The sequence below is a fragment of the Beta vulgaris genome, chromosome 4 (genome assembly GCF_026745355.1).
Source record: "Beta vulgaris subsp. vulgaris cultivar EL10 chromosome 4, EL10.2, whole genome shotgun sequence".
Lineage (NCBI taxonomy): Eukaryota > Viridiplantae > Streptophyta > Magnoliopsida > Caryophyllales > Amaranthaceae > Beta > Beta vulgaris.
Window position 1 is genome coordinate 561,944 of NC_079205.1, and position 134,569 is coordinate 696,512.

The 134,569-nt window shown below is 36.1% G+C and overlaps 11 protein-coding genes across 27 annotated transcripts; 8 read left to right on the top strand and 3 right to left on the bottom strand.

Annotated features, from left to right (window-relative positions):
* Positions 1-1,233: 1,233 nt before the first annotated feature.
* LOC104891891 (E3 ubiquitin-protein ligase At4g11680) lies at positions 1,234-5,206 on the top strand. The gene is made up of 3 exons (XM_010677677.4): positions 1,234-1,962; positions 3,443-3,809; positions 4,787-5,206. Exons 1-3 carry the CDS (start codon positions 1,463-1,465, stop codon positions 4,931-4,933), a joined length of 1,014 nt encoding a protein of 337 aa, XP_010675979.1. The 5' UTR covers positions 1,234-1,462; the 3' UTR covers positions 4,934-5,206.
* A 7,942-nt stretch (positions 5,207-13,148) lies between these two features.
* Positions 13,149-18,183, top strand: LOC104891890 (farnesyl pyrophosphate synthase). The gene is made up of 12 exons (XM_010677675.3): positions 13,149-13,448; positions 15,203-15,227; positions 15,936-16,051; positions 16,150-16,236; positions 16,318-16,434; positions 16,532-16,620; positions 16,732-16,783; positions 16,935-17,030; positions 17,185-17,229; positions 17,317-17,406; positions 17,480-17,551; positions 17,765-18,183. Exons 1-12 carry the CDS (start codon positions 13,338-13,340, stop codon positions 17,891-17,893), a joined length of 1,029 nt encoding a protein of 342 aa, XP_010675977.1. The 5' UTR covers positions 13,149-13,337; the 3' UTR covers positions 17,894-18,183.
* A 12,620-nt stretch (positions 18,184-30,803) lies between these two features.
* Positions 30,804-37,949, bottom strand: LOC104891888 (uncharacterized). Of its 6 annotated transcripts, XM_019249193.3 has the most exons (11): positions 37,612-37,628; positions 36,270-36,362; positions 35,996-36,156; positions 35,641-35,744; positions 34,544-35,268; positions 33,090-34,429; positions 32,096-32,175; positions 31,900-31,995; positions 31,748-31,821; positions 31,359-31,488; positions 30,804-31,106 (listed from the first exon to the last, which is right to left on the bottom strand). In XM_019249193.3, exons 3-11 carry the CDS (start codon positions 36,051-36,053, stop codon positions 31,023-31,025), a joined length of 2,691 nt encoding a protein of 896 aa, XP_019104738.1. In that variant the 5' UTR covers positions 36,054-36,156; positions 36,270-36,362; positions 37,612-37,628; the 3' UTR covers positions 30,804-31,022. The 6 variants fall into 6 exon arrangements, with proteins under 6 accessions (XP_019104738.1, XP_019104737.1, XP_019104736.1 ...); XM_019249192.3 differs by lacking the exon at positions 35,996-36,156 and having other exon boundaries at positions 36,270-36,359; positions 37,612-37,949; XM_019249191.3 differs by lacking the exon at positions 35,996-36,156 and having other exon boundaries at positions 37,612-37,949.
* A 1,747-nt stretch (positions 37,950-39,696) lies between these two features.
* LOC104891887 (calcineurin B-like protein 2) lies at positions 39,697-46,805 on the top strand. The gene is made up of 10 exons (XM_010677672.4): positions 39,697-39,987; positions 42,066-42,137; positions 42,242-42,396; positions 42,640-42,722; positions 43,140-43,199; positions 43,408-43,516; positions 43,867-43,919; positions 45,773-45,853; positions 46,226-46,338; positions 46,501-46,805. The coding sequence occupies exons 3-10, from the start codon at positions 42,273-42,275 to the stop codon at positions 46,556-46,558; spliced, it is 681 nt and encodes a 226-aa protein (XP_010675974.1). The 5' UTR covers positions 39,697-39,987; positions 42,066-42,137; positions 42,242-42,272; the 3' UTR covers positions 46,559-46,805.
* A 1,897-nt stretch (positions 46,806-48,702) lies between these two features.
* Positions 48,703-52,194, bottom strand: LOC104891886 (heat shock cognate protein 80). The gene is made up of 3 exons (XM_010677671.4): positions 51,943-52,194; positions 50,875-51,016; positions 48,703-50,772 (listed from the first exon to the last, which is right to left on the bottom strand). The coding sequence occupies exons 1-3, from the start codon at positions 52,063-52,065 to the stop codon at positions 48,941-48,943; spliced, it is 2,097 nt and encodes a 698-aa protein (XP_010675973.1). The 5' UTR covers positions 52,066-52,194; the 3' UTR covers positions 48,703-48,940.
* Positions 52,195-54,954: 2,760 nt separating this feature from the next.
* On the top strand, positions 54,955-60,734 carry LOC104891885 (peptidyl-prolyl cis-trans isomerase FKBP16-1, chloroplastic). 2 transcript variants are annotated; one of them, XM_010677669.4, is made up of 8 exons: positions 54,955-55,092; positions 56,207-56,386; positions 56,483-56,517; positions 57,027-57,120; positions 58,286-58,346; positions 59,102-59,147; positions 60,294-60,364; positions 60,496-60,734. In XM_010677669.4, the coding sequence occupies exons 1-8, from the start codon at positions 55,025-55,027 to the stop codon at positions 60,571-60,573; spliced, it is 633 nt and encodes a 210-aa protein (XP_010675971.2). In that variant the 5' UTR covers positions 54,955-55,024; the 3' UTR covers positions 60,574-60,734. The 2 variants fall into 2 exon arrangements, with proteins under 2 accessions (XP_010675971.2, XP_019104734.2); XM_019249189.3 differs by lacking the exon at positions 60,294-60,364.
* Positions 60,735-68,303: 7,569 nt separating this feature from the next.
* LOC104891977 (cellulose synthase-like protein E1) lies at positions 68,304-74,835 on the top strand. The gene is made up of 8 exons (XM_019249188.3): positions 68,304-68,684; positions 69,861-70,179; positions 70,464-70,607; positions 70,883-71,014; positions 71,694-71,906; positions 72,281-72,505; positions 73,263-73,607; positions 74,185-74,835. Exons 1-8 carry the CDS (start codon positions 68,413-68,415, stop codon positions 74,734-74,736), a joined length of 2,202 nt encoding a protein of 733 aa, XP_019104733.2. The 5' UTR covers positions 68,304-68,412; the 3' UTR covers positions 74,737-74,835.
* Positions 74,836-76,617: 1,782 nt separating this feature from the next.
* LOC104891884 (transmembrane emp24 domain-containing protein p24beta2) lies at positions 76,618-93,762 on the top strand. Of its 2 annotated transcripts, XM_019249187.3 has the most exons (12): positions 76,618-77,062; positions 79,607-79,925; positions 80,430-80,573; positions 80,976-81,107; positions 82,938-83,150; positions 83,594-83,821; positions 84,356-84,700; positions 85,064-85,592; positions 90,130-90,305; positions 91,949-92,135; positions 92,242-92,349; positions 93,408-93,762. In XM_019249187.3, exons 1-12 carry the CDS (start codon positions 76,782-76,784, stop codon positions 93,539-93,541), a joined length of 2,796 nt encoding a protein of 931 aa, XP_019104732.2. In that variant the 5' UTR covers positions 76,618-76,781; the 3' UTR covers positions 93,542-93,762. The 2 variants fall into 2 exon arrangements, with proteins under 2 accessions (XP_019104732.2, XP_010675969.1); XM_010677667.4 differs by lacking the exons at positions 76,618-77,062; positions 79,607-79,925; positions 80,430-80,573; ... (3 more) ...; positions 84,356-84,700; positions 85,064-85,592 and adding an exon at positions 86,801-87,003 and having other exon boundaries at positions 90,102-90,305.
* Positions 93,763-94,741: 979 nt separating this feature from the next.
* LOC104891883 (protein NOI4) lies at positions 94,742-98,895 on the bottom strand. 2 transcript variants are annotated; one of them, XM_057393804.1, is made up of 4 exons: positions 98,619-98,895; positions 96,623-96,669; positions 95,989-96,171; positions 94,742-95,172 (listed from the first exon to the last, which is right to left on the bottom strand). In XM_057393804.1, the coding sequence occupies exons 1-4, from the start codon at positions 98,878-98,880 to the stop codon at positions 95,128-95,130; spliced, it is 537 nt and encodes a 178-aa protein (XP_057249787.1). In that variant the 5' UTR covers positions 98,881-98,895; the 3' UTR covers positions 94,742-95,127. The 2 variants fall into 2 exon arrangements, with proteins under 2 accessions (XP_057249787.1, XP_057249788.1); XM_057393805.1 differs by lacking the exon at positions 96,623-96,669 and having other exon boundaries at positions 98,619-98,760.
* Positions 98,896-100,834: 1,939 nt separating this feature from the next.
* On the top strand, positions 100,835-107,337 carry LOC104891880 (pentatricopeptide repeat-containing protein At5g55840). Of its 8 annotated transcripts, none has more exons than XM_048642451.2 (7): positions 100,835-101,144; positions 101,738-105,942; positions 106,118-106,194; positions 106,280-106,375; positions 106,556-106,668; positions 106,755-106,825; positions 106,947-107,337. In XM_048642451.2, exons 1-2 carry the CDS (start codon positions 100,979-100,981, stop codon positions 104,962-104,964), a joined length of 3,393 nt encoding a protein of 1,130 aa, XP_048498408.1. In that variant the 5' UTR covers positions 100,835-100,978; the 3' UTR covers positions 104,965-105,942; positions 106,118-106,194; positions 106,280-106,375; positions 106,556-106,668; positions 106,755-106,825; positions 106,947-107,337. The 8 variants fall into 8 exon arrangements, with proteins under 8 accessions (XP_048498408.1, XP_048498410.1, XP_048498406.1 ...); XM_048642453.2 differs by having other exon boundaries at positions 106,295-106,375; XM_048642449.2 differs by having other exon boundaries at positions 101,738-105,312; positions 105,410-106,194.
* A 4,611-nt stretch (positions 107,338-111,948) lies between these two features.
* Positions 111,949-129,153, top strand: LOC104891879 (E3 ubiquitin-protein ligase UPL1). Of its 2 annotated transcripts, none has more exons than XM_010677663.3 (16): positions 111,949-112,414; positions 114,885-114,980; positions 115,064-115,270; positions 115,380-123,290; positions 123,374-123,691; positions 123,951-124,152; positions 124,223-124,509; positions 124,604-124,890; positions 125,132-126,260; positions 126,415-126,561; positions 126,666-126,746; positions 126,927-127,152; positions 127,442-127,581; positions 127,948-128,054; positions 128,135-128,301; positions 128,723-129,153. In XM_010677663.3, exons 1-15 carry the CDS (start codon positions 112,382-112,384, stop codon positions 128,235-128,237), a joined length of 11,274 nt encoding a protein of 3,757 aa, XP_010675965.2. In that variant the 5' UTR covers positions 111,949-112,381; the 3' UTR covers positions 128,238-128,301; positions 128,723-129,153. The 2 variants fall into 2 exon arrangements, with proteins under 2 accessions (XP_010675965.2, XP_010675966.2); XM_010677664.3 differs by having other exon boundaries at positions 115,383-123,290.
* The last annotated feature ends 5,416 nt before the right edge of the window (positions 129,154-134,569 follow it).

Consider the following 134,569-nt stretch of genomic DNA (forward strand, 5'->3'; position numbering starts at 1 on the left):
GGAAAAAAATGATTTTAGGAAAGAGAATGGAGAATAATTGGTGATCAAAGAGCATTAATCGTAATATTTTGGTTGAATAAACAAAGGAAAAAATAAAATTCAAGAAGCAAATACTTCCTCCGTTTCAAAATAGATGATACATTTTGACTAAAACGCTTTTCGATGCACTACTTTGACTACTAATATCTTTAATTATGTATTAGAGTAAAGTATAAAATTTTGATTTTCTGAAAATATACATTAAGACAAATCCAACAACATATTACATTATAACATTTGATTTTACCCAATAGTAAATAATGCATGGTCAAACCTCATTCATGAATAGTGGAAAAGTCAAAATGTATCATCTATTTTGAAACGGAGGAAGTATATAAATGATGAGAAACGGTTTTTCTAGACAAATTACAAAAAAATGTGAAACTAAATTTAAAAATAAAAACTATATTTTAGAACATTTAAAATGAATCGGAAATATGAACTATATTTTAGGACGGAGGGAGTATATAATTATACTACCTCCGTTTCTTTTTAATTGTTACACTTACACTTTTCACGCATGCCGATGCACTACTTTGAGCCTTTATATCTCTAATTTTGTATTTGTAAAAAATATAAAAACTACATATTAATAAAATACATACTAATACGAATCTAACAAGATCCCACATGACTATGTTTTTATTCACGTATAAATCACAAACGAAGGTCAAAGTGCAATTTGTGAATAGTGTAAAATGTCAAAGTGTAACAATTAAAAAGAAACGGAGGTAGTATATGACAAGGACTACTTACTCCAGGTGCATATCATATCCTAGGAAGAAGACTAATTTATGAAGGCAATATAATCCAAACCACTGGTTCGTTGGATTAGGTGGCCAACTTAGTTCACCTTAAACACCCTCTAAAACCCTCCAAAAACTCAAATCAATCCTTGAAAATGACACAAAAATGTTAATCATGCATAAAACTTGGTTTACTAAACCATCTCTGACAATTCCATTCAACCAAATCAAACCCAGATCCTAACTACTTCTATAAGCTCAACAACAAAAGAGAATAGAGTTTTTATGATATATTAATTTCTTGCTTTAATTTATGAACAAAGTTTTATACTCGTTAGGCCAACAATTGTTTTAGAATTTTCCCTTTACGTCTATTTCTTCATATATCATTCTTCACCAATTCCTCTTGTGGTAGTACTTAAACCTCATGTATTTCTCTTGTTATCAAAGCAAAGAAAGTGTTCTGTTGGGTTGTTGGTCACCATCTAAAAACCCAACTTCACCTTCCTATCTTATTCTTCAAATAATCTCAACTTTCTTTAACGTAACCAATATTAAATACTCTTCAATTCCACCATCTATGAAGCACGAATATCTCTAGGACCTAAAAAAATCGATGAAGCAATAAACTCGAATTCTTGAGTTTATTTAGTACAATTCATTTCAACCTAGCTATTATGGGGTTTTCTAAGCATGTTCCATGTTCATCATCGAGTTTTTCACGTGTAGAAGAACGAGAAGAAGATGGAGAAATCGCGCATGGAGGTGTTACACATGATCAAATAAGGCCAGTAAGAGAATTTTCAACTTCAATGGTAGTAAGGATGGCAATGAGAGTATCAAGAGCAAAATGGTTTAATTTCCTTAGAAGGGTTTTTCATTACCAAAATGGATCAAGATCTCACCTTGGAGAAAATCCTTTTAATTCTTATGGGTGGATGATGCTTGAATTTGTAACACTTTTGGTACAAATTTGCATTACTATGATCACTCTTTTTGTTTCTAAGGCAGAGAGACCTGTGTGGCCTATGAGAATATGGATTGTTGGGTATGATTTTGGTTGTGTTATGAGTCTTTTCATCCTCTTTTGGAGGTATAGACATTACCATTTGGGACAAGGAGATGATGGATTAAACTTTTCTTATTTGGAACAGCAGAGAAACAATGAAGAATCAAGGTACTAATTATGTTTGAAATTCACAATTATTACTACTCATCAAGTAGCTAGTACGTCACGTAGTTGTATTTTCTTGCATGCTTGAGAAAATCGTACCTTATTACCCTAGAATTTTTTGCACGCGATGCGTGCTTGAATTTTTTTCGAAACAGAAACTCGATTTTCTTCGGCATAAGAGTCAAAATTTGAACATTAGACATACAAAGTATAATTGTTTTTTGTTGCAAAATTTGATTGGTTTAGTTTCTGTCACTTAAGTCTCTCACCATTCTTTTTGTTTTTTTTTTTTTTACTTTTCAAAGTTAAATTCTATGAACAAAATAGAAATTTTATTGAATTTATTTATGATTTCTAATATTATAATTTTTTAATTGATTTTTGAATTAAATACTTTACTTCATAAATTGTAAAGAAAGTGGACACTTTGATTTCAAGTCAATTTTTTCACAGGTTGTAGTTTGTAAGTGAATTATTAAGTTTTTATAAAGTTTCCTCAATTTAGTGATTTGCATAACGTAAATTATGCAATTTTATGATTTTAGTTGACTTGTGAGTGATTGTTATAATTATATTTTTGGTATTTTTGTTTGAAGCCCCTTGTGAATTTGTAATTTAGTATGGGAAAGGGGGCAAAATAGGCATTTCAAAAAAGGACACCGTTGCTCCCCCCTTCCCTTATATAATAGAGATAAGGCGTTTACGCTTTATGAAATTTACTTTAACCACAAATATCTCTCATAATATGATAAATACAAATTATAAAAATTATACCATTTGATTCGTATTGAAAAATACTATAATAACATTATTTTTTAAAATTTTCTATCAACATATATTGAGAGCAATCAACGGTCAAAGTTCGACCTCGAACATCGTGCGTGTCTTATATTTTGAAACGGAAGGAGTAGTATTTTGTAGAACCGCAATCTTCCCATTATAATTTCAGTTGAAGTACAAATCCCATAAAAATGTTCGAAAAATAAGAGTTTTATCATACAATATATTTCGACTAGAAATAAAAGAGACTGTCTAATTTTAATATAAAAGTAAACCTAGTAACTAAATGGATTAAACTAGTCACCGAAAGAAATTAACCTAGTCACTATTGGGCTAGTTCTCTTTTTAATACTGGGCTTACCATTGCCAAATTTTAATTTAAAAGTAGGCGGTCTCTTACAAGACAAACTCTAAAAAAAACCTAATTATGGTTAAATTGATGAGTATGGATTTGCTTACCCTAATCAAAAGCATTTGATCAACTTATTTGACAAGTCTACTTATCATTATAAGAAAACAAAGGTATAGTGTCAACAAAATTTTGAAAAAAATGCAAGAATTTGTAGTATAGATGAATAACATGCATGCCAATATATGGAAATTGCTAATTTGTCATGAATGTGATTAGCTCATGTAGATAACTAAGAAAGGTGGTTAACATAAAATAACTTACATGCCATCCTGTTTGTGGTATTTTGAGCAGGGTTTTGCATTTGGTGAACAAATGCAGGGCATCTCTAGACTTGTTCTTTGCAATGTGGTTTGTGATGGGCAATGTGTGGATATTCGACTCGCGATTCGGGTCCTTCAACCGGGCTCCAAAACTTCACATCCTTTGCATAATCATATTAACTTGGAATGCCATAACCTACTCTTTTCCTTTCCTTCTCTTTCTTCTGCTTTGCATTTGTGTTCCATTAGTTAGTAGCTTCATTGGGTATAATATGAGCTTGGGTTCTGCTGAAAAAGGGGCTTCTGATGATCAAATTTCACAGTTACTCTGCTGGACATATAAACCAGTTGACAGCAGCGTAGATACTGAGAAACCCTCCCCTACCAAGGACAATCCAGTAAGTCATATATAGTTCCTCTATTTTTTCTTATAAGTGAGTTGCAATATATGATTTTCGTCTTCTCAACTTTGATTATTAATATCTTTAGCTGTTTATGAGTTTAACTAATGATATTATGATACTCCTCAAGAAATAAAAGTAATGATATTATGATGCTCCTCAAGAAACAAATGATATTATGAATATATACATTGACGTAAATCAACATATCAAATACTAAAGTTTCTTTTTATAATTCGTCAAAATGATTCAGTCAAAATCAATTGTATGAGTAATGTAAAAGTTAAAGTGATGCAACTAATAAAAAATGGAGAATGTATGACTAAAATGATGTAAGGCGATAATAAGTATACGATTTTTAATTTAGAAGTTGGACATCATTGAAAAGAAGAAAAAATACAAACAAATTCTTGTGTACTTTATTTTATTTTTTGACATTAAAGTGCACTTTAAATGTTATTGTGCTAGTATGCACACAAGATGAGCTAAAATTTTCAGAAAACTCCACATTATTCTAAGATAACTAGTTATTAGGCCCGGGCTATGCCCCGGGTAAGAAAAAATTTCATTTATTAATATAATACTTTATGATAATAACACTAAAAATAACTTTAGTCTAGTGGTTAAGACTTTAGTATATATACATGAGGTCTCAGGATCAAATCCTATACTATGTAATTTCTATTTTTTTTTTATTGTACATGGATTACATGAAGTAAAACTCCCTAGGGAGAGCGCCACATGGCACGTTTTCTTGTTTATGCACGCCTTTTAATATATTTGTATAGATATTAGTAGTTCAATAACATATTAGTCCTCCTTTTGTCCTGGAAACTGTAAGTTTGATATTATTTTTTTCTTTCAATATAAGAAAGAGTACGTACGTAATAGTTCCAAGTTCCTCATCTTGCATGGTGTTTTACGTTGAGAAATTACCGCTGACATTACTATTACGTGCTTTATTAATCTCGCAGGATTGTTGTATATGCCTAGCAAAGTACAAGGACAAAGAAGAGATAAGGCAATTGCCATGTTCTCATATATTCCACAAAAAATGTGTGGACCAATGGCTCAGGATTATATCCTGTTGTCCTTTATGTAAACAAGGATTAGATAGCTAAATGTAAATATATATGATGATGAAAGGCTAATTAACCACATATGAGTCCCTTATAACAACTAAATACATTGGGGTGTATACTTATATTGTACAGCTTGTAAGTGTTAACCAGCTAGCAGATCTTGTTATGTAAAAGTAAGAGTATGTGTGTGTGATGAAATTGTAGTTAGGATAGTCTTCACAAGAATGTAAGAATTTGAATTTCTATTATGAATGAGAATTGATGAGATCTTGGATTTTGTTTTTTAATTCAAGATCTTAAGTTCCTCGATCTTATCTTTTTATGAAATTGAACTAGTTTATAGTGCCGGTGATTAGGGATGGAAATGGATCGGATTCGGAGCGGGTGAAACATCACCCGCATTCACCACCCGCAATTTTTTACTCCACCCGCATCCATCCATCATCCATCGGGTGAAACGGGTGGGTCGGGTGCTAAACAGGTGATGATATTTAGTATATTTTTAAAAGAAATTAGTGACATAATATAAAATAATTATATCAAAAACATAAAATATAAGTAATTTACATGTAAAATTTAATAATTGGATAATGCGTTGGATGTTAATTAAACGGGTGATGGATGGAAAAAATCTCACCCACCACCCACTTTTCATCCATTTAAATTCGGGTTTTCATCCATTTAAAATACCGGGTTAAGCGGGTGATGGATGATCCATCACCCATTTCCATCCTTACCGGTGATGTTGGGGCTATGTATATTTGAGATTTAGTTTATCAGATTTTTTATAATGATTTTTTTTTTTATCATTTTATGTTATCCAACAATAAATTAATATGAGATATTTTTATCCGAAAAGCACAAAATATACCTACTATCATTTTTTTTGCATTAATGTAAAGTTTTGTTCCGAATTAAACTTAATTGAAAAGAATAACATTGTCTAAATTCTCTTTAGACAAACATTATAACTATTCGCAAACGGCTTCACAGCACTTGTTCTTGCCTTCTTGAAGGTGCAAATGGTTGAAAAGATATTTGGTTGTCTTTGTGTCTTCACACTTTTCTATTATAAGGGCTTATCTTGCGTTTTGAAGTCACTTATCTGCAAAAGCCTGCAATAGGTAGTACTTTTGATATCATTAAGTAATAAATAGTCGAGTACTAATATTTAAGTAATCTATTAGATTAACAATTTGTAAGAGAAAAAAAAGTAAAGAATTGACAGTTTTTTACAAGTGTGGAGAATAGTTGTGTTAACCTTGATTAGGTTAACCCTGGTATTCAATATATATAGTATTTACAATACAGGCCTAAGATTAGTAAAAATCCACTTTATTCTTTCCATATAATGTTACTCTAATACACCCCCTCAATCTTTACGGGGAGAAACAACGGATAGATTGGTACGATGTTTAGTAAACAAGTCAGTAGATAGGCCCTTAGTTAAAATATCGGCAATCTAAGACTGAGTACGAAAATGTCGAACAATAAGACCTCCCTTGGCAACCATTTCTCGTACAAAATGATAATCGATGTCAATATGTTTGCTACGATCATGATGAACTGGATTAGCAGTGAGATAAGTAGCAGAGACATTATCAAAATAGACGATCACAGGACGACGAAGAAAATGGCCAATGTCAACAAGAAGTTGCTTGAGCCAAATAGTTTCTGCAATTGTGTAGGCAACTGCCCTGTAATATTCAGCTTCAGTGGATGATTTAGAGACATTAGGTTGCTTTTTCAAACGCCAGGAAATGAGATTCTTCCCAAGAAAAACAACATAGCCAGTAATAGAACGTCGCTTGTCAGGGCATCCTGCCCAATCTGCATCAGAATAGGTAATAACAACAATAGGAGAACTATTGCTATATAATAAGAGACCAAAGTCCAATGAGCCCTACAGATATCTGAAATTCTTTTCACATCATGAAGGTGGGTAGTACGAGGAGCATGCATAAACTGAGACACCATATTAACAACATAAGCAATATCTAGATGAGTCATAGTTAAGTACTGCAATGCACCAACCATGCTACAATAATCTGTGGCCGGGATCTGCAAGAAGCTCTCCATCAAGCAGAGACAATGTTACTCTAGAGACAACTAGAGTGGTAACTGGTTTAACAGTATGAAGATGGAATTTACGGAGTAAATCAGAGACTTACTTATTTTGAGACAAAAATAAACCAGAGGGAGTACGCATAACCTAAACACCTAAGAAGTAATGGAGATCCCCTAATAAATCCTTCATAGCAAACTGAGAAGAAAGAACAGAATTAATTTTGCGACAAGAGGAGGACTACTACCAGTAAGCACAATATCATGAACATATAAGAGAAGAATGATAAGATGCCCACGATACTTAAGAGTGAACATAGAAGTGCCACAACTGCTGCACTTGAAACCAATAGATAAGAGGAAATTGCTTAAACGAGAGAACCAAGCTCTAGGAGCTTGTTTCAAATCATAAATGGACTTACGAAGACGTTAGATGGACAAAGAGGTTGACACATATAAACCTCTTCATGAAGAAAACCATGAAGAAAAGCATTTTTGACATCTAATTGACGAATGGACCATTTTAGAGAAACAACAATAGTAAGGACTAAGCGAACAGTAGTAGGCTTAACAAGAGGACTAAAGGTTTCAAAGTAATCAATACCTGCCTGCTGGTGATTTCTAAAAACGACAAGTCTGGCTTTGAACCGCTCCACAGAACCATCAGATTTGTATTTGATCCGATAAATCCACTTACAACCAAGTAAATTCTTATCATAGTTTCGAGGTACCAACTCTCATGTGTCATTATTAATTAAGGCCTTATATTCATCCAGTATAGCTTGGTATCTGTCGGAACAGTAACAAGGAAGATCTTTAGGAAACGGAGGGAGTATCTTCTAATCGGAGTTAAAATTTGATTTATTAGTCTTCACTTGTGGGACTTTAATTTGTGCAACCTTGTCCACTAATTAGCTTATTTGATTACTAGTTGACAATATTATTTGCATGGATATGCAGGTGGTAATTATAAAAATAGGTTATACAAATTCTGTATATATTCAAAATGATGAAAAAGTATAATAAAGTGGATCTTGATTTATGAATTTATCTCATATGTTAATACATTAAATCTCCACCCAACCCAATAACCACTTCATCTTTCACAATTTCTATCCAAAATTTTCTCCCAGGTTTAATGTGCAAAAATGTCTCCTTTTTTCAAACTGGTATTTGCTATAAAGACACCTCTCTTCTTTATGGAACATCAATAATCCACCAAAAGGATATTAAAACATGATTATCCAAGTGCAAGCAATGTGATTAGACAGCTTCCTAAAGATGGATCTCTTCTATAAAATGTGTCAAGAATATTAAAGATGACACTTTATTAATTAATTCTTCCCGCCAAATAAAAAGAATGACATATTATAGTATTATAATTCTTATGTGATGCATTTTAATTTGCTGGAAAGAGGAACTACGAATCAAAGCATATCTGCTTTTGCCCATATTAGTGGAAATTAGCCACATCCACTTCGTGATCCGACATGCATGATTTCATATGGAGTACACTTTATGCAGAATTATTGAAGACAAATCTTGAATGGCTATATATATGCTTGTGTTAATGGGACCATGCACCCTTTAGTTTCTACAATATTGGAATCTAAACATAGCTACTAATTTTTTTTTGTTTATGTGTGTGCTAGAACCTCCATTATTAGAATATATGGACACTAATTAGGTCTTTGAATTTTGATATTATGAGAAGCATAACAATGATTATACTTTGTTTATAAATGCCACAATGTAGATTATAAAGTTAGGTATTCGAGAGTGGTATTTAAAGCCGAGAATCAAATTCCCGTCTGCATAATAATGATAAACAATAAGGAAAATAATATAGTAATCTTTGCAGTTGCATGTAAGAAGTAAAAAATAATAATAAACAATAGTAATAAATAGAAATACTTATTAGATTGGGCAAGGAAATTTATTTATTTTCCTTATTATCTTATGATAAATGAATGTGAAACGATCTCACTCAAGCTCCTTTGTACATACACTTCTTCTTTTTTTTCTTTCTGTTGTGACATTTGACTTTTACACTTGTTGATGCACAGCTTTAATTATTTAACACATCAACATCCTTAAAATTTATTTCGCATAAATCATATAAGGTGTGCCAGTTAAGATTGTGCCTCTTAACCTTAATTAAGTAACAATGTAGACGATTGTTCCTTGCTCAACTTGACTGAATTTAAGCAATCCTTATGATTTTCTCCTAAAAAATGTTGTACGTTATTTTTCAAAAAAAAAATTGCAAACATAATTAGATTTTAGAATATGAACATCAAGTAAATTTGGACCAATTAAATTAAGGTAAATTCTATATGGTGACCCTCAACTTTTTTAAATTCTATTTGGTAGACAATTTTTATCTTTCCTTTATTTGGTAACCCTCTATTTTATTTTTTGTATTTTCTTTGACCTTTTTTAAATAAAAATTGATTTTTTAATTACAAAAAACTAATTTTAAAATGAAAAAAAAAAAACTCAAACCCTCCTCCCCACCATAACCACCCATCCTACCACCCCCTCTCCTCCCGTAGCCACCATCACCCATTTCCCCCTTCACTGCCAGCCACATCGGAAAACACCCACCAGAAACCACCCACCAGCCCACCGACACCACCCACCCAGCCTACCGAAACCACCCCCACCCATAGCAACCTAACCCAGCCACCGAAACCCCCTCCTCCCTATGAACCACGGCCGCACTCCCTTGCGGGCTTGCCCAACCACCCCCACCCGTAGCACCTAACCCAGCCACCGAAACCCCCTCCTCCATTCGAACCACTGCCGCACTCCCTTGCGGGCTTGCCCAACCACCTACGTACCCCAATTCGAACCTCCCCACTCAATCGAACCCTCTCGCCGCCCCAAATCGAACCACCCCCACACCCATTCGAACCACTCCGATCCCAATCAAACCATCCCCACCCAGCCGAACCCTCTTGCCGCCCCAAATCGAACCACCCCCACACCAATTCGAACCACCCCCACCCCAGATTTCGAACTCAACTTCAATCACCACGACACACCACCCTTGCCCCTCAAATCGTGATTGATGAAGGCGTTGATGATGATGAAGGTGTTGAAGGTATGATTGATGATGAAGGTGTTGATGATGATGAGTGATTTGTAGATGGTGATTAATGAAGGTGGTGATGAGGGTGGGGTCGTCGGGGTTCGAAGGGGTTGGGGGGGTTCGGTGGTGGCTTTGGGGGTCGGAGATGGGGTGGTCGGAGGTGGGGGGTTTCAGGGGTGGGGGTGGTTGGGCAAGTGGGGGGGGACAGGGGTGGCTGGGGTTTTTTTAAAAAATTTCAAAATCAGTTTTTTGTAATTGTAAAATCAAATTTTTAATTAAAAAATAATTTTAAAATGTAGTAAGGTCAAAGAAAACAAAAAAAATAGAATAGAGGGTTACCAAATAGAGGAAAGATAAAAATTGTCTACCAAATAGAATTTAAAAAAGTTGAGGGTCACCATATAGAATTTCCCTTAGTTAATTAACATCTTCCCCTCAAAAAAAATAAAATTAACATCTATAATTTTACATTTTTATAGATAATAGAGTATATACTATCTACTAGTACGAAATAAATTATGATAATTGCATCTCAAAAATGCATATCTTCTCTCATATAAAAATAAATCAAGGGATAGAAGTGAAATGATTTATCAAATAATGATGATTAAGATTCAAATCTGGCTTACTTGTGATTTCTCTAGTAAATTAATCTGAAGACTAAAGATAAGCTCTCTACTCTATGTTAGATCTGATCATCTGAATGTTTTTCGATTATATTGCTTTGTAAGTTTAATTTGATTTACATAAATCACAAACACTTTGATGTCAGAAAATATTCATTACAATTGACGGGCATTTTAAAACAATGGAGCTGATCAAAGGTAACGACATCATTTCATATTTGGCGAGAGCGAGGAACCCGTGCAGCACGTGCGAAAATAACGGGGTCAGAATAAGTAAGTGAGGAAAGCAAGTGACTCCTACTTGTTGAAATTCCTTTGCAAATTATACCATAACCCTCCTCGTTGTCCCAAATAACTGTTATGCCATCCTCTATGGTATACCATGTGTCCATGTGGACAAATTTTTTCTAGGAAGTCACGATATCAGTTATCAGTCATTATCAGTTCGGATACAAGTTAGATTACGGGTAATTTGTTTTATCAAAATTTCAAGTACAAATCAATTCAGGTCGGATTCTCAGATCAGATTATATTATATGTTGACAGCTCTAAAAGACATGAACTTTCATTGATCAAAGTCATATAACTTGTACAATCGATATTCGATAACACAAAAAACAAATCTAATAGAACATCTATGGTGAAAAATATAGATTCAAAGAATTGTGATCTCTAACACAATAATATATGAATTGATTTATCTCTCCATCATGAATTTTCTTTAAGAAAGTATTATACAAACCGAGCAGACTACAATTCATAACTGTTATATAAAGTGCATAATAAACCTTCAACAAACCTTTAATACTATAAGTAACTAAGAAAAATCCTAATCATCCTCTGAATCACTGGACTTCTTAAAACCTTAGTAAAAAAATGTAATCTAACACTCCAGAAGACAAAAACTCTCATAAAGTGTGAAAAATATAAATAAATTACTTGATACTTCAAAAAATAAGTGGAGATTGGGACTTCCTATTACCAACTATAGTGAATGACTGACTCAATTGTTTTTGAGGAAGACATTTATATATGATACTAGTATATGATAATTTTTGAATTGTTAAGACATATCTTTTGCAATGTTATTTGAAGCTTATGAACATATAAGCTAAGTCTATATTGAAATATGTCTTTTCTATAATGGTATTAAGATTTTGTTTAGAATCACTAGCTAAAAAAGAGCTGAAACTGTTAACTTCGATGAAACTCAAAGATGTACATCATCTAGATATCTTAGAACATCTGTCAAAATAGAAATATTTACTATTTTTTTATTATTTATTTTTCACATAAGCGGCTTGGTAGTTTCTAGTTTTGCTATTATATCTTATATAAGGTACCTAGTTTCAAACCATCGGTATGGGCCTGATTTCGAATCTTTTGCACACTCCTACTTGGACCTTGTTCTTTTGAACTAAACTGAATTGAGCTACACCAAACCGAAACCACGAGAAGAAAAATAGTTAGACTGAACTAAAGTGAACTAAACTGTACCAATAGAAGTATAGAACATACCTATTGGGGCGTTTGGTTGCTACGGAGTAAAGGGAATGGAATCAAGAAAGGGGGAGAAGGGGAAAGGAAAATAAAACCCTTAGATTTAGAGTAGTGTTTGGTTAAGACTATGTTAATTCTCTTGCTTCCTCCTCTTACCCTTCTTCCATCCTAGCACATACCACCACTCTTCCCTCTGTTGCTATTCCCCACGCCGCCTCTCTCTACCCTAGTAACGCCACCTCGTCGGCCCCCTGCTCTTCCCTTTCCCGCAACGGTTCTCCCTTCCCCTGCGCCGTCAAGTTATCCCCCCCTCCCTGCACCGTCACGTTCTCTCCCACCCTCCCCTACACCGTCGCGGTCTCCACCCTCCCCTTCCCTGCACTGTCGTGGTCTCTCCCTCCCCTCCCTGCACCGTCGCATTATCTCCCTCCCCCTGCGCCGTTGCGGTCTCCCCCTCCCCTACACCACCGCGTTCTCTCCCTCCCATCCCCTTCGTCGTTTAGATGTTGGATGGTTGGGGTGTTTCTCGGCGGCTTGTTGCGTTGGTATGGTGTGTTGTGGTGGAGGGGTCGGATTGCGGTGGTAGGGTGCGCATGTGGTGGTTGGGTAGTTAGGTGTGGTTGAATGGTTGGGTCAATGGGTGGTTAGGTGGTCAAAGAGAAGGTCAATAATAAGTCAAAGAAAGGGTAAGTGAAACCCTTGGGGGTAGGGAAATGAAAGTAGAGGACTTTGGGAGTAAGGAGAGGGTAAAGGGTTTCATTAATTTAAGCAAACAAAAAACAAGTAAGAGAATCCCCTTACCCTTTCCACAAGACCCCAACCAAACGCCTCCTGAGTACTTACTACTTACTAGTCGACCGAGTGGCAATCTTCGAAAATAAACGCAAAGAAAGCTCTATTATAGACAAACTAAAATAGACGACCTCAACGTTTTCAACAAAAACAATGAACCTCCAAAACTTCCCCGTGATTTGTTTCCAACGTCAATTTTCTCATCTCTTATATAATAAGTACTACCAAAAACAAACAACCATTTCCCACTTATTCTCTTTCTCTCTCCAACTCTCTGATTTGCCAATTCCAATTTGCAAAGAAGAAGAGAAAGAGTTGAAGAGATTGAAACAAAATACAAACAAAGTTGAGAAAAAACAACACAAAAATGAGCGATCTAAGATCAAAGTTCTTGGAAGTTTATGAAATTCTTAAATCTGAACTTCTTAATGACCCTGCTTTTGAATGGACTCAAACTTCTCGACAATGGGTTGAAAGGGTACTTCTTAATTTCTTCTATTTCACATTGTTTCTTATAATTTTTACCCTTTTTTATGAATTTTGTTTTTGGGTTTGTTTTCTTTTTTGGAAGTTTTTGAGGATTATTAATTGGGTATTTCAATTTAATTGAACTTGTTAGTAGATTAATTAGTTTGAGCTTAATTTATTGATCAGGGTTTTTCTGAATTTGATTAGCACTATTCATTATGTTACTCCTCTGTTTTTCTTGTCTTTTTGTTGCAAGTTGTATGTTTAATTGATTATAATTTAATTGTACACTTTATTTTGTTAATGAGTGTTGAGATATTCATTGCAATGTGCATGATTTGAACTCAATCTTTTGATTTCAAAATTTACTTAATTTTATTTATGGGGTAGAACTTAGAAGATTAGATAGAATGCTTAATTCTTTTAATATGGATAATTTTTTTTTGTTTTTATCAAGAATGACATCATTGAACAATGAACACATCAATGGACTGACAAACCTACTTTACAATCAGTATAGTTTAAGAACCACAACAAGATAACAATTTTACTTCCAAAAAAAGAAAAGAATGGAAATCAAATTGCTTTATTTTCTGATTTATAGTCCTAAAAACAGCATTTGAAGAACTTAGCATGTATGTCAATCTATTTTGGTTTAATGGGAGCTAGAAAAGAAGCTATGCTAATTCTAAGATAGTCTTGAGTTGCCAATTCAAAATGCATGATGATCTAATACTTTGTCTAGGAAGAGCGAGATTATTGCATACAACTTTGATTTAGTTTGCTGTTTGCACAAGCTGATTTCCGTCTTTACCATGTCAAAGCTTCCTTTGTAGAAATTTATCGTCTTCTAACCCCAATTACAGCCTGTCGAATTGCTTGTAATGGTAATGAATTTATATGTAATTTTGTAAAGAAAGTCGCATGTCAATGCCCATTGCTAATGGTATTCCACCCCAAATCATGTGTTTACCTTTTTCCTACAAACTTCCGTTACTAGTTAATTCCATATCTAAGGTGGTAATGAATATTCATGAAGAAATAGAGGTATTTGAGGATGGATAGGCATTATCAAAGACATTAGGATGAGAATTTCTTCACAAATTGAAATTCATCACTATAACCTACATTTATTACCACCTATCAAATGGTCTGTTAGAATCAGTGATGCACTGCGTAGTGTTGTTGAGAGCTATTATGAACTGTATTTCTTCATCTCTAGGTTATATAATTATCTTGGGATTCAACCTATTTCTTAGCTTCAACAATCCATAAGTTTTTAATCCTCAAATAACGCCGCTGATTCCCTATTCTAACTTAGCATGTCCTTAATGTTAGTACCCTCCTTGGGTTTGCAGATTTGAGCCGAGTTGACCTGTAAAATCTGTCACTATTAGTCTATTACCATGATCATCTTGAACTATTGTTTCTGCAAGCCTCCCCTGTGTGATTAATTACCTTGTCTGAAAAAAAGGATGAAAGAGCTCCAGAAAATCTAATTGGTGATATTTGCTAAATTGAGAGTTTGGTACAAACCTACCTGCATACAAAAGCATAGGATAAAAAGGGGGGGTTCTTACAAGAGTTGTGGCAGTTGAAGCTACAATGCAAATGCTAAATTTTTCTGTATTGCTCAAATGAGAATGGAGAAGTACAAACTATCTCTTTCAAGCCATTGAACTTGAAAACTCTTTTGTCCAGATATTTATCTTTATGGTTTCTTATTTCTGGTTCTAAAATGCTCTTATTGTGTTCTTTTGCCAGATGCTGGATTACAATGTTCCTGGAGGTGAGGAGAGACTGTTTTTGTCAATTTTCTTAGCACTTCATAAATGTTAAGCATATTTGGAACATTAAGGATGTTTGGCATTCTCATTAGAATATGAATTGTTTATCATCACCACATTATTCATGATTAAACATTATTCATGAGTAAATGAGTTAAAATGACACATAGAATAATGTCTTTCGAATAAATTTATGTTCTAGTGTCTTGCATATTATCCGTAATGACATGTTGGAATGGTCTTAGACCATGGAATAATTTCTCCTTAAAGAGGAAGATTAATTCTAAAGCACTTGAGTGGATCTGTGGATATTGTACGTACTGACCACCCCATTGGCTAGACTCGTAAAAAGTATTAACCTTAGGGATTTTACAGACTTTACTTGTATCCAAGAATTATACCAATTATCTATATATTTGATGGTTAATAAGGAAGGGAGGGGGAGCTGTATGAAACAATAAGTTTTCAAGAATTTTATTCGCTTTGTAGAATACTTTATTACTTGTGAGTTATGATGCATAACTTTTGGAAGTAGAAGATGGTGAAGTTATCAATATCATGTGGAGTAAATTATGTTACAGTTCATATATTCTATAACTGTGACTCTGTGAGGCACCTATGTTCAAACAACCCATACTTTCATTTCACTTCTTTATAGTTCCACAAACTGCATTACCTTACAATCTGGTGCTGATTTTTGTGGCTGGCAGGGAAGCTAAACCGTGGAGTTTCTGTTATTGACAGCTACAAGCTGTTGAAAGAAGGAAAAGAGCTAAGTGAGGATGAAATCTTTCTTGCTTCTGCACTTGGGTGGTGCATTGAATGGGTATATATACGTGTGAATAATTCTCTTATGTTATATAGCGCTTCCTTTTTTTAAAAAAGGAAATTGATAACGCTTGTCTTTCTCTGTATTTCTACTAGCTTCAAGCATATTTTCTTGTTCTTGATGACATCATGGATAACTCTAAAACAAGGCGCGGTCAACTATGTTGGTTCAGAGTTCCTAAGGTTTGCAACTGTTGTGAAAATTAGCCTCTTTTACAAAGTTTGCAAAATCAGTTGTCAATAAGAACTTTTTGCCTTTGTCAGGTTGGCATGATTGCTGTTAACGATGGTATAATACTTCGAAACCAAATCCCAAGAATTCTCAAGAAACATTTCAGGGACAAGAAGTACTATGTAGATTTGTTGGATTTGTTTAACGAGGTAATGATGCTTAATACAGGGTTAATAGTTAATACTACTATGAAATATGTATGATTAAAAGTTTTGGTTGACTTAAGCCTTTTTCCATTTATTACAGGTAGAATTTCAGACTGCCAGTGGACAGATGATAGATCTTATCACAACCATTGAGGGCGAAAAAGATCTTTCAAAGTATTCGTTAGATCTGTAAGTCTTAGTGAGACAAAATTTTCATGACTACTTTAATTAATATTGTATTATTATTAACCTTTGCAAATATGATTTTAAGTTGACTCGGGGTTTATTTGTGCAATGCAGTCACCGTCGCATTGTTCAGTACAAAACTGCTTATTACTCATTTTATCTTTCTGTAAGTTCAATTCTTGAACTTAGTCATTTTTTCTTCTGGCACTGCTTAACAAGTTATGGATGAAATGTTATTTGGTCTTGGCTAAGTGTCCTCGAACTTAAAACGTTCTGTTCACGAGTATCTTGTTCTGACATGCTCTTGTATCGCACAGGTTGCTTGTGCTTTAGTCATGTCTGGTGAGAAGCTCGATGATCATGTTGATGTCCAAAACATATTGGTTGATATGGGAATATATTTCCAAGTACAGGTCAGTAGTACTGTACAGCATACAGATGTTCTAGTTCATATATCTTCAACAGTGGTCCAGGAAAAGAGAGTCTGACTTTTATGAATAAACCATCTTCTCTACTAGACTGCATTTTGAATTACAAATGTTTGATTCTGGTTTTCCTTCGGTATAGGATGATTATCTCGATTGTTTTGGGGATCCAGAATTTATTGGCAAGGTGAGATGCAAACCTGTTGCCTAGTACGTTCTCAAACATATGTACAAATCACAATCAGAAAGTCCTAACTTCATGATATGTTTTCAGATTGGAACGGATATTGAAGATTTTAAGTGCTCCTGGTTGGTTGTGAAAGCTCTAGAACTTTGTAATGACGAACAGAAGAAAGTATTACACGTAAGTTCATCATTCTCGTGGCATTTTAAGTTTGTGCCACCTTTTATATTCTAATATGTTTCTTTTTTTCCAGGAAAATTACGGCAAAGAAGATCCAGAATGTGTTGCAAGAGTTAAGGAACTCTACAATATACTCAATATTCAGGTTAGCTCTTCTCTAATTATGTATCTTGAATAAGTTTCCTCTAGCTCTTGAAGTGCGAGGCTAAATGGAGAACGATTCTCTAGCGAACTTGTAAATCCACTTGGTGTGGATCCCATATAAATTTCTCTCTAAACTCGCTTGTTCTCCATTTAGCCTCTCTTTATTTAATAGGCTATCTTTGCTTTACTGAGTTTTTTGATAATCTTTATATAGGGTGCATTTGCCGAATTTGAGAGCCAAAGTTATGAAAAATTGGTCACATCCATTGAAGCACACCCCAGTACAGCAGTACAGGCTGTTCTGAAGTCATTCTTGGCGAAAATATACAAGAGACAGAAGTGAAGTCTTGACATGTTCGCCCCTCTTTGTTTGATTCTTTTGCTTGGTCTTGATTTGTTACATGTAGGTGGTTCGTTGAGTTGTGTAGGTGGCTTTTGTAATTTGATTTTCTGCAGAAACAGTTTATGTTATTGATCCCTTCTATGCCTGGAGGAGATTAGTGTCTTTGTATCTCTGTTTCCTGTTCAAGTTTTAGTGTCTTCCATTTCATCTCTGTCGATTGTCGAATACTCACACTTGTTTCAGACCCAAGAAGTCAAAATATTCATGAAATTGTTGAGTTCACGTGGATACATACTCGTGTCTAACATGAGTACTCAAATTCAACATACGAATTGTCGAATACTCACACTTGTTTCAGACCCAAGAAGTCAAAATATTCATGAAATTGTTGAGTTCACGTGGATACATACTCGTGTCTAACATGAGTACTCAAATTCAACATACGACTTGTATTTTATCTCCGATCTCTTGTCAGACACTCAGACCTAAGATGCTCAGACATTTAGCATAGTACAACTTGAATCTTGATTATACTCATTCATCTCTTATTGCTACACAGTCACATATGTAACTGCCAATCACTTTTCCTCTTTTACCTCATTTCTGAGATCTTTGACAACCAACCTTATCTAATTCTGCTTGATACAACTGTCTGTTAGCTGCTTCAAGTTCCTGCCCTAAAACAAATTAAAAGTTCCAGTCTTTTTACCTCCTTAATTGAAAAAATAAATTTCAGTTGACATATAACATCTTTTTTTTTTCCCCTGATCATGCGAATTTAACCATTGTATTCATTAAAGGAGGAAGGAGAGGAATTGAATCCCTTAATTTGATTAAAGGCTTAATTACATTGTGAAGATTGAAGCGAAGAGCAATGTTCTTAAACTTAAACTAGATATTCCTCCAGTTCCTAAAGGAAGGAGAGAGCGACTAAGGGTAGTAATATAAATTAGATGAGATACGATCACCCATCACTGTTGTCTTAGGTACCATCCTCTTAAGACTTTATAAAAAAAGCCAAGTGACATCCATGGATGTTCTTAAACTAAAGTTCTTAATATAGATGATTACTTGGGTGTATTCCTGTGATCCTTTCTGCATGTGTAGTTGCTAGGAGAGATCTACACTGGTCCAGAAGAGGTCCTCTTCAAAGTTGTCTTTTCACATCTTTTCATCTTCTTCATTGCCAAACCAACCTACATCAAAACAGAAAGCACTATCGTCAGGGGAGAAGCCAGACTTGGTTGCGGAGGGGGTCAGTTTAACAAAGAATTCTAATCATAGTTGTGGAGGGGGGCAGTTTACCAATAAAACGAGATACAATAATTGATTTTCTTCAAAGCTATGTTGAGGCCTGCAGGGGTCATGGCCCTCTTAGGCCCCAACATAACCTCGCCACTGCTATCATGAGTTCCCTTTGATCCTGGTTTATTAGGTCGCTCAAATGGCCATAAAAATAAACTCAAGTATTCATCTATTTAGATATTTAGAACATTATTTTGTTTCAATACTTTAGACCTGTTCTTGATTGAGGATACCGGATACAATTATAGATGTCGTATGACTTCAATATAATGCGAAAGATTTACCTGGATACTCTTCCTCAGTAGTTCATTCTCGTTCCTATACTTCATTATTTCTGTCCTCTGTTGATCTTCATAAGCCTAAACAAAAGAGTAGCCAACATTTTCTCAATGAACAAGTGCTAAAAGAAGATGACAGTCGTATTAAAAACAGAAAGATTAACATGTATATAAAGTGCAAAACAGAGAAAAACAGAACAACAAAATCTATGCATATGATCATATTGTATGAAGTGAGTGCAATAACCAGCTTCCTAGCTCGAGAACGAGCTGCAGATTGCCTGTTCCTGATCATTCTTTGACGTTTCGTCTCTGATACATGATCAGCTCGTAAGAAAACGCTCCCTACCCTCTTAGGATGACACTGATCTAAAGCTCCAAGTCCATCATCTGTCAAATAATTATTCCTCAACTCTACACCATACTGCATGCAGGGAGTTGCAGCTGCATTATTTTGAACAGAACTTTCATTGAATGATTCAGATATATTATTGTTGATGATTCCAAGAGGAAAGTTTTCGTAGTAACAGTCGATTTCTTTTCGATGATTGATTGTCTCGAACATTGGAGCAATCTGATTGAAAGGAAGATAATGTGAACTCGAACTTGATCCCATGTCAGTTGAGTGCACAGGGAACATTTGTAAAAATGCTGGTGTAGAAAGTCAGATATATTGTACGAAATTTTTAGTTAAGCAAGAGCTGATGCACCACATAGTAGTATGTTATAGGGAGTGCTAAATTAAATGCTTGTAAACTAGAAAATCTGGATGATTTTAGAGGTGGTTTCTTCTCTAATTGAAAGCTATAGATGTAAAGAAAAAGGAAAAGAAGTAACTAAAGTTTGTGTTTACTAAGAAAAAACGGTTGAAACTTTTAGGCGTTGGAGAAAAAGACACTGCATCCAAGCTTTGGAGTTTGGAGCCCCTCTTTCATTCTTCTCAGAAAAACGTTTAAAATTCGAACGGCCAATTTGATAGACGATAATAAATAGCAGTCATAGTAATGAAATTAAATAGTTCCATGTTGACGTTCGTGGTAATATTTGTTTCTTTTCATATGCCTCTTTTTTCATAAATTCTCATTACCATCGATTACTATTTTAGAAGTAGCATATATGATAATTGAAATTTGCAGAGAAAATACATATTTGATGATGAAATTTCACCACCATGGATCTCAACATGACACTTCTTCTTTTTTCACATAGTTACTTACATGCCACCATATCGAGTTCGATTCCCGTTCTCAACCCATGATCAATATGAGCTCGAAGCTTCCTTTATAACTCCCGGAATTTCTTCGTAGTGGCTCTTCCATGCCTCATTTCATATGAAACTTCAAAGTGGCTTTATTTCATTATATTTTATTCATATCTCAATTCCATATAATATCCCATTACATACAAATTTATTCTTATTAGTTATTAATACCTGTTGATACAAAGTATTGAGCAAGCCACATACTTCTTTTTTTTAACTCTTTCAATGTTTCTTACGTTAGAAAGCTCTCTATTACTTGCAACGCTTATAATTTTGGAAATGCACTATCACTTTCTCTCTTATAACATATGAAAGTTTTTCTTTATCTCTCTATAACTCTCCTCGTCTTGATCCTTGTGCACATTTTAATATTGCGACTATAAAAAATGAAGGAGATATTATTTACCAAATGTGATTTGGCACGTGAAGTTGGTGCATGACCTTCATGTATGCCATTATGCATGGTGGTCATTCATGTGCCAGCCCGTACCTCATGAATGTCATACGTCTATATTTTCTTAAATCCTTATATATGCGCATCATATATATATATACGTATACCTATATAAAAGCACTTTTTTAAAAGATGTGTACTCCCTAATGTATCATATTTTTTAGGTATCACCATCAAATAAATTTGACAATGTCAAAGTTGTTACAGTAAGAAAACAAAAGTACCACTCTAGTTATCCATGTGTACCTTACATAAACATCTCAAATTCTCAACATTGGAGTTAACAACGCACAAAATCGTCACTGCCTAGATGCACGCACTAAATACACATAAAGCATTGATTCATGCCTAATATTAGTAATGTAATAACCTATTAACCTGAATAGAATAATAAAAACGGAGGTAAATTAGCTGTTAATATTCTACATGAACCACAAATTTACCACATTAAAATAGGAAGCAGCCGTGAAGAAGTCAGGAAAACAGGCTCAAAATGGCCACTTTTCTTCTATTTACTTTATTTCTCTTCCCCTTTCTATTAGGGGTTCTATCTCATCTTTGGTCAATTCTTCACCAAAACAGAAGGCACAAAAACTTGTCTACCCTAACTAATTCTCTCACCCTAAACCAAGATTTTCCACATTATTTCATCTTTGAAGACAAAGTTATAAGGTTGGTGTTTTTGCAGGTTTTTTTGTCGCATTGCTACATTGTTTAACTTTTCCGACTATCATAAAATCATTGTGCATGCAATATAATATTTTATTATATTCACATGCATAAATGATTGTATACTAATATGTATATATCTGATTAAAAAAAAGAGTCATCTTGCCGTAAATTTTATACAGATTTAACATCTAAGTATTTAACCTAAATGCTTCTAAAATCATCAATGTGACTTTTACATTGGGTAGTCTCATAATACTTGTAATCATCCCAAGTTAAAGTTTAAGTTTTGTAATTTTAGTATGTACAAAGCCTTTCAAATTCAATGTGCATCCATACGCCACCAAGCATCCTCATAAGATTTAAAAAAAATAAAAATAATTCTACTGAGATACCATGATTTATCCTAGTTTCTTTGTTACTTTTTTATTACCAATTGATGTTTAGCATGATATAATATGCAACTGCATATCCTCGAAGCACGAGATTCAGTTCATGTGAATGTGTTTTTTTTAAGAGACATGTGTGATACAACTTAATTAGCAAAGAGCCCGTAGTCAAATGTTTATAAATTATTTATGTTATATATAGGTCTAACAATTATATAACAAAGTTAATTTGTTCCTCTAATTATGATGATACTTTAATTTGCTTTAATTTCGTAAAATTTCCTCCATATTGATCACGAGATAGTATCCTGTAAGAAAGTTTTCAATTGCTACATCTCCTGTTGACAACTCACTACTAATAGAGTATTAAAAAATTATGTTGAGTTGGATTCCATTACCACAACTCTCAACAAGTCTTTATTAACGGTGGTAGTCTACTCAGTGAGTAGACAAAGTTTTATCCCTCTTGAACACACGGTAGGAATTTATATTTTGCAAAACGCCATATCATCTATAATTCAAAACTGAAGTATTATGCTCAAATTAATTTTAATCCGGTACACATGGGAGGTGCACAATAATTTCTCTGCGAGTGTGACATTAATTCTAACCAGCAATTTTTTTTTCTCTTGTATAAATGTGTTTAGGCCCAAAATCACTTTGAAATCCATGGATCAGAAAAAGGATGAGCCAAAGCCCATGAGGCGCAAAAGCTCATTACTAAACCTAAGCATGGAAGAGGCTCAAAAGCAGGCAGAAGCCCAAGTAAATTCAGGTCAGTCGGGATCACCCACAAGCCCATTAAAGAAGTCATCAAGTACCCGGACAAACTGCCTCTGCTCCCCAACTACTCATGTCGGATCTTTTCGGTGTAGGCTCCATAGACATGGGACCAAACCCGGATTTCGTCGTGGACACTCAGTTGGGTCGGATCTATCCGACTTGGCTAATAAGTTCTCTTCTAAATCCAACTCGTCTTCCTCATCGTTGCAAATAATGCATTGACTTGTGAAGGCTTAATATAATGTTAATATGATAATTTGGTTGAATTAATTATACATGGGAAAAGTGCCTTGACTTGAAGCTTTGACTTAAAGATAATTGGATGGAGATACTTGGATTCTTTATTTTTTTATGAAACGATGTATCTTCATCTTTCTATGTAAAATGTGAACTTTCCACAATGCAAGTTGGATTTGGTATGAAGGTTAAAAAAAGTACTATACTACTTTTTAATTACTTTGAATGAAAGAAAACCTCACCCAACTCTTATTCTCAATAACTTCCAAGGTCATTAGATTTGTGTGTAGTATATCAATAAGTAACTGGGTTATTCCAAGTGTTACCGATGGAGTCTCAGTTAGTAAACATGAACTACTATTTAATGACAACTAGTTTTTAGGCCTGCCCAGGTTATGTGATCAAATTTTATAAGATGCATTTTCTATATTTTTTTATTATATGGGTGCTTATATAGAGTAAACACACTAAGAGATAGCGCCACGTGGCACAAATCCTTACTTAGGAACACCTTTTAATATATTAGTATAGATAATGTTGTATAAATTATAATCCATAATATAATGATTTTGAGTTCTATTTTTAAAATTTTTAATAATGAATGATAAAGCAATATTAAAAAAAAGGAAAATTAAAGGTGGTAAGGCACCGTGGGGGATTCGAACTTCTAGCTTCACATAACTTAAAAAAATGCCAACAAAGCAAACTAATTCCTTAACCACTCAAACAAATATAACTTTTTTTTAGTAGTAAAACAAATATAACTTTACACATATTTACTATAACAATTAATACATATAAACTTAATTTGGAGGTCTCTCATCTTCCCGAGCATATGATAAACACCTCATGGCCAGGCTTGATAAGTAATGAATGCTAATTTGTGAAATCTTGTCACGATTTTCATCATCATACCAACTTTTTAGTTATACTCCTACCTATCTCTATGTCGAGAGGGATAGGGCATACAAAAAAAAGTAAATATTTACTTTAATTAAAAAATAAAATAAAAAGTAAAAATAGAAAAAGAAACTATCTAATTAATTAAAAAAATAAAAAAAGGATAAAAATAAAAGGCATTACAAAAAGAAAACAGTCAACCATTCAAAAATCACTAATTTATTAGATATAATTAATGATTAATTTAATTTTCTGTATCTCCTAAAAAACATATTTTTGCACATATCGCGTGCATATAAAACTAGTTATACATGCAATTCAATCAAAAGATGAGAATCCAATCCGAACTATTGCAACACCAACTTTTTATAGATGATATGGCTAAGAAGCATGTTATAAGTTCCATTAAAAATAAAAAAATCATATACCTTAACTAATATATAAAATAGAGTTCAAAACTCATCGCACGAGATCATGACATTTTGAGTCTGTTTTAGGGCGGTTTCCAAGCCTGGGCGAGCAAATTCATATCTGCACGTGTTTCTTGCGTTTTAATTTTAAATATGTCACTTGGAGTGTTTTTATGCCTTGTATATAAATACCCTATTTTCTGGTTTTAGAGAGAGTTTGTGAGAGATTTGTATGTTCATCATTGTTCTCCATTAATTCAGTTCAAGTTTGTGGGTTTTTCTCCCGAAGCTCGGGTTTCCACGTAAATTAATGTGTTCTTCCTTGCTTTTATATATCTCTCTTTGATTTACTTGGTTGTTGTTTCAATTTCTTGATTGTTCTTGATTATTGTTGATTGTAATAAGTTCTTTCTAAATCACACCAATCTGTACCATGGCTAATAATCACAATATTCATATATGATTAATCATTCTATTCATGATGTGAATCCTAAAATAGATTTGAATTTCCTTCTTTAAACCTAGATAGGCTCAAGTTTCTCCCAATCTAATTTTGATTTTCAGTGTTGCTGCAGTCATATAAGAATGCGAGTTTCTTATCTATATATCACAAAATTGCATCAAATTTTATTGGTAGAAGATTTCTTGCATATGATACACGTAAGATATTTAATTTCAAAAATATGGTACAAGTACAATACGAAAGAAAAGGAACAAACCAATTACAATCAAGTACTCCCTCCGTTTTTTTAGATGTAACGTTGGACTTTTCACATTTGTCGAAAAGCAAGTCAGGCAAACCATACATCTCACATACATGTAGCATTTCTCAACCGATGGTGCCAAGAAGATCCTGGTTTATCTGAGCTTGAGCAATAGGCAAGAAGAAACTACGTGGTGGTAGCGAGTTGGGGAAGAAACCAACAGGGGGAAGCTGCTCTTGCGAGTCTTGCGTAGCGAAGTGTATGAGAAAAACAACGTAGGTCAAAAAAACATGATCAAACTGCTTACTTTGGCAAAACATAGTAATAGCTACTTCCATTTCCTCAACCGAACGAGTATCTAGTATTCTACCACAACCACAATCAACTAGGTGTGCATGTAACAAGGGATTGTACGTACCATTTAGAAGCTTCTCGAGGTTGGTCACTACTATAAACGTCGTAAAATTCGTGACAACTTCTTCGTCTTGAGCTAGGATAATCGCGGGGATGCCTTCACCATCGCATACTGGAGGCGATGGTGAAGTGGAAGTAGCAGTGGTAGCTAGGAATAATTATGCCACCACTACCATTATTATACGCGATACCACCATTTCAACACCTTTAAACGAACCTCCTATTATATATGTTATACTGATAATTATGATGTAGAAGAGTTTATAGGTATATTATTAGTGGGTTAGTGGTAAGAAACACAACATTGCAATTTATAATAGCTCAACTAGTTATTATGCCCGGGCTATATATGTCTCGGGTAAGAAGAAATTTCATTTATTAATATAATACTTTATGATTATAACACTAAATACAACTTAGCCTAGTGGTTAAAACTTTAGTATATGTACTTGAGGTCTCGGGATCAAACCTTATACTATGCAATTTCTTAATTTTTTATTGTACATGGATTACATGAACTAAAACTCCATGAGGAGAGTGCCACGTGGCACAGTTTCTTATTTTCGCACGCCTTTTAATATATTTGTATAGATTGGATGATATCTCTTGACCGTTCCAAACTTTAATACTTGTATTTTGGCCAATTTGAGAAATTAATATTGTGTCAAAATAAAGCTTAGTCCACACTAGCTGTCATTTAATCCTTATCTATACACATATTGTGATTTCATGACTCCAACTAATGCAAAATTTTCCAGGAGAAAACTAGCCAAATTCAGGGACTTTTTTTTTTGTTGGCAACAAATTCAGGGAGCTATGTATTTAAGGACCAGTAAAACCATCTAAGTAGACGCAGCCAAAGCCGTTTGACTGATCAAAACACCTTTTTCCTCATATAGAATAGTTACTAGTTGTATCCTATATATTTAAAATAAGAGAATATTTCACTAGTATTCTCCTTATAGAGATTTTTTTTAATACATTTAAATTACGGATTTTTCTAGAATAATTCCAACTATGAGAATGTCTTATGATATGATTACATATAATTAATAATCTAAACTAGTGATGACGATGATGGATCAAATGAAGCATTAAGCAACTACTAACTTAGGATGATGATAAACAGGTGATTATCAACTGTATGCCTAACATACTGAGCTTGAGCTTGTGCTTGAGCTTTGATCTTGATCTTTGAGAAATTTTTGTGCCAATTTTGGTCTCCTATAACTTTTAGAAGATACATATTTATTAATTTTTAGTGTTAGCTAAAACTTAAATTGCACCCTTTTCCCATAGTAGATACTCTTGATAAATGCTATAATACATGTTTTCGGACTTTTTCGGGAGCAAAGCTTCGTCTGTACATCATGGGATGCCTGTTAGGGACATGGGAGATCATTGATATGGAACCCGTGGCTTGGAACGAATATATGGATGCTTTTACGTTTATTTCGGGGAAATTTTAGGTTATATGAGACGTAAATAAATGGGAATTTTAGAGGCTTTTGAAAGCGACGCAAATGGTGCCAAGCACCCAAGCAACGTTACAAGTAATGTCGGCACTCCTACGAACGTTTCGAGAGAAAAATAAGACCGGACACGAAGAAATATAAAAACACCCCAAAAACAACCAAAATTGAAGGCTAATACACACTTTCGGACTTTTTCGTAGCTCAAGCTCCGGACGCCATGTGATGCCTCCTAGGGCATGGGAGGTCGTTGAAAAGGAGTCACATGGCTTGGAACAAATATATGGGTCCTTTTACGTTCATCTCGAGGCAATTTTGGATTTCATGAGAAATGAACAAAGGCGGTGTTTAAAGGTTTATCAAGGCAACGCAAATGGTTCCAAGCACCCGAGCAAAGTTATAAGTCATGTCGGTACTCATAGGAACGTTTCGGAAGAAAAATATGATCTTGTTGTGAGAAGTACCAAAATACCCCAAAAACAGCCAAAACCGAAGGTTATAATACACGATTTCGGACATTCTCGAGGTCCGAACTCCGGACGCCATGGGATGCCTCCTAGGTACATTAGAGATCATTGGAATAGAGTCTCATTTCTTGAAACGAATATATGGATGCTTTTATGCTCATTTCGAGGCATTTTTAGGTTACACGAGAAATGAATAAATGGGGAGTTTATATGATTTTTGAGGCAACGCAAATGGTGTCAAGCACCCGGGCAACGTTAAAATTCATGTATGCACTCATAGGAATGTTTCGGAAGAAATATATAATTGAGCCTGGAAAAGTCCAAAAATGCGCCAAAAACAACCAAAATTGAAGGTTATCTACACGCTTTCGGACTTTCCCGAGGCCCGAGCTCTAGACGCCATGGGATGTCTCCTAGGGACATAAAAGGTCATTGAAAAGGAGCTACATTGATTGGAAATAATATATAGAGACGTCTACGTTAATTTCGAGGCAATTTTTGGTTTCACGAGAAATGAACAAAGGCGGTGTGTAAAGGCTTTTCGAGGCAACGCAAATTGTCCCAAGCACCCGGGCAACATTATACGTCATGTCAACACTCATAGGAAAATTTCAGGAGAAAAATATGATCTTGTCCTGAGAAGCCCCTAAAGTCCCCAAAAACAGCCAAAATTAAAGTTATAATATACGATTTCGGACTTTCCCGGGGTCTGAACTCCGGACGCCATGAGATGCCTCTTAGGGACATGAGAGGTCATTAGAATAGAGTATCATTTCTTAGAACTAATATATGGATGCTTTAAATGTTCATTTCGAGGCGTTTTTAGGTTACACAAGAAAAGAATAAATGGGGAGTTTGTAGGCTTTTTGAGGCAACGCAAATGGTGTCAAGCACCCAGACAACGTTAAAAGTTATGTCGGCACTCCTAGGAACGTTTCGGAAGAAATATATGACTGGGCCCGGAAAATAAAAATGCGCCAAAAAGAGCCAAAATTGAAGGCTATAATACACGCTTTCGGACTTTCCCGAGGCCCGAGCTCTGAACGTCATGGGATGTCTCCTAGGGACATAGGAGATCATTTGAAATGAGCTACATTTCTTGGAATGTATATATAGATGCATCTACGTTCATTTCGAGGCAATTTTGAGTTACGCAAGAAATGAACAAATGGAGTGTTTAGAGGTTTTTGAGGCAACGTAAATGGTGCCAAGCACCCGGGAGATGTTACAAGTCATATCGGCACTCCTATGAACGTTTTGAGAAAAAAATATGACCGGGCCCGGAGAAATCTAAAAACACCCCAGAAAAAGCCAAAATTGAATGTTATAATACACGCTTTTGGACTTTCTCGTAGCTCAAGCTCCGGATGCCATGGGATGCCTCCTAGCGACATGGGAGGTCATTGGAAAGGAGTCACATGGCTTGGAACAAATATATGGGTCCCTTTACGTTCATTTCGAGGCAATTTTGGGTTTCACGAGAAATGAACAAAGACGATGTTTAAATGCTTTTCAAGGCAACGCAAATGGTTCCAACCACCCGGACAACGTTATATGTCATGTCGGCACCCATAGGAACGTTTCGAAAGAAAAATATGATCTTGTCGTGAGAAGTACCAAAATACCCGAGAAACAACCAAAACTGAATGTTATAGTACATGATTTCGGACTTTCATAGGGTCTGAATCCAGACGTCATGGGATGCCTCCTAGTGAAATGAGATGTCATTGGAATCTAGTCTCATTGCTTGGAACGAATATATGGATGCTTGTATGTTCATTTCGAAGCATTTTTAGGTTACATGATAAATGAATAAATGGGTTGTTTATAGACTTTTTGAGGCAACACAATTGGTGTCAAGCACCCGGAAAACGTTAAAAGTCATATAGGCACTCATAGGAACGTTTCGGGAGAAAAATATGACCGAGCCCGAAAATGTCCAAAAATACCAAAAAACAGCCAAAATTGAAGGCTATAATACACGCTTTCAGACTTTCCCGAGGCCCGAGCTCCGGACGCCATGGGATGTTTCCTAGAGACATGTGAGATCATTGGAAAGGAGTCACATGGCTGGGACCGAATATATGGATGCATTTCCCTTCATTTCGAGACAATTTTGGTAGTTCACGAGAAATGAACAAATGGGATGTTCAGAGGCTTTTCGAGACAACGTAAATTATGCTAAGCACACTGGCAACGTTATAAGTTAAGTCGGCACTCATAGGTACGTTTCGGGAGAAAAATACGTCCGAATCCGTAAAAGTCTAAACATGCCCCAAAACCAGCCAAAATTAAAGGTTTAGTTTTTCAGATGCTCTTATCCTTCAATTTTAAGCTTTTCGTGGGGCTGGTAGTGGAGTTATAAACAACATTGTTATGAAGCAAGTGGTTGACTATTAGCACAATTTGGTGCTGGAAGGATCAGTATGAGTTTGGACTTTGGATGCCAATTTGGTCTAACAAGTGGATTAAGGATGTGTTTTTTTTGCCTTCAATAGCCTAAAATCATTCTGAACTTATCTGAACATAATTTATCTAAACCTAACTAAGCTTATTTGAACTTATTGAACTTTATTAAATCAACTTATTGAACTCGATTGAATCCAATTGAAACTTATTAACCAAATTGGAATTTATTAGAGCTAATCGAAACTTATTAGACCTTATTGATCATCAATGAACTAGACCTTATTAAACATGATTATACCTGAATAAAACTTATTCGACATGATTATACCTATTTGAACTTATTCGACCTAATCATACCTGATTGAAACTTATCTAAACTAAAATTTATTTAAGTGTAAAGAGAAAGCACCCTGATTATCAACTTCTAATAGACTTAACCTGTACTTAGATCCAACTCAACAACAATTAAAAATTCAATTGCGGGTAATCTACTCAATAGGTACATGCAGCTTTCTCCGTTGCCCAGCCACCATATCAAGTACCTGAATTGTTCCGATACAATACTTGGAAAAACATTTTAGGCACCTGATTTTTCTGAGACAATATTTGGAAACTTTAACAGTCGTCCCAAAAGTTTCCAACAATGGGCAACAGCCTAATACTTTTTTTTGAAGGAATCATGAGCATCATACCTTTTTTTTTTTGAAGGAATCATGAGCCTCATACTTCATGATAATTTATTTAGACAAAAATGCACATATACAATCATCTTCTACTGTATATTTGCATTAATATATGGCTGCGGAAAAAATCGCCTTGAGATGTTCAATAAATTGGAATAACTACCAATCTAAATTAACATGTGCGGAAACCGTTAATATACATTAAGCTCCACCCCCCCCAACTAACCAACTAACATGGAGCCACGACGTTTACAATATAACCCTGAGAGCTTGGTTCCGCTAGCAGCCTATATCTTATCTCGTTGGTTTTGTCCACGTAGTCTCTGAGGTGACTGAATTCGCGTAATAAACCTGCCTCGACGAGTCATCCCAATAAGCCTGAAAAGCATTTGCGATGGCATAATTATATGGCATAACTGGTTTCTGTCAGACCATCTAACCAAGTCACACCACTACTGCTCAACATTTTAACTATTAAGGTTCTATTGTGTAACTTTGCATAGACCAACTTAATCTATTTTTACAACTTCCAACAGTTTTTGGTTAAGCTAGCAGTGGCCTGGATCAGTCAGACTGTCTAAAAAACAAGAATTACGAAAAATCGATCAGAGGCAAGTGTACATGAAATACCTGCCACCCTGGAGGAAGATCTCTCGAAAGTTTACTTAAATCAGGCTGCTTGTTTCCATTATCCGCAGCGTCTGAGGTTGTCCCTGCAGCAGCTTCTTTCTGAGCTCTCCTGCGCTTCACACGTTCACGCCTGTGTGGAGAATACAAAATAAGAACATGATTTACTAATCCAAAATCATAAACGTAAATGACGGGCATGTGCTTCATGGATTTGTAGTCCTTGTTCATTCAGCTAGGCAAGGTTCCATGCGTGCTACTCAATGGCCAATTTCAGGACTCTGATTCAAAATTATAATAATATTCCAATAACAGCCACAACAACAGGTATTAAGGATCGTTTTATGAATTTAGCAATTACAGGATTGCTTAGCATACGGAAGCTTTCTCACCAGTCACCTCCAAGTGGTTGGAAATTAGCATTTTCTTTAGCCTCCCCACTTGCAATCTGCTGCGCACGCCATCCCTGCAGTCAAATCGACAGTTTAGGTGACACATCATACCGTCAAAAAAAATCCACAAGCTAGTTTTTTCAAACTTCTACCTCTATTTCTCGTTGTCTCTTCTTTTCAAGAATTTCCAAGTGAGTTTCACGCTCCTCTTCTTCCTCTTCCTCTAATTCCTCTTTTGCAGCCTTCCACTAAAATATGAAAGATATACAACATTAATCACCCAACTTTAAGCATATATTTCTCGATGAACTAGAATGTCAACAAAGAATTATCATATTAGAGCTTCACCTTGTCCACCAAACTAGACACCTTCTTGTTAGACCTTAATGAGGAAGCCACAGCAACCTTTGGCTTCTTCATTCGTGAAGCTGCAGATAAGGAAAGAAGAGTCAGTACAAAAAACATATACATTGTAGAATAAATGTCCACGAATTACATGTAGTGGTATCTAGACATAATTTACAGTATAAAGATTCATTAGGGCAGAATCCGGGAAGGTCCTGAGCCATAGACAGCCCTGCTTACTTCTAATAAGACGAAAAACTACTTCCATAAGACCCGCAGGACCCGAGATAAAATTCTTCTCTAATAAAAAACTCATATGAAGACCAGTGACTGTAGTTATTACTAATATACTACTACCAATCAGATTACAAGCAAAAAGAATAACATTTTATACAGGAAGTGCACTGCAATGACGTTTGGCCATCTCTTATCCTCTTTAAAGGAAAATATGAATAGAGCTCACTGCTGATTAAAGATGCTAATCATCTACTCTTTCGCCAAAAGTCTAGTACAGAAACTATCAGATTTTTATATATGAGTTGTCTCAGGACATTGTCCATGAGTCCTCTCTGGTCAATATTCAATCAAATCAAATTTTTATACGCCCACTATGTTAGCATAATAGTGGTTGGATTCTTCCGATTCAGAGTCCTTCAGATTTGCAGAAGTAATTATAGCCAAAATAGTTCAGAAGGGATAATATTTAGATCAGACTACACTAAAAGATCAAATCCTCTACCTTTATCCTTTCATAATCATAAAAAGGGGGAATGACTACTGCTTGAAGTTCCACACTCCAATATATTTCACTCCTTTTATCATTCTTCTTTTATCTTAATGTAGTATTGTTAACTTAAAAGAATTATATGGATGTTGTAGGGTCTACCAGAAATATTTGTTAGTTTGACACTTTCACTTCTCCGATGCTAGAAGAGAGCAGAAAGCTGTTTCCTGGAAATTGCTACCATAAACCTTAAGTAGTCATTGTGATGCCTACCTTTAGACTGCACCTTTGAGACTGCAGCTGCATCAGAAACAGTGACTGATGTCGCAGCAATCATAGCAGAAGTAGCCGAAGTCGCAGAAGCACTGTAAGAAGGAACAGAAGCATATTCTTTTGTAGATGATACAGTTGCTGAAGCAGAAGCTGCGAGAGTTGAAGAAACTTGAGTTGGGGCAATATCAGACTTTACAAAAGGAGAAAGAGGATCTAAGAATTGTTTCGACAAAGAAGATGCCTTTGCCACTGGATCAGCTACCCCAGCCTGCTCAGTAGATAGAGGATCATAATTTTGATGGCCATCTGAAGCCTGAAATTTAGACAACCCAACAGTAGCAGGCACAGACACTACTGGCAATGCACCGTTTGGGATGCCATAGTACGCTGCAGAATCAACAGGATTTACCACAGATGTGGGCTGAGCATTTGATACGGCAATATAATAAGCTGAGGGAGTGAGAGCAGCTAGCTGATTTACATCAGCTTGCTCATGAAAACTAGTGCCCAATGATTCCGTAATTGTGTTTCCATAATAGTTCACATTGGGTTCTATATAAGTACTAGTGTGTTGTTCAATATAAATGGATGGCACTGGTTCGGTTTCAGAAGGGGGTGGCGGTGGACATAAAGACTCGGGAGGCTCATCAGGCGGAGGAGGAGGAATCTCTTCTTCAGGCGGGGGTGGGGGAAACCACTCCTCCTGCGGGGGAGGTGGAATAATAAAATCACTTTCTGGTGTCAGGGAAATCCCTGCCATCGGAGCGCTAGCCTGAACTAATTGACCTCCAATATCAACAATTCTTCTCCTTGCAGGGCTTTGATCTTCAACTTCCATGTCAATATCCATGTCCACATCTTCAGTAGACTGAAAATCGGAATTTGAACTTGCTTTTTCATGAGCTGCAGCCTCATCAATTTCATTGTTTCCAGAATGCAGATGTACAGGAGAGTCTTGTAGAGACGTTTGCTGAACATTTGAGATGCCATCATCTGAGGCCTCACCATGTACAGCTTTCTGAACTGTTGCTGGTGTATCCACATCATGCACCGCTTCAGGAGACAGCTGTGACATACTTGGTCTTACTTTAGCTTCTCCTTCATCTAAATGTGTCTCCTTCCCTTCGGTTGACAAATGCAATAGACTAGCTTTATAGTTCTGGTTACTAAATTCAGTGTTGATGGCATTTTCAAGCCGATTAAACTGTGCTTCCGAGTGCATCCAGAAAGGAACCAAAGACAACCCATAGGGTAAAAGACACCTAATATCAGAAAGTCGAATCTCAATTTCTACCATATATTTGAATAACCTACTATGCTCAACAGAATCAACCACAGACCTGGAAAAAAAGAACAAAGGAAGATCAATTGCTTCACAAACAAAAAAAAAAAACAAGGATAGGAATAGAACGTGATACAAACTCAGCGTTAAAAAAAACACATCTCTATCCTACCCTTGCAGTAACTTCAGTTTCTCCAGCAATGCTTCACCATTTCGCACAATTCCTGAAGGAAGATCAACTGTCCCGTGTTCTCTAGACAACGCACTCTGATCAAATACCTCATAACTGGCTGCATAAGGATGTGCACCAACCACAGAGAATCCCCCCAGAAACTGACTTCCATCAGCTCCGCTTTGCTCAACTGATTGATTCATCAGGACGCCTGGTTCATATACAACCTTCATATCTGAAATTTCACTAGTGTATCCTACACCTTGACTAGCTGAAAAATCATCCAAGTTTACTCCAAAAGCAGTTGGAGCATTCACATCTCCACCTGCAGTAACTCTCATTTCTTTTTCCAAAGTTTCAAGTTCATTGGTCAATGCAGCTTCCTGAGCCAAACTATCAGGTACGCCCCATGAAGTTTCTCCAGTAACTGTATTCCAGTAATAGTATCGATTACTCTCTTCATGCAACACCATTTTCCAACTCGCACATTCGGTAGTTTTGGTATCATTAGCCACAAACACATGATCTTGTTTCTCTATCTTAACGTCATGATCTTTCTCATCCAAACTCATACTGCTCCTCCCAGCATCAGCCTCTGCTGTTAGTGAAGCACTTGCTGAGGCAGAATCTTTCTCTACATCTGGACTATGAGCCTTTTGAGAGGAATGGTCTTCGACATCAACAATTTCCCCCTCTTCAACTGGCTCGTGAGCGGAGGTTTCGCCCTGTTAAAACAAGTAAAATGAACCCAGAGACAAATTTAGCCTGATCACTAAACGAATCACTCAGACCCACATAAGCAGACTGAAAATTTGGAAATGACAATACTTCTACATGCTTCATAACAAAGTTGCTTATAACTCCACTACTGGCCCCACAAAAAGCTTAAATTTGAAGGACAAGAGCATCTAAAGAATTATAGCAAGGGTCAAGAGTAAATATAACTATTCTGGGAAAAGGGTGCCACTTAAGTTTTAGCTATCACTAAAAAATATGCATCTTCTAAAAGCTATGGGAGACGAAAATTGGCACAAAAGTACTGAAAGATCAAGTTTAAAGCTCAACCTCAGCATCTCAGGCATACAGTTGAAGCTCACCTGTTTATCATCATCCAAGCTAGTAGCTGCTTCATTTGATCCATCATCCAATTCGTCATCGCTATATTGACCAAGCAGTGATAGAGGGTTCTCTGGTGGTTGACCTGAAACACAACTTCAGAATTTACAAACTTGTGCCACATTTTCACAACTCTAATAGCAAAGAACAAGGCACAGAATCATAAAGGGCAATGAGTAATAGAGGAGGTGAAAGTGCCAAAGTGAGCAAATGAAGTCCAAACTACTGAACAAACGGACTGGCATTAGAGCACTTATAATCTGTTCACCACCAACCTGATACACATCAGTAAATGTCAGCAGGGTGTGATGATAATGAAGTGAGAGATATACGAACCGAAATACATATTTCCCGTGCATTTCTCCCAAATGATGCGTGCTGCCTGAAACAGCATTACAAGTAGGAAGACATTCACTGTATCACTGTGGTAGGGCAGGGTTGATCTCACCAGTGAATGTTCCTAACACCACAGCCACTCTACATTCTGAAAACAGATACTTGGATGGAAAAGCAATATTTCTTATATCAAAAACCCATATTCCACGAAGACAAAGCCGTATACTCATGCCTTCTCTACAAAATCCTTTTGAAGAAAACCGGCGGAACCCACCTGAAGAAGAGGGTGAATTGGGCAACTCCTGATCAAGTTTGCTGTCCACATCCTTTCCATCTTCATCTTTCGCAGAGGAGCCACCCAAATCTCCTAAGTAATAAAAAGAAATTAAAACCTATCTTAACATCAACTGCAGTGAAGAAATTAGAACAAATAAATAAATAAGATGAACAAGCAAAGCCCCTTCAGCCAATGTGGTTTAGAGCACTTCAGGTATAAAGATAACCCTAAAGAGCTTCAGTCGCCTAAAATTCGACTAAGCTAAATTACTACATACTGATCTTGAATAACTCAATTCGTTATAGAGGAGCCTAACATTCAACTAGGTTACATAGTGAACTTGTTTTGATTTTGAATTCTTCCCTCCAGACACCTTATCTCCGTCAAGCCTCTATTATCGGCTGCGTTCTGAGGTAGCATTTATCTTTCTTTCATCTAGTGAAATAGATTCCAATTCCAAGACAGTTGCTACAGAGTAGACATGAAACCTAGCGGGAACATGGCGGGTAGTAGCCTCACAAGAAATGAATGCATTCCAATACTGTTCAAAAATAATAATAAAAAAATCTTACTCTTATACTGATTTCATTAAGCCAGTAGATTATTTTGACCGGATTTTGAACATCGTCTTCGTGCCCAAGGGAAAGATTTTCAATTTTAGTAAGTGGTGCAAGGGCTATTGCAACCTCACCATTCCTATAGGAGTAGTTACCGACTCAGCCTTAGGAATGAGCTTTTCTATTGCTTGGAACTCTGACTCAAACGGGTTGTCTAAAAGCTCGAGACTCATTGGTCATGAAGAAGGCCTAATCCCAAGTTACTGAGTCTTTCTTTATCAACAAGACCAGGCCACGTACTTTCTATATTAGTAGGAGAGCTCAAGGGGTCAACCCTTACACAACAGTCGATAGGATGAGTTAAGCTAAAACATAGGACAAGCCGAGCTAATCGATGGCTCCTAGCCTATAGTGAGACTTCCTCTTTTGCCATTTCACTACTTTGAATAACTCGATTAGCTAAAATCGATTTCTAAATTGCAATTCCATACAAGTAACAATCACAGTTAACTAAGAATCAAATCTCAAGTTTCCAATTTTTGCAATCTGTAATCATCAAACAAATTAAACAGCACCATAAAAGCAACACTTAATCAAAACTCATCAATTACACATCATACGAACTTAAAAAAAAAACTCCATTGAAACCCTAATTATCTAACAACAACAGCTAAAAGGCAAATTACTCACAACATCCGTATAATAAATAAGTGCTTAGTAAATCTCAAACAAAAAGTACAAAAAAAAATAGCTTTCAAAAACCCTAGGAGGAAGAAAATTACCAGAGGGTTCAGCAAAAAGATCGAGCTTAACTCTGCGACCAGCACCAATCTTCGCTGCTAATCTTCTCTCTTTCCTCTTCCCCATTGAAATTTACTTGCTTGTTCTGGGACAAAAATTAATCTCCTCTACTAAGAAAAATTACGCAAATCAGATCGAAATATGTGAATAATATGCAGCAAAACAAAGTTTTTCGTAGAGAAATTCGAAGAATTTGAATTTACACCTAACTAATTGGGGAAACAAGTAAACCCTAGAAATTTTAATCGGCATTAAATTGGATTGAAGCGGTTATTTATTCGTGTAACAAGTTTATACAGTTATCAACTTATCATGTTTTGTGGCGGTGTTGGATCATCCATTAATATTAAACTTGGGCTATGGGCTATGGGCTATGGGCTATGGGCTATGGGCTATGGCCTATTGGCTATGGGATATGGAATATCGTAATATTGATGGGTGAGAAAATTGGCCCGATCCTAACCCTGAATCGGATCGTGAACAACATTCAACCGGACCATGAAGTGTACACAACTTTTGGTCCGGCATGTTAAAGTTAAACTAATCGAGAAAATGCATAAAAATTCTTTATCCTTGTCCCAATTATAAAAAATAGTAGTGTATATGGACAGTATTGAAAATATATTTATTGTAAGTATTAGTGCATATGAAATTAATTTTTTTAAATCAAACATATTTTCATTTACGGAAAACAATATGAACTGGTGAGCCAAACCAGCCTGACCCGAACCGACACATGAATCAGATTGAACCGGGATGGAAATTAAAGGATCTACCTAACTCTAAACTTGAGTCGGAGCCAAACGGGTTAGCTAACCAATTAAGTTTAGGTTCATGTCGAGCAGAACCCGATCAAAATAGGCCTAGTCCGAACCGTGGCCATGTCTACCTCCTACAATATCTGGAAGAGGTATCAAAGTCTTAAATCCTTGTTGTGAAAGTCATGATCCAACTATTAAGCAATAATGTCTACCTGTAACAACATGTCATTCTAACCCACAAAATTATATCATAAAGTCTTATCAAATAACCCGGAATGTCTTAACAACTAGTTAACTTCATACGTGGAAAAAAAATAAAATTGTTGCAATTATGTGGTTATTAGTGTTTTAGGTAGATGATTGCGATTATTCTAAGTTTTAGAAAGGGGAGCAATTGTTCCGTCCAATTAATAGTTTCTCCATTAATGATCTAATGTACCATCAACATTTAATGTTTTATCACCATTAGAATTCCTTCAAAAAGAGGTTGAAATTTGGTTGATGATTTTTATCCAATTAGGTGCATGTCATTTTCTTTTTGAGATACATATTTTTTTATGAACCCATCTATAATTTGAGCTACAATATACCGTTTGTGACTTGCATGTTTTAATTATGTTTTCTAGTATAAAGACTAGATTAACCTCGCTAAAAAATGAATGAGCGGTTGTAATTGGGGGGGGGGGGAATTAACCAAATTTTTAACAATTTCTCCAATATTTCTAGGAAAAAAGTATTAAAGTGTGTGGCGAAATGTTCTTAATGTTCATTAAATAGTGTCTCAAATTACTTTATGGAAATTATTCTTCATGTATAACAAGAAAGGAACAACCAAATAAGGTATTTGTACGAATAGGGAAAAATGTTGTGAATGTTGAAGATATCAACTAGCGTGGTTATTTAATGTTCATCGAATGATTACTTCCAGTGGAAGATCTCCGAGTCACAAATCACTGTAACCCATATGTCACATACTTGTATCATGCTAAAGGATCGACATTGATTGTTTCATCATCATAAACAGCATACCAGCTCAAAACTACACAAAAAGCAAAAATTCTTAATCCAAACGCAATGGAGCACACAAACAGTCACACTCAAACTCAGCCACATCTAACTCGCAACCATTCACCATGTTCCCGACTCCAACCACATTACATAATCCACGACTTATGTCGACTCGGCCCAACCAGCACTAGGTCTACTTCAAACCTAATTTATCCTTTGATTACCCCTCGAGTGACCAACCACCAAGAATCCAACCTCTTTTAAAGTCTCTCCAAATTTGTGCACACAAGAGTACCATAGCATACCATAACATTGCCGGCCCTCCATTATCAAAAGGATAACATCATTAGCCAAGAATAAGATCCAGACTTACCAGTTCTTGTACCACCATCTTTTTAACCAAATCAATCATTTATATAAAACCTTTACAAGGTCAAGCTCAAACAATACTCTTCACTTTTTAAAATCCCCTCAAAAACAAAGAGAGCGCTACCATCTTCTTCTGTCTCTCTCTACTTAGCTGTTTGTTGTGACTCTCTTTCTCTCTCTTCTGTCCTACCTGTCTGTGTTATTCTGCTTCATCGGAAGGTGGGTTTTCTCTCTCTCTCTCAATCCATCTTTTTTTCTTGATTTTTTTCATTATTTGTTTCTGGGTAATTGAATTATTAAAGATTATAGAATTTGTTTGAAGTTCTGTGATTGGAGTGAGATCAGAATTGTTGTTTTGGTTCATCAAATTTGTTAAAAAAACTGGTTTTTTGAGTTTTTTTATGGTTTAATTCACCCGATCAGTTCCAAAATTTATCTGTAAGCAATAAAAATTAGATCTTGATATTGTTATTAAAAAGCTCTGTTGAATTCTGGGTTTTTGCTCTTGTGAGGTAGATTCGCAGCTTCTGTTTTTGTTGCTAGTTGATTGTATTGTTTATGAAGTGGGTTTTTTTTTTCGTTAAAAATTGAAGTAAAAGTTAGAGCATTGTTTATTGCTGCAATAATTCAGGCTTTGATTGACTCAGAAAGCTGTATTTGTCAGAGATAGTTTTTAAAAAAGATATTGTCAGGAAATTCAGATTTTATTATAAGAATTATTATGTGTCTTTGTTGTCTCCCCCATAGATTTTTACGCAATGCTGTTAAGAGGGTAGACAGCAGAGATACAATCAGATTATGATTTGATTAGTGTTACCTAGTTCGCTAAACCCTTGTGACCTGGATCCGAAAAGACAAATTGGTAAACTTCAGGGCCAATTTGACAAAACTAGGTGGCGAATTGCGTTTCTGTAAATCGTTTCTCTGATCATGAATTAGGTAACAATAATTGGAAAGGGAAAGAGATAGGGTTTTTGCCTTAGCGGTCCACGCAGTTGGATGGATTCGGATGTTGGCTGGAGGTGATTAATTTATATATTAGGGCCTTGATGCGGATACACTGCAATGAAAGAGATGTATAGTGATTGTACAGAAAGCATAATTGTGAGAAACCATCTGCAACTTGGTTGAATTTCGGAAAGTGGAGAAAGAGTTGTAGGTTATGGTTCTGAAAAAGATATGGACTGAGGTTTATTTAAGCAAAGTAGAAGTTTAGGGCCATGGGAACAACTTACAATTAAACACCATGGTTTCTTATTGTGGTTTTTTTTGGGGGGGGGTGTTGAGGGGATGACCAAATTCCTATCTTTTGAAGACAAAGAAAATTGGTTAATGAGATATAGAGATTAAGTACATCAAAAGAGACTCGTAATCCTCTTACATCGTGTTTGGGTTAATTTTTTTGATTTGAAGTTCAAAATTTGTTCAATAGTGTGAATTTTTTTAGTTTACTTCCTTTTTCATAGTTTGACATCTACTACGAATATACTTCTGGAATTCCATTCTTGGGGCGCATGTAGGTGCCAATTTAATTGTCGGCATCAATGAAGCTGTAAGAGGTTAGAGATATTAGCTGTTTAAGGTTGTGTACAAACTGGAGGTTTTTGATAAGAACAAAGAGCAAGGGTAGGTCTACAGACGCACCAGTATGGAAATAGTGCATTGAAATTGTGTGCCACTTACATTGAATGTTGGCCAAACCTAATACTCAAATGCACCCATAGAAGCGCCATAATGAACCAAGAAGTATAACTATGTACAACCATGATTCCCCTTTCAAAGAATTTTTTCATTTATTCCTATCGTAGTCCCTAAGTTATACCAATGTGAGATGAGACCATTGTGATTTTCCCTCATTGTCCTAAAAAAGATCGTAATGTAACTGAAAATGCTCTTAGAGGGCCTGGAATTTTTTTTTGAGAAGTTATGCTGAAAAAAACACAAGTGTTTGGGATTAGTGCATCAAAATGAATAGCTATGGCTTTCCTCTTTGTTTTAGCTTAACCTTATGTGCTTTATCTATATCTACTGTAAGAGATCTTTTAATCCTTAGTTCTTTGGTGGTTTTGGGAAGATATTTGCCCCTCATTGACCAAGATGATTAATCAAGTTCGAAGAGGGAGGGAGATTAATCAAGTTGTTCTCTCAAGAGCTGGTAGTCTATTGAAAAATTGTTGTTGTAGCTTAGTGAAGCTACGATGTTTTCAGTAGAATTACTTTCTTTGAGCATCCATTTTACGGTAGCATACTTGATGTGGTTGTTAAATGTGTAACAATTTGTTTGATTTTTGGAACAGATCCGTTTGAGAGTCTAACGTGCAATATCGTTTACAACTGAAGCAGCAGCAGTATTTGGAAATGGTCAACAGGTGCATCACAATATTCGTTTAGTGTATTATCTCTGATAGAATCTTGATACCATTTCGATCCAACTTCTTGAAACTATTAACTTTTTTTGCTTGAAATTTAACAGGTATGGAGATTTCTAACGTGCAGCAAATATCATGGTGCAGTGTATAGACGGAATTCAGCATTTATTTCTTTCCCTTCTGCGATGTTGTGACCTTGAAATTTCCAAACCACCACGAGGTCTTGAAGACCCTGAGCGCCTAGCGAGGGAGACTGTCTGTAAGTAATAATTTATTAAAGTGTGTCTCATATATGCAGATGTTCGTATCATATGGCACTGTTATGTCTCCTTAAAAAGCCTTAGGAACATTACACATGAGTGATTTAATAATAAGGGGAAATAAGAAAAAGGAAGTGTAAGAAGTCTTCGTGATTAAACATTTCTGTACTTTATACCACCATGTTATGTGATATATGATCTGGTGACTGGTATTATATATTTTTGTATCTTCTCCAATGCAGTTAGTGTCAGTGAGATAGAGGCACTCTATGAACTTTTTAAAAGAATCAGCAGTGCTGTGATTGATGACGGTCTCATCCAAAAGGTACGTGAACACGATCATTGGAGACTATACTTATTTATACCATTGTTAGTTTTTCTTGTTTGTTATTTGAAAACGTTTCTGGAATATCTAATCGCGTTATCTAGAAAGAGACATGATGCTTGCAGCCTTGCACTGCATTCTCCACTACTACAAGATTTAAAACCGGATGAGTTATGTATAGAGATACGCTTAAATTCCTTAATAGACGTACATAATGAAATATTGTGTGCAAAAATGCCACTAGAAGAAGAATACTACATTTAGTATTTGATGTCTCATGAATCATGACAGGAAGCAACACAGTGGGATTGTGGATAAGTAGAATTTGCTTCTTTATTTTGGATTTTCTTTGTCCATAAACGTCTAAGCTTGATGCAATAAAGAATTCTTATCTGAATTGCATTGTGTGCTTTGCAGGAAGAATTTCAGTTGGCCTTATTTAGGACAAACAGAAGGGAGAGCTTGTTTGCTGATAGGGTAAGTCCTCTTGGCTAAAACTTAAAAAAGAGTCCAAGAGCTTATGGATGAAGACCTTAATATGCACAAACTGCCTGATACTCTTCTCTATTTTCTTTTCTTCTTTTTCTTTCCTCTCCTATGTTAAGCTGCATGAGGATATTTTTGCGTGCTCACTTGTACCATCCGTATTTTTCTCAGAAATGCTAATATTGTTTACTTCTTGCAGGTCTTTGACTTGTTTGACACAAAGCATAATGGAGTTTTAGGTTTTGAAGAGTTCGCTCGTGGACTCTCTGTTTTCCATCCACAAGCTCCTATTGAACAAAAAATCGACTGTATGTCTCTGGCTATCTGCAAATGCTTGTTAGTTTTCTCTTGTTTTCGTTTCTCGACTCCCAAAAAAAAGAAACCAGCAAAAGAAGCCCTACAGACATAGGCACATAGCCCCATAGGTCTTGTCTTTACAGTGTATTTCTCTTGTTTGTTGCCACTCTAATCGATAGTAGTGTATTGAACTTCCTACTCTCCATTCTTATTAGCTCACGTCCATTTTTCTTAATTTTTTTGAATAGTAATTTAGTACATACTTCTTTGCTGTGCTTTTCCAGAATGCAAGCTTGCAACTTACAAGAGCTTTATATGCGTGAATCCATTAACATAAACTTATCTTTTGTATATTTTGCAGTTTCTTTTAAGCTGTATGATCTCAAGCAGCAAGGTTATATTGAGAGGGAGCAGGTGTGTTGCTTTTACATCTCTGTCAATTTTATTATTCTCCAAAAACTGTCAAGCTGGATGTGGATCGGTGTATTTTGCTAAATAACCATTTATGTGGTTTTCTGATTTCCCCTCTGTGAGCATGCCAGTAATAGAATCTGATTATATGAACTTGATTGTGCTACCATATGTTGTTCAAAGCTCTAGTCCAGCTCTAAGTTGGGTTGAGATACTCTGAGTGAGGCATCTTCTGTAAGTGAGTAGGCGGCCGGTGATACTTATTTTTTGGAGGAGTGGAGAGGACGTGTTTGTATGATAGAGATTTTAAGCCGTCATAGTTTAGCTTTTCTGATAGAACTTCCAACATCCTAAGCTCTTGACCCCTCTAAAGAAGAATAGGTGTAGACAAAATCAGGGAACTCCAAACTTTTTGATGGTTCTCTAGAATGAAGGATGAAGCTTTAGCTGCATACAAACTGCAGACTTGTTAGGTAGTGGTTGAGAGAGCCAAGGCACTTGAAGGCCAAGGCTGCTGACGACAAGGTCAGGCCATTTACAAGGAGATTAAGGTGTCTGTAACTTCTTATTTATAGGAAGTTATGTCAGCAATAAGGTCAAAGGAATGCAAATGATAAGACTTCTGTCCAGTTGTCACACAAGGCTAAGCAATACATAAGAGAATGAGCCTTTCCCAAAACGTCAATTGTGAAACTTGGCAGGGTTTTGGGTAAGTGTAGGCATCTGAAATGTCCTTGGGTCACTTATGGTCCCTACTTTTTCTGAGCCATTTGAACCGTTAAGCTAAAAGTTCCTCAGGTATCCATTTTTGAAGGCAAGCAAGACTCCTCATTGGATACTGGCAGGGAAATGTTGAACAAAATTGGGGGAAAGTCTTCTATGTGTCACCTGGTGGCTACTCAGTCCTTAAAAGACAAAAAACTCACATTTCTTCCCTCAAAACAGGCCATAAATAGAGCTTGGAAGAAGCATGTTTGATGTATGCATACATGTTTATATCGGTGAAGAAGTGGAGATTATTAGGTACCTCCTCCTACAGGTGAACAGATCAATTTTTGGTCATAGGGTCCAAGGTCAGCAGAGTATTACGTGTCGTGAGCTCTTAAGAGTTCAGCAGCCTCCAAAATGCAGTTGAGATGCATATTACTGTCCATGTGAAACTATTGATATGATGAAAATATCAATGTGTTGCTGCCTGACTATGCTCTAAAGCTTCTAGTTTTGGCCAAAAATAATAATTGAAAGTTGAAAGTAGGGTGAACCTCATGCGTTCTTAAAAATCCTTGCAGAATTTCCTTGTCTAAAATATTAAAATTGTTGTCCTGACAAATTTTATTAGGTACCATTTATCACTCCATCTGTATATGTTGTGCTTGTACATTAATCATAATAAGCGCAATGTTTATTTCTTCAAAAACCATGATCCCTGTTTCTGTTGTGATCTTTGTTTGACCTATGAACTTGAGTTTGAATAGCTTGAGCCTTTTAGTGCTGTTTTTTCCTCTCTCTAAGACAAATGATGTCATACTTCACCCTTTTGAAACTGAAGGTCAGCAATCCATATCCATAGATGAAACTTTTAACCATAATTGAAAATTCTTGTTTTCTATAGAGTATAGAAGTTAGCCTAACAGAAAATATTGCATTATTTCTTGGGAAGAGAAGATAATTTTTTAAAAAAATGATTCATCTACTGTACTAGTTGAGGTGATCTACACTTGCTGATCTGCAGCGCCACTGCATCAGTGCAATGTTGTAGCACTTACTCCTGAGCAACTGTTAATCTTTAGTTCTTGAGTTTTTGTCTCCTCGAGAGTTGGAGTTTTTACCATTCTGTTTTTTTGTTTTTTTTGCAGGTGAAGCAAATGGTTGTGGCCACATTAGCTGAAACTGGTATGAATCTTGCAGACCATGTTATTGAGGAAATTATCACCAAGGTACCATATCAACCTTTCCCCCTCTACTTCCATGAGTTCATTGATGTTGTCAGTAGACTATATTGCTCCAGTAGCAGCTTTCTTTCCTCATTCAAATTTTGGTTCTACAGATTCTACAAACATTATATTCTCTCTGTACGCATATAAACACCTTGTATCCTTAATTGGAACTATCGTACCCAACCCATTTAATCGATGTAAGGTGGGCCCTCCACTAGTTATCTCATGTTCACTCTCTTTCTTCATATCCCATATCATGTGGGGGGCGATACACGAGATACCAATACACCTATTTTCCCCTTCCATTAACTCATATGAAGTCTGTGAATGGAATGGAGTGTTTACGAATTTCAACTCCTCTCTGTTGTGCAGACCTTTGCTGAAACGGATACCAAACAAGACGGTAAAATTGACAAAGAAGAATGGAGAACCCTTGTCTACAGACATCCATCACTACTGAAGAATATGACTTTACAATATTTGCAGTAAGTTTTTGCCACTATCATCATCATCCAAGTTCCCAGATTCATAATAGACTTATAGTTTGCTAGTCTCAAAATTCAGAGGAAACAATAAAACATTTAATTGACGGATAACAAATCGTACTGTTTGGTTTTCTGATGATGTTTATGTTATATCTTTGGCAGGGAAATTACAATTACGTTTCCGAGCTTTGTGTTCCATTCTCAAGTTGATGATACCTGAGTTTCTTCCATTCAAGTTTTGATCTTGGATCACTTTACCTTTTTATTTATTGATTTATTTTGCTTTTACCAGACTAATTGATTATTCAGCATGGATTTTATCCTTTATGGAACTCTTTTGTACAGAGGATTGAGAGAAGTGCTTCACATACTGTGTGATTAGATTTGAATAATGTAATCTGCTTGTTTCATGCTTCTTTTTTTTCTTCAATTTATTGAGAAAGGACATACCATTTTTTTTCCGTGCATTTATAAGATCTTGTCTCTTGGAAATTGTCACTCTCTTCTTCAGAAAACAGAAGTAAAGCCTACTCGTAAGTCACAACCATGCTAGCGAAAACAGTTTGGTAGGCGATTATAAATGGTGGTAAACAATGCACTCGCGCAAACAAATTTGTAAAGAAATCTCATTATGTATTCACTACTACTGAAGGCACGTATTGAGAATAGATGGAATGCCTGGCTATCAATTTGCGTAATTTCTACCAGCTACTCCGTGATGACATTGTTTATGAAACTCCATACGTGTTCTGAATTTATTTGAACTCGAACTTTAAACTCAACCTCGTGTTCTACTTTATTAATTTGATTTCCTCGTATTATTTCATTGCCTAATATCATAAAAATCGAGTTTTAAAAAACTATGATGTATATACTTTGCTGTAGTATTCAAATTTGCTCTTTTGCTCTGAATTCTACGTAAATTTCATCTCCTAGCAGATTCAGATTGAATTTCTTTTGTTTACCTCTAGAATTCAATTTTTTCCACTGGCTGATCATATACAAGCTAAATTGTCATCACTAACAAGTAACCAATAGTTTGCTCCTCGTTAGGTTAAAAATATGGTTGGACTAGGTGAAGCCGTGAAGGGAATGAAAACACGAGTCTGGATCCTCTAGAGTTTCAAAAACTCTACAAGATAGAGTTGTATCTGAGCCATACATTTTAAAATTAAGGACTCATATTGGTGGAAGGAAAAGATATAGAGGTGGATTTTGATGAGATAAAATAGGGGGGATTTTGGAAAGAAATTATATGAGCCATTGATTTTTTATTCAATGGTTGATATTGCTCAAAATCTACCTTGTAGAGTTATTTTACAACTATAGAGGATCCAAACACTGAAAACACAATGTTAATACATCTTTGTTTACAACCATCATAAAATTTAACGGAGTTGTTTGACTATCGACTGGTTTAGTTGGCTTTTTCATTGCCTGGAAGCATTAGTCGTATGTATTGGCTTTTTAAACCAGTTGTTTGCTAAACACTAATAGTTGTCGATGTGCTTTTTATTAGAATTTGTGAGCCAACGAGCCAAAAACCGATTGAAAAAATTGCAACTTAAAGACCAACTTTTCCACCAACCAAAAAGCCAAAAACCTACTCTTTTTTAGCTATTTGGCCAAATTGAAAAGTCAAAAGCCGATGATAAATCCATTTACCAAACACGATCAATAATAATAACACAATCTTAAAGGAGAAGGCTAATAATACCTTCATCTCTACTTCTAACCATCATAGAATTTTTCCATTAGCTGTCTCTCCCATAACCCTATTTTTTACCCAGCCAGGTAGTTTCCTTTTCTAGTTGTCTCTCTTATTCTGAAGAACTCTCAAATTGATTTCTCTTGTAAGTGAAACTGGATCTCAACAGGCAGTAGGGGTAATTGTTTCTACCACTTAAATCATTTTCTAAAACATTCAGTTTTTACTGTTACACCATGGGTGGTAGATTTTGATCCACTTAATTGGCGTTGCAAAAAGAAACTTAGCAATATAATAAAAGTTCATATATACTCGTAAAATAGCTTTTAGAAAATCACACAAAGTATTACTATTTCGAAAATCCATTCCACTCCAATAATCATATTTCACATCTACAACAAATCCAAATGCAAAGGCAGTCTTCAATGCTAGTTAATCCTGTTACAGAAAGCAACCACATAGGCTTTCGCTTTCGCATTCCTAAAATTGCAGTCATAAATTGTAGTCATCAATCTAGTTATCTTGATTTATTTAACTTAATCATCAGGTCCTAAAGCTGTAACATTTTCAGATTAGATTTCCATACTTGCATACACCTTTATCCAGCAACCAACAATGAATGGTAAAATTGAAAAAAAGAGGGCAACACAAAGATATACGCAAAATAAAGCTATAGATTGATTCATTAAACTGCACTAACCACTTGTCTTTAGGCAAAAACTAAATAAAAAAACCCCCAACTACCACTCAAAAAAATTCTCATAGTTCCAAAAGAGAACACACTCAACATCAAACAGGGGGAGAAAAGGATAGAGAGTGTATTAAAAAGGACGAATAAAGAACTACTTACTACTACTAATCAGTAAAATCAGAAACAACCTAGAAACATCAAGCTTAGTCGACTTCCTCCATCTTGGATTCCTCAGCATCAGCTTCCTCGAGGGCTGGCATGTCAACATCAACTTCTCCAGCGGCATCATCATCAATGCTCAGACCAAGCTTCAACATTCTGTGGATGCGGTTGCCGAAGGTGTTAGGGTCATCAAGGCTGAACCCAGATGTCAACAAAGCAGTCTCGTGCAAGAGAAGAACCAAATCCTTCACGGACTTGTCGTTCTTGTCAGCATCAGCCCTCTTTCTCAGCTCTTCCATGATAGGGTTCTCTGGGTTGATCTCCATGGTCTTCTTAGAAGACATGTAACCAGCCATGCTCGAGTCCCTCAAAGCTTGTGCCTTCATGATCCTCTCCATGTTAGCAGACCATCCATATTCACCAGTGACCAAACAACAGGGAGAATCAACCACGCGGTCAGATACAACAACCTTCTCAACCTTGTCACCAAGGACATCCTTCATGACCTTGCACAGACCCTCAAACTTCTCCTTTGATTCTTCGCTCTTCTTCTTCTCATCCTCACTTTCATCAAGCTTTAGACCCTCCTTGGTGGCAGAAACCAGTTTCTTACCCTCAAACTCCTTGAGCTGACCAACAGCATACTCATCAATAGCATCAACCATGTACAAAACTTCATATCCCTTCTTTTTCAGTCTCTCAAGGAAGGGAGAGTTCTCAACTGCCTTCTTGGTCTCACCAGTGATGTAGAAGATGTCATTCTGGCCCTCCTTCATTCTGGTCACATAGTCCTTAAGGCTGGTCATCTCTTCACCGCTCTTGGTGGAGTGGTACCTAAGCAACTCAGCGAGCTTGTTCCTGTTTTGGGTGTCCTCGTGGATACCCAACTTCAAGTTCTTTGAGAAAGCCTCGTAGAACTTGTTGTAATCATCCTTGTTCTCAGCAATCTCAAAGAAGAGCTCAACACACTTCTTTACAAGATTCTTCCTGATCACCTTCAAGATCTTGTTTTGTTGCAATGTCTCTCTAGAAATGTTAAGGGGGAGATCCTCAGAATCCACAATACCCTTGACAAAGCTGAGGTACTCAGGGATCAATTCCTCACAGTTGTCCATGATGAAAACACGGCGAACATAAAGCTTGATGTTGTTTGGCTTCTTCTTTGTGTCAAAGAGATCAAAGGGTGCTCTCTTGGGCACAAAAAGGACAGCCTTGAACTCCAACTGACCCTCAACAGAGAAGTGCTTCACTTGCAAATGCTCTTCCCAGTCATTGGTAAGACTCTTGTAAAATGCAGCGTACTCCTCTTTGGTGATCTCTTCTGGCTTCCTCATCCAGATGGGCTTTTGCTTGTTAACCAAAGACCATTCGTTGGAGACCTCCTTAATCTTCTTTTTCTTCTTCTCTTCTTTCTCTTTTTCCTCATCAACATCCTCTACCTTACCCTCCTCATCTTTCTTCTCCTCTTCTTCCTCGTCATCAGAGATCTCCTTCTCAATGGTCTTCTCAACCCAGAGAGAAATAGGGTAGCTGATGAACTCAGAGTGCTTCTTGATTAGATCCTTGAGGCGACGCTCCTCGAGGTACTCAAGTTGGTCCTCCTTAAGGTAAAGGGTCATCTTAGTTCCCCTGCCAAGGGGCTCACCAGTGGTGTCCCTAGTCACAGTGAAGGAACCACCAGCTTGAGACTCCCACACGTACTGCTCATCGTCATTGTGCTTTGTTGTGACAATAACCTTCTCAGCAACAAGGTATGCAGAGTAGAAACCCACACCAAACTGACCAATCATGCTCACATCAGCTCCAGCAGCCAAGGCTTCCATGAATTCCTTTGTTCCAGACCTTGCAATGGTACCCAAGTTGTTCACCAAATCTGCACGCAGAGATAACCAATCAGGATGGATGATAATCAACACTAAACAAAGCCAAATTAACTAAGAAAGAATGTTACTAAACAAATTAATTAAAAACTCACCAGCCTTGGTCATCCCAATACCACTGTCAATGATTGTCAGTGAGTTGTTGGTCTTGTCTGGCACGATGTGGATAAAGAGTTCTGGCTGAGCTTCGAGCTTGCTCTTGTCAGTCAAACCCTCAAAACGGATTTTATCCAAGGCCTAAGAAGATATATAATTCATTAGATGAACATTCATTACTATAAAATCAATTGCTTGATCCTTCAGTCTACATGTAATGTAAGCAACCAGATATACACTCATTCAAGCATTCCAGAAACATGGTTGATAAAATTCACATACGACGTCAATTTTAAAACATATAAACTCCAAAGAAGATACTATTCAAATATCAATATCATTCTACTGTGTTGACAAGACAGTCTACACAACATTTATTAAATACAGAAATGCAGCATATGAAGCGTAATCACGGCAATATACAGACATAGGCGCAAAGAAAATACGTGTGCTTGACAATTGCAACCATATATAGCAAACATAGCAACTCCATTTACGCTCAGCATCCATTCTATCATTAAGCGCCAATATGAACCAACAACATACTGCCTTCCAAAATCGGCATAGCTTATGCAAACGATTTAATTAACTTATATCATGATAGTATGGTAAGCTAAAAATTAATAATTAATATCACAACCTTGAGTGAAAACCTTTGTCAATACAATAATTAAGATCTGTCGTTACTGTGTATACTACATAGCTTATCAATTCAAATACTTTCTAATTTGACAATTGAACTTCAATCTTAGCTACTATGTATATCACATAATTAGATCAACTTAGAAATTCAAACAAAATTCCGTTTAATCGACATTAGAAAAGATAACTAATCTCTAGATTATAATATATAAGAAATGCACATAGATCAACATAAATCCACAAGTTTAACATCTCAAAAAGCAGGATCAAGTCAAAAATCAAACAATAACTCACAAATCAACAACAAAACCTAAATCCAGATCATCGAAAACCCGCAAAGAACAACAAATTCTAAAATGACGCATCAAAATTTCAACAAAAACATAAAACATAAAAAAATGGACAAAAAAAGATAGAAAACATACATCGGAAGAGTTACTGATAAGTTCACGAAGAAAGATCTCCTTGTTGCTGTAGAAAGTGTTGATAATAAGACTAAGAAGCTGGTTAATCTCAGCCTGGAAGGCAAACGTTTCAGCTTCCGCCATTGTTGTGATTTCTACTTTTTCTCAAACCTCGAGATCGAAAATGGAGAGAGAAAATGAAGAAGAAGAAATGGAAGTTTAGGGTTTAAGGAGTATAGAGAGGCGGAAATTGAAATGTGAGGGAGTGAATTATATAAGGAGTGTTTTAGGGTTTCTAGATCCTTCTATTTGAGTGTGAAGCTTATGAAATCTCGGAGAAGATTTAATTTTTCTTTTATTTATTTTTGGGGTGTGATTTTTTTTGAAATGGTTGATTAGTTGGAAAGGAAGTGAGGTGTGTGGGTAACAAAAAATAATTTGAGTGATGCAATTGGGTGACGTGGATGTGCATGATTGGGTCATATGCACTATAATGTGGGGTAATTCTAAGATGGTGTTTGTTTTTTTGAATGGAATTTTTCTAAACTTGTTAGGGAGAAAAGGAATTTGTCAAGTATATTTCATTGAAGGAGATGGAGAATAAGGACGTGTTCGACATAAGTTTTTTAGATAGCTTTTAATATCTTGATTCAGTTAAAATACTAATTAGAAAAAATGATAGTATTTGGCAAGGTATTAATTTAAGTAGCTTTTAGTCGTACAAATAGTGTTTAAGTAACGTTTGTCAGAAGCTAGCGTTTTGTGGTGTATAAATTATATACTAAAGTTTTGTTTCAATTTTTAACTAGTTATTTGTAAACAGCTACTTTAACAACTTTTTTTACCGAACATCAATATCTTATACTGCTAATTGGACAGTTACCAACACAGCTAACAACTACTCTCACAATCAAAAGCTTTCACCACATCTACTGTTGCCGAACACGCCCTATGTATAGGTAGAGGTTGAGAAAAGAAGGGTCATTATCAAATAGCTTTACTTGAATTTGACGTAAATGAATGAAATTCATGGTTAGGTTATGAGTTTATTTTAATTTGTGGGTTGATTTAATTGAACTAATACGAAAACTTGTTTATCAACTAAATTATTATGAGTATTGTTTAACGTGCTTGGTAATAGTATAAAGTTTTTTTTTTCTAAGTTTAATTAAAGTTATGTTCTTTGGTTATTATATTTTGTTCATTTGAGATTGAGCCTGAAATGTGTATGCATAACATGTATATAATATGTCACATGTTCTTTTATCATGTATAATTTGCTTCATTTTATGTATGTGTTTGTTTGATAAACGGGTTAACAAAAGAATGAGTCAAGTAACTTGTGCAAGTTTAATAAGCAACTTAATTTATCAGCTTATAGGATGTATTCGTTCAAATTGAGGATTTTCCACCTATCCAAATAACTGTTAGATTAAAAACGGGATAATAAATCATAACTAGTAAACTCGACATAAAGTTTACATAACTTGATATCTTTCTTCATAAAGTTCAAACTTATACTTCTCTAAAATATTTTCTTAATCGATTTGGATTAAGTGTTTATATGACATAGTTGCAATAAGTCAAATATATCTAACGTCGAATATAAAATTTACCCTTATCCCCTCTCAAACTATACCATACATCAATCCCCTATTGCAACATTTTCCTCCTCACCCACCCCTACCAATATATTTGCAATTTGTGCTGGTAAATTATTTACTAGCAAGATTAAGTTGACTAATGCATGATTAAACACATGACACTTTATTTAATACAAGTAATCAACACAATTCATATTTCGAAACTTATAGTAAGTCGACAAAGTTTGTGCTCACATGTCTTCAAAATAATTGCCTATGTACCAAAAAATTACAATTTCAACCTAAGCAAATACATTTCGTTTAGAGAATCTTTTGAGGGGTTTAGCATCTTATGATTCATATCCTTATAATCAACAGTGATAGTAACCATTAACACACATACAACTGCTCTGGTAAGAGACCGTCTACTTTTAATTTAAAAATAAGAAATGTTTCAAGCAAAACGTTAAGAAGAGAACAAACCACCTTTATGAATCTAGTGACTAGTTTAATATATCCAGTGACTAGTTTAATATAGTCAATTCTCACATTCTTTAATCCATTCGATGAGACGCCCAAGTTAATTTTTAAATTTGTCTGTTATATGTAGTTCGAAATTCAAAGTGAAACAAGGGAAGGAGCATAGAAGGGACGACTAGGTTGGTAGTGCAAGATGTCCAAGGGTAGTGGTAGGTTAGAGTGAGACAAACTGGGATTGAGTTAATTTTATATTAAAATTAAACCGCTTATTCTAATAGTTTAAGGTAAGTGCAACATGGCTCGATCATTATTGAGTTGTGATTCTAATAATCAAATTGATCAATGCAAGCTGGATTAAAAAATTTATAGCCAATATAGTATATAAAACTGTAGATTTTATTAAAGTAGTCGATCGGTTGAATGTAGCAAGTATAAGTTTCCAAAATGTTTTAATGTTAAGTAAAATTTTTATGAGAGTTTGAGTTTTTCTTAGAGGGAATTAAGTCGGTAAGACTTTCCTAAATTTACGCAATCAAACAACTCTGGTGTTTTCTACTTCACATGAACTTTTCCATTCTCATGATTTTTCATGTCAATAATTCTCTTGCTTAATATAAAAAGACATTTCAGAATTCTACCATTGTTAAGTGTTAAATTTATGTCAAATTATATTTAAAAAATTATCGAACATCTATATTATTTCATAATACACCAACAAAAATGTTAATCATCAAACTTTGCATTAATGTCGGTTGACAAGTGTGAAATTTAAAGTATCGCAAAAATGCAATAAAATAGATCAAAAAAAACTTGAATGGACCTAGTTTACAATAACTCATTATTGTATATCGAAATTATATGATATAGTTATTTTTCATTTAATATAGTCAGTTTTTATATAATATAATGACTTTTTATATAGTAAAGTTTTATATAATATAGTTAATTTGCCGATATAGTTAGTTATAGTCATCCATTCATCAAGTCATCATCTTGTATTATACTTGAGGCTTATAGCTCCACATCTCTGCTGCTCAACAATGGCAGTCACTTCTGCCTCTTTGCCGCAATTCGTGATTTCACGTTCCCGCGCTTCATTGCAACAAAGGTACGCTACTATATTTATTCGATTTCAATGAATCCTTTTTCATATGTTGTTAGGCCATTTAATTGCCAATTGTATAGAATATTGTATTGGTTAGTCTTATATTGAAATTTATTAGGAAATTTAGGGTTTTAGTGATTTTGATTTCATGGGCTGATTTTGAATTTTTGATGTTCAACATCTATAGCTTTTTGTTAAATTTTTGCCTAGTTGAATATTGTTTGCAACATGGAGTTATCTCTAAGAAGCAATTTTATGATGGATTGAATGAAAAACATCAGGTTAGTATATGATTATATGATGTTACATGAGCATCTTTTTAAAGTTATTTTTTTGGGAAATTATGTCAGCTTTTAGATTCCATGGAAAAGGCTGTCTTTTTTTTTGCTTGATTTTAGTACTCCTACAAGATTGTGGATTATTGGGGCATGACCATTATGATTGAATTGAATATTTTGTGGAAGTAATAGAACTTGGATGCATCAGAAAATAAGTAGAGTAGGAGAAAATAAGTATTGCTTTGGATGGCAATAATGTAGTTGTAATTGTGGGCATCATTGTAGCTATTTTTGTTGTGCAAAGGTTACTCTACACATTGGGAAATTTATGATGGATGTTAAGTACAGGGAGTTCATTTCTGAATTTTTGATTTCGGGGGATGTGGTAGAAGCCTAGAAGGGGAGGGTGACAGAGAGCAGACACATTTATAAATCGTGCTCCTGTTCCCTTTTTGTTGTTGTTGTTGTGGGAGTGAGCTCTTTGGAGTCTATGCCTCAAGCAAATGATTTGTGTTGTTTATACACAAACTTGGGTTCTTAGAAGACTCCTGCATTCGAGATTGGTTTCTAAGCAAGTTCGGTAGAGGTAAGGTTGGTTAGGAGGATTACTCATTTGCTGCCAGACTATCTCTCTTAACAATTAGAGCCTTTAATGCTTATTTTGACAGATGCTCTTTTGAAAACATCTTTCCAGGTTGGATTCTTTAACATAACTTTGTTGAAATCATAAGGTTTTAAGTAAGGTGGCCATTTTATTTGTTGAAACAACTATATGGAGATTTCTTGTATGATTCTACTGTTATGCAAGCTAACTTATAGTCTCCTATTATCTGATACAGTGCCGATACGAGGAAAATCATTGTTGCTGCAAATTACTCTGTTGCCAAATTTGCTTCTCAGACTGTTAGAAGCCTTTCAAGAAGGTTGTTGCTTTTTACAGGATTTGTACCTATCTTGTCTAATGGAGATCTTGCACTTGGTGCGCCAATACCTCAGATGGAGGAGCCTGAGATAATTCGGTAATACACTAATTTTAGTGTGTGTTTATTATTATTACTGGCGTTCTACTTACCTCATCTCTTGTGTAAATGACATTTGGTTTTTGAAGTATCCAGTACCAGGAAGCTTCCTGGTGGCATAAAGGTTCAAGGTACTTTTATTATATGACATCACGCTATTTTATCTTGCAAGGTTGCTAGTCTAGCATATGTTCCTGTTTTGTGTGGATTATACAATATATGTGAAGTTTGTTCATACTGAAAATTTACTGGCTGAAGAAATTGCTTCCATACTTCTAGAAAAATAGGTCTATGGTTTGTTGGCTTGTTGTACCAAATGCCTTGCTCTTCAGTCAAAATGTCTATACCTTCTCGAGAGTAATTTTTGTGCTGCTCATCTAGTGTGCTTTCATTACTGAGTAAAATTATTTCTGAAGTTTGTGTCTAAGAGAAAGAAGGGTGTATAGGACTGAGTTCAAGATGAAAAGGACTATTTCTATCAACTTAACCATCAGCAGAGCTGCAACTCCTATACATTGCCTTGACTTATTATTTAGCAAGAAATACCCATGTTTAAGTCTTTACCAAGAGAGATATCGTCTTTAGTGCATGGTCCACCATGGAAGTTCTGAATTTAATACTTTAATATGGTCTGTTTCAGATATAGTCGATGGAGAGGGACAAGCAGCTAATGAAGGAGATGTAGTAGTATTTAATTATGTTTGTCGGCGATCAAATGGATATTTTGTTTACAGGTATGTGTGAATTTCAATTCATGTCTCCCCCACCCCGATTGGTACTTTCTCCTCCCGACCTTTTCTCCCCTGCTTTTCTCAAATCAATAAGAAAAGGGAAGGGCTGGGTTATGCATCTCTTTGAGTATCAGAATGGTGATATACAGCCAGTAATATAGTGTAATGAGCAATTTTCCTTCAGTAAACACTTATGTTGGACATAGATTATCTTTTCTCATGGATGCAAGTGCAAGTCGTTGTGTGCTTGTTTGTCATTTTGGGGTACGTAGAAGTTCTAACTTTCTTAACTGCATCTCATTTTACTTTTACACTTTGTTTGGATAGGAGGAAACGGAGAGAAAGGGAAGGAAAAGAAGGAGTGGATCAAGTTCCCTTGTTTGGATAAGGGATTGAGGTAAGGAAGGGGAAGGATCCATTTCCCTCCCTCTTTAATAAACATCATCCTTCTTAGGGGGTGTTTGGTATGAATACCGTAAACGGAATGGAAAGGATTTTGATAAGGAGGGGAAAGGGTAATAATAAGTGTTACCCTTATTAGTTGTTTGGTATCCTAATGGAATAGAAAGAAATATAACCCACTCCTTTTCCTCTTGTTTGAGGAGTGAAACGTTATTTGTTTCCTTAGGTTTTTGAGTGGAAACAACTTGGGGGGATGCGTTTCCCTCAAGTAACGGTAATTGTTACTTTACACACTAACCAAACAAGTAGAAACGGATTTTGTTATTTGATTCCGTTTCTTTTTTGAAAAAACATGATACCAAACACCCCCTTAAATTGAAGTGATTTGGAGGGAAAATGAAGCTTCATCTCCTCCCTCCCTCCCTTTCTTTCCCTTCCTCTTCCTTTCCCTCCTATATTGCTATCTAAACAAAGTGTTAAGGAGTATAGGAAGTCAATATGGACCTAGCACAAAATAGTAAATATTGTCTAGATATTTTATAAGAGATGGAAGAAATCATGACATAAATCCATCATGTATAGTTCTTCAATAAAATTTGAATTCTTGATTCCCATAATTGTTATTCATAATCTCTCTCTCTCTCTCCCAACCTTATTCTTTATCAAGTTGTGGAACCTATGATCTATTATGTCACTTCTTTTTCCCATGACTGTGCAAAGCACCAGTTTGTGCCCAGATTCACCGTGTTTGATGCTTATAATTCAGCACAGTAGATCAATTTACTGGAGAAGCCACTCCTGTTACGCTTCCACTGGATGAGTCACAGGTAAATAACCTGTGTAATTTGTAAATAGAGTTCTAGAAATAAAGGATATGGTTCTCTGAAATAATGTAATTCTCTGAATTTTTTTTGCTTGTTATGTAAGTAGTATCTAAGAGATGTTTCCCTTAATAGTACTCCTATCTCTTATTTTGATGCTTTGGCATGTGGGCATGCACACACTCTTATTTTGATGCTTTGGCATGTGGGCATGCACACAGCACATTGTAAGGTATTAACTAGCCGTCTTATAGAATTTCCCGGTTCTATACAATCTTTGTGGAGTAATAAGCATTCGATGCCTTTCCAATGAAGTGTTTGTTCAATGAAACACATCCATATCTACCTACCCCTTCAAAGTCGACACTCAACAACATCTTGGGAGGTACTTCGTCCATTCCATATAAGTTGCAACATGAGGGGGGGGGGGATTCAAGGAGTGCATTTGAAATGGAGAGTGATGGAGACAAATAAAAGAGGGACCTATATGACGAGGAGAGAGAAATAGAGAATCTATTACCAAATAAAGTAATGTTGCAACTAATTTGGAACTTCCTAAAAAGTAAAGTGTTGCAACTAATATGGAATCAAGGAAGTATTAGGGTAATGGTACTGTATGGTGCTTCTTGATGCTTAAAGAGTTTGCTTCATTGGTTGCATAAATATCTCTTTGGTCATAGTGTGTTCCCTTTAAAAGGATAATTTGTTATATTGTAGATGTGTAACAGCACAAGTGATTGATTTGTTTTGTCCTTCAACAGATCATAAAAGGCCTGAAGGATGTATTAGTTGGCATGAAAGTCGGAGGTAAATTCTGATTGACATTTATCTCTTTGGACACATCTTTTTTAGGAAGATGTATGTTTGTTTTATTTGGCTTTTGTATTATTGGCTGAGCACCTCATAATCAAATAGCTTGTCCGGTTTTTGTATTATTGTGACTCCATTCTTTTCACCTGAAAAACTGTTATTTGACCTTTCTATAAATATATTTGAACTTGTATAAACTTTGTTGAACTTATTGGAAACTGAACTTGGTTAGCTAGTATAGCATGTGACATATTGGCAGTAATAACTTTGGTTAGGTCCAAGTCTTGATAGCAACATACCTGATTAGAGAAATCTGAGAGGTGGGACATTGAGCACATCTTAAAGTGTCTGACATTGCAGATGACTAATTTGAAACTGCCTTAAGCTTTAGGTTGGTTGCTGTAAAAAGTCTGCCTTTCTTTTGGTAAGAAATTACAACTCAAAATCTATTTAGATCTGCTCAAGATGTGTCTGAAAGAAGTATGTACCTTAGTCTAAACATGGTTTTTTTTTTCCACGTCATTTATGTTATTTCATCCTCCCCGTTCTTTGCATTGCTTGATTTTGATCTTCTACTGCTAGCTGAGAGACGGAGAACGGGAGAAGGGTTGTGGGGACGCTACTTAATTCAAGGGGAGAAAAGAAAAGACGGTTCTTCACAAGAGTTTATGTTGAGGGTCTGTGGGGCATCTAGGACATTGGAGGACTGAGATTTAGGAGAGGAGAGGGAGGAGATGCTGCTGGTTGAACTTTAGGCGCCTTGTTCGTTAGGATCTTGTTCGAAGAAAAAATTAGGGAAAAGTTCCAGCCTTCCAGGTGAAATAATATCAAGGTGCCACAGTAAAAATTTACGAACCTAGTCCTTGCTGGTTTATGTGAATTTTCTTAGGTTGGTAATTCGGTTTTCTTCTGCGTCTGTAGATGCTATGTGCTATCTTTTCTTTTTTAAGCTGTATAAATGTTTATCTAAGGATCTGATACTTTTCTTTTTCTTGATGTAACATCTAGATTTCCCCCTCTTTTCACTTTCGCTTTCTTGCTTTTTGGTTTGATTTTGTTGCACATTATTCATGTTTTTTCTTTTTCTTTTGGCATATCTTTCTTGATCCACTGACTGGATCATGCGTCGCTGAACTTTTTCAGGAAAGCGAAGAGCCTTGATTCCACCATCTATGGGATATGTAAATGAAAACTTGAAACCCACCCCAGAGGAGGTTGTCTTTTCTCCTAAATGGAGTGGACCCTGTTATATGTTTGCCGTTTTACCCTTTATATATACTTAATGTGCTTAAATCCTTTTCATGTATATTATTTTCTTGTATCTTATCATGGTTGCTCCTTGCAGTTTGGCCCTCGACGTAGCCTTCAGTCTCATGTGAACGAGCCCTTGATTTTCGAGGTGCAGCTGTTGAAAGTACTGTAATGCTCATTTTATGCTTCAGTTTTCACATGTTGCTCAGTGTGCACAAAAGAATGAAAGATAGTTATCACATCTTTTTTGCGGGATTGTAGAAAATGTTTCTTTTATAATCCTATTCTGGATATCTTGAAGCTTATAATTTATGATTAGTATGTTCTGTACCATTCTGGCTTGACTTGATGCTTCTCTCTTTGAATTCTAATTTTGATAGCTCAATGGTTGTCCCACTCTCATATTCTCGAATAAAGACGCTCGAAAAATTCCAGAGGAAAGTAGATATGAGACAAATCAAGAACTTGTTCATTAGTTTTCATGTGTAAGCTCAATGGTCGGTCACCCTCTCATATTCTCGAATCCCGTACATAACTTTCTGTATAGTCACTCCTCAAATTTACAATAGCTAACTTTCTTAATTGCGTTAGCTTTGACAAACCATTCTATCCACAAACGCGAGCTTTTGTAGCTCCATGAGATTGTCCAACACCCTGTGCTCGACCCCTCGTGTATCTTTACTAATACCGCGTTTATGCCAAAATTTTGATATACAAGAAAGTGTTGTAGCTTGTGAAGGCGCTCAGTTCCTTGTGGTACAATGTATGTGAGAGCAATATTATTTTGAGAAGATATTGACAGTTGTGGTGTCTCAAACACCCAAGACTAAAATTAGCTTCAACTTGAAAAATGCTCTGTTGAAACTGAAATATGTGGAGCTACATAACTATATAACTCACATAACAAGAAAAAAAAATTCTGATTATCTTGGGTGATGACTATTACCCAAACGAGTTGTTGGACAGTGCGCGATTGGCAGCAAAAATATTTTAGGAAAAATAAATGCTAAGCATTAGCATAAGCAAGTTAGGAAAAACTAAGACATTTAAACATGATAAACAACAACATATGTTCAAGTAGAATGGCAATTTTGGCCATTGTTGTCTTACAAAAGATCACATGGATATTTGCTAGGAATATAGAGCTATGTGAGCCTCAACACGTCGTCGTATATTAGCAAACCATCTCAGTCAAGATATAAACCATAGTGACACTGTCTCATCACCTCAGTCAAAAACACATTTTCACCTATGACAGTCAAAAAACCATCTCAGTCAAGATATTAGCAAGTTCCATCAGTGTGTTATGTGTATCAGTGTATGAGAGCTTTCGCATTTTCACCTATGACAGCACAACCATCTGCAAGCTGACCTGACAAAACTTACAGTAAAGCAGGCACCTACATAGACATATAGTAAGCTGATACAGTATACACTAAGAACCAAGGAACTTAAAACTTTACTCCACAAGGTATATCATCAAATCAATGACTTGAACAAATTTATGGGTATAGTTATTGTTTATGAAAGTGGTGAGTTCAAGCTCGCATAAACAAAGAAACCATTTTAAGCATGGAAATGAAAAGAACTAAGAGAGTAAAAATGCAACACATTTACAAGCCAAGATCAACTCAAAACCAAAATTAAGCATAGGCCACACTTGACACTCCACAGGAACAACTGAGAAACTATCCAACATTAGCGTAGAAAACTTTTAAAAGAAGCTAATCAGCACCATAAATCACAAATTTGAGTTGAACCCATTTAATGTTGGGTATATGACATCATATGGAGCTCATGGAGGTGTATGGGTGTGGAGGTGAGGTTGCGTAAAGGGAAAACGTCATATGGGGCATAAGGCTGACTTTGAATGTACATATCTCTCAATATATAAATGGTTTGAGGTGATTCAAATTGGAGGTGATAACTTGTTCCGAGAGCTTTCCAACGATAGGTCAAATGCCCAATTCCGCTGAGAAAAGAGAAAGTTATGACTGTTTTACGAAGAACTGACGAAACTGTTTCGTCTTGCATCTCGCCCGGTCAGGTCGGGCGGATTTCGCCCTGGCACTTTATGTCGGGCGCGCAAGCAGCTTTGGAAAAGTGAAATCCCGCCCGGGCGGGCGGATTTTGCCCGGGCAGCCCGAGCGGTTCGGCGTTTAGTCCGTAAAACGCGTTTTCTCGAAGGAGGAGTATAAATAGATGCCATAAATCGACATTAATTGTATAATCAGACAGCGCCATTATCACATCTCCACTGCTGTCTCGCACCACAGCACCCTGTTCAATTTCAGCTTGTCCCCTGTAGGAGGCATCCACCATTCCACCTACTCTCAGCTTGTACTGCACTCTTGTTGCCATGACCGTATTTGGGCATGGGTGAGAGGGACATGTGCCTAGAGCCCAAAACACATCGCGCAAATAAGTAAAGGTGAAACAGAATAAAAGGAAAAATAGAAAAAAATGGAAAAGAAAATATCACTACAAAACTAGAAATGCTGCCGACAATTAAGCTTATTGTGAATTAAGTTTCTTATTCAATTCTCCCACCTTTTTTTTCAATTCAATGTCAAATGCTCAAAATTTTTGGGTAATTTCTCTCTTTTCTATGCAGTTTTTGTTCTTTATTCGATTTTTTTAGGTTTTGCAAATTTTGAATTTTATTACTTCATTTCTTGACCAAGAATTATTATAATTATTTGAGAATTTCAATGACACACTGTATTTTTTTCATATTAACCAAGTATTATACATTAAATCAATTTAATTATACTGAAAACTTGATTAAGTAGATTAATTTTGATGAACGACTGATCGAAAATAGATTGGGCTATAGAAGTAGACAGACTAGGCCATGAAAATATATTTTTATTTTTATGTCATGTTGTAGACCCTTAAAGGTTGTTAATTTATATAAATTTCAATCTTTTTTTAGTTTTTAGTCTTATACTCTCACTTGTATTTTCGTTTAATATAAAATTTTGATATTTATATCGTAGAACTGCATAATGAATCGGAGTAATAAGATGATAAATTTAATTTTACCCCTATTGTTTTTTGTTCTAAATAAGTTTAGATTAGTTCATAATATTTTATTAAAATAGTGCAAAGCAAATTAATTAAAAAGAACATACCTTTACTCCATAATTTTTTTTAATAAAATTTTGATATTATCTAATATAAATTTCAATTATTTTTTATTACTTTATTTCGGTCCACGATAAAAATTTTCGCCTTTTTATTAATCATTTAATTGTGCATCTTTTCAATTTCTTTTTTTGGATTTTCTGATTGACATGTTAAATGATCAAGTACTTACATCCTTATTTTAACGTTTCTTTCAAAAATTTCGGAACAAAAAATTGTTTATTTTTCGGTCTAGACCGAAAAATAAAATATTCAAAAAACTTGGACTTAATCAAGCCCTAATATGTAGGCTCGCCCCTGGGCCTCCGAAATCTTAGAAACGTGGCTGCTTGTTGCCCACCACCATTAAATACACAACCTTCTTATACTCTTACAACACACTTACTTAAAGCTTTTCCAATTTGCCCCATCATGATTCATGTCACTCTCCACTTTGTTAAATACCCTACCACTCCCCCCAACCACAAAGTCCAACACAACATATCATTACATGGATGACTCGGCATCACTGTGCTTCCACAACCTGTATATTCCAAGTTATGCTCTCCATAAGATCGCTCACCGTGAACACATTATCACTTGGAGTCTGGAGGAGGAGCTCTTGGGGTCGTCATTCCCTTGTTACAATCTGTTAGAACACACGAATCTACCCACACTCTTATTGACCTTCCATCCCCTATCAACTAACAAACAACTTGGGTAAACAATGATTCCACATTTAACTCCACTAACACAATTAACTTATCATAATCAAATCAAATAACAAATCCTAAACTATAGGAGCTTATTTCCAAGGATAAACCTAAAACTAGGATATTACTTACTACAACTAACTTATTAGATAATATTATATGTAAAGGGTAGAATGGTACTTTACTAGTCATAGGTCTGTAATGTCAACATTATAAATATTGAATGTCAGGTTAACCTACAACAGGTTAACACAATTATTTCCCACACTTGTACATGGTATCAGAGCATGTCTTTCCTGCAACAACCCTGAAAAATCGAAATTTTGGATGGGAAACTATCCATACATTCACTGAGCCATACAAATCAAGAACGTTAGCAAATCTAATAGGTGTTATGGGATTTTCGGGTTCATCACAAGACAATATAAACAGGTCAACCAATCTATCAATTGCTACTTGTTGGGCTGCAAGTGTTATGCCGTCCATGAACTGAACAGTATATACACCATATTCCATAAGATCTTCATCTCGAAAGGCAGATACAGAGTGACAACAAGTAACAATTACCCATGGGTTGACACTAACTAGAAAACCAGTCCAAGATACGCCAATTAATGACGGCAAGAATGCAGGTAGCAGCGAGTGACGAGCAGATTCAAGCAGAGTCCAGCAACTAGAGACAAAGAGACAGATGTTTAGGGTTTAACGGCAAACGAGAAAGACGCATAAAAGGGAAGCCTGCGGGAGATGTTTTGAATTTTTGGGCTATAGAATTGGGGCAAAATGTTACCACTCCTGTTGTTTGTAGAGTAACATTGTCTCTACTTAATGGAGAACTTCTTGCTGATCCAACAAATTATCGTAGTATGGTCGGTGCATTGCATCCTTATAAATTTCAATTACTTTTTATCACTTTATTTCGGTCCAGGTTAAATTTTTCCGTCTTTGATTCTTCGATGGTTGTAACTTTATTTGTAATTTCTTTATTAATCATTTAATTGTGCATCTTTTCAATTTCTTTTTTTGGGTTTTCAGATTGACATATTAAATGATCAAGTACTTACATCCTTATTTTAACGTCTCTTTCAAAAATTTCGGACCAAAAAATTGTTTATGTTTTGGTCTAGACCGAAAAATAAAACATTCAAAAAACTTGGACTTAATCAGATCCCTAATATGTAGGCTCGCCCTTGGGCCTCCAAAATCTCAGAAACAGGTCTGGCCATAGGATGTTTAACAATCGAACAAAATCGATTGATAAACATCCTAATAGGCTTACGTTAGGGGTTCCCGTACTTCCCTTGAGTTCAGAAATTTCTATACTAGGGTTGCCTGCGGGCTGCGGCTGATGTTCAGACCGATCCCGAAAACTTTGGTTTGACTTTGGAGACTGAAGAGTCTACCATGGAACGAGGAGGAAAAAAAGATAGAGCAAGAGCAAGGTGGAGGGGTAATACAGGCAGAGGAAAAGGCAGAACCAAGGGAGGCAAAGAAGAGGATAAAAAGAAAAAAGATAAACTACGTGCATATGTCCTAGTTTCCTCGACTCTTGATGAGCAAATGATTTTGCTTCTATATAGGCGTGTGGATGTCTACCTTATTGCTATTAGGGATGTCAAAAAAAGATGGTGGAAATTCAGTGTGAATGGTTTAAACACGCTTTTTGACGGGGCTTTACTCCAGCCCGATCCGATTTCTGGGCGGGTTTGGGTATATTTTTTTTGTCCGGCATGATTATTTTAGTCTGAAAAGCCCGTTACCGGGCTTTGGTTAAATTTTGGTTCGAACAAAGGACAATCATGCTAATGTCTCAGTGTCACTAGAACTTGTACAAAACAATTGCATAAGAAAAAAAGCTTACATGGCTTAATATTTTTACCTTATTATTAGTTCTTATCAGAAATAATAAAATTCACATAAGTTCAGACTATTTTATATAAGTTCGTATAAGGTTTAATAAGGACTAGTAACTTGAGACACGTTCAGATGAAGTCTAATAAGGATTAATAAAGGCGTTCAAATAAGTTCAGACAAGTTCAAGTAAATTCAAATTAATTCAAAAAAAAAATTGAATAAAACATGCCCAAATATAGTAAGTTGAATAAAACAAGCTCAATATCATAATATCTACTATTCTTCTCTAATTTATTCCTCTTATCAATTGACATATGCTTCTAAGCTTTCTTACTGTCAATTAAGGTTGACACAACTTGATAATCTGACCTAAACTTAATATGAAATAATTTTCGGGTTCAAGTTGAGATTATCGATCCGAAACAAAAAAAATATATGGGTTAAGTTTGGGACGGGTCAACCTGAAATTGACCGACTTTCATAACTTATATCACCTATTTTCTAATTATAAAATTGTATTGCGCCATGGCCATTTCTTAATGTGAAGCAGGTGGCCTTCAATTTCTTTCTTTTGACTCTTCTATCCACGAGGAGTAATTTGAATTGAAAGTGGTAATACGAAATTGAACTTTTTAGACATATAATTGGAATGGATGGATATGAATGGGAAGTATAGTGTAGAGAGAGTGAAGGAAATTCTTTTAAGAATTGGAATTTCCCTTGTATAATACATAAGCCACATTGGTTAAAAGGTTAGATATTTCTTTTTGTAAGGATCACTCTAACCCTAAGACTATTATGACAATTTTGTCAAAGGAATATCTTAAGCTTTGTGGAATATCTAATTTACATATCTAACTGTGAGATCACTTTTTCATATTTGAAGGAATATTATTGCATTATTGTGGGTTAACCAGTTAGCAGAATTTGATCATAGAAAGGCCGGAAGAACTAGATACCCATATAGGTTCGTCTGGAAGAGGGTGGATAGGGAGGGGAATGCCTCTGATGCAATTAATAATGTGAGCCGGAAGACAAGTTTTAAGTTTGCGAAGATCCCAAGTTTTATTGGGGAAAATGAATTCATTTAGATGAAGGGTAGGTACCAATATACTTCTAACTTTTTCATTTGGTATCCAAAATTATTTTAGATTCCACATGACACCACGATAGTTTGTATTAATTCTCTATCACAGGATTCCATTAAAAAAAGTTAGGGTTTTGTCTCAATTTGTGTGTTTTAGTTTCGGTGTCGAAAAAACTCGATTAATGTTTCCTTTAAAAATGCTCGATTAAACTTAGATTCTCCCCCTCTGTTTTTTTTTAATCTTGACCCTATTCTTACTTAGAAAAAATCTTTTCAATTTTTTTCAATTTATAAGAAAAAATATACTCATGTGGGATCTTGTTTGATTCGTCTCAATTAGTACATTATTGATATTCAATCATTATAATTTTTACTAATATATGATGAAATATATTTAAGTTCAAAGATGTGCATTGGGAGATGTGCAAAGGAAAGTGAGAAAAATAAAAAAATAGAGGGAGTACTTACATAAATTACCGTGAAAAAAAAGGAAATGAAAACTATATTTTGAGATAGAGGGAATAATATATTTATAATATTTTATCATTGTGCATTGAAAAATTTAAGTCACTCCCCCAAAAAAGGAAAAATTAGAGGCCTAAATTCGATAAATAGCACTAGAGAGTAGAGTGTTCATTTTGGACAAAAAAGGATCTGAAGCCGATCCGAAAACATCAGACATCCGAAAATTCGGATAGGATATCCGAAAAATAAAAATTTAAAATTTTCAAAGGAAAATTTATAAAATAAGTTTCAAATCGGATCATAAGATATTTCGGATAACTGGCGTTGAAAACGGACATTTTGGGATATTTCGGATCAGATATCCTGAAAAATTCCCATGTTTCGAATATTTTCGGATATCAAAAATGAAAATTTACAATACTATTCGATTAGAAAATTTCGGATATCAAAAATTTCGGATATCCGATCCAAAATATAAAAAAACTAAAAACTCTTGATAATTAGTAATTCTCAGATGTCAGCACATACGTGACCATTGGACACAATTCCAATATGTTTTTTGTTTATATAAAAAGAATGATTATAGTAATGTACAAGATGAGGGTCTCTTTATTGACTGAGACATTATGGAACCTTTATATATATATTTTGATGCAAAATTGGAAGTTTATATATGGACAGAGCATAAACAACCATCTAATAACAATCTAAAAAGAAAGATAAACACAGATTAAGGAAAAATAAAGAGAGAAAGAGAAGAAAAAAGATGGGAAATGATGAATATTTTCCTTTGTTTGAGACGAAGCAAGCAAAGGGAAGATTGATTTATAGAGTTTTTGCAACTTCTATTTTTGTTGCAATATGTATGATATGGATATATAGAGCTACTTTTATGCCCATGAAAGTTGAAGAAGGAAGATGGGGTTGGATAGTATTGTTTATGGCTGAGATTTGGTTTAGTTTTTACTGGTTTCTCACTCAAGTTCTTCGTTGGGATTGCATCTATCGTTATTCTTTCAAAGATAGACTCAACAAGAGGTAATTTTTCAAGCTCAAATCTCTTCATTTTCGTATGTTTTTGTCAGTTTGGGGGTATGATTTCCATGTTATTAGAATATATGGACTACAGTAGAGAATATTTACTATGATAAGAGAGGGACAGTAAATAATACAAGATTATTTACATAATCTAACACATGTCAAAGTAGTTTCGGCCTATAATTAAGGATGTTTTGGCCTAGTGGTTAAGATTGAGGTGCTGTGACGATAGGTCATAAGTTCGAATCTATCTTCCCTTTCTTTGTACTTTGTACTGCCTTCATGGCTCATATGGATAAAAAAAAAGTTCCCGCCTACTCCAATAATTGGTTGGGTCAAAGTTCCGAAAGAAATAAGGTAAAGAGAAGATGCCTATAAGGCTAGCTATAAGTTAAAAAAATTTACAAGGACTTGGTTCACACTTCACATTAAGGGTCTATCCTTCTAAGTGTATTTTCACTTCAGTTCAATATAGTTCATTTTAGCTTAGTTCCTAAATTATTATCATTACTATTAGTTATAATTTGATTCAATTCAGTTCGATTGCAATCAATTCAGTTTAATTTAATTCAATTCAGTTGTTTTATACTGAAGAGAACATCAGTCCCTAAGTTTAGTGTGGACCTAATGCTATAAGGCTGATTTGCCGAGTTCCTCTCATGACCGAGGGTTGAATACGGAAATGGCAAATCTCTTCTTGCAGTAGCAGCTATTGAAGAGTGACAATATGTGGGAACAATAGATATAAAAAGAAGAGTATCTATAAATTGTAAAAAGTGAATATGTGAGAAAAAAGGTTACTATGTTGTAAAATGTAAACTTCAATATTTCATTATAAAAAACTATAAATGGGGACGGTATGAAAACAAAACTGTCACTAGGTTAGAGTATATTAGTTTACCTTTTAGATTCTAAAGGTGACTATATAAAAAAGAACCACTTAGTCTATACGAATATTAGTATGAATTAGGTTCATGCAAGACTAACTCTGAACGAAAAGATGGTCGAAATTTTTAAGTATGGGCTAAATTATATACTTGGCCTTTCCTTCATAAAGTTTAACATTTGGTCCTTCCAAAATTAAATTCAGGTTCAACCTCCTATTTATAGTGATAATATTGACTAATTAAGTCTCGGATCATTGTTAATATTGTTGCTTAATTGATTTTTCACAAGGTATGAGAATGAGTTGCCTAAAGTGGACATATTTGTGTGCACGGCGGACCCGGTAATCGAGCCACCAATACTGGTGATCAACACCGTTTTATCCGTCATGGCCTACGACTACCCGCCGGAAAAGCTCAGCATCTACTTATCCGATGATGGTGGCTCAATATTGACATTTTATGCTCTTTTTGAGGCCTCCCAATTCTCTAAGAATTGGCTACCCTATTGCAAGAAATATAATGTTGAGCCAAGGTCCCCTGATGCTTATTTTAAATCAATGCCTAAACCTGCTGGTACTACACATTCTACCCATTTGGCATCTATAAAGGTGAACAACCTAATTTGTGCTATAGTACATGTGAAATTTGTTTATTAGCTAAGTATGTTTATCCCGACACGTTTATGGTAGCACTGACCTAAAACTAGATTGAAATTAGGAATTTGTAAGGGTAATTATGTCTTGGGGTACCACTCCCACCAGACTTTACGATTTATGCTAGTTAGATGACATCCACATAGTTTTATCTTTCGTATGCTGCATATCTTTATACATAACCTCGAAAATTTTACTGACTTGCAAATATTGTTTTGTTTTTCTCATGCAAATGAAAGAAATTGTATGATGAAATGCGCAACAGAGTTGAGACCGTAACAAGTCTATGCCAGATTCCAGAAGAAGTACGTGCTCAGCATAGAGGATTTTCCAAATGGGATGACACCTATACTTCTAAACGTGATCATGATACCATTCTTCAGGTTAATTAGCTTCCTAAATCCAACATTTACTCCCTAAAATTCTTAATTGACAACATCTTATGAAGTGGCCGGACTTACTATCTTAAGATATAACTGTTTTTATACAGGTAAGCTTTAACGTGTATGTAATAAAGTAGTGTGAGACCGCCTCATTGAGAAATTTTAATTTTTTAGTAAAATTGGCATAGAATGTGCATGATATAAACAAATTAAGTGACAAAATTTGCACATATATATTATTTAATTTTCAATCTATTTTATATTTGTGCGCGTAGATATTGATTGATGGAAGGAATAAAGGGGAAATAGATGATCAAGGTTACCAATTGCCTAAACTTGTGTATTTAGCTCGCGAGAAGAGGCCTCAACACTCCCATAACTTCAAAGCTGGAGCTATGAATTCATTGGTAATTTTCTCTTCTACATATACTATTCACTTGTAGATCTTGCAATATTGACACATTAGATTACACAATCCACGTTACTTGGACCAAACAAGCATTGTATATACCGAAATACATGACTTGACCATATCGATTAAAAAAAATTACATATAATAGATGTTAGATGATTTATTATACTAAAATCAATTGACAACATACATACATAAATACACCTTGTATATCTTATTAGAAGTCGAATTGTATGACTCGTCACTCGAGTATGACCTAAAGTCAATTTGGGTACGTAATATGTTTTCCATTTCTATTATATTCACTCGTGTATCATGTCAAATATTTTAAAGGGTGACCAAAGAAATATTACGAATTTTTAGGGGGGGGGATCAAGAATAATTTTCATGAGATAGGGGTGCTTATTAGAAGTCGAATTGTATGACTCTTTACTCGAGTATGACCTAAAGTCAATATGGGAACGTACTATGTTTTCCATTTCTATTATATTCACTCATGTATCATGCCAAATATTTCAAAGGGTGACCAAAGAAATATTACGAATTTTTAGGGGGAGATCAAGTATAATTTTCATGAGATAGGGGTGCTTAATACACCTATATATGTGCAAATAAATTACCACCTAATTAATCATTATCTTATAAATATTTCTTGGGACATACATTTTGTGCAGCTAAGAGTGTCATCAGAAATAAGCAATGGACTCATAATCCTCAACGTCGATTGTGATATGTATTCCAACAACTCACAGTCTATACGGGATGCACTTTGTTTTTTCATGGATGAGAAGAAGAGCCAAGACATTGGTTTTGTGCAGTTTCCTCAAAACTTTTGCAATACTACCAAAAATGATATATATGGTTCTTCCCTTCAAATCATCAGTAACGTAAGTATTATATTATTAGTAGTTTTTACTTCCTATGTTTTGTATAGGGGGTAACATTTTGACTTTTCCACCATTCATGTATGATGTATCAACTTTAATCGTCAATTTCTTGTTTAATACAACTAGCTTTAGGTTATTAAATTGTTAGATTTGTCTTAACGTATATCTACATAATAGCAACTTTCGATAGTTTAAACTGGTAGATGATTAAAGATATTGGTGATCAAACTTACGCGTTAGCAAGCGTGTAAATCATTTAAAAAATGGAGGAAGTATTTCGTCGTAGTTTCCTAGATTGAGCAAGTTTTGTTTAGACACACTTCATGAATTTTATGCACTTTTCTTAAACTGTTTCTTATTTTCTGTCAATGAAGGTGGAATTCCATGGTTTGGATGGCTTAGGAGGTCCACTTTATATTGGAACTGGCTGCTTTCATCAAAGAGAAATATTATGTGGGAGAAAATACTCTAAGGAATACAAGATTGATTGGAAGAATCAAAATGCTGTGAATGTGGAAGGAACAATTGATGAGTTGGAAGAGAGAGCCAAATTACTTGCTAGCTGCACATATGAGCTAAACTCTCAATGGGGAAAAGAGGTATGCACTTAATAATTGTAACTCTCCAATCTCCATGTTGTTGGTTCGGATTACGTAGTGGATCGATCACAATTCAAAGGAAAAAACTTTGTCCACCCACTGAGTAACCCACCCACTATAAATATATAGACATTAATAATTTAGTGGGATTCAACTTAGGAGAGTTATTTATTTATCAATTGTCTATTTCAAGTGGGTAGTCTATCCAGTAGGTACTGGGTATATGTATCAATCTCCTAATTCAAATGACTAGGTTATTAGCCCAGTTCAAACTAGCCAATTTCCGAAAAATGGCCCTAATGGATCAACTTGTTAAATGAGTATGCAATAAACATTTGTTATTGTGTGTTTAAAAATTGGAAAATTTGCAAAAAAAACCTTTTAAAGGATCAAATTTGTGAAAAAAAACCTTATAAAACATTCTTTGCAAAAAGAAACCACAAACTTAATTTTTCTTGCAAGAATAAACCTATTCCCATTTTCCAATGTATTTTTTCTCAGTTTGACCCTTCTATCTTTCTTCAACCCTCTATTTCCATTAACTGCAACACCGCCCATATGCATCTCAAAAACCACACCGGAAAATGAAAATAGGTTTCATCTTGCAAGAAAAATTAAGTTTGTGGCTTTTTTCCCCAAAGAATGCTTTAAAAGGTTTTTTCTCGCAAAATTGAGCTTTCAAAAGGTTTTTTTCGACAATTTTTTGTTAACAATTTTACCTTATGTTTATCCAACATAAAACATTTTGGAATTTCAGATGGGACTAAAATACGGGTGTGCAGTCGAAGATGTGATAACAGGATTGGCAATTCAATGTCGAGGATGGAAATCAGTGTATTTGAATCCAAAAAGGAAAGCTTTCTTAGGTTTAGGAGCTACAACTTTGGAAGATACATTAGTGCAACATAAAAGATGGAGTGAAGGTGATCTACAAATTATGCTAACTAATTTTCCTTTATGGTATGGGCATAAGAAGATCAACCTTGGCCTTCAATTAGGGTATTGTCACTACTGTTTTTGGGCAATCAATTCCCTTGCAACATTGTGTTATTGTACCATCCCTTCTCTTTACATGCTTGGAGGAATTGCCTTATTTCCTGAGGTAATTTTGTTACTTTCTAAATTATGCAATTTTATGTTAATTACGGCGAAATTTTAAATGAGACAATCTTTTGAATTTTGTATTATGAGATGTGGTAACTTTTTCTATGTTAAGAATGAAATTTCAGAGGTTATTAGAAATTTTATGAATACATTAGTATGAGAGAGTCTTACCGAGAATTTCTAATTACAATAATTACATGTGAATAACACAAACTGATTTTAGCTTTTTCTTTTTATAATTGGTGTCTGCTCGAACCATCTGACATAAAAATTTGGTGGGACCACATATTAGTTACACAAAGAACATCAAAAGTTAAGCAAAATAGGCAAACATGTTACCCAGTCCTTTAGTATTGCATGACTTTTTATGTGTTCTGTATAACTAATAGATGGTTGAACTGTATCAGACCGTGTGACACAAGAATTTATTTTTGATAGAGTACAGATCTATTCCTAGGGCCTGAACCATCGGCTTAATTAAGCTTTTGGTTGAGTTGGTCCTATGACAGTTTTCTACCATTCATGTTGACTCTAAAGTACTCTACTGATCAGATTATATACTATTACTTCTCCAGTTATCAAGTCCATGGTTCCTTCCATTTGCATACACCATTATTACAAGCTACACCTACAGCTTAGCAGAATTTCTACACACAGGAGGAACAGTTTTAGCCTGGTGGAATGAACAAAGGATGTGGCTCTACAAACGAACATCATCTTATCTTTTCGCCTTCGTTGACACAATTTTGAAGCTCATAGGATTTTCTGAAATGAAATTTGTGATCACCAACAAGGTAGCTGATGAAGATGTGTCCCAAAGATATGAGAAAGAGATCATGGAATTTGGAGTTCCTTCTCCTATGTTCATCATGTTGACTACTCTTGCATTCATAAATTTGTTCTCTTTTGCAATACTAATTAAAACTTTGTTGTTAGGAGAAGAGAAAATAAGAATGATTATTGAGAGATTAAACTTGCAAATTTTGATATGTGGTGTGTTGGTTTTAATCAACATTCCATTGTTTAAAGCTGTTTTTATTAGGGTAGACAAAGGCAAAATGCCTATTTCTGTGACTGTAAAGGCAGTTGTTGTAGCTGTTACAATTGTACTTTATTTTTGTTATTAGGGTTTTTAATTTGGTATCTTTGGTTGAGAGGAAATAATAACTCCATGTAAGAAAAAGGATATAAAAGGAAATATATCATTCATGTTTTTTCTTCTTAAAGTTGGTTTTTGTTTTACTTGTAAGTTGTATAATTTATGCCTTACTATTCCTTAAATAATAAGAGACTAATTAATAGAATGTAAATCTATTCCTGGCAGGAGCCTCAACCATCAGCTTAAGCTTTTGGTGTCGGAGCCTCAACCATCAGCTTAAGCTTTTGGTCGAGTTGGTCCTTTGACATGGTATTAGAGCCAGCGTGATAAAAAGGTCACAGGTTCGAATAATCTCATCCACCCCTTCTTTCTCACTAGAATATATATTTACCGCCAGGTATGAGGGAGGCATGTGCTGCATCCACACTTCAAGCCCAAAGGGCTTTTGCGTGAGGGAGCGTGATAGAGTGTAAATCTATTCCTGGGGCCTCAACCATCAGCTTAAGCTTTTGGTTGAGTTGGTCCTTTGACAGAGACCACATTTTTATATTTCGACTATCATGCACAATTCAGTTCTTATTTTTTTTTTCTCTTCATTGAAATCTCAAACTTTTGTAACAACTCCTTTAATTATTATAATATCTTAATCATTGTTGTTAAAATCTCAATCCGGATTTTAAATCATACGATTCTATGATTCGGAAGGAACTTTTCGATCCCGGTCTTACATAGAATTTTAATTTAATAGGATCTTTCGATCCTACCCAACTACCAAAATTCACATCTATTTGGGGTTATACAGAGGTCTTGATTTAGAGCATGTTCTCATCCAGCTTATTTTCATTTCCGTTCGATTCAGTTCAGTTGTTTTATGTCGAAGAGAACATACCTTTAGTTATTTAACAGGATCTTTCGATCTGCAGCCCTTGCGTTTTATTCCACTAGTGATTGTAGGATCATGCCTGCTGATTCGATCTTACTAACTCTTATGATTCAAAATAGGGTCCCGATCCTGTAATTGGTTTTGAATAGTTCTATAACATCATTGTTTTGATGCTAAATGAGGTGTCCATTCACATCTATTTGGGGTTACGTAGAGGTCTTGATTTACTTATTCTAATTGATTAATGCAATCAACCATTGTCATTGTAATGATTTCTTAGTGGCCATCATCTCTGATTATACAGTTTTTGCGGAGTAAGAGTGTAGACTTTCTACGATTATTCAACACAAATTACTAAAACTAAACCTGAATCATAGTGTACCCTACCCCGGAAATTAATATTTGGGTTTTCCTCAACTAATTAAATTTGTCCTAATAAACTAGTTGACGAAAACCCAAATATGATATGGTTGTATTAAACCGAATGACTCGTTATATGAATAATAACATGAACCAATTGATTGATTAAACTAAACTTGAACCAAATGACCACTTTAATATAAATCACATATTATATTTTTTCTACAGTTCTAGTATATAATTATGGACCTTTAAATATCATCTCGCTCAAACGATAAAGTCTTATAAAGATGGTACTCAAAATATGAGATGAAATCTCATCTCCATCACCACACTTAGTCGCTTATTAGCACCAAAAAGAAAATAACTATAGACCTAGGGTGTCATTAGCTAATTAGGAACCTTTATATTGTAGTTCAGTTACTCCAACATCCTTATTTACCTCAAAAATGGGGTGTCGTGTCCACTTTACTTGGATACTTCATTTTAAACTAAAAATTTGATTTTTTTTTCTACAAAATAGCCGAGTCGGACACTTGAACATCCGTATCTGAGTAACATAGCTGTAGTTTATACCTAGACATTGACTCCGTGAATTTTTTTTTTTGTAGCATCTTATCCTGAATTTTGTAAAGAACAAAAGTCGAAACATGTTTATCCTCCAAAATTCCACGGCCACACAATCTTTTATACAACTTGAATGCGGCAATATATTTTGTCATATAGTATAAGCTATTTTCTAGACATCATAAGATATTTTTCTCTCAAAGTAGTGGCAATTTTTCATAAAACGTAACCAACTTAATTTGTTAAAGGAGAGGTAAAGAGGGATGAAAGAGATGGAAAAAGTAGGCTATGTTCCTCTGTTTGAAACCAAGCAATTTAATGGAAGATTATTATACAGGCTTTTTGCAGTGTCTATTTTCATGGCAATATTTATGGTATGGGTTTATAGAGTTACTCAAATGCCAGAAAAAGGTGAAGAAGGAAGATGGGCTTGGATTGGTTTATTTGGTGCTGAACTTTGGTTTAGTCTTTATTGGTTTCTTACTCAAGTTCTTCGTTGGAATCTTGTCTATCGACATACCTTCAAAGATCGACTTTCAATAAGGTAAATAACTTTTCCCTCTCTACTTTGTGTCGACACTCGAGTAAACAAGTATTGCCTAACATTTTGTGCGTTGGGTGCTTGAGAGTTGAGAGTATTGGTTAGATAAGGGAATCTGTACTCTAAATACCAAACTTGACAAGATTATTCGAACCTAATCTCTATTATATAAGGGAAAGGGGAGTAATGGTGTCCTCTTTTGAAACGCCTATTTTGCCCCTCTTCCCTTTCTAAATTACAAAAGGAATGTCAAAATCAAAATCGGCACTCAAAGAAAACTACCGAAAATAAATTACAACACTCACTCACAAATCACTTAAAAGAAGAAACTTTACAATTTACTCATACAATTGAGAAAATCACATTATAAGAATCACGCAAATCACTCAAATAATCAGGAAACTTTATTAAAACTTAAAATTAACGTACAAACTAAAACTAGCTAATAACCTAGAACGTCAATACATACAAAAACATTTACAAAAATTTACTTATAAATTACTATTCTCAAGAACCATTCACAATTTATGGTGGGTCATGATAAAAAAAATAGAGGTGTATTTGTAGTAAAATCAGAATTTTAGAAGTTAGACAAGAAAAAAAATTATTTACTTTTTTATAGTGTTTCCTATATATAATAAACCTTTTACGTATATTTGGACCTATTTTTTTCTATTATATAATAGCGATTAATTATCAAGGTAAAAAGATTTATGTACAAAATCATTCAAGAATTGAAATACAACATATCTCTATTATATAAGGGAAGGGGGAGCTATGGTGTCCCTGAATGAAGAGACTATGTTACCTCATTTCCATTCTAAATTACAAATTCACTTACAAATCAAAGGGGGCTTCAAACAAAAATATCAAAAATATAATTATAACAATCACTCACAAGTCAACTAAAATCATAAAATTGCATAATTACGTTATGAAAATCACTAAATTGAGGAAACTTTACAAAAACTTAAAAATTCACTTACAAACTACAACCTATGAAAAAATTGACTTGAAATCAAAGTGTCTACTTTCTTTACACTTTATGAAGTACTGTACTTAATTCAAAAATCAACTAAAAAATTATAATATTAGAAATCATAAATAAATTCAATAAAATTTCTATTTTGTTCATAAAATTTAACTTTGAAAAGTAAAAAAAAAAACAAAAAAAATGGTGAGAGGCTTAAGTGACGGAAACTAAACTAATCAAATTTTGCAACTAAAAACAATTATACTTCGTATGTCTAATGTTCAAATTTTGACTCTTATGCCGAAGAAAATCGAGTTTCTGTTTCGAAAAAAATTCAAGCACGCATCGCGTGCAAAAAAATCTAGTAAAACAATAATGTAGGGTAAGAGTCTTATCAATCGACCAAAAATTACTTGGTTAATTATGCCTAATATCTTGAGTGATACTATTAGGTAGCTAGTGGTGGAGTGGATTTCTTTATTACTCCCTCTAGTCTTTATTAGTTTACTCGTTTTGACTTTTGACATTATTCACATACATGATATTGATTATCTCTTGTAATTTGTATTTAAGGAAAATATAGTTATGTGAGATCTTATTGGATTCGTTTCAACGTGTATTATCTAAATATCAACTTTTTGTAATTTTTGCTTATTGAAAATTAGAGATACTAATGTTCAAATGAGTGTCTCGGCAAATGTGCTCCAAAGAAAGGAATGAACTAATAAAATCCAGAAGAAGTAGTATGTGGGATCGTGTCTATATGTTGTGAGTTAGTTGAAAAAAGGAAAGCTAATGTCAATTGTCATGAAGTGATGCAAATAGGAAGTTTGGAACTCAAGCTATGGACATACATATATATAGACCCTTGAACAATTTCAAACTTTTTAATAAAAACTCAACCAAAAAACGGTTAATAACAAATCTAAGTATATACTTCTCCGTTCTTTATTAATTGCAATATTTTGACTTTTCTACTATTTACAATTCATACTTTGACTGTATATGATGATCTATACACAAAGATAAACATAATCGTATAAGATCTTATTTGATTCATCTTAAAGTATAAATTTTTTAATATATCATCTGCATAATTTTTATAAATACATCACTAAAGTTATTTGTGGTCAAAATTGTGTCTCGACAAGTGTGAAAATGCAAATGTTGCAATAAAAAAGAAACGAAAAAGTATATTATGTTATCCTATGATACACGGACACTCTCTTTGGGTCAACTTGTCTCATTTCCGACACTTTAAACGTTTCCGACACTTCAAGACACTTTCAGACACTCTAAATTTTCTTTTGAAAATAAATAGTGAATTGAAACAAGATCAACATAGTTTTTTGTTACTAGAAGAAATGTTTTCAACCTTACTTTTTCCTTTCAATATCTCTAAATCCCTTGCCTAATCTACTATCAAAATTGCAAAATATCGTGTTCTCTAACGTTTCCCCCACGTTTTTTCACTTTTAGAATTTGCGTACGTTTTCCCGTGTTTACGTGTTCCCGTGTCTGTGCAACTTAGATGTCATCTGTCATTAGACCTCATAAGCTTATATTTTGTGCAGGTACGAGGATTGCTTGCCCAAGGTGGATATATTTGTATGTACGGCTGACCCAGTAATAGAGCCACCAATAATGGTGATCAACACCATTTTATCAGTGATGGCCTATGATTATCCACCAGAAAAGCTCAGCATCTATTTATCCGATGATGGCTGCTCAATTTTAACATTCTATGCTCTTTTTGTGGCCTCACATTTCTCTAAACATTGGTTGCCTTACTGTAGAAAATATAATGTACAGCCTAGGTCTCCTGCTGCTTATTTTAGATCCATGCATAAGCCAATGGATGCAAATCATTCTAGTGATTTGGCATCTATTAAGGTGAGTTTCAAAACTTAAGTTTACCTATCGATTTCCTTATGATTTAAGATTAAGGATGCGTACTACTCACCAGAAAATTAAGTTTCATTGTTGATGATCATATTTGATTAATTAAGTCTAATCATGTGTAAAGGTAAGGTGAAATCGAGATTCATCATGTCTAATCATGTTTAATAAATATAGTTCGAATTAGTTCATGTGAAGACTTAGACAACACGCTCTATATGAGAGAAATGAAAATTTGACCCTAGACAATAAATCACAACTTTTTCATTTTTTAACAATAATATATACTTCGATCGATGTTTTAGGTCTCTTAACCCACAACTTTAATCATTAAGATTCTTGATAATTTATTGTACGTATTATTTAAAATTAAGGGACTTCTTTTTCGAAGAAAACCATGTATACTTTAAGTCTTTAATTATTGTATGTAGAAATTAATTAAGAAACATAATCACCAATATTTTAGTATTGAAAATCTTATTATTATTTCTGGAATAGGATTTATATGAAGAACTACAAGATCGAATTGAGACCTCAACAAAACTCTGTCGAATTCCTGAAGAGGTACACAATCAACACAAAGGATTTTCCCGGTGGAAGAGTTCATACACTTCGAAGCATGATCATGACGTTATTCTTCAGGTAAGTACTTGGCTAATCATTTGTTTTTTTTGATAGAAGGCTAATCAATTCTTCATACATGATTTAATTGGCCATTTTTTGGGTGTAAATAAGCGCCTAAGCATAAAAATGGGATTCGATCCCTTGAGTATCACCCTCACAAGTCACAAGCAAGACTTTATCAATTAAGTTAGATGACATCAAATTAGTCGGCAGATTAAATTACCATAATGCTTATAATTGAGGTGCTATATTTAGGTAGTAGGTACTCTAGGGATGGGGTAAAAACAACAAGAAGCTAATACAAACCTCTCTTAAGTAAAAATTCGTTTTATGCTAGAGATCCTTTTTTTGTATGTATCTCTATTTTGCCCTAATTAATAGATGAGAAGGCTTATGCATACTAGTCATTTTAACATGTAGATATTGATTGATGGAAGACATCTAGAGGCAAAAGATGTAGAAGGTTGTACTTTACCTAGCCTTGTTTACTTGGCGCGGGAGAAGAGACCTCAACATTTCCACAACTTCAAGGCCGGAGCTCTAAATGCATTGGTAATAAGTACTTTTATCGTCGTGAATACATGAGAAAGACTTGGCAACTCATGAGTTGTTATTGGCGTCTCACTATTAACAAGGATATTTGGGTAATTTTATGAGTTAGAGGTACGGAACAGAGGTAAGTTGGTATCAATTACAGTACAGTCAAGTTGGTATTAAAATTTTCACTTTGGTAAATGACTCCTACTTGTTACCAAGTCAGAATTTTGGTATCAACTACCATTTTACCAAAGTAAAAAACTTGGTACCAACTTGACTACGATATGGTATCAAACTACTATTGCTTTGGTACCTTCAGTCTGTGAAATTACCAAAATACCTTTGTTGCGATGAGTTACATCATTAGTGCTTGTGAATCCATATATACATTTTCAATGACCTCCTTACAACATTCGTAATTATTATCAATTCCCTATATATACATACACTAGTTTTGAAGCCCGTGCGTTGCACGGGTTGTTTTTTATATATATTTTTTGTAAATTTTTTGTTAACATTATTGATTGAGATTTTTCAACACGATTTTATTCACATACATCATCTGTTAATTATCTATTTGGACCAATCAATTTTTAGTAAAAAAACAACTATAATTGTCAATATTACCTTTACTTTATGTTAATAAAATCATCATTAATTATTCATCAAATTGCCTCATAAAGTTGCGCTTACTTTATAAAGGATTTACTTATGCCCTACACTTGTTAATTAAAGGAGTACCTCTATGATAAACTACACATTTTTTTCATTTTCTTAAAAATCATGCCCAAACCCATTGTTGTAGTAGAAAAAGAATTGATAAAATATTTGTCATTATATCCTTATTTTTAGATTATCTTTAATATCTTTAATTATATATTAATAAAGTTTATAAAAAGTTGATATAAAGTTAGTATTGCAATGGTTGTTTCCATCTCTAATAAGTGAAGGCATGTTGACCGGTATTGTCAACTAACATATCAGTATATCACTATAATAAAAGTTTAAAAATAAAATAAAGTAGATATTGAGTAGCCACAAATGCATAAAAGCTGTCATTGAAACTGTTGGCTACTTTAGTAGATTTGCAGCAGTTCATTAGATGTTATTGTATGGTTTAGGCAAATCTCAAGAATCAAGTTTTTTTATTTTATTTTGTGATTTTATATGTGAATCATAGCTGTAGAGTGAAAATACACTATAGTAGTACGTATAATAGATTCCTAGTTATAATAGATCCCTAAAAGATAAATTTTTTTGGTTTTTGTCATAGCCGTAGAGTGAATAAACTCTTATCTCTCAAACAACAAATTTTATTATCTCTCAAACTCTAAATTTTATTATCTCTAAATTAATAAGATGACGTGGCAATCCTAGGTGAGTGATTTTATATGTGAATCATAGCCGTAGAGTGAATATACACTATAGTAGTACGTATAATAGATTCCTGGTTATAATAGATCCCTAAAAGATAAAATTTTTTGGTTTTTGTCATAGCCGTAGAGTGAATAAACTCTTATCTCTCAAACAATAAATTTTATTATCTCTCAAACTCTAAATTTTATTATCTCTAAATTAATAAGATGACGTGGCAATCCTAGGTAGCGCGTTCTACGCTCCCGAAAAGTTCCTCTTATATATATATATTTATTATCGGTAACTCTGTTTAGGCTAACTAGCTAGGAGCGGGTCGGCCCTATTGCACCATCGTAGTGTGGGACGTCACATACAAGGATAGGGGTGTTTGAGCGATTGTAACCATTTATTAAAAAAAAGCCCGCGGTTAGTTCAATTGACTCACTTTATTTTTTTAACATGATTCTATGTACATATGCTGATATGCAGATAAGGGTGTCATCAGAAATTAGCAATGGACCAATAATTCTCAACGTTGATTGTGATATGTACTCAAACAATCCACAATCAATTCGTGATGCACTTTGTTTCTTCATGGACGAGAAGAAGAGCCAAGGAATTGCTTTTGTGCAGTTCCCCCAATGCTTCGAAAATGTGACAAAAAATGACTTATATGGCTCCGTCCTTAGAGTGCCTAGTGAGGTAAAGAAAAAACTATTCATCGGTAAAAATGTTTCTCTTACTATGAAATTTATTGTTGCAACATAAACGTTTTCTCTCATCGCAACTTTTGAATCTACTAGTTCTAACACTTTTCACTTAATATAAATCTTATATGTCATTTATTCATACTTCATACCTAAGTGTACTTATAAAGTATGAAAATTAAAGTTAATATCTTGAAAATAAACTTCTAAATAAATCAAACAGCATCCCACTTAATCGTGTTTGTTCAAACGACTTGTTAATCATGGTCAATTTCTTTTAGTTTTGATTTTCGAGAACACAAATGCATACTCTTCAATATATAGTAGTACCATGCATATTTTTTGTTGCAATATTGTTTTTATATTTTAATAGCCTTGTTGCAATGTTGTTCTTCCTCTATATTAGGAATTTAACATCATATGCATTTTTGCATAAAGGTGGAAATAGAAGGTATTGATGCTTTAGGAGGTCCATTCTATATTGGAACTGGTTGCTTCCACCAAAGAGAGATTTTATGTGGGAGAAAGTATGATAGTGATTATAAGATTGAGTGGAAGACTCATAACAATGCTACAAAAGTTCAAGGAAGTGTGGAAGAATTGGAAGAGAAAGCCAAGACCCTTGCTAGTTGCTCATATGAGATAAATTCACAATGGGGAAAAGAGGTAACTCGCTCTACTTGTTTAATTATCTCCTTATGAAAATAAGTGAAATACGATCTCTTTTATGTGAGAGTTTTTTGATAGAAATGTTTCACTTATTTCAAAACGTGGAAAGTACTTTTTTTTATACTACCTCTATTTTTTTAGATGCAATATTTGATTATTTTAATCCACCCACTAAAAAGATAAATGTTGTATCTGAAGGAAAACAAATGAAGTAGAGCTGATCAAATTAGCCCAGTCCCAAATTTTCCTAGGCTTGAGCATAATTTTTTGGCCCGGTTTCTGGCCTAGCCCCAAAAATTTTTTGGCCTTGGAAAAGCCGAAAATGACTTTTTAGTTTAAAATTCGACCCGGCCTAATTTTGGCCCGAAAAGCCCGTTATTTTTAGTTCGAAAAAGCGGGCTTTGGGCATAAAATTTTGTCCCGATCCGACTATGGTCAAACCTGGTCCGCTATTTGATCACCTCTAGGAGGAAGTAGTTCATAATGATAAATCTTCTACTTCACTAATAATACTACTATTTAACATGGTAGATGGGTGTAAAATATGGGAGTCCAATTGAAGATGTATTCACAGGGTTGGCAATTCAATGTCGAGGGTGGAAATCAGTTTTGTTCAATCCTATTGAAAAGGCTTTCTTAGGGATGGCACCTACCACATTGGTTGATACACTTGTGCAACACAATAGATGGAGTGAAGGTTGGCTTCAGCTCATGCTATACCATTGTCCTCTATATTATGGACATCAAAGGATAAGCTTGGGGGCTCAATTGGGTTATTCTCACTTTTGTCTTTGGGCATGCAATTCTTGGCCAACCCTTTATTATTGCATTATCCCTTCTCTTTATATGCTCAAAGGAATTTGCTTATTTCCACAGGTAATAATGATTCTACTTCAATTTTCGCTCTTTTCTGCATATAATTCAATCTGTTTCTAGATACGAAACATGTAACATTTGCATAGTGAACACTTTCATCTACCAACCTTATTTCATATTCTCTCATAAATGAATAAAAAAATATATAGTCAAGCTAGTGTGGTCTTATTTGATTCGTCTAAATGCATATACTATCATAATATCAATTTTTTCTCAATTTTTACTTACACATAATCAAAGATATTAAGAAACAAAGTAGTACATTGAATAACGTATAGACAGAAAACATTGCATGTATTTAGAAACTGAGGAAGTAGTTTTCGATGATGAATAATTATTCATGCACTGTTTATTTGGTTTTAGGTTTCAAGCACATGGTTTTTCTTCTTTGCTTATATCATTGTTGCCAAGTACTCCTATAGCTTAGGTGAGTTCCTACATTGTGGTGGTACAATCTTAGGCTGGTGGAATGAACAAAGAATGTGGCTCTACAAACGTACATCTTCCTACATCTTCGCTTTCGTCGATACTTTTCTGAAATTATGGGGAATTTCCAAGTTAAAATTTGTAATCACGTCGAAAATCGCCAATGAAGATGTTATGCAAAGATATGAGAAGGAGATTATGGAATTTGGAGTTGATTCTCCAATGTTCATTATCTTGGAAACCATTGCATTGATAAATTTGTTTACCTTAGTCTTTGGTACGTTGAAGATGATGATATATGAAAGGGAGAAACTGATGATTGATAGATTTGTCTTACAATTTTTGCTATGTGGAGTTTTGGTTCTTATTAATTTACCATTGTATGGAGGTGTTTTCATTAGGAAGGACAAGGGGAAAATACCTAGCTCAGTCACCATAAAGGCAACCTTTGTTGCTTTATTAGTTTGCTTTTGGTTTGTAATGTAACACCTTCATTGTAATATAATGATCCCTGGCTACAAAAAAAAGTGTATATATTAAGGATGTCTTGGCCTAATGGTTAAGATGGAGGTGCTGTGAATGATAGGTCACAAGTTCGAATGCCCTCTCCCCTTCTTTGTACTGCCTTCGTGGCTTATATGGATCGAAAAATAAAAAGTGTATAAATTTTTTCAAAATACTAATGTTGGACACAGACTATTCAAGAGGAACATTACTACATTAGTGGCCATTATTCCGGACCCGAGAGAACAGACCATTCAAGAGGAAGATTTTGAAATTACGGAGCTTGATTTGATCAATATTTTTTAGCATGTAGATGAGAAAGTTCGGTGTACGGTTTGTATAGGCTTATTCTAATCTAATCAAAACAAAATTTGAATTTCAATTTTCGGATACATATTCAAACCAATCATTGTTTGAGTTTAAACCAATCCAATCCAAATGTTTTAGACACTAGATCTGATCCAATCCGAAATATTAAAAATTTTAAACTTTATTCTTTTGATGAAATAAATTAGGCACGAGGATCTATTACTCTTTAAAGTAAATAAACTATACAATACAAGTAGTAATTTGGAATATATTCCCAATAGTTGGGATTGGGGTTAAAAACTGAGACTGGATACTTTTTTTTTGTGCAGCAAAGCCAACCATAATTTATTCTAATTGATAATATTATATATTAATCTGAAACCCTCTAAAACTATAAAAAAAAATATCTAATTGCATTTCACGCTTTAGAATCTTGGATAATTTAATAAATCTTTCTTGGCAAAAGGAGATATCTCAATCAGAAGAGAGAACGGGAAAATCCCATATGATGTTCGATAAGCCAAGTAATTCATCCAACCACATAAAAAATTCAGTAATAACAACTAATAACTCATACAAATCAATAAATTTTATTGAAAACATGATTTAAACCCAATCCCAAATATACGAATATATAATAATACAAGGCTTATTTGTCATTTAGCTGTTTTGGATTTTTGTATCGAATCAACCTCAAATCCAAACCGATCCAAAGATCCAATTTTTCGAAAAACTCAATCCTAATTCAATTCGAACAAATTAGTTTGCTGCCAACGTGGAAACTAGAGATTGGCTATGCTACGTGGAAGATAATTCCAGTGGGCCCTCACATATAAAGTGAAGTAACTCAGTGACATTAGCCACGAACCACTTTGTTTGTCTACCTTGAAACGAAACTCACAATTCTACTTCCATAGTTCCATTATTAGACTCTTAATTTGTCCTGACTTATAATACTTTTGTGATTTACTTAATTATTATTCTTACAAAAAAGTTACAGTTTTTTTTCCCTTATTATCATAATTCTCGAGGATTAATCTATACTCAAGTTCATCGAGAAAAAGGTAAGTTCTTTTTATACAATTTTCGATTTTACTTTCTCTGCAATCGCAATTTGTTATCTTTTTTTCTGGGTTTGATTTATATGTGAATCTTTTTTGCTTTTTGTATCTGGGCTTTTTATGTTATAATTGTTGGTGAAATTAAAAGCTTTGTACCCAAAGATTCAGTTGATATACATTGTTAAATCTATAAATTATATGCTTCTTTAGATCAGTTTAGTTGAAATTTCAGGAAAGTTGGATTTTTGCAATCATAATCATGTTGATTTTAATTGTTCTATGTAATTGAGATGATTAGGGTTTTTTGGGTTCAATTTGTAAAATCTTTTCAGATTTAAGAAAGTTGCGATCTTTGTTTGTTTTATGATCATACGATTCTCCAGAGAGATTTTTGCTGTAATGTCTAGATGGTGATTTTCAGGATGACTTTTGTGATGAATTATTAGGTAATTAAGACTGTTTTGAGTAAGAACAAGGTTGTGTTGCATTGATTTTTTGTTCTGTATTGGTTTACGCTGTTTTAACTATTGATTTACAAGCTTATGCATAAATTCCACTCAATGGAAGTTTATTGAAAGAGTGTTGGATGTTTCTTTGTCTAATGAGGAAGAGATGGCACTGGATTATAGTGAAAGCGGTTTTTTTTTCGTCGTTCTCTTGCTTTCGAAAATGCAACACAACCTTTATTAGCTAGCTCAAAGACTGAAGTAGGTTTCTTGGCTTGTAAAGACTTGTAACATTTAGGGAAAATTTGCTTTCCTTTCTTTTAAAGCTTAGTACTCTTTCTAGCCTAATTACTGTCATACATACTATTGTAGGATGCTCGGGAAAATGATGTCACCTTTCCTTACACAATGATTGTTTATAATTAGATTTCTCAGGATGGGACTTTGACTTTGAAAGTAAATGGGATTAGCGGAAGTCTCACTAGGAGGCATCCATTAGCTCGTTGAATTTCACGAAAGGATCAACACATAATGTAGGAGGTAGCTTGAAATGTTGCTAGCTCAGCTAGTTTACTCGTAGTTCATCTTACTACAATAAGAATTGGCAATATTTCCTTACTTTAAATAAGTGCTGGGAACAGATATATATATTACCCAACTAATATAAAGGTCTGTTTGTATAATCATGTCATGCCATAAATATGAGGGGCGGGAATATGTAAGAAATAATCCTGGACAAAAGGAGTAGTATATTATTTAAGTTTTTTTTGTAATAGATCACAATATGTGTCTCCTTGAGATAACTGGTAGAGAGATGAGCTTGGCGTGAAAGTAGAAGGCAAAAATGTTAATTATAGTGTTTGTGTTGGAAAGTACTTTGAAAGATGTAGACAACTAGACATTGTGTATATACTCCTATTATGGCTGAAAGTATTTGTTTAACATAGCAGATAACAAGATGTTGCCTGCATTCTACATTACATAGACTTGGTTCCATGTATCCAATAAAGACATGTATCTAAATTTCAGACGCAATCTTGAAAGGGCTTACATGTTTTGGCCTAAATTGATGTGTATATCAGTTCAAATGTCCATACCCATCTTAATGTCGGGTATTGAGGTTGTGTATAATCTTACATGAAATACCCAGTTGTCGACACCAACCCTTGGAAGTTTATCTCATGTATTGGCGCTTTGAGGTATGTAATGGGGAATGTGTTTCTTTTTGGGAGGATTCTTGGGCAGGGGACTGCAGGGAACAACCTTTTGGTATCAACTTCCACCTCTCTTGGTCTCTTATGCTCACAGGCACACTCCTATTTCGCCGTTGTGTGGGTATCAGCCTTTGTTTTGTTTTTGGTACTTCAACTTTTGGAGGAATCTTCAAGTGGATGTCAGGAAAGCTTACAAACATGTTATGCGTCTTATGTGTTTCTCTCCATCAGTTTTTTAGGATAGACACGTTTCATGGAAGACTCTTCGAATTAAATCACTATCTTTTCCATTTCTGCCATTTTTCGGATGTAGGTAAATTATTTTGTGCACTGCCAGTATAGCAAAGCTCAATATTTCCAAGAATATGCAGTTTTCGGAGGCCAAAGAGGCTTTTTCTCAGGCTCTCAGCTTGTGTATATATTCTGCTTTGGTATTGGAGAATAGGGAAGTAGGTATGGTTGCATTATGTGATATAGCACCTTATCTCCATCACAAGCTTTTTAGTTTTTACTATTACTGGGATTAGCTGGTATGCTATATAACGTTTTTGGTTACTATGGGATATTGGATACGTGAGGGGTAACTTCTTGTGGTGAACTTTTTTTTTTTCTATTTCGTGGGTGATTCAGTTAGAGGATCGATAGGATTGTTTGGGGTCAGGTATTTAGTCGAGCATCCTTATGGGATAGGGTGGTTTAGTTTCATAGTCATGTGCGTTTCTTTGACCTGTCCTTTTCTCCTTTAATATGTTACCAGAGTCCTTTTTCTTTTTTGCTTAATTTCGATAGGCATCTGTTCACCCTTGTAATCCTTCTTTTTGCTGTTTTTGATGGAGCTTTCCTTATCTAGAAACCAAATTACATGGAATTCTGTTTTACATGATAGTCCAAGACTATGCATTGCTGTCAAGTAAGATCTGTTTTTCTTCATAACATTTGTGGCCACTTATTCATATGGAGATATGGTAAAAGAGAATGGGCAAAACCAAATAGTATTTACTGGAGATGCATTTCCTTAAAAATTCACATACATATGAATTAAATTATTGTTGCCTTATCTATCGTCCTATGCCAAACAAGCCGTTTAAATTTACACAAAGTCCAACTGTCCAAGTAAAATAGAGTTACTATCCCTCATATCAAGAAGAAATTGCCTGTATTTTTTGTATTGTTGAGGATGTGGTGCAATTATTGTTGCCTTCTATCGTCCTATGCCAAACAAGCCGTTTAAATTAACACAAAGTCCAACTGTCCAAGTAAAATAGCGTTACTATCCCTCATATCAAGAAGAAATTGCCTGTATTTTTTGTATTGTTGAGGATGTGGTGCTCAATGTCGAGGCTGTCATTGATGATTAACGTGATGTAGTTATTTGTTTACTATTGAGGTTTTTCTCGTCATCACTGCTTCTGATACTGTCTCTGTTTTTGGTTTGATACAGATGAAACTCTCTTGGTCGGTTTCAGTAGCTATTCTGCTGCTGGCCCTGTCCAGCCTACAACTGGCATTTGGCCTTAGATTTGTAATTGATAGAGAGGAGTGTTTCTCCCATAATGTTCAGTATGAATGGGATGTAGTCCATGCCTCTTTTGTTGTGATTAAGTCCGACTCTCCATGGCGTACAGATGATGGTGTTGATTTGGTGGTGAGTGGAAACTGCTTACTTATCTGTGCTATTAATTCAGAAAATTAACATCTATCACTTGTGTCTTCTTTATTGATTTTTGTGAGGAATGAAATTTAAGGTTAGGCCTTGGAAGGCCTAACTTAACTTGGTAATGGAAAGTATATTGTTAACTGTTATAAGTGAACCAGTAAAGCAAAGTAGGTTGTGTTTGCTCTAGATGACATTGCATGATTATCTTCTTCTATTCGTTGAGGGTGAACGATCAAAGCTGTCACAGACTCACAGTACACCACTCGTCTTTCGGAGTGCATGATTAAGCTATTAACATAATCTGACTTAAGTGAGATTAATACTTAGAAAAATTCCTTTTTTTTTAACAACACACTCGAAGGTGGAAGAGAAGGGGAATGTGGAACATAAATATGGTAAATATGTAAATATGAGCTGTTTACGATATAATCTGGTGAACTTGGTATACAAGGCACTTTCATAGTTTAAGTAAGACCATTTTGTCATATGTGGTCTTGACCATTTTAAAGTCGCATGTAGGATAGAACAGGAGTTCTTTTCCCTTTTTTGTTTTTAAGAGGGGGGGGGGGGGTTGGGTGGGTGGGGAGGGGTTGCATAGCCTGCGAAGTATATACATGTCACTTTCTACTTTGAGTTCTACCTGATTCTTGTAGCTCCAAAGAAAAGGACAATTCATAAGAATCTTCAAATGAAGGACCCAATCACCCAACTAGTAGTTCGGCTTTTACGGATGGGTTTGAAAGTCCTTAATCTCTTTTGAATCACCCTCCCACTTGCCAGCCCCATCACTACCACCACCCTTACCCAGGCCTAGTTGTCACTACAAAGTCGCCCGACCCTCACCACTCTCCCGGCTCCTCCCCTACCACCTCTGTCTACAAAATTTCAGAAATAGGATATCAGGTTAGATTAATAGTTTTTTTGGGGGGGATTAGCTGTACAAGGGAAGAAAATTTGATAGATAATGGCGGGTAAAGTGTAAAATTCCAAAATTCGAACAGACAAAAATCAGAAATTTTATGACATAAAGTGATTGTCTGGGATAGAATTGATAGTGGCTTTGAAGGATTTCGTAAATTCTTCTGCAAAGGCCAAAGGGGTTTAATTGTGTCAGCTTGGATTAGTGATGCCATTGCTTAAGGCTCAAAGCTAATGGCAGTTTTGTTGGTTGAAGATGAAACGCTATGATTTTTGTAATAAATTTGTATTGTTCTTGAAATTGTCAATGATATCTTGGGACTTTCTGGAAAGAAATTGATATTAGGTTAATTTTCTACTGTGAGCTGCTTGCAATGTATTTCATTGGTAGCCTTACTTCTATAAACTTCATATCATTGAAGGACGTGTTGCTTTCTAGTAAATATCTCCCTTTTCTTTTATGAAAGAAAAATCGATAAATGAAAATGACTTTGCCAAATTGAAAAATACTTAGTTCGATAGAATTAAGAGATTATGCTAATATATGTGATCAGAAGGGTAAAGTTGTAAACGCTTCATAATGAAGTGTAAAACAACAGTCAACCAAAGAAAAAAAACTCTGGAACAACATTTTGGAGTATTATTTAGCTGTGTCATTGCTGTATTCTACAAACTTTGGCTATACAGTGATACAAGGTTCCTTGATTTTTCAGGTGAAAGGACCTGAACACGATCAAGTCCATGACAGTCATGATCGGATTAGTGATAAGTTTGACTTTGTTGCTCATAAAAAAGGAGCTTATAGTTTCTGTTTCACTAATAAGTCACCCTACCATGAAACAATTGATTTCGATGTACAAGTCGGGCATTTTACATACTATGACCAGCATGCAAAGGATGGTAAGACTGCAGTTTTGAGTGTTTCTCTATTAGCTTAGTATGAGCTTTCTAGTATATTTATATAGGCTGAGACATCTGTTTGCTAATTTTCTGTGATTTGTTTCAGAGCATGTGAAACCCTTGATAGAACAGATTGAAAAGCTAGGTGAATCGCTTTACAACATTCAGTTTGAGCAGCACTGGCTTGAGGCACAGACTGATCGACAAGCACTAGGTACTTGCATTTTTTTCTTGGGTTGAGTTTTCTACCATTTCAGATGACTCTATAACTTCAAAATACTTTTAAATTGTATGCTTGACCACCTAGTTGTCGGCTTGTTGCTCCTTTAGTTGCTAAAATTGTCATAAAATATTTTGGTGTGTTCTTTCAGGTTACAACCTTAACTAGTGTTGAATGGCTAAACACTGGTAGTTATATTTGAATATTTAATACTAAGTGATCGTCATTGATAGTGGTGGCGGTGGTTGTAGTTCTTTTGGTCTCTCATTGGAACAGCCTCTCTAGAAGTGTTGACTAATAGCAGGGCATTAATGTTGGGTAATTATCATTGGTTCTGGCGATCGTGGTTGTTTTGTGTGTTTAATGTTGTGGACTTATAGGTTGACATAGAAAACCGAATACTTTCTCTATTCCGCAGTAGATGACCAGATGTCACTCTTTCAGTTCTTGTCAACTCTAGAAATACTCTCACGTCTCACCTCTCCTTTTGTTTTTCTCCCTTCATCCGGAGTGAACAGTCCACAGTCCACACTATCTCAACCCTCTACACTTGAGGATATGATACATTTTGAGTACAAGACCAGAGACCTTAAGATAGTTGAACAAATTCTATTTACTCGTTACTAATCCTAGTAAGGATATTACTGGAACGTTATCTACATTTCTTACTATTTACACGAAATGTGATGGTTTTTGTTTGGACATTTGAAATTAGTTCATGTGACTTACTAGCTGACTATTATTTCCGGACAGCAGGAGTAAAATTTTAGAGTTAAGCTTATTATAGTCATGTCATGTGTTCTGTACTAAGGGTATTCAGTTAAACGTTGCGTAAAAGTATTTGAAAGTCAAATAGAATTAGGTTCACCTGGCAAAGAATGTCGGTTATTTCACCCCTCTCCCACCCAGGGATCTTTCTTGTTGCTTATTTTTCCGGTCACCCTCCCCCTCAGGCCTCAGGTATTATTCGTCTTGGTCAATTTACGTTTTTCAATAACGTATCAATTTATGATGATTGTAATGATTGTCAATTCTCCCATATGACAATGCAGTGAACGAGGCTATGAGCAAGAGAGCAATCCACAAAGCCGTTATGGAATCACTTGCACTTGTTGGCGCAAGCGTGTTGCAGATATATCTTTTGCGGCGCCTATTCGAAAAGAAGCTTGGTACTTCAAGAGTCTAAAAAAAGCTTCTTCACATTTGTGATTTGCTTGCTATTTATACTTTTGGAAAGTAGCTTAGTTTTGCTTTAGGCCTTTCTAGTTATTTTTTTCCTTTCTTTATATTTATATCGAAATAAATATTGTACAATAGAGATCACAAAAGAGGTAATTTATAGTTTCAAACAAGATTTGTTGTTTAAGCACTTTGTTATTTGCGTATATTATACTGATTTTTTGGCCACGAAGATTTCTTTTAATAAGCCAGCCAGTTGAGGATGGAGTTGTGCATAGATTTCTTTAATATGAATTCCTTCATTCATCTCCAAACGATGTAATTTGTTTAGGTTTAATTTCTCAAGATGGTTGAGTTGGCGAATAGAAGAATAACTAAGCTTGCCATATAATGGAAAATGTTACTTCCTTTGCTCCTTTTTATAAGGCACGTACAATTATGGAGAGAGCGAATTCTGATCGCTAATTACTTTTGATACATAGTCTAACAGCATTATTAAGATGTATTTGACGGTATGATTTTATCTGTCATAGTCTAACAGCATTATTAAGATGTATTTGACGGTATGATTACCAACCAAGGCTTGGCATAGTGGTAAAGGTTCGGCCTCATGATGACAGAAAATTTATTAAGTTCGCTCTCTGCCTCTCTCCAAAAAAAAAATGACAGAAAATTAATATTTATTTAACATTTCAGACAACTTAGATATTTATTTCAAAAAAGTGTCCAACGTATAGTATTTATTAACAAAACTTCCTTCTAGGATTTGTGATGATCTTAGCATTATCTTCTAATGATTGAGTAGTAGTAACTGTCAAAAAAAATTGAACAATAAGGTTGTACCGTATACACATACTTCAGATTTTGTCAGCTACTTCAGGTCTTCAGCTAGAGTACTAGTCGAAAAATATTGTCAAAGTCTCTATGGCTCAAAAATATACTTCCTCCGTTTTTTTTATATATATTGATTGAAACTTTTTTTTTACAACACCCAAAACCCGAATTACCCTCACCACAATTGGCTACATTTTTTGGTTTAGTTGTACAAATTCCAACATCTCACAAGGATTAATAAACTAGGCAACACTCAGATTGCAGATTCCTCTATCAATATCCATTCATCGAAATTCGCTTTCGGAGAATAAGAATGCTCACAACCAAGGAAAGAAAACGTTTCAAGGCAAACATCGAGCAAAATCACAAGGCAAAAACCAAGACCACTTCACTGATACAGAAGCCAAAAGTTATATCACAAACCAAAAAAAAAAAAAAACTTTACAACTCAAAAGCACAAGAAGAAATGGAGAGTAAGAAAGGAAAACTTCCGTTTTTTTTGTTTTTTTTTGTTTTTAATAATGACCCACACAATTCAGTACATATAAATACAATATAAGAGTCTTCTTTTTCATATTTCCTTCCCACACCAACTCATTCCAACAGCACAGAGAAAAGAAAAAAAAATTGTGTTGTTCCAGGAAGCTAGCAGCCTATCACAACTCTTACATCTTTGTCTTTTGAGAGAAATGTGTTGGGGTGGGATCTCAGCCAAACATCCCCTTGCCATATCAAGTCTTACGAGAAGAAACCGTCTCATTAAGAGTGCACATCTGGGGCTTGTACACAGCATAACCACTTTTTCTGCAAAGACGAACGAGGTTGAAATACAAGTCAGACGTGTAATCAGCTTAGCCTCTTAGTTCCTAGTTTGTCCCACATCTTGTGACATATAAAAAAAATGAAGTTTGCTGTCATGAAAGAATCAGTTTTCTCCAGCATGGACATGTTGAGCATTTATAAAAATTTTCCCCTTCTCTACAACAAATTGTTAACAAGTTTCACTACTTCCATATACTCCCTCAATCCAACGCAGAGCTCAGTTAACAAAGTACCATCTTGGGATGTTTCTGAGCTCAGTTAACATACTACGTTTGCTAAATTTATTATTCTGAAGCTAGGACCCCCACCTACCCACCCAATTCCCCCCTCTGCCATTTCTGCCATTTCTGCCCTCTTAATCTACAACCCCAAAGTAATGTTAACTCAAATCTCTGGAATTGAGGGAGTATGACATGAAGCATGCCCAAATTTCAACATATCTGACTAGGGATTGGAAAGGCATTTCAAAAACTCAAGATACCAAACGAGCACCATTAGACAGGATTCAAGTTACTGATAGATCCTATAAACACATACCCCTAAAACAGAAAACATCATGTCTAGCAAACAAAAACAAACAAAAAAGCTGTTATGACTACTTAAATTGAGCATCATTTTGCTTTGTTTTTGTCCCAATAGAAGAACTCCAGACGAATAGACCACAACAAAGTTAGCTCCAGGTCCACATCAAAAAAGAAAGGGACCCTAAACAGGAAATTATTTGTACATCTCCCAGAGAATAAAAAAGACAGCCAAGATAATACAGATGCGAGAATAGTGAAATAAAAAAGAGCTTACAGGCTGAGATTTGGTAGGCTCCATCCCGGACCTAGATGTGGGCTGGCTCTTCCCAGGGGACTCAGGTTTCCCACCTGTTTTCTTTTCATCCCTGGCCTTGTTAAAAATCACAGTGAATCCCTCCGCTGAAGCTGGGTCATTGACGTCCCATTCACCAAACTTGGGCAGTGGCCTTCCCTTGTCCTGTCAACAGCAATAAAAGGGTCAAGGCCTTGTGCGCTGTGCAGCATGCTCATCCATTGAAGGATCAGAGAAGAGTGAAGATGCAATAAGAGATTAGATGAGAATTATTTCCAGCAACTTAGCAAATCTCAGGAGAAATAACAGCTGGAATTCTTGCTTTTGTTAAAAATAAACTACTATATTTTATGTTTCCCAACATAGGAACCCATAGACAAACCACAACACCAATTGAACAGATCAAATTAATAAGGTCCCTACACCAAACATGTAGATCAGATGCACAAAATTGACATTGATTTTGCAAAGTGCGAAAATCATGAGGAAAATAATGGGGAAAATCTTGTAATTTACCAACCAACAAAGGTAAGACACAGGTTGGGAAACAAATTAAAAATCAAATGTCCCTCAAAAGGCATAGCATCAACAAAAAGTAACAAATATCTGACCCTACATCGCTTGTAATAGCTTCGAGTGGCTTTTTCTTGTGAATGTGCAAGCCTACAAGATAAGATTCCAAAATTCAAAGATGTTGAGACTTGAATCTTGTGCAAAATAAGAAAGCTGCTTAAAGTATCATCGCACCTCTTTTTAAACAATTCTTATGCCATGAAAGACAGAAAAGGTGGTTCCTAAGTCAATAGGAGTCCAGAATCAACAGCCCAGGTAAAGTGAAGAAAACATTTCTTTGATTCATAACAGAGTTCTTACTTATAAATAAAACATATAATTCAGAATTGAGTGTCATAACTCAAAGAAGCGATTAAAATCACCATATGCTTCATCCTAAAGCATAGTATTCTCTATCAAAATGAAATAAAAATTGGAACACTAAGATTCATGACTTGGATCTTGGAAGATTTAAAAAGCAGCAATTTGAACAACTGAGCAACAAAAGGCGTGCCTCTAGCGGCACCTTTTTGAGGTCTCAAAGCCCATCACTCAGCAATTCAGCTCACACTTTATAATGCTACGCAACACCAGTACTAAAATAGATTCAACTCAAATGTTAAGCAAGCAACTTTATATCCTTGTATTTGCCAGCATTACATATAAAATCCACTTTGCACGTGATATAGCCAGCCCAAACAAAAGCAAGCACTGAGGCTTATCTCAGATAGACCAACAACGATTTAGCTGCCAGCTTGACAATTCCTATAGCACAGACTAAAATGACCTTGAATTCAGTTTTTAATATCAACAACTTAGGACCCTCTAACCTCCAAAACCTCACAACAGAGCAACAAGAAAGACAAAAGCTTGCATAGTTTGTTCATCAAAAGGATCCAAAGAGTACCAAGAAAACCATAAGACAACCAAATGTAATGGACAATAAAATTATCCACCACTTCTACATATTCATCCCCATTAGTCCCTGAATCTAAACGCCAACTTTTGGCTACGCCGTGCTAACCTAAAAGGGTAGTAGAACACCCAAAAATTAGAGATGTAAAAGATGAAAGCATTGAACTAAGTATGATTATCAAAAATTAGAAACTTAGACAGGATAAAAGACGGTTCTAGACTTCACTCCATGAAGTTGTCATTCAAATTTGTGCGGCTGAAACATTTTTCGAAAAATTGCCCAACCTCTTATACTTCTTTCAGCTCATGCCATAAAAAAAAACCTACTCCATTAAGAGCATGTCTCAAACACAAGGAAAAGAAACAATTCAAAGTTCGGTGAATGGCTATGCTTTCAAGACCCGAGTTTAGCTAAATACATCACTAGCACACAACTTTTACATAAAGTTCAAGTCACCATCTATTCACTTCAAGACAATGATACTTTCCAGCAACACCACACTTAACGGCCAAGAAAAAAAGAAAAGAACCAAAAGAAGGGGAAAAAGAAAGAAAAAGAGTTCCTTTGTTTTTAGCAAGGATACATATTGATAACAATTAATTAGGTTGTTCTAATAATGAAAATTCACCAAAACCCATGAATCTCCATATAATGAGAAAACCAAAGGCCACCCAACAACCACTAATTGCATCCAAAACATCTCAAACTAAAAGGGTCAATTTTAATTCTATGAAATTTCAAGAAATTGTGAAACAAATAAAATTCCAAAATCAATATTCTACCCACAAAAATCAACATGAGCTAAACTGAATCAAGAAACTAAAAATGGTAATTTCAACCATTACAAACACATCAATCAAGCAACAAAATAGCATAAAGAAGGGAAATCAAATAAAAGGAACAATTTTTAAAAATAGGGTCAAACAAGAAATCAAATCAATCCACAAAAAAATACCCAACAAATGACAGATAAAACCCAGAAGAAAAAAAGGCGGATCAAATCCAAAAACACATCAAAAACACAAAAAACAAGCAAAATTGCGATGAATCTAGGGTTAGAACATAGAAAAACAACAATAATAAACACGAAAAAGAGAATAATTAACATTAATTTAGGGGTAAAAAAGGCTTAATTTCAACTTACCGTCATGAATACAGAAAGAGGGAGGGAGAGAGATTCGAATGAGGAGAGAGAAATGAAAAGAAAAAAGGGGGAGAACGAAGATTGGAGGTAGAGAGAGAGAGGGCCAAAATGTAGGAAGAGAAAATAAGAGGAGAGAGAAAGTGAGAAGAAATGGGAAATTTTTTTGATGATGACGAACTTTGTGAGTTGGGAGGAGAGAGAATGAGAGAAAAGCCAGAAATAGGCATGTGAACGTGGGGACTTTTGAGAGGCTAGAATACATGGTCGTTTTGAACAGCAGGTGATAGTCTAATGATGTTAAGTGTTGACGTCAATCTCTTACTAAATCTCACCTCTTACCGTAGGGACACTTAAATTATCGTCATTTGTAAAGGATTTCAACTTACCTATTTAAAATAGAAAAATGAAATTGCTATATCATTTGTGTGTTTGACGGGAAAAAAAAGTTGACGGCGTTTGTGTTGGTTTTTGGTATAGCCTATAGGAGAATTATGGGTCATTGTCATTTTTCTTCTTCACTTTTGCTTTTGGCCCTCTTCTTCAATTTATTAGTACAAGCAACTTGGGATATTTATTTGGTGGATGGAACAAGGGGCCAATGAGGTTGAGGGATGAGAGTTGGACTAGTATAGAGAATAGTGCATGTTGGGTTTTAAGATGTATGGTGTGTAGGAGGTGGTTGCGGATGATATGTGTATAATTGGTTAAAAGTGTTGTTGATTTTAGTTTGATGAGAGATGATAGGTATCATTATTGAGAATAGATGAAAGAGAACTTATCGAGGTGAATTGAACAGGGTCAGTGCTAACATAAGCATCATGAGATATGATAATTGTTGATCTGAATAATGCAGTTATGAGACTATATAATAAAGTTTTTTGAGAAACAATTGAAAGAAAACACTATTGATGTGGATAGTTGGCGTGGAAAAGAAAGTTTTAATAGTTGGATGTTAATGTTCATATTGTAACAGATAGGGGTAAATAAAAGGAAAATGATTCTATGTAAGCAACTTGTAAGAATAACGTTTTGATAACTGTAGTTAATCCCGCTGATTGGGGATTGAGACAATAAATAATGTTGTTGTTATTGTTGTTGTTGTATCATGACTATCAAACTATGTATTATGTGTGGAGATTTTGTTCAAGGTTGTATGTGATTTATTTTTCATTTTTTATGATTCGTAATTTTTATAAAATTCGTAAAATACTTATGATAAATTCACGAATCTCACATTAACTAAATCACAATTCATAAAAATCTGTAAAAAAAACTCCTTGCATTTAGCAAATTAATATTAAATACTTTATCAAACTAATTGTAATAATTAACAAGTACTACACACATGTTGGTTGTTACACAAGTCTTATTCTACATGTTGGAGATAAGAGGCCCATGATCAATTATCTTAACTCTTGTCCACTTCAACCATCTTTTCAATGATTCTTGACATATCTAACCTTTACAAAATAGCATTGTAAATAAAGATAAAAAGGATGCCAAAACTCCTCTTAGCAATTTTTTTGGTTTTACACCTCACTTAGTAACTTAAATTTAAGCGAAGTATTAACTATCAACAAGTATAATTTTAACTTAATCAAACATATTAGCTTTAAGCACTACAAATGTTCCAGTTGTCGGCCATATGGTTTAGGCTCAAATTCAGATACGTTGAAGTTTAACATCTCAATTTGGTTTTTGAAAAAGAAAAAAAGTAAATTAGAAGCTTTAAGAGTTTTATCAAAAACATCACTCCAAAACTTCTTAAATCCGCCTCGCGCCCATCAAACAGTTCCAACTTTTACCTTTCCTTTTTTTTCCCAAACCACCACCACCCTCGATTGCCACCACCTCCAGCCCCACCATCACCTCCTCTACCACCCAACTTTCGAATTTTTTTCGGTGACATGGGTGCCCGTGTCCCCAATTAAAATCAATTACGAGATGGGTAGTGACACGTAGTAATGGGTGGCAGAGGTAGGTAGGTGGTGGCAGGTAATCGCAGGTAATAACAAGGGTAGGAAAAAGAAATAGAATAAAATAGTAAATTAAAAGTAATCCAATACGATTTTAAGAAATTTTACGACGATGTTTAACCACCTTCTTTGAAAAAAAAACAACCAAAGTACCAAACAGTCAAACACCCTAATTTGAAGTACTGCTCACGTTACTGACTTACTGGAACATCCGGAAGGTCACTGTAAAAGAACCCAGAAAAAAATAAACTCGTATGAAATTGAAATAAATAATTGACAAAAACCCCTTCTTCTCCTGGCATTCATGTAGTTGCTCCTGAACCTCTGCAAATGCCCAAGATTAAAAAAAATGGTTGAGTAAATACTAATTACCCAAAATTTAATATGTCTTCGTATTTGTTTCCTTCAACACTCAAGAAATTATCTTTATTTTCAAGGAAATTCTCAAGTTTTCGAGCTTCTGCTCACCTAAATTCCTCCCAATTTCTGGGAAATAATTCAAGTTCTCACACTTCTACCACAACAACATGTAACAACTCCCAAATTCCTGGTAAATTCCTTCTCTATTTCATCCAAGTTCTTAACTTTAAGTCATTTTATAATATGTATATATATTGTGTACTGTATTTTGTGCTTTGTTTTGTTCTATTTTTTAGGTTGCTTGAAACTTTGTTGTATTCTTATTCAAGTTGCTTGGAGTTCTTATGTTTTTTCATTTGATATGAAATTTTTCTTTAATGGGCATTATTGAATTGAACTAGATGATTTATATGTGATTTTTTTTAATAAAAAAATATCCAAAAAACCCAATTTGTCAGTGTTGAATTTTTAAATTTTTAGGGAATGGGGATGCTGACAGTATTCAGAACTCTTAAAGTTTGTATCTTTTGATCGAATGTAAAAATTTGAGCTAATGGGTTATGAGGATATGCAAAGATGGCACCATTATAAAATTCTAAACTTTGAATTCTGATTTATTGTATTGCTTGAAATAGATACTGTTTAGTAGGATATGAAGGATTTGATTGTCATTCTACATGATTTGACTCTTCAGGGATAGTTAAATGGACTGAATATTTCTTAATGAAATGTTCAAAATACCCTATCATCTGTAGTGATGAATTTATTGCTTGATGGGTACAGGAGATATGGATGATAGCATTTATGCAATTCTCACTCTTGACCGGTGGGAGTCACTGAACCATATGGAATACAAATTGGCTTCACTTAGACTAGTTCATGGAAGATTAGCTTTAAAATTTCTTAATTGGGTCAGTAAACGGCCTGGTTTGGAGTTGGACCACATAATCCATATGTACAGTATTACCATTCATATACTTGTCAGAGCTAGGATGTATGATAACGCTAAGTCGCTCTTAAAGCGTTTGTCTCATATAGGTGCGGATCTAAGTTCAATTTTTGGTGCTCTCATGGGAACATATCGCCTGTGCCGTTCAAATCCTTCAGTGTTTGACCTCTTAATGAGGACTTATTTGAAATTGGGACAAGTTGACAATGCTCTGGGGATCTTTCATTTGATGGCTTCTCGAGGATTTAACCCATCAGTTGATACGTGCAATATGACGTTAGGTGCAATGCAGCAGCATCGAATGGCTTGGGCTTTCTTTAAAGAAATGCTTGCTAGGAGGATCTGCCCTGATGTAAGTACCTTTAATGTGCTCGTGAACAATCTTTGTATGGAAGGAAAGCTTAAGGAAGCTGGTTATCTCCTCAGAAAGATGGAAGAATCTGGTTATGTCCCAAATTTGGTTACTTACAATACTATGTTGGGTTCCTATTGTAAGAAAGGAAGGTATAAAGCCGTTTGTGACCTTATGGATCAGATGAGTTCTAAAGGTGTCCCAGCAGATACATACACATATAATATGCTTATTGATGGTTTATGTAGAAGTCATAGGAGTGCGAAAGGCTATCTACTGTTGAAAAGGATGAGGAAGAAGAAGATAGTACCGAATGAGGTGACTTATAATACTCTTGTTAATGGGTTTGTGAAGGAAGGGAAGCTTGAAGTTGCTGTTAAGGTTTTTGAGGAGATGGTGAGGCATGATCTGAATCCAAACCATATCACTTACAACACCTTGCTTGATGGACATTGTGGTCAGGGTCATTTTCAGGAAGCTTTCAGAATTTTTTGTAGAATGGAAGCTGTGGAGCTGGCGCCTAATGAAGTTAGTTATGGGACTCTTTTAAATGGACTATGCAAGCATGGCAATTTTGAACATGCAAGAAGTGTAGTGGAGAGCATGGAAGCAAAAGGTATTGCAGTTAGTTGTACCATGTACACGATGATGATGGATGGATTTTGCAAAAAGGGGATGCTCACTGAAGCTGTAGATTTGCTAGCTGCAATATCAAAGGTTGGCGCTTTTGCTGACGTGATCACATATTCTGTGCTAATCAATGGATTCTGCAGGTTGGGGAAGATGCATAATGCAAAGGAGATATTGTGTAAGATGTATAAAGCAGGAATCCGGCCTAACAGTGTTATATATGCAACAATGATCTATAATTCTTGCAAACAAGGAAGGGTTGTGGAAGCCTTGAAGCATTATGCAGCCATGAACTTTGATGGACATGAAGCTGATCTTCAAACATGTAATTTGTTGGTTGCCTCTCTTTGCGGCAGTAAAATGTTTCAGGAGGCTGAGGATTTCATGCGACATATGAGCAGAATGGGTATCAAACCTAATTCTACTACCTTTGACTGTGTAATTGATGGCTATTCAAATTTAGGCAACGAGTCGAAAGCATTTTATTTCTTTGATGAGATGATTAAATTAGGTCATTATCCAACCCCTTTCACTTATAAAAGTCTTCTAAAAGGGCTCTGTAGAGGTGGGAACTTCGAGATTGTGAATAGATTTTTCAGATTACTCTGTAATATCCGTGGTCTGCCTGACGCTGCTGTGTACAACACATTGCTTTCTGAAATGTGTAAATTGGGTAAATTGGCTGAAGCAGTAGACCTCTGTGATGAAATGATCAGAAATGATATTCTACCTAATAAGTACACATATACTACCCTGTTGAGTGGTTTATGTAAAAAGGGAAAAATTGTTGCTGCACTTCTCCTTCTGGGAAATTTGACAAGGAGAGGAATATTATATCCTTGCCAAGTGGTAAATACAATACTGATTGATGCTTTATTTAAAGCTGGTCATCTAGAGGCTGCTTCCTGTTTTTATGAAAATATGGTGAGGGAAGAGGTGTATCCTGACGTAGTTGCTGCAAATGCTATTATAGATGGATATTCTAGGAACGGGCAGATGACCAAAGCACATGAAGCCTTCCAGTTGATGTGTGAAAATTCTGTTCCAAGTTTGGCTTCTTATAACATTCTTTTACATGGGTATTCAAAGCAGCGGGAACTGTCGAAATGCTTTACTTTATACAATTCTCTAATGAGCAAGGGTTTTCTTCCTGATAATTTAACACACTATTCTCTCATTTTTGGACTCTGTGAGTCACAAACAGTGGAACTCGCTGTGAAATGTTTAAAGAAGATGATATTGGAAGGAAGTATTCCTGACCTGTTGACATTTAACTTGCTTATCAGAAAATATTGTGAAAGTGGTGAGATGGAGAAGGCATTTGATCTGACTAATTTGATGGTGAAGGTAGGAGTGCAAACTGATAGATCTACCTATGATAACATCGTCATTGGACTCACCAAAAAGTCCGCTTTCCGGGAAGTGCAAATGGTATTTCATGAAATGTTGGCAAGGGGGTATGTTCCTACATGCAGACAGTATATTACTTCAATGAAAGGTATGCTGAGAACAAGAGATGTAGCAGGAGCATTTAGGCTCACAGATGAGATGGAAGCCCTTGGTGTGAGCTCCCGTGATGTAGCTGATAGTGCTATGGTTAGGGGACTTGTGAGTTGCGGAAAGATTGATGATGCAAGATTGATTTTTGATTGCATTCTACGGAAGAATCTTGTTCCATCTGTTGGTACTTTTACAACTATGATGCATGGGCTTTGCAAAGAGGCCAGAGTCACAGAGGCTTTGAACTTGCGGGAAATCATGGAACAATATAAACTAAAACCTGATGTCATTTTGTACAATGTACTAATTTCAGGCCTTCATGCCCAAGGTGACACTGATGTGGCTTTTAAACTGTACGAGGAGATGAAAGAAAGGGGTCTTTGGGCTAATATTACTACTATGGAAACTATCATCAATGCTGTTCTTGCGAAAAAGGACCTTGTAAAGGGTGAAATTCTCTTAAAGGATATGCTTGAGAGGGGATTTATATCTGAAATTGGAAGCTCTGATTACATGCAACAGCTTTTGATATCTGCTCTGAACAAATTGACTTTTTTGCGAAATAATAGAGGAAAATAGGGGATGGAGATCAGACTCCATTAACAATCAGGTTTGGTGGAAGCAGGCAGCAAGATGCCCGATCTTAGGTATTTGTTCGAGTTTCTACTGGCCCACGTAGAGCTGATCAAGTTTGCACATCGTACACAATATCCTCTGTATCTTGCAGTGTGTTATTTATATGAATAAATGTCAAATGGCTTGCTACCTTGGAGATTCTTAGTTTTCTGCTTTGTGTGGTTCAGGTAGAAATGACACCGTCATTCCGTCACACATTCCTCTTACTGGCTATATGATGGCTTGAAGGATACCTGCTCTTTGGATGCCAATATGCTTTAGTCTGGCTCTTGCATGTGGGCTGTGGCACAGGTAGTAATTTTTTTCAGTTTCTTTCTGCATTTTAGTTGTCTTGTGAGATTATATATGATGCAGTATGCACTCACCGTAATGCTTCTTCATCTTGTAGGTCTTCAAGCTAGTCATTTTTTTGGATTTGTGATGGTGTCCTTTGTGCTGAGTGAAATTTGAGTAAATTTTTTATGTGAACTCTTGACATCCTTAGAACAACCATCTAGTGGAAATCTGCTTGGGGGGGGGGGGGGGTTGCAGAGGTCCGGATTATGCAGCATTCGAATGGTTTTTGGTGAGAGATCTGTTGGAGAAAACATTTTCCAAAGGGAAGCTGTGAAAAAGTGCCAAAACACGATGTAGTCAGACATTATTTCTAGAGACAATCATAGTGAAGAGGGGAAGAAGCAATGACTGATAAAAATTACTGAATTAGGGTACAAATTTGTAAGAAAGGTGTGAAGGGGGAGCTTACACCCTCCATGAAGCTTGGCGCCAAAACGATTGATATATGAGCGGTTACCTTATACCACCATTTCATACATGAATTGAAGCTGATGACTGGTGCATTAGTTCTGATGTATCTTGGTAGTTGATATGTTGACTCAGGGGTTCCATGCTCTCAATCAGCTACCGAATGTTGTCTCTAAGGTCACCATTCACCAACTTATTCATTTTAAAAGTTGCCTCGTGCGTGCCATTCTTTCTTTTAAAGCAGCATTTTCTAGATTAGCAAATTATGCAGTTGCTACCATCGGAAGGAAAAATGTAGATTCATGACTAGTATGTGAAGTCTTATTTGGCAATGGTCTTACTACCAATCCAGATTCGAGGATTTCAGGATAGCTTCTGCTCAAGTGACAAATTTTGTTCTACAAACCAAATGATTTTACATGGAATTTGGTATGTACTGTAATAATGTTTCTCTTGTTGAGCAAAAGTGAAATGGCAAAATAAGTGTTTGCGTGGTTTTGATTCTTACGCACAGGAAATATGCTTGCAGCTCAAAGTATCCAATTGAACACAGGAGGAGACCTTTGTGACTACTGAGCATGTTTAATGGTTCTATATATGGCCAGATGAGGTGAGTCAAGACTCAAGAATTTTGACTCTCTTTTCTTTATATAATCGTTGATTACTCCTTTTCTCGAATAATAGCCAAAGAAATTCAATTTTCTCTTATTAAATCTAAATTCTAAATCTTTTACTCTTAGGATTTTCAGAAATTCTGTCTGTGTAAAAGTACTTCTGTTTGAACTTTCAGGTGAAAGTTAATCTTACTCTTAAGAGCAGGGCACGGCTATTGATGCTGACAAATCGAAGAAGAAGGTCACTCGTAGTCAAATCTAACTTCTCTCGATGGATCACTTAGATCAGGTACTTGCAGAGTTCAGTCTCATACATACTTTGCGTTTGTGGATACAACTTTTTTTCTTTACATTTGATTTCTTTATCGAATGCAGCTGGTCCGACACTTGATTCTTGGAGATGATAAGGGAAAAAAATCATGGACGCGGCTCAGTTTAGCTTCATGGTGAATAATCCACTTGCAGTTTTTTTAGAATACTTGGTCATTGAAGAACGATGGACTCGCTTAAAATTTGTCATACATTCCAACTTCTGACCTTCTATCTTCTTTCCTGTTACGTGATCAGGTGAATGCTCTGTATGAGCAAATTGTTCATAGATCTTATGCCACTTCTGGGTTCAGGTCTTATACGTTTATAGGTTGTTGATTTCATTGAAACTCAAGGAACGAAGGCCGGCTTTTAATACATGGTAATCGGCTATGGTGTCGTTTTAGCATTTGCTTTCTGTATAGTCTTTGAAATGTATGATAGGAATACATTGCTGCTTGTAGTTTGTTCCTTAAAACTTTATGTAAAGAGATTCTTTGGTAATGGGGGTTTTGTAGGGTTTTGTAGTTCAGCTCTACTCTTCTAAATGCTTTGGATGTTAACTTTGTGTATAATGGGAGTTTAGACTGCGAATCTGTACCTATCCCTCCATGGTTCCACCCCATATTAATATACAACCTTTTATCCATTCCAAATAATGTATCATTTAATATCTACACTTTATTAGAATTGCTAGTGACTAATGATTTTAGTTTGTGTTGGAATATTTATAGTAAAATGGGTTTTAGATTATTTGGAATGGTTTTGCGAAGGTTGGACAAAAGAAAAGAAACGCGAGCCAAGAAGCAGCAGCCCAAGTTGCGGGGTGCGACCCGACCACATCGCGAGGTGCGATCTGTAGGGGTGAAAGTTATTCGGATAAAATCCAAAATCCAATCCAATCCAAATTAGTAATTCGGATCGGACTCGAACTGTGTTCGAATTGGATTCGGATTTAGAATTTTTGAAAAATTGGATTTTCGGATCGGATTGGATTGAGGGTAATTGGATCCAAAAATCCAATATAACCGAATAGAAATATGCCTTGTATTATGTATCTGGAGGGCTTAAGTGCTTAACTGATTTTTTTATTATAAAAAAACCTACTCCATATAGTCCATTACACATAGCACTTCAATCCTTCCCTAAAACACTAATTGCACTTAATTCCTCATTTCCTAAATATACTAGGCTGCTGTTGTGCTTAATTTATTTCATCGAAAAACTAAAGTTTTAAAAAAAATCGGATTTTCGGATCCAATCTAGAGTATGAAATTTCGGATTGGATTGGATCGGATTCAAACCCTAATTGGTTTGGATTCGGATTAAAAAATTGAAATCCAAATTTTATTCGGATCAGATTGGATTATGCCCTAGTCCGAACCGCACACCGAACTTTCACCCCTAGCGATCTGTGTCGCATCGTATTATTTTTTCGCTGCGTGTTTTCATTTTGACGGTTTAAGTATCTTGCTTTTCGGTGGTTAGTTTTTATCCGGTTTAAAGTGGATGAATAAGTGTATTTTCATTCACTTAGGATATAGATACATCATTAAAACTCTCTAAGTTAATATATAAAAGTTAACTTCTTTCCAAATGGTATGATATGAGAAAATCAATTTTCTTTTTTTCACAAAATAAACTTGCTTCTCTTGAGAGAAAATTTTGTACTCTTTCTCTCAAGTGTTCTTCACAAACATGAAATACAAAGTTTCTTGTTGATGCATTTAGAAGATCATTTTTGCGAATTGTTCTCTCCATTGTATCTCATTGGTTATTTCGTGTTAACCCATTGATCCTAGAGTGGCGATATAAACTAATAGAAAAGCGTAGTTTTCGTGCCTTGAAGTGGTATATGTGATTCCCTTGTTGATTATAAAAATCGGGCCGGACTAAGTTGATCAGCTCTAGATATATCTAATTGTTAGACATTTATCACACCTCTAGGTACCAATACGCTGCCTCTTGAGGTTTGTTTTTTGTCTCATAGTTCTAAGTTCAATTATCCTATATAAAATAATTAGAAGTTGCTTTTAAACTGTGTAATAGTCATCTAAAAATGCTTTTTTGCGTATGTTCCTGAATCCTGATGTATACTCTTGTGCTGATTAAGTTATCTGGCAATTTGCTATTTGTTGAAACAAAATTAAGACTATTGTTATTTTGCCCTCTTAAGGAAGGAATAAATCTGCCATGATGAAGTTTCTACTTTCTAGTGATGTACTCTTTGTAGTAGAATAATAGAAATACTTTTTCAACACAAGAAAAAAAAAAGTTGGAATTTTTTTACATCTTTTTCCTTTAAGAATTGACAACAAGAAAAGTAGAACTATAAAAAAACAATTTCTTTTAAGGTGGCACCATGGATTTCATGTCTCACACGAAAAGCCAGTGGGATTTATATTTGCCAGTATAGATTTTCTAGCTGATTGAAAAGCTAATGTAAGACATATCTAGTATTGTTTAGTATTGATATTTCTCTTTGTAATAACTCTTTTCTTTTTTCCATTTTTGTATTCGACACATTAGGTATTTTCTTCGCGAGTAGAGTAGTCTAATGTTCTTTTCTTACCTTTCAGAAAAAAGTATAGATTTTCTAGTAGATTATATATATGTCGCCGATTTTTATTTTCAATAGTTGATTGTTAGGCTATTTATAGATGTTTCTCCCCTACAAAAGGTTTAAAAAAATTACATACCTTTTCTTTTAACACGTGAAAGTTATATTATTGCAACTAAATATAAACAGATGAAGTACAATTTATCTTTCTTTCTTTAAGGTGACTAGTTTTCAGTCCATATAGAAGTGTAGGATGCATATAGAATTTCTTTTGAGTTTTAATGGAGTATAATAAAAGTGTTTCCTAGTGAACATTTATTTCGAGGTTGTGATAGATGATAGGCTGTCGTTACACTTTTCAAGAATAATTCATGCAAAACCTTTTAACAATGTAGTAGGATAAGTAGGGTCAAATCTACAGAGGGCATGGATAAACTAAACAAGATTAGAAATATTATAATTAACGTTTTAAACTATGAAAATTAAACTAAAAGGATCTAGTATAATTATAATCTATCAAAATATCATCAAAAATTCAATTAATCAGGTATCTAGAGCATAGGTTAATCCTACGGTCGGATCTTAACGCTCTCAAATCAACATATGTAGTACGATTGCTAATATAATCAGATTTGCTAATCGTACGGAAGCCTATAAAAGTAAGATCTTGGTCAATACAAACAGTTATTAGCAATATTTAATCAGACAATTGATCAGATTGCAAGATTAAAAATAAAAACACTAATCAATTAGTGTTTTGGGCAGTGAGGAGGGTTAAAGCATATTGGCCCCCGGAGGTAGCTAAGTGTAAAGCGGTTTATATGGCAATTCGGTTTGCAAAAATGCATGGGATGCAGAGTGTGGTGATTGAATCTGACTCACAAATTGTGACTACAAGATTGTCAAGAGCGGCCCTGTTCTTTTCAAATCTAGACTCAATACCTGGTGATGTCATTGCTTTGTGTAGAGATCAGATTTTATTTCTATTAATTTTAAGCATATTAAGCGAGATGAGAATACTGTTGCCCACAATCTTGCTAGAGTAGTGCTTTTTGGTGTTGAACAGTGTTGGGAGAATCACTGTCGTAGAGTAGTAGAATCTACTCATGGACACTTTGTCCCTAAATTAATGCATTACTCTTTTCCCCTAAAAAGAAAAAAACACTAATCAATTAGATATATCAATAACTAATCAACCATCAATAAATATCAATCAAGAATCATAGCCTATAAACATGAATTTCCAAATCCTAGAAATAAAAACTACTCAATCATGAAATAAAGAATAAAATCTAAATCTACAACGGAAAGCATAATAAAAGAAATCAACAAAAAAAACTAATAGGACTCATGAATTAATGAAGAAAAAGAAAAACTAAGGTTTACAACTAAAAACTAGAGAGAAAAGAAAGAAAGCTAAAACTATGAAGTAAAACTAAGAGAATAACATGAAAATGTGGGATAGAGAAAGAGTGAAAATCTAATATAACTAACGGTTTTTTCACCATATACCTGACAATTTTTTTTGCACTGTATACCCTTTAAACTGTCCTAATTCACCATAAACCCTCCACTTTCAAAAAATACATCCACTTACCCTTTTGGCTGACGGTATTAGACTTCCGTCAGTCATTAGGCCCTATCCTCCCCTAATCCTAATTCACTAACATAAATCAAACCCTAATCATAATCTAATACACTAAATTGGATCCTAACTCTAACCACCCCCCTTACTCCACACTGCCCCCATCACCCCCTCACCACCACCACCTTCTCACCACCATCCCCTCACCACCACCAGCCTCCCCTCCCTCTGCTGACCCCCTCCTTTTACCCTGTTGTCGGCCTGTTGTGAACCCCATCTCCTCCCCAACTGTTGTCGGCCTGTCGCGACAGTTGCGAGGGAAGAGGAGGGGGGCTATGCGACTGCAGGGGAGAGGGGCGGCGCGGCTGGCGGGGAAGGGGATGAGAGGGGGCAACGTTGGAGGGGGGGATGGGTGGTGGAATAGTGGGTGGCTAGGGGTAAGGGGTGGGGGAGGGATGGTGGTTAAGGTTAGGGTTAGGGCGGGTTAGGGTATTAGATTAGGGAGTTAGTGTTAGGGTTTGGCTTAGGTTTAGGTTAGTTAAATAGGATTAGGGAGGGGTTAAGGCATGATGACTAACGAAAGTCTAACACCGTTAGTCATAAGGGCAAGGTGATGTATTTATGGAAAAATGGAGGGTATATGGTGAATTTGAAAACTTGCGGGGGTATACGGTGCAAAAAAAAATTGCAAGGGTATATGGTGAAAAAGCTGTATAATTAATAATATCACATGCCAATATTGTAGGTATATCGGTTACTGTCATTTTCACCTTGTCAATATTCTACGCTTGAGCCACCAGTATTGAGCTTAGGTCTAGTCCATTTTTATCCTATAAGGCTTGTGGGCTTACAGATAAGTATAACGAAAGGATAATTTTTTATCTAGTTAATATGAAAAAGTAGATGATACTCCATATTACCGATAACAGAAGAAACAACGTAGATTGCAAAGAAACAACGTAACAAACGAAAGAGTAAAAACGTGCGTAGATTAAAAAGAAACGAGGGGAGTAGTGAGTAGTGTACTTCTAATCTAATCTCCTCGACTCCTATCTTTCTACTTCCTATGCAGAGAAGTTTATCTCAATTCTCACACGTATATATACACACACCACCTTAACTCCCTCACTAAGGAATCCTCTATTTTTCTCTCTCCTCTTTCTCTTCATCCTAATTTCTACGATCTCATCTTTTTCCCCAAAAACCTCACTCGAAAACCCTAATTCTTTTGATCGCGATATTAATCAATTCCAATTACTTGATTAATCTTTGCTTCAATCTCTCTTTCTTTTTTTTCACTTTTAAACATTCATAATTTTTAACCTTTCTTATGATCTAAAATCTAAATCTTTCTGTGTGATATACACTCACCACAAAACATCACTAAGATAATTCAATTTCAAATTTGAAGAATTTTCAATTTGATTTTCGTCAAGAAGTTTTACAGTTTCTTGAAAAATTAAGTTGATCGATTCTCAGTGGTTTTTGAGAATCGATCATTTTTTGTTGTGTGGTTTATTAGATGGTTAGGATAAAGTTCAATTCAATATGAAGCTCAAGAGAAGGAGGGCATATGAAGTGGTTAGTTTTTTTTTTTTTAATTTTTTGATTGAATATTTGGTTTTTTTACTGTTATCTTTTTTAGTATTGCATTTAGTTCAAGTGTTATTTCTTTAGGGTTTTTGTTTTCTTTAATTATAATAGCAAAATATAATGTTGTTTACTTTGTAATTGCAATGTTGGTATCTCAAAACTATGGTGATATTGTTGATTTTTTTTTCTTTGAGTTTCTTTGAGTTTCTTTGTTGTTTTGTTTAATGGGAAAAGGAGATGTTTGGAGAAGCTATTTAAAAATGTATGGGTTGCTTGTTTAAGGGATGCAACTGATATCTTGAGCCGCGTTGGTTTTGGCCTTTGGGTGATTTAGTGGGATTTATCTATGTTCTAGTACTATGTAGTAACCATTGTTTTTGTAATTGTTGTCATTGTTATTTCTGAATTTGATGATTTAGTATGTAATTGTTGGTAAGAGGGATGTGAAGTATGGAATATAGTCTGAGCTCCTAGGGTTCCCTTTGGTCCTTCATACTAACCAATTTTGGGTGGCACGGGCGGTATTTCTTTTTTTTTTTTGTAATTCAAGGATGGGGTAGGCCATAGCGAGTCGTTGATGAAAGGCTAGGTTATAAATTTTTGTATTGAGCTAAGAGTATCTATTGATGATAGTGGTGGTCTTCTTTATTCCTCATTATCATGAATTCATGATTATCTGTTGCCTTTTTAGTTAGGTTTGGCCATTGGATGGGCACATAAAAGAGGTACATTTCTTGCATGTTCTCTACCATGTTGCATTTAGTTATGGAGTTCAGCGAATCATGGATGTAGGAATTGTGAAATTTCGTAAGTTAAAAGCGTGATGTGTTGTTGATAATCATTGATCATCAAAGGGAAGGTTTTTGGGGTGTGGGGTGTGGCTTACGCGGAGAATATGGTCCCTCTTGGGGATGCTTAGGCTGTTTCCCTTGCATGGACTGAAGACCTTAAGAGGTGAAATATCAAAGATAAGTTGTCGGAGATTGCTTTATGTATGTGCTTTCGGGATTCAAAGTTTTATTTATGTTTTCTTATGTGAGGCTTGACACTATAGCAAAGTCTGAGGCAGCATGTTGTATTGTAGTTAGAGTGTTCTGGACACTCCATGTAGTGAAGAATTGACCCCATATTTATCATATTGGGTCACAAGGTTGATGACTCTAAGATGAGATGTCCAATATCCATATTCCCCTGCTCTGAAACTAGTGATTTGACAAGTGAATATGGATTAATAATAGTGTAATTTGAAACAGTAATTTGACAAGCAATAAGATACTATTAACTCACGTCTTTGTTTCTATTTGGTTCATCTATTTCACTAAAACTGTAGCAATTTGAGTTTTACATTCTGTATATGTGCAACATTGACCATATTTTTGTTACTAATAAATACTTCTTCCACTCCAAAAAGAATGCAACACTTGCATTTATAGAATCAAACTATATAAATTTTGACCACGAATTCCCACCATTATATAAATAATAACATAGTCATGTGAGATCTTGTTAAATTTATGTTAATGAGTAGTTTCAAAATATAATTTTTTGATAGTTTCGAGTAATATATAATTAAAGATATCTATAGTCAAAGTAGAGCATTGGAGACTATGAAAACTCAAGTGTTGCATTCTTTTTGGAGCGGAGGAAGTATATACTAATAAATTATACAAATATATTAAAATTTAAAGTTATGCATCAAGAAACATGTAAGGCAAACTGTACTAGTTTTCTAAAACAGAGGAGATATATATGTTCAAAATACTTTAACAAGAGATATAATGAAATTAAAGATGCATAATCTGCTGAAAAACAGAAATAGAAGATGACTATTGCAAAAGCTCATAGATTGAAAAACTTCATACGGAAGGCTGGAAGCTATGTGATAAATTCTACAGAAAAAAAATTGAATAAAGTTGCTACAAAGTGTCAGATAGGGAAAAAAACTATTGACACAGGGTTCGAACTCCCGAATGAACAAGCATTATAAACAAGGACCAAAACAACTGAACTACTGAGTGTCGCTTGCAAATATGACTGTCTACAATTAGTAGTAGTAGTTATTAAGATACGAAGATCATGGGGAGGGCCATGGCCAGATAGATCCTCCTTGAATCCGCCACTGGTCTCATCTCATTGTTTTTGATATCGCATATTTATTATATGTAGTTGAATTTTGGTGAAAGAAAACACACCTTTTGTATACAGTCTTTTCTGAGTACCTACTAGACTAAACTTAGATGGATTGACCTCCAGTGTATCATATGTTTTGTCGAACACGAAATGGATGGTGATGCATGTGTCAATTAGTAGTAGTAGTTATTAACCCCCCCGGGTTGAGGAAGAAAGAATTTTTCCCCGTAGGCCATACCAATTGAAGTGATTCACTCTTTTAGATTCTGAATAATTTAATATATTGGAGATATTGACTCTTGCTTTCTGTGCATTGCATGTTATGCAGCCTCCGAAGATAAGGTCCTTCATTAATAATGTTACATCTACTCCCCTTGAAAATATACAGGAGCCGCTAAAAAGTTTTCTTTGGGACTTCGATAAGGTTTGTTTTCTAAGTCTTTACCCAATGCTTTACCATGCTGTTTTCTCTGTCTTCTGCTGAAGTCTGCTGGTATCTTGCTTCAGGGGGATTTCCACCATTGGGTGGATCTTTTTAATCATTTCGACTCATATTTTGAGAAGCACATAAAACCTAGGAAAGATTTACGTCTTGAGGATGATTTTTTGGATTGTGATCCTCCATTCCCAAGGGAAGCTGTTCTCCAGATACTCCGTGTTATGAGGATTATTTTGGAGAATTGCACAAATAAACATTTTCTTAGCTGTTATGAGGTAATTATTACTTATTGAGGTCTATACTTGTGTCTATTATTCTGTCAATTAACCAACCTGTCCTAACTGCAATGTATTAATTGTATTTCTTGCTTCCCCATCAACGTAGCAGCATCTTTCATCCTTGCTGGCTTCTGCTGACCCTGATGTCATTGAAGCTAGTCTGCAGACGCTGGCAACTTTTTTGAAAAAGACAGTAGGAAAGTATTCCATTAGAGATGCTTCTCTGAGTTCTAGATTGCTTGCTTTTGCACAAGGCTGGGGTTGCAAGGAAGAGGGACTTGGGCTAACTGCATGTGCATTGGAAAAAGAATGTGATACTGTTGCATCTGAGTTAGGGTCTACCCTTCATTTTGAATTCTATAGAGTGGGAGAATCATCTACAGAGAATGAAGCTACAAGAGGGCTTCAGATTATTCATTTGCCTGATGTGAACAGCCGCAAAGAAAGTGATCTTGAGCTTTTGTCTATGTTAGTTAAAGAATACGGAGTTCCTCATAACTTGAGATTTTCTTTGTTCACTAGACTGCGGTTTGCTAGGGCTTTTGGCTCTTTAGCTTCCCGGCAGCAATATACATGTGTTCGGTTGTATGCTTTTGTGGTTGTCGTTCAAGCAAGCAGTGATGCTGATGATCTGGTTTCCTTTTTTAACACTGAACCTGAATTTACCAACGAGTTGGTCTCACTATTAAGTTTCGAGGATTTGGCCCCGGAGAAGATCCGAATTTTGAGTCTGCGTTCTTTAGTTGCTCTTTCTCAAGATAGGTCTCGCCAGTCTAGTGTTCTCGCTGCTGTGACCTCTGGTGGGCAGCGTGGAATCCTTTCCAGCCTCATGCAGAAGGCTATCGACTCGGTGTCCAATGGTTCTTCAAAGTGGTCTGTTGTTTTTGCCGAGGCTCTCCTGTCACTTGTCACTGTTTTAGTCTCCTCATCATCTGGTTGTTCTGCAATGCGTGAAGCTGGGTTTATACCCACTCTTCTACCCCTTCTTAAGGATACAGATCCCCAACACCTGCATTTGGTTGGTACTGCTGTGCATGTTCTAGAAGCTTTCATGGATTATAGTAATCCAGCTGCAGCTTTGTTTAGAGATTTGGGGGGCTTAGATGATACTATAAATCGCCTCAAGGTAGAGGTATCTAACGTGGAGAGTGGTTTGCAGCAACCTTGTGGAGACTCCGATGGTAATAAGATGAGTTCTGGTGTAACAGTTAGTACATCATCTGTTCTAGATGACATTCAACCCCTTTACTCAGAGTCCTTGCTTGCTTATCATAGACGTCTATTGATGAAAGCTCTGCTCCGTGCTATCTCTCTCGGGACTTATGCTCCTGGGAGTACTGATCGTATCTATGGTTCTGAGGAGAGTCTGTTACCCCATTGCTTATGCATCATATTCCGTAGAGCAAAAGATTTTGGTGGTGGGGTGTTCTCGCTTGCTGCCACTGTTATGAGTGATCTGATTCATAAGGATCCTACTTGTTTTTCTGTTTTAGATGCTGCTGGCCTGCCTTCTGCTTTCATGGATGCCATAATGGATGGTGTACTTTGTTCTGCAGATGCAATAACATGTATACCTCAGTGCCTTGATGCCTTGTGCCTAAACAACAATGGTCTTCAGGCAGTGAAAGATCGCAATGCTTTGAGCTGTTTTGTCAAAATATTTACTTCGAGAGCATATTTGCGCGCCCTGGCTGGGGATGCTCCAGGGTCCTTGTCTAGTGGACTAGATGAACTCATGCGCCATGCCGCCACATTGCGTGGGCCTGGGGTTGATATGCTGATTGAGATATTGAATACAATTATAAAGCTTGGGTCTAGTGATGAAGCTTCGTCGTCATCAGTTGATTCTTTACCCTGTCCAGCGCCTGTTCCAATGGAGACTGATAGAGATACTCCAAGCTCCTCACTTGAGGAAAGAGAATTACCAAAGACCGAAAGTACTGATCAAATTAATCTGACACCTGATACTACCTTAGTAAATTTGGAGTCTTATCTTCCAGACTGTGTTAGCAATGCTTGTCGTCTGCTTGAGACTATTCTTCAGAATTCTGATGCATGCCGCCTTTTTATTGAGAAGAGAGGAATTGAATCTGTGCTACAGATGTTTACATTGGCTGCATTGCCTGTTTCAGTTTCAGTTGGTCAGAGTGTTTCCGTTGCTTTTAAGAACTTTTCAGCACAGCATTCTGCTTCTCTGGCAAGGGCTGTCTGCTCATTTTTGAGGGAGCATTTGAATACAACAATTGAAGTGTTGGACTCGATTGCAGGAACTCCTTTGGCTAATCTGGAATCGGCAAAACAGACTAAAGTCATGAGATGTCTTTCGAGTTTGGAAGGGATTCTATCCCTTTCAAATTCCTTGTTAAAAGGAACTACCACTGTTGTTACAGAGCTGGGAGCTGGAGATGCTGACGTGTTGAAAGATGTTGGTAGGGTGTACAGGGAAGTACTCTGGCAGATTTCTCTGTCATGTGATTCTAAGGTAGAGCAGAAACAAAATGTTGAAGCAGAAACCGAAAATGCTGATGCAACTTCGTCCACTGCAACTGGGAGAGAAAGTGATGATGACACAGGCATTCCAGTTGTCAGATATATGAATCCTGTTAGTATCAGGAGTGGCTCTCAATCTCAGTGGGCTGGAGAGCGTGATTTTCTATCAGTTATCCGCTCTGGTGAGGGATTAAGTCGTCGTAGTCGACATGGATTGACTCGTATAAGAGGTGGGAGAACTGGTCGCCATCTAGATTCTTTTAATATGGATTCAGAAGTTTCAGCGAGTGTTCATGAGCCTTCCTCCTCACTAGAACACAAAAAGAAAAGCCCAGATATTCTTGCATCTGATATCCTCTCTAAGCTTTCTGTTACAATGCGCTCATTCTACACTGCACTCATAAAGGGCTTCAGTTCGCCAAACCGTCGTAGAGCTGACTCAGGGTCGATAAGTTCTGTTGCAAAGAACATTGGAACCGTACTTGCAAAAATTTTTCTTGAGGCCCTTAATTTCTCCGGGTATTCTACTCCAGCAGGGCCTGATATGTCATTATCAGTGAAGTGTCGTTATTTTGGGAAAGTAGTGCATGATATGACAGCTCTCACTTTTGATAGCAGGCGTCGTATATGCTACACAGCAATGGTGAATAACTTTTATGTCGGAGGTGCTTTTAAGGAACTCTTGACGACTTTTGAAGCCACCAGTCAATTACTATGGTCACTACCTCATTCGATTCCAATTTCTGGTGTTGACCCAGGCAAGGGAGGTGAAGGAAGCAAATTGGAGCACAGCTCTTGGTTGCTTGATACATTACAGTGCTATTGTCGTCTGCTAGAGTACTTTGTGAATTCTTCTCTACTTCTCTCTCCAACTTCTCCATCCCAGGCTCAGCTGCTCGTTCAGCCAGTTGCTGTAGGCCTGTCAATTGGGTTGTTTCCTGTTCCAAGAGATCCAGAAGTCTTTATACGCATGCTCCAGTCTCAGGTTCTTGATGTGATACTTCCTGTGTGGAACCACCCCATGTTTCCTCACTGTAGTGCTGCTTTTATTACATCTGTTCTTTCACTTGTTACACACATATATTCTGGAGTTGGGGACATGAAGCGTAACCGCAGTGGTGTGACAGGTAGCTCAAACCAGCGTGTCGCTCCACCACCTGATGAAGCCACTATCACAACCATTGTTGAGATGGGATTTTCGAGGGCAAGAGCAGAGGAGGCTCTGAGACGTGTGGAGAGTAATAGTGTGGAGATGGCCATGGATTGGTTATGCACCCACGCTGAAGATCCTGTACATGATGATGATGAATTGGCACAGGCTCTTGCATTGTCATTAGGGAGTTCAACAGAGACATCCAAGGCTGATAACACTGATAAGTCATTTGACGTACTAGGTGAAGAGGGACAAATTAAGGCTCCTCCTGTTGATGATATTCTTGGAGCATCTATGAAGTTGTTTCAGAGTGGAGATTCTTTAGCATTTCCCTTGACCGACTTGCTTGCAACACTTTGCAATCGAAACAAGGGTGAAGATCGTCTTAAAGTGGCATCATATCTTATCCAGCGGCTGAAGCTTTGCTCTTCTGATTTGTCAAAGGATGCTAGTGCTGTCTCGTCTATATCACATATTTTGGCATTGCTTCTTTCAGAAGATACTGATGCTCGAGAAATTGCAACCCAGAATGGTATTGTCTCAGTTGCTATTGATATTTTGAAGAATTTAAGAGGCAATCAGCTTGGGAAGGATGTTCTAACCACAAAAAGCACTAGTGCGTTGCTTCTCATACTGGATAACTTGTTGCAATCACGACCCAAAATTTCCCCTGAAAATGCAGGGGCGGCTTCAACTGATCCTCTACCTGATTTATCTGGAGAGCGTGCTGCTGTAGAAGCTTCAGGTCCTGACATTGGAAAAAAGCTAACATCAAATGCTTGTGAGGAGGAGTCGCTCTTTGCTTTTCAGAAAATATTTGGAAAATCAACTGGTTATCTTTCTTTGGATGAGTGTCATGCTGTACTTGAACTCGCTTGTGATATGCTAAAACAGCAGGTTCCAGCGGTAATTATGCAGGCGGTGTTGCAGTTGTGTGCTCGCTTGACCAAAACACATGCTTTGGCCTTGCAATTTCTTGAAAGTGGAGGCATGGCTGCTTTGTTCGATCTTCCAAGAAGTTGCTTCTTTGCTGGTTATGACACTCTGGCATCTGCAATTATCAGGCATTTGCTTGAAGATCCCCAAACTTTGCAAACTGCCATGGAACTTGAGATTCGGCAAACATTGAGTGGAGGTCGTCATGCTGGTCGCATACCTACTCGTATATTCTTGACATCAATGGCACCTGTGATCTCAAGAGATCCTTTTATATTTACAAAGGCTGCTTCAGCAGTTTGTCAGTTAGAGTCATCTGCTGGGAGGACTGTTGTAGTTTTGTCCAAGGAAAAAGACAAGGAAAAGGATAGATCTAAAATAACTGGTGCTGAGGTCGGATTATCTTCCAATGAGCCTATTCGGATGCCTGATTTGAAGGTCCAGGATGGGGCAGGAAAAGGCTCGAAAGGTCACAAAAAGATCCCTGCTAATCTTGCACAAGTAATTGATCAGCTTGTTGAAATAATCTTGCAATTCCCTTGTCCAAACAGCCAGGAAGATTGTTCGAGCGATCCAGCAGCGATGGATGTAGATGAACCTACTACAAATGTGAAAGGTAAATCAAAGATTGATGAGGCGACCAAGGGGGATTCAGATGTCCTACCTGAACGATCAGCAGCTCTTGCTAAGGTCATTTTTGTCCTGAAGTTGTTGAGTGATATTCTCTTGATGTATGTTCATGCCATTGGGGTTGTGTTAAGGAGGGATTCAGAAATTTGTCAGCTGCGGGTTGCTTCTCAGCTTGATTCTCCTGGGCACGGCGGTGTTGTACATCATGTATTACATAAGCTTCTTCCTCTGTCTTCTGATAAATCTAGTGGGCCTGGTGATCTGAGGGGCAAATTATCTGAAAAGGCTTCATGGTTCCTGGTAGTCTTGTGTGGACGTTCAAGTGAAGGGCGCAAACGAGTTATTAGTGAGCTTGTGAAGGCCTTATCAATGTACTCTAACTTAGGGGGTAGTTCTCTTCAGAGCAGTTTGCTTCCCGATAAAAAGGTACTAGCATTTGTGGAATTGGTCTATTCTGTCTTGTCGAAAAATACTTCCTCAAGTAGCTTATCTGTCTCTGGATATTCGCCTGACATTGCACGAAGCATGATAGATGGGGGCATTGTGCCATGTTTGTCCAGTATTCTTCAGGCAATTGATTTGGATCATCCAGATGCTCCCAAAATCGCAAATCTCATTCTGAAGGCTTTAGAAAGCTTAACCCGGGCTGCTAATGCAAGTGAACAATCATATAAATCTGATGTCCAGAACAAGAAGAAGTCAAATGGTTTACAAGGGAGGTCCAATGACCAGGCAACCAATGCATCAGCCAACGATACCACACTACAAAATGAAAGTCAAATCAGTGAACAGGAAGCCATGGATGCAGGGGCTGATGAAGCCACCCCCTGTGAAGGAGCTGGGTGCACAGAAAGTACTCATGGTACGGATGTGGCTAGGTCAGCTGATCAAGATGTGAGGGCTGACAGAGAAGGGACACAAGTTACAAACCCAACGATGGAACTTGCTATGGAGTTTACAGGTGATGAGATGGAAGAAGGTGATCTAATGCATGATAGTAATCATATCGGCATGGAATTCCATGTTGAAAATCGAGTTGATGAGGATATTGGTGATGAAGATGATGACATGGGGGGTGAAGGTGAAGAGGAAGATGATGAAGAGGATGATGGTGAGGACGAAGATGAGGATATTGCTGAAGATGGAACTGCTTTGATGTCCCTTGCAGACACTGATGTGGACGATCATGAAGATGCAGGATTTGGAGATGAATACAATGATGAGATGATCGATGATGAGGAGGATGATTATCATGAGAATCGAGTCATAGAGGTAAGATGGAGGGAGGGCTTGGATGGCTTTCATCATCTGCAGGTTGCGCAGTCCGGAAGTGGCCTCATTGATGTTCCTTCTGAACCCTTTGAGGGTGTGAATGTGGATGACCTTTTCGGTCTTAGAAGAACCTTGGGCTTTGAGAGACGTCGACAGACAAGTAGGTCGTTTGAACGAAATAATACAGATGGAGGTCTCCAGCATCCTCTGCTCTTGCGACCACCTCAATCAGGTGATCCTACGTTGTGGTCATCTGGTGGCAATGTATCAAGGGATTCAGAATCCTTGTCAGGAGCAGGCGTTGATGTATCTCATTTTTACATGTTTGATACTCCTCCTTTCCTCTATGATTTTGGACCGTCTAGTCTATTTGGCGATCGTTCAAATGGAACAGCACCTCCACCGTTGACTGATTACTCAGTTGGTATGGACTCATCGCAAGTAGGCGGGCGTAGAGGACCAGGGGATGGTCGGTGGGCTGATGATGGTCAGCCACAAGCAGGCAACCAAGCATCTGCCATTGCTCAAGCTGTGGAAGATGTTTTTGTGTCTTTTTTGCGTGGTGCTTCTACGACTGACACTACAGTTGGAAGACAGTCCCAGAATGCAAGGCAACCAGAGCAACAATTGGATGCTGGACAAAATGTTGACAGTCATTTGGAAACGGAGGGAGATCCCTCGCAAGGACAGAGTACAGAGGTACTACTAGGAAATGGTGAAACTGATCTTCAGCAAACAAATCTTCAGGATATGGTTTCTGTACAAGATGCTAATGCACAGCCTGTGACAGACGTGGCTGTAGCCCATGAAAGTGAAATCTTGTCAAGTGACCCAGCACCTTGTAGCATGCAGTCTGAGAATCACGATGATCCTTCTAGCGATTTGATGAGGACAGAACAAGACCCCTCACTATCATCTGTAGTCCCTGAAAACGATCTACTGCATGGAGGGGAATTTGGACAGCTAGATAATCTACATGATGATCATACGCAGGCTCCTCTGGCAGATATATCTTCAGGAATTGGTAGCCAGACTAATGATGATGGAAATAACCCTGAACTAGGGATGTGTTATCAAGTTGAGCATCATCCGTTGGTCTGTGCTAGCCCTGATGTTGAGATGAATGGGGCAGATGCTGAGCCAGTTCAAAGCAATGACCTCCTGCCTGCGCCTGAGAGTAATGAGCCAGTATCTGATCAGAATGTTTCAGTAAATGAAAATTCAATGGATCCTGATCATGTTGAACCCTCTGGTCCCAATGCAATTGATCCGACCTTCTTGGAGGCACTCCCGGAAGACTTACGAGCTGAAGTACTAGCTTCTCAGCAATCACAATCAGCTCAACCTCCTACATATACTCCTCCTTCAGTGGATGACATTGATCCCGAGTTTCTGGCTGCACTGCCTCCCGATATTCAAGCTGAAGTTTTGGCCCAACAACGAGTGCAGAGGCTGGCTCAGCAGAGTGAAGGACAACCAGTTGACATGGATAATGCTTCGATTATAGCCACTCTTCCAGCTGATTTACGTGAGGAGGTTTGCAACTGAACTTCCTGTAGTCTTTTCATTTGGTAATTTTTTGATTTTATTATTGTATTTACGCTTCACTTGTGATATAGGTACTCTTGACATCATCTGAAGCTGTTTTATCGGCTTTGCCTTCTCCATTACTCGCAGAAGCTCAAATGCTTAGGGATAGAGCAATGAGTCATTATCAGGCTCGCAGCCTTTTTGGAAGCAGCCACAGACTAACTCATCGCAGGAATGGTTTGGGCTTTGATCGACAGTCTGTTATGGATCGGGGTGTTGGAGTAACTATTGGACGAAGAACGGGTGCCGCCCTTTCTGATGCCCTGAAAGTGAAAGAAGTTGAAGGGGAGCCACTTCTAGATGGAAATGCGCTGAAGGCGTTGATAAGGCTCTTACGCTTGGCACAGGTGACCCGCTTGCCTCTTGGTGTACTTTTAAGTGCGTAGTGCATTGAACTGTTTAATGTAAGGTCTAGTGAATGTGCTTGAAGTTGCATGATTGATGGAGAAGATTATCTTTTCGTCTGAAGATTTCCACCGTACAAGAATTAACATTGTCTTGCTTTATTCTGTAATGCATGAAATGATGAAATTGCTACTCGTATTTAATCTGCCTGTCAATAGGATGCTTTTTTTCTTTGTTCTGATATTTTTTTCTTTGTGGTAGCCTCTCGGTAAAGGCCTGTTGCAAAGACTTTTGTTAAACCTATGTGCTCATAGTCTCACTAGAGCAACTTTAGTTCATCTTTTGCTGGAGATGATGAAGCCTGAGGCTGAAGGTATAGCTGGCAGTCTTTCAATGATCAATCCCCAGAGGCTCTATGGCTGTCCCTCAAATGTCGTCTATGGTCAGTCCCAGTTGTTAGATGGTATGCACTTTACTCAACACATGTCAGTGCTCTACATGTTTTATGGTCTTCTAACTAATCTGTTTTGCAGGTCTTCCACCCTTGGTTTTGCGTCGTGTTCTCGAGATTTTGAACTACTTGGCTACCAATCATTCTGCTGTTGCAAACATTTTGTTTTACTTTGAACCATCACTTTTACCGGAGTCCTTCCAGAAGTTCACAGAAAGCAAAAAGGGAAAGGGCAAGGAAAAAGTAGGGGAAATCGGACTTCCTCAAAACTCTCTTGGGGAATCCGAGGAAGGGAATATTCCTTTGGTTTTGTTGCTGAAGCTTTTGAATCGTCCTCTTTTCCGGCGTAGCATTGCTCATGTTGAACAGGTAGGTCTGATGATTTTGGCTATGTTTATCCTTCAAAAATTTATATAGATTGTAGAATATTATTGATAATCTTGCATGTCTGCTCTTAAATCAGGTCATGGGTTTGCTTCAAGTTGTGGTGTACACTGCAGCTTCAAGATTAGAGAGTGTCTCTCTTCCTGAGCAGGCCTTAGATGATTCTCAGAATCAGACTGGTAAAGCTTCTGATGAGGTACAAAGAGATGCTTCGTTGGTGGAAACAGAGACTAGTCAACAGAATAAAGTTGTAAACAGGGAGCCATCTATATCTGATAGAAAGCCGGGTCATAACATCTATGATGTCTTCACGCGGCTGCCAAGATCTGATTTGCGCAATCTCTCCCGTCTTCTTGGCTATGAGGGGTATATATTATGTGCTCATTTAGAATATTAATAAAAATTGATTGTGTGACTGCATGTCATTTTCTTGTTATTATGTCAACAAAGGCTGTCTTAGGTGTTTCATATCAACATGAAGCCAACTAATAGGGATTTTTTACCCCAAGCTATTGTTGTCCTCCATTATTGTCATATTGCTAGGTTATGCAAATTTTACGGGCCTTCCGTTTTGAGTGATTGATACATCTTTACATGTACATGTTAGGCTCTCGGACAAAGTGTACATGCTTGCTGGTGAGGTGCTACAGAAGCTAGCTTCAGTGACTGCCTCCCACCGTAAATTTTTCACACAAGAGCTTTCAGATCTTGCTCAAGGTTTGAGCAGTGCTGCTGTCTCTGAGCTTATCACCTTGAAGAACACACGAATGATGGGTCTCAGTGCTGGCTCTATGGCTGGTGCTGCCATGCTTCGGGTACTGCAAGCACTTAGCTCACTAGTTTCCCACAGTGTTGATGACACTAGTTGCCAGGGGAGTGATGAAGAGGAGGAGCAGGCCATTTTACTGAAGTTGAATTCTGCCCTGGAGGCGTTGTGGCAGGAACTTAGTAACTGTATTAGCACAACTGAGTCAGAGCTGGGTCAGAGCACTTTGTCACCAATCATGGATTCAGTGAGTGTTGGGGATGCTGTGACAGGATCATCTCCCTCATCCCCTCCTCTTCCTCCCGGGACACAAAGACTCTTGCCATTTATCGAGTCTTTCTTTGTTCTGTGTGAAAAGCTGCAGTCAAGCAATTCATTTGTTCAGCAGGATCAAACCAATGTAACTGCACAAGAAGTTAAGGAATCTGCTGACAGTTCTTCCTCAGCACAGGCGAAGTGTGGTGGTGATTCTCATAGAAGATTCGATAGTGCAGTCATATTTTCCAGGTTTGCTGACAAACATCGCCGTCTTTTGAACGCATTTATTAGGCAGAATCCAGGATTGCTGGAAAAGTCACTCAGTATGATGCTGAAAGCCCCTCGTCTCATTGATTTTGATAACAAGAGGGCATACTTCCGTTCTAGAATCAGGCAACAACATGAGCAACACCTTTCTGGGCCACTCAGAATAAGTGTTCGTCGGGCGTATGTTCTTGAAGACTCTTATAATCAGCTGCGAATGAGATCAAATCAGGATCTGAAGGGGCGGTTAAATGTGCAGTTTCAAGGTGAAGAGGGCATTGATGCTGGTGGTCTTACGAGAGAGTGGTACCAGTTACTGTCAAGGGTCTTATTTGATAAGGGAGCTCTACTATTCACCACAGTAGGGAACAATGCGACCTTCCAGCCTAACCCTAATTCTGTCTACCAGACTGAACATCTTTCGTACTTCAAATTTGTTGGCCGTGTGGTAATTTTAGACAAATCCCTGCATGTTCTTTTTGTTATTAAATTTGTCATTTTCCTGAACTTTTTAATAATATAAGAGTAAGAACGGCGAATTACTAATGTGCGTCAGAAGTTGGCTCCTACCTTGTTAAGTGACACCTCTTAATTCTGTATAGGTTGCGAAGGCCTTGTACGATGGGCAACTTTTGGATGTGTACTTCACTCGTTCCTTCTACAAGCATATTTTGGGGGTGAAGGTGACCTATCATGACATTGAGGCTGTTGATCCTGATTATTATAAAAACTTGAAGTGGATGCTAGAGGTTTGTGTTTTGAATTTTGTCTGCCTTGCTTTCAAGTGAACACCGTTATGATCAGTTTTGTCTTTATGTAACTTGATCTTTATCACATCATCTCTGATTTGCAGAATGACGTCAGTGATATTCCTGACCTTACTTTTAGCATGGATGCAGATGAGGAAAAACTTATCTTGTACGAAAAAACACAGGTATGGCTTAGAATCTTGAATATGTTCCAAGTAATGGACTTAGAAATTGTAGTACTTTGTCTTCTGTATCTATTTACTTTATTTCCCTTCATTTGACTGCTTTTTTTATTTTAAAATATATTTGATGTGTTAGAACTAATCTTTTTCTTTTGATCGTTGTTGTTCTGTTGTCTGGTAAAGGTCACGGATTACGAGCTTAAACCTGGAGGGAGAAATATAAGGGTTACAGAGGAAACAAAGCACGAGTATGTAGACCTTGTTGCTGACCATAATTTGACGAATGCTATCCGTCCCCAAATCAATTCGTTTCTTGAAGGTTTTACTGAGCTGGTGCCTCGGGAGCTGATTTCTATTTTCAACGACAAAGAGCTTGAACTCCTTATAAGTGGACTTCCTGAAATTGACTGTGAGTGAACTTGAGCATATATATATCCTGTCACATACATAGTTTTCCCTCCATCCGGCACTAGAGTCACTTGTACTGTTTTGTGCTGTCTGGAAAATTTTCACATTTCCTAATATGATGTATTTTACAAACCCTCCCCCAACTAAGTGAAGTAATGGAAAGAAAATGAGGAGGAGAAACATAATTAAACAGGGTATTATAGAGGATATTATAATGAAACCATGGTGAATGTATAATTAATACCCTAATGTTCCTCTCTTTGATTCTGAATTATTCATATGCTTTCCAGTGGATGATTTGAAGGCCAACACCGAGTATACTGGCTACACAGCTGCATCGAATGTCATTCAGTGGTTCTGGGAAGTCGCCTGTAGTTTCAGCAAGGAAGACATGGCGAGGTTCCTACAATTTGTGACTGGAACATCAAAGGTACAAAATTTAAATTAGCAACCATGAAAAGTGTATTTTCTTCAATTCTAGTTCCATAATGAATTAGGCAGTTCTATGCAAAATCAAGTTGTACCTCATTTGATTTATGGCAAACTGCTCATTAAGGATATTACTTATGTAATGAGTTAAGTTTGTTTGCTCTGACATCCTTTTGATTGTATAAAATATGTTTGCCTGTCTCATTACCCTAATGAGTAATTACCTTATCTTTTGGTTAGGTTTTTTTTTTATTCCTTCACCTTTTTTCTTTTCATATGAAGTTTTTTGCAATTTACAGCTCAAGTTTTTTTCAGGAAACAGGAAAAAAAACTGTTATGGTGTTGATACATATTTTTGTGGTTGTAGGTCCCATTAGAGGGTTTCAAAGCATTACAAGGTATTTCTGGTCCCCAAAGATTTCAGATTCACAAAGCATATGGAGCGCCTGAGCGCCTTCCATCTGCTCACACATGGTGAGAATTCCAGAAATTTGTGACATTAGGAAGTAGATGTGTTGTCAGCTGTCATTGACCTGTTTGTTTATGCTGTGTAGCTTCAATCAATTGGACCTTCCCGAGTATTCTACAAAGGAGCAGCTTGGAGAGCGTTTGCTTCTTGCTATTCATGAAGCTAGTGAAGGCTTTGGCTTTGGCTGATCCGATTTTTCCATATAGCCTGAAAGAGGTGCTTTCAAGTTTCCGGTGAAATAATTTTGTACATGTAAGTCCCTATAGCCTGAAAAGAGGGGCCTTCTATGAAATGTTGAATTGTTAGTTTTCCGTGCTCCTGGTTTTGTACATCACCATCACTTTGTTTGTGCTTACATTGTAGTCACTTGAGCTGCATGGAATGAACTTTTAATATAATTAAATCAGATCAGGGGAAAGTGTGGAAATGTATGTGCCATCTTAGCTTCTATTATTCCTCTAGTGCCTGAAACTTTAATGTAGATGAGAGTGAAATGCTTTATGCAAGTAATTAAATTATCAGAAATAATTTACAGTCCAGGCCTAAATTTGCCGTTTTTATTGACCAAGATAATAAGTTATTGACATCCGTGGAAACTAGGAGTTAGAATACTAGCCTTTGTAGAATAACTTATTAGCTGAAGAAAAAGCTTTTCCATATGATTTTGATGCAGATTTACCAGTCAAGTTCTTGGAACTGAAGGCTCATGGTCTGCTAGGCTGACAGTTTTCTTTTTGAGCTGATGATGGTTGGAGTTAGAAGAATCTTGTGACTGTATCAGCTTTCTCTCTGGAGTTGTATCTTCGCCGAGCTGTGGGTTGATTTTCACCTTCTCGTCCTTCCGGGGATACTTCAAGGGTACGAATGGGATACACACATGACTAGCCTTTTGATTAAATTTTTTGGGAATAGAATGTTCATATTTATCAAGGGGTTTTCATCTTTGTCTATAGTAGGCAACTAGGCAGATTTTTTTACCCCGCCGGTAATATTGTTCTCTAGAAATAGTGTATATGGCCAATTGGCTTTTGGGTTGCAAATAATTTTCTTCAGAGCTTTAGGTTGGCTCTTGAAGAATCATATAAATATATTTATCTTGCCGCAGCTTCTAATATTTATGCATGCAGTCATCATTCTTTTCACAAGGATGCGGCACTATTATGATCAAATGTTAGCTATCCTTAAAGTGCGTCTCATGGCTCACTCGAACTCGTGGCTCACAGCTTAGTTTGTTTGTTGTTCTTTACCCATTGTAAAAAAAAAAAGTGTCTAAAATTCAGTTTGGTGAATTTTTTTCTCCATGGTAATTGCTCGAACTCACAACGGCTCACTTGCTCGCACTCACGGCTTCGTTTGTTGTTCTTTACCCGTTGTAAAAAAAAAGTGCGTCTAGAGTTTAGTTTGCTGAAAAAGTTCTCCATGAACATGTGGCTAGTGAACTGTTCTTCATTCATCCTAAAATGGGGAAGGGGACCTGGGGATACTTCTGTACTCCTGGGGATGTTGATCCGAAGCTTGAGTATGTTCTGTTATACTCTTGTTGATAGGTTTAATATTCCATTAAGATTTAACTTTATGAGTGCCAATGAGAAGTTGTAAGGAAAATTTGTCCGTAACATTCTTTTTATTTATACTCACCATATTTGCCATCAAAAAATTGTCACTTACGTTGTTTGATTATTTTTTCTCGGAAAATCCGTACGTGACAGAATCACCTATTGCAAATGCTACAAGTAAATAAAAAGAGTTTCGATCTAGCAACTTTTGTATGGTAATCATCTTGCATTTCTCGGACTTTTTGTAAATGTTCCGACTCATGCTCATTAGTCTACGTTGTACTATTTGGATTCTCATATGTTATGCTCTTTGGAGTCCAATATGTCGTGAAAAGTTCAATTTCAATTTTGTGACTTCTATATACATTATTTACAGTTCGATATATAATATTTGTGACTCCAATATATTGCCCAAACTCACAATGTCTATTAATACACGCTCTTCTCTCACATTTACATAAATCATTGAACTTTATTTATTGTACAGCGCAATTAAGGGATACTTCAACATATAGAGATCGCAAGACAATAAGAGAGAAAAGAAGTGAAAAATAAGGAAAGACATCCACAAACCAAGTCTGCTGTCAAAAATCAAGTAGGAGATGTTAATGTCCAAGCTTTACACCTTCAGATCTTCCTTAGTATTTTAGCTCATTGAATCCCAGATTATAGCTGCTAAATCACCCGAAACTGTTGAATTCACTTCAAGGAAGCTAATTCACCCGAAACTATGGAACCCAGACATCCGATGGCGTCTGGAACTCGGGCTCCAGAAAAGTACGAAAACGTGTATTATAACATTCAATTTTGGTTGTTTTTGGCCATTTCAGGAATTCTCCGGCCTCGATCATATTTTTCTCCCAAAATGTTTCTAAGGGTGCCGAGATAACTTATAATGTTGCTCGAGTGCTTTACACCATTTGCGTTGCCTCGAAAAGGCTCTAATCACGCCATTTGTTCATTTCTCGTGAAATCCGAAATTGCCTCGAAATGAACATAAAGACATCCATATATTCGTTACAAGCCATGTGACTCCTTTCTAATGACCTCCCATGTACCTAGAAGACATATCGTGGCGTCCGGCGCTCGGGCCCGGAAAAATCCGAAAGCGTGTATAATAACCTTCAATTTTGACTGTTTTGGGTATTTTTGGACTTTTCCGGGTCCGGTCATATTTTTCTCCCAAAACGGTATTGGGAGTGCCGAAATGACTTGTAACGAACCCCGAGTCCTTGGCACCATATGCGTTGCCTTAAAAATCCTGTAAACTCCCCATTTATTCATTTTTCGTGTAAACAAAAATTGCCCCGAAATGAACATAAAGGCCCATATTTTCGTTCCAAGCAATGAGACTCCTTTCAATTGACCTTCCATGTTCGCAGAAGGCATCCCATTTCGTCCGAAGCTCGGGCCCTAGAAAAGTCCGAAAGCGTGTATAATAACCTTCAATTTTGGCTGTTTTTGGTATTTTTGGACTTCTCCGGGCCCGGTCATAATTTTCTCCCAAAACGTTCTTGGAAGTGCCGAAATGACTTGTAACGAATCCCGAGTCCTTGGTACGATATGCGTTGCCTTAAAAATCATGTAAGCTCCCCATTTATTCATTTTTCGTGTAACCAAAAATTGCCCCGAAATGAACATAAAAGCATCCATATTTTCGTTCCAATTCATGGGACTCCTTTCAATTGACCTTCCATGTTTGTAGGAGACATCCCATTTCGTCCGGAGCTCGGGCCCTAGAAAAGTCCAAAAGCGTGTATTATAACCTTCAATTTTGGATGTTTTTGGGATATATTTGGACTTCTCAGGCCTCGATCATATTTTTCTCCCAAAACGTTCCTAAGTGTGCCGACATAACTTATAACGTTGCTCGAGTGCGTTACACCATTTGCGTTGCCTCGAAAAGGCTCTAAGCACGTCATATGTTCATTTCTCGTGAATCCCGAAATTGCTTTGAAATGAACATAAAGGCATCCATATATTCGTTCCAAGTCATGTGACTCCTTTCTAATAACCTCCCATGTACCTAGGAGACATATCGTGGCGTCCGGAGCTCGGGCCTCGGGAAAATCCGAAAGCGTGTATAATAATCTTCAATTTTGGCTGTTTTAAGGGTATTTTTGGACTTTTTTGCGCCCGGTCATATTTATTTCCCAAAACGTTCCTGAGAGTACCGAAATGAATTGTAACGAACCCCGAGATCTTGGCACCATATGCGTTTCCTCAAAAATCCTGTAAACTCCCCATATATTCATCTCTTATGTAACCAAAAATTGCGCGAAATGAACATACAGGCATCCATATTTTCGTTCCAAGCCATGGGACTCCTTTCAATTGACCTTCCTTGTCCGTAGGAGGCATCCCATTGCGTTCGGAGCTCGGGCTCCAGAAAAGTATGAAAGCGTGTATTATAACCTTCAATATTGGCGGTTTTTGGCCAATTTTAGAATTCTCCGGGTTCGGTCATATTTTTCTTCTGAAACGTGCCTAGGAGTGCCGACATGCATTATAACGTAGCCCGAATGCTTGGCATCATATGCGTTCCCTCAAAAATCCTGTAAAATCCCCATTTATTTATTTCTCGTGTAACTAAAAATTGCCCCGAAATGAACATAAAGGCATCTAATTTTGACTGTTTTTGGGGTATTTGAAACTACTTCGGACTCGGTCATATTTTTCTCCCGAAATGGTCCTAGGGGTGACGACATGAATTGTAACGTTTCTCAGGTGCTTGACACAATTTGCATTGCCTCAAATAGTCCCTAAACACCTCATTTGTTCATATCTCGTGAAACCCAAAATTGCCGCAAAATGAACGTAAAGGCATCCATATATTCGTTCTAATCCATGTGACTCCTTTCCAATGACCTCCCATGTTCCTAGGAGGCATCCCATTTCGTCCGGAGCTCGGGCCATAGAAAAGTCCGAAAGCGTGTATTATAACCTTCAATTTTGGCTGTTTTTGGGATATATTTGGACTTCTCAAGCCTCGATCATATTTTTCTCCCAAAACGTTCCTAAGTGTGCCGACATAACTTATAACGTTGCTCGAGTGCGTTACACCATTTGCGTTGCCTCGAAAAGGCTCTAAGCACGTCATATGTTCATTTCTCGTGAAACCCGAAATTGCCTCGAAATGAACATTAAGACATCCATATATTCGTTCCAAGCCATGTGACTCCTTTCCAATGACTTGTCATGTACCTATGAGACATCTCGTGGCGTACGAAGCTCGGCCCCGGGAAAATCAGAAAACGTGTATAATAACCTTCAATTTTGGTTGTTTTGGGGTATTTTTGGACTTATCCGAGTCCGGTCATATTTTTCTCCCAAAATCTTTCTAGGAGTGCTGAAATGACTTGTAATGAACCACGAGTGCTTGGAACCATATGCGTTGCCTCAAAAATCATGTAAACTCCCCATTTATTCATTTCTCGTGTAACCAAAAATTTCCCGAAATGAACATAAAGGCATCCATATTTTCGTTCCAAGCCATGAGACTCCTTTAAATTGACCTCATATGTCCCTAGGAGGCATCCCATTGCGTTTGGAGCTCGGGCCCCAGAAAAGTATGAAAGCGTGTATTATAACCTTCAATTTTGGTGGTTTTTGGCCATTTTTAGAATTCTCCGAGTTCGGTCATATTTTTCTCGAGAAACATTCCTAGGAGTGTCGACATGACTTATAACATAGCCCGAGTGCTTAGCACTATATGCATTGCCTCAAAAATCCTGTAAATCCCCATTTATTCATTTCTCGTGTAACCAAAAATTTCCCCGAAATGAACAGAAAGGCATTTATATATTCGTTCCAAGACATGTGACTTCTTTGCAATGACCTCCCATGTCCCTAGGAGGCATCCCATGGTGTCCAAACCTCGGGCCCCGGAAAAGTCAGAAAACGTGTATTATAACCTTCAATTTTGGCTATTTTTGGGGCATTTGGAACTACTCCGGGTTCGGTCATATTTTTCTCCCGAAACGGTCTTAGGGATGCCGACATGACTTGTAAAGTTTCCAAGGTGTTTGACACCATTTGTGTTGCCTCAAATAGCCCATAAACACCCCATTTGTTATTTCTCGTGAAACCCAAATTTACCTCGAAATGAACGTAAAGGCATCCATATTTATGTGCCATATGACATATTTCCAATGACCTCCTGTGTTCCTATGAGGCATCCCGTGGCGTCCGGAGCTCGGGCTCTTTGAAAGTCCGAAAACGTGTATTATAACCTTCAATTTTGGCTGTTTTTGGCCATTTTTGGAATTCTCAGGGCTCAACCATATTTTTTTCCCAACACGTTCCTAAGAGTGCCGACATAACTTATAACATTGCTCAAGTGCTTGACACCATTTTCTTTGCCTCGAAAAGCGTCTAATCACGCCATTTGTTCATTTCTCGTGATACCCGAAATTGATCCGAAATGAACGTAAAGGCATCCATATATTCGTTCCAGGCCATGTGACTTATTTCCAATGACCTCCCATGTCCCTAGGAGGCATCTCGTGGCGTCCGGAGCTCGGGCCCCGGGAAAGTCCGAAAGCGTGTATTATAACCTTCAATTTTGGCTGTTTTTTGGGGCATTTTTGGACTTCTTCGGACCTGTAATAATTTTCTCCCAAAACGTTCCTAGTAGTGACGAAATGACTTGTAACAAAGCCCGAGTGCTTGAAACCATCTGCGTTGCCTCAAAAATCTCGTGTAACAAAAAATTACCCTGAAATGAACGTAAAGACATCCATATTTTCATTCTAAGCCACAAACTCCTTTTAACTGACCTCCCATGTCCCTAGGAGACATCCCATGGTGTAGGGAACTTGGGCTCCAGAAAAGTCTAAAAGCGTGTATTATTACATTCAATTTTGGCTTTTTTTAGCCATTTTTGGAATTCTCCCATTTCGGTCATATTTTTTTCCTAAAACATTCCTAAGAGTGCTGACATAACTTAGCTTGACACGGTTTTT

What these genes read in the sequence shown, in the direction of transcription:
- LOC104891888 (XM_019249191.3), bottom strand. Translation starts at nt 37,696, where the DNA reads ATGGGGAAGAGGAAAGAGAGAAGATTAGCAGCGAAGATTGGTGCTGGT. An exon ending in AAACTGAAGTTACTGCAAGG is followed by an intron (nt 34,430 to 34,543) that starts GTAGGATAGAGA and finishes CTTTTTTTCCAG; the next exon opens with GTCTGTGGTTGATTCTGTTG. An exon ending in CTCAAAGGTGCAGTCTAAAG is followed by an intron (nt 32,176 to 33,089) that starts GTAGGCATCACA and finishes CCTTATCTGCAG; the next exon opens with CTTCACGAATGAAGAAGCCA.
- LOC104891886 (XM_010677671.4), bottom strand. Translation starts at nt 52,065, where the DNA reads ATGGCGGAAGCTGAAACGTTTGCCTTCCAGGCTGAGATTAACCAGCTT. An exon ending in TTATCAGTAACTCTTCCGAT is followed by an intron (nt 51,017 to 51,942) that starts GTATGTTTTCTA and finishes ATATCTTCTTAG; the next exon opens with GCCTTGGATAAAATCCGTTT. An exon ending in TATTGGGATGACCAAGGCTG is followed by an intron (nt 50,773 to 50,874) that starts GTGAGTTTTTAA and finishes CTCTGCGTGCAG; the next exon opens with ATTTGGTGAACAACTTGGGT.
- LOC104891885 (XM_010677669.4), top strand. Translation starts at nt 55,025, where the DNA reads ATGGCAGTCACTTCTGCCTCTTTGCCGCAATTCGTGATTTCACGTTCC. An exon ending in CGCGCTTCATTGCAACAAAG is followed by an intron (nt 55,093 to 56,206) that starts GTACGCTACTAT and finishes TATCTGATACAG; the next exon opens with TGCCGATACGAGGAAAATCA. An exon ending in TGAAACCCACCCCAGAGGAG is followed by an intron (nt 60,365 to 60,495) that starts GTTGTCTTTTCT and finishes TGCTCCTTGCAG; the next exon opens with TTTGGCCCTCGACGTAGCCT.
- LOC104891880 (XM_048642447.2), top strand. Translation starts at nt 100,979, where the DNA reads ATGTCTTCGTATTTGTTTCCTTCAACACTCAAGAAATTATCTTTATTT. An exon ending in TAACAACTCCCAAATTCCTG is followed by an intron (nt 101,145 to 101,737) that starts GTAAATTCCTTC and finishes TGATGGGTACAG; the next exon opens with GAGATATGGATGATAGCATT.
- LOC104891977 (XM_019249188.3), top strand. Translation starts at nt 68,413, where the DNA reads ATGGGAAATGATGAATATTTTCCTTTGTTTGAGACGAAGCAAGCAAAG. An exon ending in AAAGATAGACTCAACAAGAG is followed by an intron (nt 68,685 to 69,860) that starts GTAATTTTTCAA and finishes ATTTTTCACAAG; the next exon opens with GTATGAGAATGAGTTGCCTA. An exon ending in ATCATGATACCATTCTTCAG is followed by an intron (nt 70,608 to 70,882) that starts GTTAATTAGCTT and finishes TTGTGCGCGTAG; the next exon opens with ATATTGATTGATGGAAGGAA.
- LOC104891879 (XM_010677663.3), top strand. Translation starts at nt 112,382, where the DNA reads ATGAAGCTCAAGAGAAGGAGGGCATATGAAGTG. An exon ending in TTCTTTGGGACTTCGATAAG is followed by an intron (nt 114,981 to 115,063) that starts GTTTGTTTTCTA and finishes ATCTTGCTTCAG; the next exon opens with GGGGATTTCCACCATTGGGT. An exon ending in TTGTGACTGGAACATCAAAG is followed by an intron (nt 127,582 to 127,947) that starts GTACAAAATTTA and finishes TTGTGGTTGTAG; the next exon opens with GTCCCATTAGAGGGTTTCAA.
- LOC104891887 (XM_010677672.4), top strand. Translation starts at nt 42,273, where the DNA reads ATGGTGCAGTGTATAGACGGAATTCAGCATTTATTTCTTTCCCTTCTG. An exon ending in CCTAGCGAGGGAGACTGTCT is followed by an intron (nt 42,397 to 42,639) that starts GTAAGTAATAAT and finishes TCTCCAATGCAG; the next exon opens with TTAGTGTCAGTGAGATAGAG. An exon ending in TTGAGGAAATTATCACCAAG is followed by an intron (nt 45,854 to 46,225) that starts GTACCATATCAA and finishes TCTGTTGTGCAG; the next exon opens with ACCTTTGCTGAAACGGATAC.
- LOC104891890 (XM_010677675.3), top strand. Translation starts at nt 13,338, where the DNA reads ATGAGCGATCTAAGATCAAAGTTCTTGGAAGTTTATGAAATTCTTAAA. An exon ending in ATTACTCATTTTATCTTTCT is followed by an intron (nt 16,784 to 16,934) that starts GTAAGTTCAATT and finishes TGTATCGCACAG; the next exon opens with GTTGCTTGTGCTTTAGTCAT. An exon ending in GAATATATTTCCAAGTACAG is followed by an intron (nt 17,031 to 17,184) that starts GTCAGTAGTACT and finishes CCTTCGGTATAG; the next exon opens with GATGATTATCTCGATTGTTT.
- LOC104891891 (XM_010677677.4), top strand. Translation starts at nt 1,463, where the DNA reads ATGGGGTTTTCTAAGCATGTTCCATGTTCATCATCGAGTTTTTCACGT. An exon ending in AGAAACAATGAAGAATCAAG is followed by an intron (nt 1,963 to 3,442) that starts GTACTAATTATG and finishes TATTTTGAGCAG; the next exon opens with GGTTTTGCATTTGGTGAACA. An exon ending in CCCCTACCAAGGACAATCCA is followed by an intron (nt 3,810 to 4,786) that starts GTAAGTCATATA and finishes TTAATCTCGCAG; the next exon opens with GATTGTTGTATATGCCTAGC.
- LOC104891883 (XM_057393804.1), bottom strand. Translation starts at nt 98,880, where the DNA reads ATGTATTCTAGCCTCTCAAAAGTCCCCACGTTCACATGCCTATTTCTG. An exon ending in CTCTTTCTGTATTCATGACG is followed by an intron (nt 96,670 to 98,618) that starts GTAAGTTGAAAT and finishes CTTATCTTGTAG; the next exon opens with GCTTGCACATTCACAAGAAA. An exon ending in AGCCTACCAAATCTCAGCCT is followed by an intron (nt 95,173 to 95,988) that starts GTAAGCTCTTTT and finishes TCGTCTTTGCAG; the next exon opens with AAAAAGTGGTTATGCTGTGT.
- LOC104891884 (XM_019249187.3), top strand. Translation starts at nt 76,782, where the DNA reads ATGAAAGAGATGGAAAAAGTAGGCTATGTTCCTCTGTTTGAAACCAAG. An exon ending in GAATTTGCTTATTTCCACAG is followed by an intron (nt 84,701 to 85,063) that starts GTAATAATGATT and finishes ATTTGGTTTTAG; the next exon opens with GTTTCAAGCACATGGTTTTT. An exon ending in GACTGATCGACAAGCACTAG is followed by an intron (nt 92,350 to 93,407) that starts GTACTTGCATTT and finishes ATGACAATGCAG; the next exon opens with TGAACGAGGCTATGAGCAAG.